Raw genomic sequence first — 144,179 nt, forward strand, 5'->3', positions numbered from 1 at the left:
GATGGCAATGCTGAACCAATGAAGTTTAACTGAGGTTCGGCTGTTACTGTTATCCTGGGTTAATGAGTTCGCTCTCTTAGGTTTTGCCCTAAGGGAGCACTTTGAGTCTCCGGGGAAAGTGTTCTCTGGCACGGCCCGCTGAGGGGTACTTGCCGGTGAATTATTTTCCTCGGAATATGAGCGGTTCTGCTCAGTGGTCGGGGAGCCCGTCACTGAGTGGAACCAACGCTGAGATTAGGACGGTCTTTCGCCCACTATGGAGTGGCCTAGAGATCGTCCGTATTTTTGAGATTTCACCTTTACTTACATAGTCGGTGATTAATAATACCCTTGGAGGGTAATGGATGGCAATGCTGTAGCCAATGAAGTTTAACTGAGGTCGGCTGTTGCTGTTATCCTGGGTAAAAGAGTTCGCTCTCTTAGGTTTTGCCCTAAGGGAGCAATTGAGTTACCGGGGAAAGTGTTCTCCGGCACGGCCCGCTGAGGGGCACTTGCCGGTGAATTATTTTCTTCGGAATGAGCGGTTCTACTCTGTGGTCGAGTTTCACTGAGTAGAACCAACGCGGAGATTTGGACGGTCTTTCGCCCACGAATGAGTGGCCTAGAGAACGTCCGATATTTTTGAGTATGTTTAAGTATCATCGTCCGATGATACTTAAACATACGGTGATTAATAATACCCTTGGAGGGTAATGGATGGCAATGCTGTAGCCAATGAAGTTCTAACTGAGGCTCGGCTATTGCTGCTACCCTCCTGCCATGATCAGAGCTTTAATAGCTCAAAACACCTTATCCCTACACTGTCCTCTACAGATAACGGGGAAGATGAAAAGCATTCTTGCTTCGCCCCTTTAAGCCAGTCCTTATAAGGACTTAAGAAATTCTCTGGAACTGAAAATGAATCAATTGACCGTGAGATGCGGTGAGTGATTCATTCCCTTGGCGGGTAACGGATAGCAATGCTGTACCAATGAAGTTTAACTGAGGTTCGGCTGTTGCTGTTACCCCCTTGGGTGATGAGGTGATGAGATATCCTTGGAGGGTAACGGATGGCAATGCTGAACCAATGAAGTTTAACGGAGGTTCGGCTGTTGCTGTTACCCCCTTGGATAATGAGTTTCGAGAGTTTGCTCTCTTGAGAGGTTTTTGCCTTAAGGGAGCAGTTTGAGTCTCCGGGGAAAGTGTTCTCCGGCACGGCCCGGTGAGGGGCTTTGTCGGTGAATTATTTTCTTCGGAATTTGAGCGGTTCTGCTCGGTGGTCGGGGAGCCCGTCACTGAGTGGAGACCAACGCGGAGATAGGGACGGTCTTTCGCCCACTATGGATCGTCCTAGAGATCGTCCGATTTTTTGAGATATCACCTTTACTTAAACAGTCGGTGAGTGATTCATTCAATCCAAATACCCTTGGAGGGTAATGGATGGCAATGCTGTAGCTAATGAAGTTCTAACTGAGGCGCGGCCATTGCTGTTACCCTCTTGCCATGATCAGAGATTTAATAGCTCAATAACACCTTATTACACTGTCCTCTACAGACAACGGGGAATATGAAAAGCATTCTTGCTTCGCCCCTTTAAGCCAGTCCTTATAAGGAGTGATTCTCTATGGAGAACCTCAAAAAAATCGGGAAAAAAAAACGGTATAGAGTTGACGGCATAGAACTCAGAAATAACCAAAGAAAGGCTGAAATGAGGCATAAATACCCGTAAGGATGATGATGATGGTGACAAACGAAGTTATAGCTTTTACAAATCTGAAGTTCACGATTCAGACATGATAAATTTTAGCTGATTCACGTATTGCTTTTTATTAGGCTTATATGACGTTAATTCCATTATCTCGCAAGATCATGATTAAAGAGAGAATAATTTTATATTTCATATGAAATTAGAAAATTTCATATGTAATATAAAATTTAACCTGCTGAGAAATGGCCATTCTCACAGGGTTAACTTCGGCCTGTAAACTGACGTATGTCAGACCTCTGTACCCTCGGATCACGTGGGGATATGACAATATAAAATTAATATTAATAAATGAAACAGAAAATAAAAACTTAGCCCACTCACGATTCTAATGTACTATAAAGCTTATAACCTTTCGGGAGTGGAAGTCACATAAAAAATAAAATAAAATAAAAGATAATTAGCAAAGAAAGTTTATTTTCCTTTCAACATCTTTGATTTACATGCAACATGTCTCTGAAATTATTTTTTCTTGGATGAGTTTCTGTCATTCTTTTCAGTAATATCATCCTTTTGAAATAAATAAAAGAAATCCTCATATTTTGAGGAACTTGTCTTTTTGACTATAATAGAGTACCATTTTTCTATCAATTTTAGAACTATTCGTCAATCTTTAGAACAGGCTTTCGATTTCGATAGATCTTTTCACAATATTTTAAAGCGGCTCATTTCAGTTCATCAATAAATATAAAGTATTTTTTATAGTAACCAAAGACAGAAACGTACGTGTTTATTCAATATTTCTATGTGCACGCCATTAGTTTCTCGTTTTGAAAACCAACATCTCCATGTGCTTTAATTAAAAGCATAAATAACATAAAGTAATAATTACGAAACAGACATCAGTTACGCCTACATGCAGAGTTAAACAAGTAATTAAATAATTACGTAGAAGTGGGTCATGTTTGATAATTCTGAGTAGTTCTATAATCCATTACGTTATTTCTCAGGAGAACAATTTGCTTGCCGTGCAAACAGAGAATAATTACACTCATGATGCATTTATTGAATATATCAACTGAATTTCGTATTTAGTGTTTTAAAAATAGCAAATTCCTATGGAGAGGCAAAAAAGGAACGTTCTCTCTCTCTCTCTCTCTTTCTTTTATTTTTATTTTATTTTATTTTAAAGCCAACTCTTACCGTTTTCCAATACAGACAACTGTCCCGTGGTGGTATTTTCATTTAAATTAAAAGTGTAAATGAAATGCTGTCCTATGTCTACGTTTGGGAGGTAAGAAAAGTTGACGTTTTTTTAAGCAACTTAAAGTTTTTATTATTTATTATTTTAAAAAGAAACTATTTTTGTAACGAAAACTAATTCACACTTTAAATTTTCAGTGCACTAATTCAAGTTCATAATGACTTACATTTTTAATAAAAAATTAATTTACATTTTAGTATATATTTATACTACTTGGAAAGAAGTTAACGGACACCCCCCCCCCCCTCGTGGGTAAGGTACATCGTAACATCTAACGAGTCGCGTGTTTGTAGCCGGTATAAACGACACATTGAATGCGGAGTTCCGGGCATCGACTGGAACAAGAATCTGCACAAAAACATTCAAAACCGAGGCTCACAACATGGGATTCCATGGTAGGACCGTTAAACGTATGTAAGCCCCACATTACCCGAACCAACATGCAGCGTCGTCTTCAATAGTGCCACACAGCGTGTACAGTGGAAGCTTGGAAAGCTGTGTTATGGAGCGACGAATCACGCTACACCAGTAGCGCACGCACTCAAGATTTAATCTTGTGTGTGTGTGGGGGGGGGGGGAAGTTGAGTAGATGATTTGAGAGTACACACTACGCATCGCATACGACCTATGACAGCATCTGCAATGATCGCTAATTCATAAGGTAGTACAGATATAGAAAACAAGACACAGCATAAATAAAAATAAAGAATTTTAATTAGGTAAAATATTTTTGAAAATTTTTCTAGTGTTTTTTTTTTCCCTTTTTGTTTGGCGGATCCCCCCCCCCCCCTCCCTGGGTGCGCCACTGCGCTACACCCTCTACTGATCAAATGAACGGGTGTGGGTATGGCGGATGCACGTTGCACGTCTCTTACCAGAGTGCGTAATCCCAACTATGAAATGCAGAGGTGCCGGTGTGATGGTATGGTCGTGTTTTGGCCTAGGACTTCTGTAGTGCCACGAACTTCGGTATCTTAGCATTCTGGACGATGCAATGCTTCCTACGTTGTGACGTTCCTAAGGAACTGACGATTATCTCTTTCAGCAAAACAATGCACCTTGTTATAATGTGCTGCTGCTCTAAGTGCGTGATTTTTAGACACGAACGTCACCACACTTGAACTGGCCTCCACAGAATCCTGATCTCAATCCTAATGAACATCTGTGGGATGAACTGGAGTGTCGGTGAGATCAAGTGATATCTGTCCCATAATAGTCCAAGGTCTTATCATGCCTACAGGAAGAATGGTCCAAAATTACCATTGATCGCTATCGTAGCCGTTGGATTGCTGCAGTCATCGAAGCGAAAGGAGGTCCTACATCTTATCTTATTAATGGCTGTTTGTTCCTCGCATTATGATGTCCGTTTACTTCTTTCCAAGCAGTATATGCAACGGAATTACTAGGCTATGTAACATAATTAAATCAATTTAATGACTAGAAGCTGAGAGATACCAAAATAGAAAAAATACTATTTATCATTTTTTAGCGCGCCACAGTTTCATCTTCTTAGATCTATTCGGGTGCATAACATGAAAAGAAAAATATATATTACCATAAATTAACTTGTAAACGTAGTTGTAATATTCGAAGGCGTGTTGGATGCCATGGTATTGTGGGCACGTTTGCGCAGGCCTGATCTCGCGTACGCCAAGCTTGATAGCTGAAGAGTGACTATCAGATAGGTTATAGCTAAGGTTGGTATTAAGATGGATCGGATTGAGGACAATTTCTGTTGATTTCGCAATTCTTCTCTCCAGCTCATCGTGGCATCTAAAATGTTTTTTGATTTATTCCAGATCCCTGGTGAATGACAGAATCTTCCTCTTTAGGGGAGTGCAGAATTAATAACGCGATTCGATAGTGCTCTGCCCATGTGTAATGTTTCTCACCTGTTCTTCCATACTTAACGCAATGGATTTCTCGGTCTGACCAAAATAGGGCACATTGCAGTGGATACTTTAGGCTGCCATGTTTTAGTTTAGGTGTACCAAGTAAGGAACGGAATTTGGAAGAGGAATAAAAGAAATGGAGATTTTAAACTTCTTGACAATTTAGCTAACTTTGGGGAAACGGAAATGATACACGGTAGAGATATAAAGATAGCCATTTTTCTGAAAGGTTGTAAGAAGAAACTATAATTCTTTGATGATCTCTTCTTCTTCACTAAGGAGGGAGCGAGCAAGTCTACCCAAAGTAGAAATGATGTAACTATATGTTGGTATGTATGGAGTTTTCTATAAATTGACATCTTCAGTTTGTTTCACATCGAGGAACGGCAGATAACCGTTAACTTCTAATTCCGAGGTAAATTGTATTCTTGGGTATTGATTTGAGATGGTTCAAAAACTCCTTCAAGAACGTGATCCATGACTCCAAATTAAGAAAATATCATGAATATATCTTTTCCATAACCAAAGCTTTAATGGGAAGGAAGTGAACAATTTTACTAAAAGCTTTCTAAATATAAAGTTGCTGATATGAGAAATAATGAGTTGCCCATGATAAAGCTGAGTTCTGTTTGTAAATAGTATTTTTAAAAAGAAAGTAACTAGAATTTATGCAATGGGTCAGGAGTGACATAACTTTTTTTTGATAACTTATCTTTTAAAAGAATTAAAACATCTTCTTGAGAAATGATGTGGTTAAAAAAAACTTTTTAAAACTTTGGTCAAATGTTTTGAAAGCTTGTGTGTGGAAGAATCAATGCCTACCACGTTGTGAGTGTTTCCCTTATGTATTTTAGACAAGCCATATAATCGGAGGATGATGTGAACGAAGGGATAATCTTAAGTCTCTAGGAAATTCTGTAGTGGGTTATCAGGAGATTATCGAAGAAGATCACGAGGTTGGATCCCTTTCAACAATTGAGTACGTGTCTGTAGTAGTTGTAACATTTTGTTATTGTAATCTTTAGCATCTACGATGACAGTCGAGTTACCTTTTTCTGCAGGGAGAATTATATCCTTATTTTTCTGTAGATTTTTCAAAGCTTGTTCTGCAATAGTATCGTTATCTATTGGGGGTTTTGCATTGTTAATTGTGAGAACGGATTCCATAGGAAGTAAATTAGCTTCTTCAGGTTGAAAGAATTTTCTTTTTCCATATTTGTGAATTATAGTTCTTTTGGAATAGATCTTGGTGACAAACAAAATTAAAAACTTTATTAAGAATATTCTTTTCAACATTAGAAAGATGATAACTGAATTTGTTAATAATCTTATCAGGATTCTAATAACAGTTCTAACTTTAAAGCTTCAAATTTTCTAATTAATATACCTTTGTTGATATTATAAACATTAAATGCTTTATAATGCTTTATAAACATTAAATGCTTGTGATTTTATCAGGGGCGAATACTGGTCTTGAAATTCACGTTTGCTCTTGTTATTATTCAGGGAGTGAAAGGTATGATTTAAGTCTGATTAGGGAATAATGAACTACAGACCATTTAAAACTATATATTTAGAAATGCATGTACATTTAATCATACAAATAGAATATCATTTGTAAAATAAATGTTGTATCTTTTTCAATTTAGCTACTTGAATACAAATTCTACCCTACGGTTCTTCTTTATGAACTGGTCAATAACATCGTCATAAAAAGTTGGTTATAACTGAACTCTGTATGAAGCTGGAAAATTAAGAAATGCCACAAGAGAAATGAAGAGGCTGGGCATCCGGATTTTGGGAATTTGCAAGACAAGATGGCCAGGATCTGGAAAGTGTCAACAAGATAATATGACAATGTATTACTCTGGGAATGATGAGAACAAACATCGACATGGTGTAGCTGTAATAGTAGATGAAGAAATCAATAAATCAGTAATAAATTGGTTTCCATTTTCTGAAAGGATAATGCTGTTACAACTTAAGGGAAACCCCGTTAACATAAATATCATCCAAGCTTATGCACCCACAGCTGACAAAAGTGAAGAAGATGTTGAAGAGTTTTATGAACACCTAAAAGAGATTAAAAACCTAACAAAGAAACATGATATAAACATAGTGATTGGTGACTTCAATGCAAAAGTGGGAAGAGGGGGTGATGGAGAAATTGTTGGCGAACATGGCTTAGGCACCAGAAATGACAGAGGAGATCGCCTAGTCCAATTCTGTCAGGAAGAAGATCTAACAATAGCAAATACCTGGTTTAAACTTCCACCAAGAAGACTGTACACTTGGAAATCGCCTCAAGATAACCAACATAATATTTTCAGAAATCAAATTGATTATATACTGATAAATAAAAGATTCCACAGTAGTATAAAGAGTGCAAAGACTTATCCTGGAGCAGATATCTCATCAGACCACAATCCCATAGTTGCAGAAGTACGTTTTAGATTAAAATCAGCTAAAAAATCACAAAAGAAGAAAAAGAAAATTGATGTAGAAAAACTGAAAGACCCGAACATAAATAAAAGTGCCAAGACACAGCTTAACCTGCGATTACAACAGATTAACATAGAAGAAAATAAAAGTGTGGAATCTCTTTGGAATAGCTTAAAGAATGCCATCGTAACAACAAGTATTGAAGAAGTAGGTTATGTGAATAATATAAAACAACAGGAATGGATGACAGATGAGATTCTTTCTCTTATTGATACAAGAAGAATGTATAAAAACAAAGACCTAGCCAGGTATACAGAAACACATAACATCATCAAGAAAAAAATAAAAGATGCCAAGGAAAATTGGATGAAAAATTTATGTACTGAAATTGAACTGCTTCAGAAACAACATGATAATTTCAATCTGTATAAGAAAATCAACGAAATTTCCGGAAAACTGAGGAAAAAGCAAATAGTGTCTCTAAGAGACGAAAATGGAAAAATAGTTCTAAAATAAGAGAATAAAGCACAGATTTGGATAAAATATGTAACAGAACTTTTCAATGATACTAGACAGAAGCCTATAAATATAAAAGATAACATTCAAGGACCAGCAATCATGAAATGCGAAATAGAGAATGCTATACAAACAAGCAAAACAGGAAAAGCCAGTGGACCAGATGGTGTGCAAACAGAATTTTTAAAATTAATCGAACCAGATAACATCAAACTTCTTGAAAAACTATTTAATAAAATATATGAAAGTGATGAATTTCCATCAGATTGGCTCAAATCTACATTTATCACTATCCCAAAGAAACCCAAAGCGAATTCCTGTGGTGACTTCAGACTTATTAGTCTAATGAGCCAAACATTAAAAATATTTTTGAAAGTAATTCAGAATCGCATTTATAGAAAAAGTGAAGAAACTCTAAGTGAAACACAATTCGGCTTTCGGAATGGTTTTGGTACTAGAGAGGCCCTTTTCTGTACCCAAATATTGATACAAAAATGCATAGAAAAACAGAAATCTGTCTTTATGTGTTTCATAGATTTTGAAAAAGCATTCGACAAAGTCAGACACACCAACTTAATAGAAATCCTTCAACAGATAAGGCTAGACGAACAAGACATAAGACTAATAACAAATCTGTATTGGAATCAGTCAGCTACCGTTCAATTAGACAACATTACCACCAGTGATATTAACATCAAAAGAGGAGTGAGACAAGGATGTGTGCTCTCACCACTACTGTTCAACATATACAGTATGCAGAGGTAATCTTTAAAAAAGCATTGGAAGAATGTCCAGAGGGAATCACAATAAATGGAAAGATTGTTAACAACCTACGATATGCAGATGACACCGTGCTAATTGCAGATAATATTATGGATCTCCAAAAACTCGTTGACAGAGTATACATAGAAAGCCAAAGAATGGGAATAAATATAAACATCAACAAGACAAAATACATGATCATCAGCAAACATCCAGCCTCATCAATGAAACTGACACTCAATGGGAAAAATATTGATTAAGTGTCAAGATATAAATATCTTGGTTGCTGGCTTAATGAACAGTGGGATCCAGAAATAGATATAAAGACAAGGATTGAAGTTGCACGGCAGTCCTTCATGAAAATGAGAACACTATTCTGCAATAAAGACCTAAACATGGAAGTCAGATGCCGAATGCTGAAATGTTACGTGTGGTCTATTCTGCTCTATGGAGTTGAAACATAGATATTGAAGGCGACAACCATCAAGAAAATCGAAGCCTTTGAGATGTGGCTATACAGAAGAATGCTAAAGATATCATGGACAGAAAAAATTACCAATGAAGATGTCTTAAAATCCATTGGCAAAGCTAAACATCTTGTACAAATAATCAAGAAACGAAAAACATCATATCTTGGACACATCATGAGAAACAGCAAATACCAACTTCTACAAACTATTTTGGTAGGAAGAATTGATGGCAAAGGAACTAGAGGAAGAAAAAGAATATCATGGTTTGACAACATCAAGACGTGGACAGGAAAGAGCAGTGCACAACTGTCAGATTAGCACAAGAGCGCAGTTTGTTCGCCAAGATGGTCGCTGACCTTCGATAGAAGATAGCACAATAATAATAAGAAGAATAACTTAATTTTCCAAACCAACACGCTCACTTGTAAAGACTGGCTGAAGCTCATTGGCTAGGGCTACGTTGACTGCGTATGGCCTGTGTTTAAGCAACAGAGTGAGACGACGTAAAATGGCTATGCGCGCATGAAATCACAGTGCTGCTGCGAGGACCTGGAAGCTCCTACAACCGAGCAAGCCAAGGTAGCTTTGACTAGACGAGCAAGCATCAGCCTTCGATACACAACGCTCAATTATTGCCGTGCAACGTCTTCTGTCTACAAAAATAGAAGGCTAAATGGAATGCTTATAAATGCATGCATTTATTAACAAATACATATTACTTTTTTTCTCAATTAATGCTTGCGCAACAAGCATGGAGAATTCACCCCTGGACTTTATCATCTCTATATTGGTAGGTACCAGTATCTAAAGTTTGTTCAATTGAAGAAGATAAAGATTTAAGGGAGTACAAGTGTGTGTGTGTGTGTGTGTGTGTATATATATATATATATATATATATATATATATATATATACATACACACACACATATATATATATATATACATACACACACACACATATATATATACATACACACACACACAAATGTATACCCATGTGTATACACACACACACACACACACACACACATATATATATATATATACAGGGTGTTCGGGATAAATTTGACAGTTTCGTAAGGAAAAAGAAAATCTTCTTTGTATCTATTAAATTTAATGAATTGACAAAAAAACATTACAGGCAGAGTTAATTACAATACTATCAACAAGATTTACTCAAAATAACCACCATTAGCATCGATCACAGCTTCAATTCTGCTTCGGAACCTCGAACAAGCTGATGCTACAGTCTCCCTGGGAAGGGCCGCAAAAACTGTTTTAATTTTATCCATTAACTGGGCTTTTGTATTACTGGAAGTGCGATTGGTGTCTTTTTCAACTGCGCCCCATACAAAATAATCCATGGGGTTAAGGTCTGGGGAGTTTGGAGGCCAAACATTTGGACTGGTGAAGTCGTAGAAATTTTCAGACAACCATTTTTGACTTTTCCCAGAGGTGTGGCAAGGGGCCGAATCCTGCTGCCATACATACGGCCTACCATTGGCTACCCTTGTTATCCAGGGGTTGACTACAGTTAGCAACTCCACGAACAAAGCCCGAATTCCAATGCCAGGGTTCTTCAACACCTGTTCCTGCAGATTTGCGAGGAATTCTGCTGTACGAACGCAATCAGATCGTCTGCTAGGGATCTTTCTTCTTGCTACATCCTCGTAGTCACCATTGCAAGTCTCTAGTTCATGCCTGATTGTTTTTACTGTATTCAGGGAGCATTGGGCAGCAGTCGTAATATCCTTATTTTGATGGCGGGCACGAATCATCATGATACAAGTTATTCTCTTCCATGATTCAGGTGGGTTCCAGCTATCCATCCTTTCTGACATCTTGTATATGAATGAAGAAGGGTCCAAACTTTTAAATGAAGAGAAGTGTGTGTTAATACATGTAACTTACGGAAAAATATAATTAATTATAAATATGTCAAATTTATCCCGAACACCCTGTATATATAGTGACTTCTCCAAGGAGAACAAAGACTCAACCTACTGTCTGCACTACTTAATCCTATATCTATACACTAAGTCACCTACACATACTGGCCACTGAATTAGAAACTTTTATGCAGATATGCGTAAACGTCACTTAAGCAGCGTATATCAGAATTCTTGACCACGTGCGTCACCACGTGTTCCAGCAACTATTTAAGAATGCTACCCATCTATAGTGTTGATCATAATGGGAAAAACAAACGATCACTCGGAGTTCGCTAAAGGGCTTACTGTGGGTGCCTGTCTGCCTGGAGCTACAATTTTGAAAACAGCAGAGCGGAGTGGTTTCTCAAATGATGAGGTGTCCCGGGTGTTTAATCAGTGGAAAAATAACGCGCGTTGCTTGTCTAAGAGGTGTAACTATGGTCCTAAGACAGTCTGAGGAACGAGATCGCCTTCGCCTGAGAAGGTTTGTACGAACAAAAGAACTTCCTGTGTGCAGCAACTGACCGAAGCATTAATGATAGATGTTCTTGGCTCATTCTCACTGAGTGCGGGAAATTGAAGAGAATCGGTATTTGGTGTTTATTTTCATCCTTGCTCTCACTAGCCTATGATTACTATGGTTGATAACTGGACTTGACCCTACTATAAAGACACAATAAATTAAGTTTTGTTTATTGTGTCTTTATAGTAAGTTTTGTTTATTGTGTCTTTATTGATTTTATTTATTAAAAAAATAAATAAAATCAAGAATAATAATACCAACAACTGGAATATGAAAGATAACAGACTGTAAAAGTTTCACGTAAAACAAATAATGCAGTGCGTTTATTTTTCATTTTATTACAGAAATAACACAGACAATGTATACGGTTTCAGGTTAGCTCATATCGAACAACTGACGACAAAAAGGTTGGGCACTTTGATACTGGCCAACAAGAGGACTTTTGTTTTGCTCATTAGCTTCAATAACAATAATTTTAGTCTTAAAACATCATATATAGCATGTACATATGATTTAATCAAGCATAATTTGTAATTATGCTGAAAATTGCTATATAACTTCGTCCGAACTTACCTGAGTTGGTGAACAATGCTGATTGGTTGTGCACACAGATACAAATAAAAAAAGTGCAACATTCATTAGATTTCTATTATGCTAATTTTTAAAAAACCAGATCGCGTATTTTTCTAATACTGGTATCAAGTTTGAGGTGATTCTTTTTTATTCGAATTAAATGCAAGTAGTATAGCGTCATTTTTTATTTATCACAGATTTACTTATCTAATAAGTATATCATCTCTCTCTTTCACTCATTCTGTCTCTTTGTCTTTTTTTTTTTTTCCCTTTTTTGGTCATGAATCGGATTGTCCTTTCTTCTTGTGGTCCCGCCAATGTGGTGTTAAGCATGCAACAAAGACAATTAAAAAGTGGGAGGAGAGGGGAATGAGAGAAAATGGAAGTTACAAAGATTCAAAAACAGCTTCCACTGAGAACATCGGAAAGCTAAAGCAGTTTAAGGCTTGATCATAGTGTGGCTCGTCTCGCCAATAAATTATACACAATATGGCCGGATGAAAAAAACAAAATAAAGAACTACACGTGCTCTTGCAACTCCTGGTCCGTGGCAGTGATGGTTGAAATACCACTTAAATCATCTCAGTTTGCTATATGCTTCACCACAGACACGAGAGCTACAGCCACACTAAGAATTTGGCATTGTACCCATGAAGGGGCTCTGTTACATAAGTCGGTGTCACATGTACATCTTCGCCACTTTCGTCCAACGTCCTCTTCTGTTTTACATATTCCAGTCATCTCAGTGCCACGATTGATGCAATTCCGCCTCCAGTGTTCAAGAATATCTGAAAAAAAAAAAAAAAAAAAACCGTAAAATTTTATTAAACAATTGCGTATATATCAATCTTAATGTGATACCTCATTTCAATTCAAAATATATTTTAACTTATTAATTTATTTTAATGCATTAGTTTTGTTTACTTTAATATATATACAGTTAACCCTTGAACAATGCGGGTTTGAACTGTGAGGGTCCACTTATACGCGGATTTTTTTCAATAAATATGTTGGAAACATTTTTTGAGATTTACGAAAATTTGAACTCGTAGATGAACTGCGTTGTCTAGAAATATCGAAAAAAAATAAGAAAGATTCATGAAATATATGTCGATACTAGTCGATTTTATCATTTACTATCATAAAATATACACAAATCTATAAAAAAAAATTTAAATTTATCAAAACTTACAAAATACTTAAAGACTGTGCATGGCGCCATTTGCAGTCGAGAGAAATGTAAACAAACGTAAAGATGCAGTATTAAATCATAACTGCATAAAATGAACTGTTATTAATTAGTTAAGTTTATTTAATTAATTAGCATAAAATAAAATAAAACTTATAACGATTCATTTATTAGCGTATAGGCTAGACGACCATGAAGCAAACATATCGATCACACTTCGCAACCCTAAAGCAATCCTATTGCTGCTTCTTTGTTATCAATGCATGAATCGTTATACCTGTAAATAAATATGTATATATATATATATATATATATATATATATATATATATATATATATTTATATATGCGCTGTATATATATATTTTTAATCCCTCAAAATAATTTTTTTTTTATTAATTTCGAGTCCTGCGCATGCGTTACTAGCATCAGTTTTATTCCCAATCACTTTCCATTTCATCGCTTACATGCAAGTGAGGTAAAAAAATGTTCATAAGTTTTCAAACAAGACAGAAAGGAAACACGCAGTACCCGCTTTCTATTTCAACTGATACATTCTGTGGAAACCTTCATGACTACCTAACAGTGGGATGCATTGAAGAGGAATGAATCAGAACGTTGTTCAGAGTTGTCAAATTTATTAAGTGTTAATGTTAAGAGAAGTAAGATAAATGTAGGGTATTACATGAGCCCGTCAATGATTGGTATGATAAACAAGAGACGAAGCTAAACAACGCGCTCGTTTAAAGTGGATCAGACGACTATCAGATACATAAAGTTCGTCTGCTGTTTTAATGAGGGCATTAAACAAAAAACGATTTGCCGATCCTTCTTTTAATAACGTTTGCACGAAGGGATAGTATTCTAAAGATAAAGAGAGTATTTATTAATAACCATAAAAATTCCAATAAACAGCATTTAAAAATATTTATATTGTAATACGTATTCAATAAATTTATGTAGTCCAAATTTTGTGTGTAGCAGATTATAAAACAAAAAAAAAAAAAAAAAAAACATTTAATGAATAATATGCCATTCCCCGTCTCTTCACTACACACTTTGCATTGCTATTAACATGGTAAATGAGCAGAATATCGATTCCAATGTTGTATATTGATCGCTACATTTCATTTTATTGCCAGGAAGCCAAAGCCATTAACCTTCATCATCCTCATTTCCAATAGAGATAAAGAAATCATCTTTAAGATCCCTTATTGGACCAAAGCCCAGATACTCGTGTGTGTTATTAGGTGTCCCTATCATAAGATATGCTCCACATTAGTTAATTTTAAAAAAATAATTTAATTGTAATATTTAGATTTGCATTAGAATTTGGTATTTCCATAATATACAAACGAAGAATATACAATATATATATATATCTGCAAATGAGGAGAATGAAATTAATGGCTTTCGCTTCCAGTAAATTCCAGAAAATAAAATGAAATGTAGCGATTAATAATTAATATACAAATATCATATTACTAACAGAAAGGTGTAGTAATTGTAAAATTATAATTTAATTTAGATTAAAAACTAATTGCTTAAGATTAATATTTGAGTTATTATTAAAATTTATGCACACACACACATATATATATATATATGTGCATAAATTTTAATAATAACTCAAATATTAATCTTAAGCAATTAATTTTTAATCTAAATTAAATTACAAATAATTTTACAAGTACTACACCTTTCTGTTAGTAATATGATATTTGTATATTAATCGCTACATTTCATTTTATAAAATGAAGGAGAAAAGTCCTTTTTAGGACTTCCAGGGTAACAAATGGCAATGCTGCAACCAATGAAGGTTTACTGAGGCTCGGCTATTGCCGTTACCCAGCCATGACTCGAGCTTTTTAGCTCAATAACACCCCATCCACACAGATTCTCTTCATTCAGATGACGGGATAAAGAGTCAAGGACTCAGTCCATCGCCCAGTTCTTTTAAGAACTTTATAAAATGAAATAAAAGCCATTAATTTCATTCTCATTTGTAGTTGGGATAAGGAAATAATCTTTAAGATCCCTTAATGATCAAAGACCACATACTCGTGTGTGTTAATTAAGTGTTCTTATCATAAAATCTGCACTACAATCGATTTAGTTAGGTTTAAAAAAAGAATTATAATACTTAGTTTGTGTATTAGAATTTGGAATTTCCATAATATGCTAAGGAGAATATATATATATATATATATATATATGCTAAGGAGAATACACACACACACACACACAATAACTGAAATATTAATCTTAAGCAATTACGGTAATTAATTTTTAATCTAAATTAAATTATAAATAATTTTACAATTACTACACCTTTCTGTTACCAATATGATATTTAAACATCCATTCAGGTGAAATGTAAAATGTGTGAAATCACAGAGAACTGAATCCAATACCCTTGGAGGGTAATGGATGGCAATGCTGTACCAATGAAGTTTTAACTGAGGTTCGGCTGTTGCTGTTACCCTCCTGCCATGATCAGAGCTTTAATAGCTCATTAACACCTTATCCCTACACTGTCCTCTACAGATAACGGGGAATATGAAAAGCATTCTTGCTTCGCCCCTTTAAGCCAGTCCTTATAAGGACTATAATTTTATTGTGTAGATCAGGATTCAAGATAGCGGAAGATGAATACCGGCATGATGGTCGTTGTTGCGAAGAATGTTTTCGATTTTAGTGGTTATTAATGAGTTTTAGATTTTGTGAATCTTCTTTGATAGCGGAATACAAGGTAAGATTTTGACTTTTGATGCAATTTTCCAGCCCTAGCCCGTTCTCTTCGCTATTATAAATATTTCTCAGAATTTGTGCTGGTAGGTCTCTAGACCTGCGCGATTTCTACTTGCGTTCATACGCAATTCCCAAATCACCACCTATTATATTTAACAATGAACAGAACAGATATGTATAACTTTAATGATCTTCTAGATCATCTAAACAAATATCAAGCACTAAAACTATATAAATCATTGCTTAAAAAATTCGATACGGAATGGCCAGATTTCTTAAACCTGTACACTCAACCAGATGAACCCGAAGATATCGAGGACGAAGTTGAAGAGATCAACAACACGTCCATCTCCCTACCTGAGAACCACAGTCAGACAGACTTCACAGAAGAACAAACGAATAAAAGACGCAGAACCGAGGATGATCATATGGAAAACGAAACACCATCACAAACAGTGCCGGAAAAAAAGGAAAAGGTCCCCCCGGTAATTCTCCGTGAAAAGGAAAAATGGACCACAGTTACAAGAACCCCGAGAGAACATAAAATTGGATACTCCTGGGGCAGAAACACCGACGAAGGACTAAAAATTCAACCAACAACAGTCACAGACTTACAGAGGGATAACAAAAATGATGGATAACAACAAACTACAGTACCACACCTTCTCACTAAGCAGCGAAAGAAATCTCGAGGTTGTACTGCGAGGTGTCACTGAAGGCAATACCTCCGAGGAGATCGCGGCAGACCTCACCCAGCAGGGCCTAACACCAATCAAAGTCAGCCGGATGCTTAGATCTGATAAACTATCGATGCCATTAGTATTAGTTGAGATCCAGAACATGAAATGACGAATTTACGACGTAACTGTGGTCTATGGACTTAAGATAACAACAGAACCACTTAGGAAAAGGGAATCAGCAGGGCAATGCCATCGTTGCCAAAAGTTTGGCCGTGCCCAAAGACTATGTAAAGACGAGTTCAGATGCCTGAAGTGTGGTGAGAAACATCAAACCATTACATGCTCAAAACCAAGATCCACACCAGCAAAATGTGCCAACTGTGGAGGTCCCCACCAAGCAAACTACAAAGGATGCAACTACTACCCCAGAAATCACGGAAATACAAGACCCGTCCAACGTCCCCCAATCTGGACCACTCAAAGCATCTCAGCTGCACAGTCATCAAACCAACAAAACCCTATCCACAAAAGTCAGGAAAGGGCACAACCTCCCACCAAGACCGATGCAGAAGCAGCCCGCCCAATGGACATAATGCAGAGCAATCAAATAGGCTCCAACATCACAGCAATACTGACTGCCTCGCTAGCCACTATGCCGCAGGAATTCAGCAGAACAAACCCAACTCCATCCTCCACAAAGAGATTCCTGCAAGGAATCCATTCCATACTAACAGCACTCAATAATGAATAAAACAAAAGTAAAATCCAACTCGCTTCTAATTGCAGCCTGGAATGCCAATGGCCTCACCAACAAGACATTAGAACTACAGGAATTCGTATAAAGACACAACCCGGACATAATGCTGATCAACGAGACTCACCTAAGACCTGTCAACAACCCAAAAGTGAGAGGATACACAATGTACCGAATGGATAGACTCAGCACCAGAGGGGGAGGCACTGCCATCTACATCAAACCGTACCTCCACCACAATGCCATATCGAACCCACAGACTACCAACCTGGAGACTACAGGAATACAAGTCCACACGAACAATGCAAACCTCAAGATATATGCCGCCTACAACTCACCAAGCAATCCTCTACTGACAGCAGACCTGGATACCATCTTTGGCACCACAGACCCCACCATCATAGCAGGAGACTTGAACGCCAAACACACAGCATGGTTCAGCTCCACCAACAACAGAAGTGGACGCATACTACTCAACACTTAACAGTTGTGGTAGCAGGACCCACTGAGCACACTCATTACAGCCCTCATGGCAGATCAGATGTACTTGACATAGCTTTCCTTAAAAACATCAGTTATCAATACCAACTAGAGACGATCAATGAACTATCATCTGACCACAACCCAATCCTGATCAAACTTGGCACGCAAGATCAACTGGCCCCACAGCACACCTTCATATCTTGGGATAGGCTAGCCAAAATCCTACCAGAATACATTGGCCCTGTACCCATCATCCACAAAATAGAAGAAATAGATGAAGCAGTAAGCAATCTAACAAACCAAATCAAAAAAGCACTAGAAGCAGTCACCAAAACCACAACCAATCACCCAACCAGACGGCTCCCAGAAAACATCATGGACCTCATCAGAACAAAAAACAAAGCCAGGAAAAGATACCATAACACAAGAGCCCCACAGGACAAGAAAACATTGAACAACTTGAACAACAAAGTCAGAAAAGCACAGGAATCAGGATTGGGACAATAAACTGTCATCACTCAACCCAGAAGATCACACAATATGGAAATTTCTGAAGATCCTGTGCACAAACACAACCCTCTACCCCCCCCCCCCCCCATGAAAATAGCACATGGAACGGCGCACACTGATAAAGAAAAAGCAGAAGCAATTGCAGAAAACCTAGAAAAACAATGCAGTCCATCACATGACAACATAATCATCACCCACATATATAAAGTCCACCAGCAGGTCAAGTGTACCTTAAGACAGACCTCAGACAAACCAGACAGCATCACCCCACTACTCCAATGGAAATAATCAACATCATAAAACATCTAAACAACAAAAAAAGCTCCAGGTCCAGATGGAATTACAAACAGAATCATCAAACTACTTCCTCGAAAGGCTATTGTGCACCTGGTTAGCATAACCAATGCAATACTGCTGAGGATACAACACTTCCTCACTGCATGGAAAACAGCCGACATCATACCGATAAAAATGCCAGGAAACAATCCACAACTCCTCCAAAGCTACCGTCCAATAAGCCTGCTTTCCAACCTAGGAAAGATTGCTGAAAAAATCATCCTCTCAAGACTACAAGAAAAATCAGACCAATTAGCAATAATTCCAAACGTACAATTTGGCTTCCGCCATGAACACAGCACAGTGCAACAAATACACCGACTAGTGGAGCATATCACTCAAGGATACAACTGGAACCTTCACACAGCTGCAGTCTTTCTGGATATTGACAAGGTATGGCATCAAGGATTACTCTGCAAACTCATACAGGCCACCATTCCAACAAACCTTACCCGTCTAATAAAATCATACCTTACTGACAGATCCATGCAGATAAAAATAAATGGCACCATCTCAACTAGGCGCCAAATCCTGGCAGGAGTACCACAGGGATCTCTGTTGGCTCCTTTAGTTTTCACAATCTACGTGGCTGATATTCCACAGAACCTGAGGACTACCATCACAGTTCTATATGCTGATGACACAGCTATAATGACAAGATCTCTCCGCCCACACCTGGCGATCAGTTGTCTCCAGGACACCATTACAAAGCTAGAGAAATGTTTTCGGACTGGAGGATACAAGTAAACCCCATCAAAAGCTCAGCTATACTATTCACCAGACGCAAAGCCTTCATCCAAGATGACATTCAACTCCTCGGAAAAAATAAACCATGGCAGACAGAAACCAAATACCTTGGAGTACAGCTAGGCAAAAAGCTAAATTTCAACAGCCATATCAAGCTCATAGGCACAAAGACATCCAGAACCATAGCCCAACTCTATCCCCTGATCAACCGCAACAGCAAATTGGATACACGCAACAAGCTGCTACTATATCAGATGGTAATACGAGTAATTACATATGCATCCTCAGCATGGAGTCACAACCAAATCTAACATCCCGAAACTACAGAGGATACAAAACAAATGCCTGCGGATGATCTTGGACGCCCCATGGTTCGTCAGAAACACGCAGATCCACAGAGAACCGGGAACCCCAGACATCCATTCTCTCCTTCATGACAATGCGGAAAAGTTCTTCAGCAAGGCAGACTTTCATCCCAACCCATTAATTAGACAAGCTTCCAGTTATAGTGAACATGACTATCACAAACATAAAAGACCCAAGGCAATCCTGCTCTCAGCAGAACAGAGCTAACTCCATAGTTCACAAAGTGCGAGCATAAGGCTCACAAACGTCCCCCCCCCCATCAAGTTTCTCGATACAGACAAAGGGGAAAACAAAAAGGATTTTATGCTTCACCCAGCAAGCCAGTAACGTTATTGTTGTTGTTTATTGTGTATATATCTTTAGTACAGCAAAAACCAAAAAGATGGCGACCGTCTCAAAGAGGAAAACAGCAGGATACCTATAATGAAAAAAAAAAAAAAACATGGCAGAGAAACATGATGTTAATAGCTCAAGATAATTTTGAACAAGAATTAGTACTATACATGCGAAAATGTACTTCTGAAAGGTAAAGCAATAGATATGGGAATTTTTTAAAGCCCATTCCATCTCCTTACTCAGACTTGTGCAAATTTCAATCTGAAGTGAAGCTACTCATTATCGTAGAGGAAAATTATTCTTTGATGCGACAGGAATTAGCACGAGCATCACAAAAATGAGTAAGACCTTTGCATGAAACGAGCGAAGACAATCCAAGTCCCACAGCTGAGTTCCGTGAATGGCTGCAATCAAGGAGGAGAACAGTTTGCGAATATAATTTTGTCGGATGAGATGTTCAAGAAAAATGGCGAATTTGGTCTATAAAGCGGGGTTTCCGCATTAATTTCAAAAAATTAATAAATAAAAATAAAAACCCTTAACCTGAACACGGTACTAATGCAGTATGGATTTACATTCTTCTGTAGACGGGAATGACACACACTACATTAAAAAAAAAAAATGAATTATAGTCATTAAATAATTTGATTAATGCATTTTTGCACAAAATAATCTCATCAAAAGAGATTACGAAATAAAGCACACACACACACACACACACACACACACACACACACACACACACACACACACACAAAAAGCGTTCCTCTTTTACTCCCTCAGACGTATCAGCGTAGATCACACGAATTTTGGATGTACAGGTAAATGGAACTAGCACCTACGAACATCGTGTTTGGCTCAGTACTTCCGCAGACTTGGCCTTTATCCAAAGGAATAATTATTGAATTATTGGCAAAGAGCCAGATTATTAACGCGGACTATTGCGTATTATGTAAGATCACTGGCCGGAGTGATAACGATAAGAATGTATTTGCTTGAAAAAAAAAAAAAAAATTAAACGTAAAATGCTGCATTATGTTATCACAAATAATTGCATAATACTGTTCAAATTATTTGTACTTCGCATAATTAACATATATCATAACTTTGAGTAAGTAGTAAACAGTTGAATGGAAACGAATATTTTCTTACCATTCTTGTCCCACTGGACAAATACTTCACATCCAAGTTCACATTCATGCGTTACCAAGCTTCTCGCATCAAAACTGTCGTCTGTACACCTATCTGTGCGATTATTAGCGTCATCTGGTGACCAACTGCAGACGTAACAGTTTACAGCTAAACCTAACAGAACATAGCAAGAAGAAAGTTTACTAAGGTAGTTAAATGTATATTTTTAAAATAAAGTAATAAGTACTTTATTAAGAATTCAGTAATTATTGAAGATTTAGTGATAATTTCAAGAAGTACAGGTTGGATTTGTTTATCCATTCACCTGAACATCTTAAAAAAAATTTTTTTTTTCCTATCTGTAAACCATAATGAAATTTCGTCCGTAAATTTATGTATCATTATATCATAAATGTAATCAAAATAATTTTTAAGCTCTATATAAAAATTACAAAATAAATATCTTACATTATTTAAAACAAAAAAAAGTAGAATATTTTTAAATATACAAGAATATTTTGTGAAATATTTAGAACACCATTAAATTATATATATGCCATTTTTTAAAATAATTGATGTTAAATTCGCCCAGTCGGATTGATTCATTCAATCCAATACCCTTGGAGGGTAATGGATGGCAATGTGAAGTTCTAACTGAGGCTTGGCTATTGCTGTTACCCTCCTGCCATAATCAGAGCTTTAATAGCTCAATAACACCTTATCCCTACACTGTCCTCTACAGATAACGGGGAAGATGAAAAGCATTCTTGCTTCGCCCCTTTAAGCCAGTCCTTATGACTATAAGCCAGTCGACGGAAAACGTCATAATCCTTTTTAGGACTTCCAGAGTAACGGATGGCAATGCTGTAGCTAATGAAGTTTTAACTGAGGATCGGCTATTGCCGTTACCCAGCCATGAGTAGAGCTTTTAGCTCAGTAACACCCCATCCACACAGATTTTCTTCATTCAGATGACGGGATAAAGAGTCAAGGACTCAGTCCATCTCCCAGATCTTTTAAGAACTTTAAGAATAAGCCAGTCCTTATAAGGACTATAAGGATTGTGTTGAATGAAAATCTCAAGATTGGTGATCAATACCCTTGGAGAGTAATAGATGGCAATGCTGTAGCCAATGAAGTTCTAAAAGGCTCGGCTATTGCTGTTACCCTCCTGCCATGATCAGAGCTTTAATAGCTCAATAACACCTTAATCCCTACACACTGTCCTCTACAGATAACGGGGAAGATGAAAAGCATTCTTGCTTCTCCCCTTTAAGCCAGTCCTTATAAGGATAAGAGTTGTAATGTTTTTTTAAAAATTATAATGTGTTTTAACTTGCCGCATGCTGCTAAATTAATATAAAATGCTGTTTAACTTGGAACTAAAATGTTATAATCTGAAATCTGTAGTTATAATTACTACAATTAATTAATTATATGAAAAAATATCAATATGATGTGAGGTTTATGGATTAAATGAAAATTCGAACAGTGAAGAAGATTCAAAGTGTGAATTCTATGGTTTGAATGCTCCGAAATTTTTCGTCAGATAAGAAGGCGCAGAATAAATTCTTTTCAACTAACACCGATTTTCGATACGGTCGACAATTCTTTTTTAAGAACAGAACCTATCGACCTTTCAAATCCATCAACTTAACTCTACCAGAGTTGAGGCCGCGATTGAAAGAAAGAAAAAAAAAAAAATCTATTCATCACTTTGGTGTCGTGATGTGTCCTACAGATTAAGTTTCTTCTGCTGATTCGACGTCACAATGCGACAGTCTCGACGCTTCGAAGTGACTTTTCTGAATTATAGAAAAACCAATAAAGACAGACTAAGCGTGAACTTGAGTATTGCCATATCGCGGACTGTAAGGAAAAGTTTCGAGAACCCTTACTTGGTTTGGGAGTCTGCAGCAACAGTATTATGTAAACACAATAGAGTGCACATTTGCGAGAATCTGAATTTTGTTTGACACTAAAAGAATTAAACTTTTGTGCATCAATACGACCTTGTTGCTTTACAATGGTGTATGCAGTCACAGAAATGTTGACAGATAAGAGATTCGCTTAGTTTATTTTTATTTTTATTTTAAATCATCTATAAAGCAATCTTCGGATAATGCCAAGCAGCTACATAGAACAAAAGACTAATTCTTACGTATATCAAACAACTTATCATTATTACTTTTATTAAATGACAACTCTAAGAAGTTCAAGAACTCATCGTGGGAGGGCGCACTACATAATTCATCATTTCCCCTTATATACAAAGTATTATATGAAAACATTAAATTGTGAATAACGTTTTTTGATTATTAAAATAAAACAGGTCCTCTTTCATTATAACGAAAATAATCAATAAAATTATTAATAAATAATTTATTAAATGTTTAAACCCTTGTATGACAACATACATCCTGTGAAGACTAAATATTTATATCAATATTATTGTTGATCTCTTTGGCAGCAAAAAGATGATGCCAACTTTATGTGCACCGTACTGACAGCATACACAAATTATGAACAGTGTATGTCACTACGCAGTTATCCTAAAACGGTACATTGATGCTAATACACAATAGCTAGAACTACTTATGGAACCTAATTATATCACATATAAATTCAACAATCATTGCGAAAAGCCACCAGGACGCCACCAAAAGTTGTAAGGTAAAACGATATGCGACTTCACGTTTCCCATGTTAATGATGCATTATTATCACATTTCTAGATGGGTGTGTGTGGCCGGATTTACGCACAAATTAAACAGTATGAGTATATCCGAACTTTACATCATTATAAGACCTCTGTAAAGGTATTAAACTTCAAATTTACTCAGTAGAGCCTCTTAATATCTCATTTTATATACAACATACTGCAATAAAGATGCATATAACCCATGTATGCAGTTATATAATGTAAACAGTAAGTATGAATGATAAAAATTTTATTAAAATATTACTACTACTATTATTATTATACAGAGAAGTATAAAATTTTGCCTAATCAGTGAGTTTTTAAGTATTTATATATTTCTGTTAGCAGGTCGAGCAAATGGTTGCTATGGCCACGAGCACTGAAATTTTCAATTAGCAACTGTCGGCGAATTTTCGCCTAAATTCTTTCTGGTAGTGCTTTAGAATTTATGAAGTTAGTCAAATGAGATGCATATGAGGCTTGCAGAAAAGCTTGTTTATTCAACAGTTCGTTATTATTACTCTAAAACCTCAACGTCTAATGTATTCCGTTTGTTAAGTACACTCTTCCTTCTTGTTAATTACAAAAGTGTGATTAAAATTTAGCAAATTATATTTTTCTTCGTTTGTAAATTGTTACAAAATATTTGATAAAGCAATTAAAGGTGAAATATTATAAAAGCAAGCAAATAAATAAATAAATAAATAAATAAAAAATAAAAACAGTATCACTCACAGGTAAAAGCCTGTGTTAATTATATTTTCTGGTACCGGTTGATGCAACAGTTGACGTCGTTAAAAATATATATCAGGATTTACCCGATATATTTTAAGTGAAAAGCTGTGCCATTCTCTTCATTGCGTCATCAGTGTGAAATATACGTTTTAACAAAGATTAGGATTTTGTGTAAAAAGTTTCTCTCCTAGTTGTATTACATAAAATCCCGGTTTAAAATTAAACTGGGAAACATAAAATTATGCATTAAAATGTTCTTGTTGGTTGAACATAATATTTTAAATAAAAATGTCATACAAATGCTTACGTAAAAATATAAAAAAAACCAGAAGCATACAATAGCAAACTACTTACCTTGTGGCAAAAAAGACAGTAGTAGGGCTGCTACCAGAGGGGTCACCGCTCCTTCCATTCCGTGGCGGGAGTTCGGTGAGGGGAGGGGGGAGGAAAGGGATCGCTGTAATTCCTGCAATCAAAAGGAAAACTAACTATAGTCCCTGGTTAATTACAGCAAAAGGGTAAGCATCCTCAAACACACTTCGACAGTCATAACAATAAGGGTACTTTAGCAGCTGGAGTGCATTGCACGTCTGCAGTGTCCCAGCGAATCCTGGGTGTGGTATATCGCAACGATCCGAACAGACGGGGGAGCGAATACTGAAAAGGCGCGCTGTTCGGTGATATGAACCACCCGCCTACCACACCCACCAGTCTCCAAAGCTGCGCGGCGACTTGGTGACTAGTTTCTAGTGGTTGCCCATAGCAACAGCTTAAGCAGGGTCGTACAAGTTGCGTAGACGAGGTTAAGTACAAGAAGTTAATTATTGTGCGTAACGGGCGAAATTGACAGGAAGGAAGTCGCCGAGGTGACGTCATCGAGTGGTCGCAAAACAGGTAAAGGTTTTTTGTTTTGTTTTTTCTTAATCCCACTCCCGTTTTTTTTTCTTTTTTTTTTATATAGGTCATTTAGTTCATCGCAACGGAAAAGGCGCAGGTTGATGGAGAATTGTAGTCGTTAAACCAGAGTGACTTACTCAAAAACGTACTAAAATGAAATAAATAAACCAATAAATAAACTGCTGAAGTGATTTGTTCTTGACAGGACACTGTAAATTATCATATTTTTTTAAAAAACATTTTCCTGACAATATCGTTCAAACTTTGGAAAAAATTTATTATTATTATTAATCTTCCAGCAGGATATTTATGCCCATCAAGGTTACGTTGTTATTTGGAATTACGACGGAAGCAACCAAGTCCGAACCTCCGTAAGCTCAGTCTGTACAGACCATGTTTCTTCAACTTTTGAGACCGCCAAACCAACCCTTCATAAATTAATTATAAAATAAAGGGCAAAGAGGCTTCTGGCTCTTTATTTTAGTAATTACTTTTACGCACCTACCAAGAGTTCGCTTACGAAAAATGCATTTTCTGATATTTCAAGTTCCTTAGTAGTGAACGAGAGTTTTTGCTCTCTTAAGATTTCTGCTTGGTCTCTGAAGAGAACCTAACATTTCGAAACGGCTGTCAGGACAGTGAAACCTTATCAAAATGGAATTATAAAAAGCGGATATACAGACAGACGCTGGGGCGGCGCCTATGTCTTTTAAGTAGCCCGCACTAAGGCAATTCGTGAATGTCGGAGGAGTGTATCCCCGTGAGCTCTTTGGTCAACTTACCTTACGAAACCTTCATAAATATTTATTTTGGGCAGAATCTCTATGAAAAATTTTTTATAAAAAAAACATCGAAAAGGCATTATGACAATGAACCGTTGCCCGCAAAATATTTTAATGGAAAAAGCACATGACGTATAATATTACAAATAATAAAACAACATAACTATTCTAAAAATAAGTTAATTTAATATAAAAAAAGCCCGTGTGCTCTGGAACAACCCGTATACAAGCTTTCTGGAATCTGATGTGCTTTAACAAAACACACCAGTATAGACGATCCCCTTTTGTTGGTAGACCTGGGTTCGAACCTGTCTAGGGCGCGAAGAACTTTTATTAGGACTTTTCAGTTGATGTATGTGCTAGCCGATCTCATACGAAAGGCGAAGGCGTTTTCTTCCTGGAAACTGAGGTCTTGCATCGCTAAAAACAAGTGGTTCGAGCAGAACACATGCAATTTACAGTCATAGCAAACACTGCAGTGTTTGCTATGACTGTAAATTGCATGTGTAGGATTGATCACCGATCATAAGCAGAGTACTAGATTTTTAAGAAGCCAAATTACTTCACCGTGATTGGTCACTGAGCTTAACACGAAAGGGAAGATGGTGTGGGCGACTAAAGCCAATGGATGTTGATGGCATGTAGTCCCTGGCTGGTTTGTCTGTTTTGAGAGGGGAATCTCTGTCTTCGTATGAGATCAGATAACTCACCTTCAGTTGGAAACCCCTTATAGGCTCTTTACTTCCTGATATGGAATTCGAACCAGGTCATTTTCAAAAAGTATACCGATTGAGTAGGAGGTTCCGTCTAGGGACGACAAAGGCATGAATGATGCAAAGTATTCAATTTCATATTTATAAATGCACAAAACATGTAACCACTAGCACGTTTGTTCAAAGGTTTATTCTTTTATCAATCTTAATTTGTGCTGATGAAAAAAAAAAAAATTACTTATTGTGATAGCTTACCGGAGGGTTTAAATCAACGACAGTCGAGGGCGCGTTTGAATTAGGGCACAACTTCCAGTTCTTAACTTTAAACAGAAGAATTAGTATACTATATGTATAAAATAGTTAAAGTTTGGCCCTTATTAACTTCAGCTATAATTCTAACCAAACTTATTTTAATAGCCTTTTTCCCATCTTTAGTTTGTCGTTAAATTCGACCTCAACATTAATGCTTAATATATTTCGTGTAATCTTCAGGGAATAAAGTTGACATTAACTCCGGAGAGGGCTTTGACGTACTTAACAGAGGCTCCTCACAGACGGTGGAGCAGTGAAAGCGACAGAACGGCGCTTTCCTGATACGAGAAAAATTCTCTGAAATCTGTGATACAAGAAAAAGATCAGCAGAAAATTTTCACTAAGTTTATATTGTTTAAAATCCAAAAGAAGTTCATGGAATAAAGGTCAGGGGTCATTAACGATCATTTTAAGAATTACGTAAATCCAGTTGGATTTGTACGGAGAGAAAGACAGATAGAGAGACTCTTATTCATACGACCATGTTGCTTCTATTTCCTAATCCTTTTCTTCAAGACAAAACGTATCTAAGACAGACTTATAGACTCCACTACTTTCGAGTCTGTAGTTATACCAGACTGTGTGGCAGCTCATGTGAGTTATTGATGCCAAGAATACTATGGCAGACTCTTCACTCCTGACGTTCGTGTCAAGCACCATTAAGTTGACAGTTAGGGCTGTTCGATAGAAGCTTTGGTGTCATTGATTCCCTGGTCAGTGACCAGTCTCGTGGTGAATGAATTTGGATCTGTTAAAGTGCCCTGCACCTAATAATCGATTTGCTCTCATATAGTTGCTCATCTGTTGATGAACGCTGGACTCGGTAGTATCAAAAATATGTTTTTAAACGTTATTTTTGGAAAACGCATCCGAAAGCAAAAAGATCCACATTTAATTTTGCCACGTAGAAAAATCGAACAACAGAGCCATAATTAGATTGACTAGAGCATGAGATTGCTCAATTATTGTCAATTTAGTTTTTTTTTTAAAGGAGGAACTTCATAATTTTTTACGAAACATTTTCAAGTAGTAACAAGCCTTTTACCATGAAGCAAAGGATGTTCACATCTGCCCCCCCCCTTTTTTTTTTGGCTCCCACCCATAAGAGGTTTATTTGTAAACTTATAATACATTCGTTCCGTGGGTAGGATAAGGATGTTTCTCTCTCATTTTTATTATATATATACAGGGTGTTCGGGATAAATTTGACAGTTTCGTAAGGAAAACGAAAATCTTCTTTGTATCTATTAAATTTAATGAATTGACAAAAAACATTACAGGCAGAGTTAATTACAATACTATCAACAAGATTTACTCAAAATAACCACCATTAGCATCGATCACAGCTTCAATTCTGCTTCGGAACCTCGAACAAGCTGATGCTACAGTCTCCCTGGGAAGGGCCGCAAAAACTGTTTTAATTTTATCCATTAACTGGGCTTTTGTATTACTGGAAGTGCGATTGGTGTCTTTTTCAACTGCGCCCCATACAAAATAATCCATGGGGTTAAGGTCTGGGGAGTTTGGAGGCCAAACATTTGGACTGGTGAAGTCGTAGAAATTTTCAGACAACCATTTTTGACTTTTCCCAGAGGTGTGGCAAGGGGCCGAATCCTGCTGCCATACATACGGCCTACCATTGGCTACCCTTGTTATCCAGGGCTTGACTACAGTTAGCAACTCCACGAACAAAGCCCGAATTCCAATGCCAGGGTTCTTCAACACCTGTTCCTGCAGATTTGCGAGGAATTCTGCTGTACGAACGCAATCAGATCGTCTGCTAGGGATCTTTCTTCTTGCTACATCCTCGTAGTCACCATTGCAAGTCTCTAGTTCATGCCTGATTGTTTTTACTGTATTCAGGGAGCATTGGGCAGCAGTCGTAATATCCTTATTTTGATGGCGGGCACGAATCATCATGATACAAGTTATTCTCTTCCATGATTCAGGTGGGTTCCAGCTATCCATCCTTTCTGACATCTTGTATATGAATGAAGAAGGGTCCAAACTTTTAAATGAAGAGAAGTGTGTGTTAATACATGTAACTTACGGAAAAATATAATTAATTATAAATATGTCAAATTTATCCCGAACACCCTGTATATATATATATATATATATATATATATATATATATATATATATATCCAAGAAGCAAGAAGACAGTAAATGCAGATTGTGCAAAGGAAAGGAAGAAACGGTAGACCACATTATAAATGGGTCCAGCAAAATCGCACAAATTGAGTATTGTAAGAGGAAGTATGTAATAAATAAAGTAAATAACGTAGCTAAGATAATTCACTGGCATTTATGTAAAAAATAAGTACGGGAAAGACTGTTGGAAGCATAAAGTTGACCAAAAAGTGACTGAGAATGAAAAAAGCTAAAATGCTCTGGGATTTCAAAATCCAAACTGACAAAAGCTTGGAATGTAATACACCCGATATAACAGTGACTGGGGAAAAAAAAAAAGTGAAAAAAAGGGTATTCAGTTTATCGAAATATCAGTACCAGGAGATCGTCGAATTGACGAAAAAGAAACTGAAAATATTACAAAGTATCGCGAGTTGCAAATCGAAGTTGAACGAATCTGGCAAAAGAAAACGAAAGCTGTTTCCATAATAATAGGTGCTTTAGGCGCCATCCCTAAAACATTATTGAAAAAAAAAACCATCTAGAAACACTCGAGTTACATGAATTAAAAACCGGGCAGCTGCAAAAGGTGTTCGGCACAGCATTCCTATTTAGAAAGTATTTCCACAACTCATAGGCCCCTTGGGTTGGGTTCGAATTAGTGGAACATAACCAGCTTTTTACTTAAGGCTGAGGTAGCAAATCAAGCTTGGATGAATATTATATACGGTATATAACATAACGGCATGCATATAAACTATTTGTATTAGAGGATTTTATTATTATTATTTATTTATTTTTTATTTTTTCGGAGCGGAATTTAGAGTTAGTCGTTCAAGTTTGTCTTTTCAGGTAAATAGTTTATCCCGGAAAAAATTCAGAATTTAAATCTGGTAGCAGATTAACTGACGGTACAACGCACCTGCATATACAGATAAAGCACCAGTTAGGATTATGAGCATCACTTTCCAGTACCCTAAGCACGGTAATCTATTATTTACCGAGATATCCAATGTTTCATACTTTTATTATAATTAAATTATATAAAATTTTACTAAGTGTAGATTGTTAGTTTCTATTTTTGTACGCATTATTAAAATAATGCCAAAATTTTTCACAGATTGTAATAACTTAAAAAATAAATTGATACTTAAAATAATAATATTCTTTATTTTTGTGTTTATTATTTAACAGTTGGTTCAGTATTCCTTAGTTAAATATATAAAAAATAATAATTAATACATGATCAACGAAACTTATTTGTAATTTTAATTTTGAAATAAAATAAATTTTCCAATACAATTTGGTTTCCACAATTCTAGCTGTTGAAGAAGCAGATGAATGGATCCATCTTTCTTTTTACCATACTCCCCCCCCCCTCACGATGATGCTAGTTGTTGCCGTGTTTTGATTGAACAACACATTAGCAAATTATTATTATTACCATTAGTATTAATAAAACCAGTATTGTTATTATTAAATTTAATATGTTAATTATATAATATCTATAATAGTTATTATTACATAAATATTTCCTACGATGTCTAAAAGTTGTAGCATGTTTTATGCTTAGTTTCAATGTATATCATAATTTTAAGAAATTATATATATATATATATATATACTCTTTTCTTTAAAGGGGCGAAGCAAGAATACTCTTCATCTTCCTCGTTATCTGTCTGTATAGAGGACAGTGTAGGGATAAGGTGTTATTGAGCTATAAAAGCTCTGATCATGGGAGGAAGGTAACAGCAATATAGCCGAGCCTCAGTTAGAACTTCATTGGCTACAGGATTGCCATCCATTACCCTCCAAGGGTTTTAATCACCGCATCTCACGGTCCAAAATCAACAATACAACTTGCGACTTCCTATAAAGGTATTCATATATATATAAAATAATGGTGTTTTTTAAAAATACATTTTCAAATTTTTAATTAAAATATTTTTTATATTTTAAAAATAATTTCTATATATTTTATAATTTAAAAAAAATTTATAAAAAATTTGAATATTTTATTTTGTCAATGTTTAAAAGTTTTAATTTTTTTATACTAAACGAAAATTTTGAAAATAAACTTGCATCTTGATTCAATAAAAATAAAATATTTCATTTATCAATTGTGATTTATTACAGTAACTACGGTAATCTTTTAGTAGTTCTTTTCTGTTAGCATATTAACAACTGTTTCTGATTACTCTCATAAGAGTTTACGTGTGCAGTGAAGATTACTGATAATTACGATCAACAAGCAAAAACATGCTATTTTTAGCCTGGATGAAAAACATTTGCCATGGTTTAGATTAAAGGCAAATTAAAGTGTATTACTAAATCAAGGTTTCACTTTTCTCAAACCACAGGTGTAATGTATACGTTAATTTTAAACTTTCGGTTAAATAACATTTAGAAAGAAACAGAATATATTAGTAATATTTAATCAAAGATTTTCCTTAGTATTATTGTTTGAAGACGAGGTTAATTGTACATAATATATCTGCCGTGACGTCACTTGATTTGAAATGCACACATAAGCTTTAATTATCAAGAGAGAGACAGAGTGGTGATCAAGCCAGTGTCTCAGTAAGGTTGTCATAAAAGAAAGAGTAAGCCAAGAGGTAAAACATTACAGAATGTATTCAGAATGAACGTCAAATCTATGTTAATATTCGAAAACATTTTAGTGTTTTGGATTTATTAAAAAGTTCGTTTTAACATGAAGTCGAATGGTGTTATAAAGAAATACCACCATTTAGAACTTCACATTATATATTATAATGAGGCTACCTTCAGGTAACCGAGAATATCATTTTACACACCAAAGGATGTTCCGTATCTCACTTTCCTATATTGTTAAAATTATAACTGAACATTGCCATTTGATTTGATTACTATTCTAATTTAATTTCATTAGGTTACTTGGCCGGAAATTGGAGTTTATGATCAGGCAAGCAGCAAGGAGAATACACGCAATTTCTACACAAAAATATATATTTAGAGTTTAGACATAATCCCAAATACTAACATAATTCAATAAAGTCCAGAGCCGAGTTGTTATTTATGCTTACGAACGGACAAACGAATCCAATACTGTAGTTGCTAAACGTATTTAAATATGTGAGGGAATCATATGATAGTGACTAGCCGTAATTTATTATATTATTATTATAAGTGTATTTTAAATATATGTGTATTTTAAAGCAAATATTTTTATGCTTGTACTTCAAAAATTTATTTATAATGATTACAAATAACTTTGATTTCCGTATAATACACTCTTTTAATTTATATGCTACTTTATATCCTCACTTTAATAAATTTTTTTCTAAAATAATTTTTAAAGTATAAAATATTTTATATTTTTTAATAAACTTTAATTTATTGAATGAATTTAGAAAGAAATTAAATTAACCGATATAAATTGCGAGTCGAAGTGTTGATACCAATAATTATTATGTTTAAAAGTATTACAAGAATTATTACAGAATTTTAAAATTGCGAGTCGAAGTGTTGATACCAATAATTATTATGTTTAAAAGTATTACAAGAATTATTACAGAATTTTGAATTTCGGGAGCGAATCAATCGACCGTGAGATGCGGTGATTGATTCATTCAATCCAATACTCTTGGAGGGTAATGGATGGCAATGCTGTAGCCAATGAAGTTCTTACTGAGGCTCGGCTATTGCTGTTACCCTCCTGCCATGATCAGAGCTTTAATAATAGCTCAATAACCTTATCCCTACACTGTCCGCTACAGATAACGGGGAATATGAAAAGCATTCTTGCTTCGCCCCTTTAAGCCAGTCCTTATAAGGACTATAATAAGGAATTTTCGGTGGATGAAGGTGGGAATCAATCGACCGTGAGATGCGGTGATTGATTCATTAATGCCTAGGGGGTGATGGATAGCAACGCAAAGCTGTACCAATGAAGTTTAACTGAGGTTCGGCTGTTGCTCTTACCCCCTTGGGCGATGAGTTTTTGGGTTCGCTCTCTTGGGGTTTTTGCCTTAAGGGAGCACTTTGAGTCTCCGGGGAAAGTGTTCTCCGGCACGGCCCGCTGAGGGGCTTTGTCGGTGAATTATTTTCCTCGGAATTTGAGCGGTTCTGCTCAGTGGTCGGGGAGCCCGTCACTGAGTAGAACCAACGCTGAGATTAGGACGGTCTTTCGCCCACTATGGAGTGGCCTAGAGATCGTCCGTATTTTTGAGATTTCACCTTTACTTACATAGTCGGTGATTGATTCATTCAATCCAATACCCTTGGAGAGTAATGGATGGCAATGCTGTAGCCAATGAGGTTCTTACTGAGGCACGGCTATTGCTGTTACCCTCCTGCCATGATCAGAGCTTTAATAGCTCAATAACACCTTACCATACACTGTCCTCTACAGATAGCGGGGAAGATGAAAAGCATTCTTGCTTCGCCCCTTTAAGCCAGTCCTTATAAGGATAAGGAATTTTCGGTGGTAATAATTTGGAGTGGGAATCAATCGACCGCGAGATGCGGTGATTGATTCATTCAATCCAATACCCTTTCAGGGTAATGGATGGTAATGCTGTAGCCAATGAAGTTCTAACTGAGGCTGGGCTATTGCTGTTACCCTCCTGCCATGATCAGAGCTTTAATAGCTCAATAACACCTTATCCTTACACTGTCCTCTACAGATTTACAGATATTTCCCTCCTGCCATGATCAGAGCTTTAATTGCTCAATAACACCTTATCCCTACACTGTCCTCTACAGATCTACAGATATTTCCCTCCTGCCATGATCAGAGCTTTAATTGCTCAATAACACCTTATCCCTACACTGTCCTCTACAGATATATATAACGGGGAATATGAAAAGCATTCTTGGATGGGAAAAATCCTGGGAGGGTAATGGATGGCAATCCTGTAGCCAATGAAGTTCTAACTGAGGCTCGGCTGTTGCTGTTACCCTCTTGCCATGATCAGAGCTTTAATAGCTCAATAACACCTTATCAATTTACCTTAATAATAATTAATAAACTTTAATAGCTCAATAACACCTTACCAATCTACACTGTCCTCTACAAATAAGGGGGAAGATGAAAAGCATTCTTGCTCCGCCCCTTTAAGCCAGTCCTTATAAGGACTATAAGGAATTTTCGGTTTATTTATTTGAATAAAGGAACTATTTATTATGCAGTCAGTGTTTTTTTTTTTTTTAAATGCCAACTCAACTAGAGAAAATTACCATATTTTTATTTTTTTTATAAGTGCAGAAGTAGAATAAATCATGAAGGTGATTGGTCGTTTATAGTACAGAGGTTCTATAAAATATTATTTCGGTGTTTTAAATGTAAATAAATATTTATTCAACAAATTGATGTCGTAGGTAATAATTAATCCGGATGCCAATTGCGAGGGTCTTCTTCCCATATTCGAATGTGTAGTTAAAAGTACCGGCCTTTTGTAAACACTGAGTATTAATAAGTGGATCAGCTGAGGGTTATACATAAATAGGAAGTCTGCCTCTTCCGAAAAAAAAAAAAAAAAAAAAAAAAAAAAGGCTATGGACGTAGCATGAAGTAAAAGCCTTTCCGTAGAGCTGACGCTTTTAGGTGGAATAATTTAATAATAATATTTTTTTTTATTTCATAGTTAGAAAATCCATAAATATTTACTGTATAACTTCAATAAGTATAAAGCATGCAAAAAAAAAAAAAAATGATAAGCTCATTACTATTCTGCGTATTTTTATTTCTAAAATAACCTCTTTTATACCACAGAGAGTTTTTTTGGTGGGGAGGGGGTTTATCGTGCATACGGAAAGAGCAGCACAATGGAAAGCATTACCGAGACCACATTCATAATATGCAATAAATTAGGAGCTATTGCAGAGAAAAATGGCTTATGTTTATAAAAACGTCACAGATGGTCTCAAAGGTACTGAATATGTAGAATGCGAAATAAATATTTGACTTGCGAAATCCATGAATATATGACGGAACGCACTATGCATTCGAAGCCAGATGATGAGGAAAGTGCATTACACTACATGAAACGTCAACCATTTATCGCCATTCTTAAAGAATATTTTGTAATTATAGTTTTCTCCGTTTATCACCACATTTGTTACAAATGCAAAAAAAAAAAAAAAAAGTTAATTATTAGGTGTATTACACTACATAATCAGTCCCGTAAACAAAAATAATTATAGTTTAATATTTAATAATACAAAACAACATGTGATTGTTGTTGCTGCATATTCTCTTGTTTTTATCCATTAATCATTGATGTAAGGCGTTCCTGAGAGTAGCAGATTTTTATGTGATCCTAGTTGCATTTTTAAAACCCTTAAAAATATGATCAATAATATAATATTTTATTTAAATTAATTTTATATTTGTTATTTATCAGTATGGTAAATAATGTAAATAATAATGTAAATAAATTAATGTAATAATGCATGACTTAAATATACGCCTTTTTTTTTTTCGATATTAAGACGCTCAACGATAAATTAAAAAGCATTTAGACTTTTTTTTTTTTTTTAAGGATATGGTGTAGGCAACCAACCATATGTCAGATTACACATATGATTGATGGCCTACACCATCTCCTTAGGAACCGTCTTCGCCCAAAATGCGGAGAAGCAGTTCATAATTCGATGGTAGATTCTCTCTTCCTCAGTGAAGAGATGTTTTTTTAAGCATTTTCCATATCTGATATTTTAGAACACTGATGAGAAAAATTAGTATTTTTTTAAAAATTTTTCTCACTGGGGATGAAAACCCGTAGTACCACCTTGGAGAGAGTGGGCAACGGAATCGTAAGCACTTCAGCCAGCCTTCGCCAAATGCCCTGCACTGATAGAAGAGATGCCCTACAATTTCAATTGGATGGCATACTTGGTGAAAGGGATCACAAGGTAGCGGGAGATATTGTGATTTCGCTAGTTTCACAGGCAATCTGGCCAAAGCGATTCTCCAAGCCAAATCCCGGCGAAAAGGTTGTCCCCAGCTGTTTTTGATATTCGTAAAGAACACCTCTTCATTCGTGCCCAGATCAGGCATCTCAAAACCGAAGAAATCTGGACTAAAAATAGTGGCATAATTTTATCTAAATCTTCAAATAAGTGTTGCACGTTATTTATAAAAACTCTTTGAATAGAAACTATCGGTGTTGTTAGAAAATAGTTACAATTATTCCTCTGATTCCTTTACACATCTTTTAATTTATGTATAATCAATTAAAATAAAATATAATCGAATTATGTCTATATTTCTCAAAATGAAATTAATTTTATATAGTGATGTACTACAGATGAAGACCATATATGTATTTTTTTATTATTTATTTTTTTAGATTAGTATATTAGCCATATTCGGCAACTGTAGTTCATTGATCAATGAGTCATGCAGTATAATGAACTGTCATCGATTATTACAGTAAGTAATAACCGACACTTTCACATTATAGAATGTGCAGAAATTCAAAAGCTTTATAAAGAAATATTGTATTCAATTTGAAAAAAAAAATATTTAATCTAAAATACTACTTATTATTTAATATTAAAAAAAATATGCTAAAAGTAAACACACGAAAATATTTTTTTAATCATCTACTCTATAATATAAAATGATAAGGCTTTTTTTATTTTACGTAACGTTTTTGCGTCATGTCTTTTGCCAAGTATTTTGTCAAGTATTTGAAACGTTTTGAAACTCTGGGCTACCCTGAGTGTCGAGTCATCAGAATTCAAGGAGAACCGGCCTACCAGTCCGGAACTCAGAGGGTTGGGTGCCGGGGGTAGGCGGATCCCCTTTCGATTCTTCAAAATTCAAGTCATCTGAATTCAAGGAGAACCGGCCTACCAGTCCGGAACTCGGAGGGGTTGGGCGCCGTAGGCGTAAGGGGGGGGGGGAGGCGGATCTCCCCAGTAGTACTATAAGTTTGATTAATAAAGCGAACACAATAATAGGGTGGTGCTCAGTGATGGATGAAACCCTGGAAGGGTAATGAATGGCAATGCTGTAGCCAATGAAGTTCTAACTGAGGCTCGGCTATTGCTGTTACCCTCCTGCCATGATCAGAGCTTTAATAGCTCAATAACACCTTACCCTTACACTGTCCTCTACAGATAACGGAGAAGATGAAAACATTCTTGCTTCGTCCCTTTAAGCTAGTCCTTATAAGAAACACAATAATATAATAAATAGTAATGAATTTAAATAATAATTTTGAAATAACATTTTTGAAATATTTTAAAGGGTTACCAAATCGAAAATAACCAAACAATATATCATTTGGAAAACATAATTAATACCAGAACAATACTATACAGAAATTTATAATTTGAAAATATGTTTATTTTATGCGTACATAAATGCATACTGTGATGAATTTGGCAACAGTTATTCAGATTTTCAGGGCTGTGTTCCATTGCACTTTAGTGCATAGCAGTAAATTGCCATTCATAATTACCCAAGGGAGGAGGGGAAAACACTAATACTTCAAAGTTTGAAAATCATTTTAGTGGACCAATAAGGAATCATTCTGGCGCCATCTAGCGGGAACATTAAGGCGAGACTTAGTAATTATTATAATAAATTCAAATAATATGTAAAATTAAAATTATCGCGTTTAAAAGTCGTAGGTTTATTATGTAAGTATGTACAGGACTCATACAGCTCTACTCACTGGGGAAAAATGGTATTTTTTATAGGTAACAATCGAAGATAGTTAATCATTACACTGTATGACTCATGGATCAATGAACTACGGTTGCCGAAATGTCCACGGACTGTTTCCTTTTTTAGATACATAATATATCCCCTTGGCCTCCTCAATCAGACAGCCTTGTTTATCATTTCTCTCAATCCTTTTGTTGGTATTGGGAATGCGTGACTTTTAGTCGACAGGTCATTCCGCACGTTTGCTAGCAAGGTGTGTGTATGTGATAGTCTCGGTCCATGACACCTTCCGAAGATATTAAAGCTTTCAGTCATGAAGGATTAGTAGAGCGTGCACACGGATCGCGAAAGAGTGACAGGTGACTGTCTCCATCATTATAGATTAAACCGTAAGAAATTAACTGCTCAAATACGAATGTAAATATAAAACAAAATTAAACAATGTTCCGTATTTTGTTTGTCTTTATAAGCTGCTATGAGTCATGAAAATGGGGTCTAGGTTTCCGAAATGTTCAAGGATACATGGATCGATGTTCTCGACATATGCGAGCAATAAGGTCATTTCAAGGTTAAAATGTTTTTTTTTTTTTTCCCGTTAGATAAATAGCTATTAAAGAACCCACTTAGAATGACGTCAGGAAACTGACAATAAAAGATCACGTGCAATGTTGCGTAAATTGTATCACTACTACAGATTCATTTGCGCGTTATACATTGACGTCACACTTTTCCAAAGCCTTTGTTAATTTCGTGATGTTCTGATTTTTAAATATCGCTAATAATTATTAAAAAAAACAGGAAAAAACGGTACAAAACTTGCATGATGCTGAGTATATTGTTTGCCTCTGACCATCGAATGTATCTGAAAAGAGAAATGGCCATTATCTCAATTTATTATTCACTTTTAATCCCAGATTATTTTCCTTACCGACAAGCAAACAACTGTGCTGAAAGAAGAAAAAAAATTCTCCACCTTTCGAACCATGTTGGAACGCACTGAGAACAATCAAGACGCTCTACTTTTTTTCTTTTTTTTTTCCTTTCTCTCTTAAGTTTTACGACGTCTTTTAGATGGCTTAAAAGCTTAGCAAGTCAGGAAACATTTGCGAAAATGCATGGCCTACATTTCGTCTCTTTGCTAGAATATCTTGGCAACGAACGATCCATCGCCGATGTACTGCTGTAAAATATTGATTTGTCTTGGGAACAACTTCTTCGATGTGGTTAGACACACACACACACACACACTCTCTCTCTCTCGTTAAAAATCATCGCTGTATCGTTTGATTAAAGGTGCACACAGTCCCAGACATTCTCGACAAATACAGAACGCGACATCAGTTTCCTTTTACGACAACCTTTATGGCTGATATACGAAGGAAATCTTTACTTGGAACGAGACTCTGCAAATAAATTTGTGTTACGCTATTTTCACATCCCGAGCTATTCTTTGATTTATTTTCTCCCTAAGAATATTTATCTCTTGTTATAAATCTTCATTACTTAGATACACAGAAACTGTTCAGACCGAGTTTCTTGGATTTGTGTCTTAATAATAAATTTTTCCTTTCAATATTAAAAGTATAAGTGTGTTGATACGAAGATACCAGTGATGCGTATTCAGATCGCATTTAATGCGTCCTGTTACGTTATTTTTACGGGAATTCAACAGACTACAGTGATGTCAAGTAACTTCTCAAAAGACATTAAGGTAAGTTTGGAACAGCAGGATAATTCACATATTTTATTTATTTTTTTATATATAAATAAATATATATTTTATTAAGCACAGTTTTGTGGTACTTTAATGTGATTATTTTAATTAGTTTTTTAATATAATCCAAAGTCTCAGCCTAACGATATCTCTGCCTGTATTGGGACTCGGAACTGTGGCCTGTTGGTTGGTAAGCGAGTGCGTTGGCCACTCTGCCAATGTATGAAAGTAAATATCTATTATTTAAAGTAAAGAGCCAATAGGCTTCATTTCGGTGATGTAAAACATTTTTTAAATTAAGGGGATATTAAATCCCACATTGTTTTAAAACCGAATAAGAAACTCAAAGATCGGAATCAAAGAGTTTTATGCCGAATATAGTAACTATAAATCCATCGGCGACTACTAGCGTAAGCTGAAGCACGTAGTTCAAGTACGTAGTACAAACTAGGGCAACTCGTTGCAAAGGTGGAGAAAGTTCTGATCGCTATTCTTAGTATTTTCCGTAATGTAAAACTCATCTCCTAGGAGATGTATGATGTTATACATAGTGGGAGGTCACTACCCAGACCGGTTTCGATCTTTATTGAGATCTCATCAGTGAGTAGCTAGACCAAAGTATAATACTAAGGGTATAGCGAAAAGAACTTATATACTTTGCTATACGAGTTGTCAAAAAGGTGCACCCATAAATTATTTACGAGTTGCCCTAGTTTTTACTACGTACTTGAACTACGTACTTTAGCTTACGCTAGTATTCGCCGATACTTTTATAGTTACTATATTCGTCATGAAACTCTTTGATTCCGATCTTTGAGTTTCTTATTCGGTTTTAAAACAATGTGGGATTTAATATCCCCTTAATTTAAATAACGAAAATATCTATATTTGCGAGTGACAAGGATGACCAGTTGTTTATTAACATTAGTTATAATTAATGATGACAAAGCATATTTTAATGAGTGCATAATTGTAATGAAATTATTTTAGGGGATTTTAGTAAAGGTAACATAAAACTGAAGGTAGTGAGATATTCTAGATGTCTCAAGTAATAACGTTGAAAGATTGTTAAATAAAATAAGTGGTGAGAGAACAGTGGTTGAAAATATTCAAAGAGGAATGTAATCAGGAGGAGGAGGAGGAGAAAATATGAATTTAGCTATCAAAAACTTGAAATGTGGAAAGGCAGCTGGAACAGATGCTATTCGACCAAAAATGCTTAAGTATGGAGCTATAAAAGCTTATTTAATGTTCCAGGTAAGATTTATGCAAGCAGATTTGAAAAATAAAATAAAAATAAAAATAAAAATTGTGGAAGGAAAACTGGGTTCCTACAAATCAGTTTTACAAATACATATTTGGAATATGCATTTGTAGATCTGAAAAATGCAATTGAAAAGGTTTTCCAAAGAGAAAAGATGGTTAAAACGCCACAGTCGGATCGTATAAATAAAAGATTATACACACAATATATAACATAAGTCATTTGGATTGAAAAGTGTACTTGTTCGTGTAAATGTAAGCATAATACAAAGGTGCGCGCTATTTCCAGTTATTCGTAATCTGTATGGATAACATTATGAAGGGAAGGTGGTATTAAAGCTGATATACTCAGCTCTGTACTTTATGCAGATGATGTTATACCTCGAAATAAATCCTGTACTGGTGAGCGGAATTGCCATCGAATAATTTGCTGTTTTAAATTGACTAAAACACATCAATGTATTCCGAAGAGAATACATTGATGTGGTATTTACTATAAGTTTGCACTAAGGGCAAACGTATAGTAAATGTTTTGCATGTTTTTAAATAAATGTTTTTCTATAAGTTTGCTCTTCGGGCAAACTTACAGTAAAACATTTTATCTATTTAAGCTCTTTGTAGTAATGATGGTATATTTATTTTAGAAGTAGATATGGAATAAGCAAATCTGGTGTGGTAGGGAGCCAACTGAATAAGTTTATTAGGTATAAGAAATAAATCAGCCAAGAACACTAAACTGGAAGTATACAAGACGGTATCCCAACCAGTTTTAACTTGGGGATCTGAAAGTTAGGTTAGGAGCCTCCCCCCCCACACACACACATAAAGAGATATTAGAAAGGAACTTGACACTATTAGTATTCAAGAATGTGTGAACAGACCTTTTTTTTTTTTTTTTTTTTAATATTGTGAAGTATTCTGTAAATATCCTATTTAATATCACATAAACAGAACGGGGGGGGTGGGAATGTTAGCAAAACGGGTGTTTGGTGCCAGGATAACTAGTAAAAGACACAGAGGAAAATCAAAGTGGATTTATTCAGTCAGACCCACATTAGAAGATAGAAATGTAAGACATGAGAATTTTGGATTTCCGAAAAATAACAGATTAATTTAGAAGGAAATTGTTATAGGCAGTTAATAACAATGTCAACTTAGCTGTGTCATCCTGTACACTCATTGGGGGGTACAATAGGTAATGATGATGGTGATGAGAATTCAATAATAATACCAAGCCTTTAAATAATTCTCACTCAAACTGATAGAGTTCTTACTTGTACCGAAACGTCTTTGATTCCCTTATTTTCTTTATTTATTTTTATGTCAGGTTTAAAAGTTAAAGGCTGTAAAACTATTTGAACTGCATTTGTCATGGGATTACTTCGTTCCATGATAAATGCAGTTCAAATAGTGGGAAATAGGGGCTCGACATAAAGAGTTCAGGGAAGAGGTCTATGTATGATTTTTGAAGTGTCTATGATTTGGAAAGAACCAAACGATTATGTAAAAGTTGTTACTTCTGTTTAAAAGTAGCAGGCAAACTTAGCAGGCGTCTAAGTAGATTTTTCAGAACCTGCTTCACAATCTCAAGAGAGATTGAGAGCCTTGTATTGACAGATGATGAACAGTCTGCTTCTGGTTCGAATAGGACTTATCAGTTTGAACAATCTTATTAGATTTCTGATTTATCTAAACAACAATTACTGACCTTTATACTTATGGGATAGCAGATCAACGACGGAACACTATGTCAAGAAAAGTTGACCTACAAAACTCACATTCTGATGGAAGACCATTGTTCTTTTAACTTCAGAGCATACGATGTATGCTTCGGACCACTTTAGGACGGAGGTCTCACACCGGGCGATGAAAATTCATCTCCTACCTAAAGATTTTCGCTAATATTATCCATCAGCAGTGGGTTCGAACCCACGAACCCATTAATTAGAGTTGAAATGTTATCCAAACGACCGGTAACTTATGAGAATGATTTAAATTTCTCTGTATTTTTAAATTTTAAAAAAGTTTCTTCCTGGAAGTCTAATAAATTTGTCAATACTTGAATTTTAGATTTTTATATTCGTTTTGCAAAAAAAAAAAAAAAAAAAAAAAAATCGAATTAACGTTTAAAAAATATCTTCGAACAGTACTTAGATAAACCAGTTTTGTAATTTGATTTGTATTATAAGGAAACAACACCTATCGAAGACTGTAAGAATAAGGACTTATATATATAAAAAAAAAGGAAAAAAAAGATGTTTTTGTATGCTGAGGCAAACGCTTTATCTGAAGTATGAGAACATATAATTTACACAGACTCCTACTACTTCCTTCTGTTCGATGTTCTACCATGACATCATTGTTTATGAGTGCTATCCACCCACGTCCAACAAATAGACATTGTGAAAATGAGTTAATAGTTATTTTGATCGTACTACACTTGCACGACACAGCTGTATAATAATTACGTTAAATTTTAAAATAACACTTTACGGTCATCAAAATGCAGTATTTTAATTTTCGATACCAGAGGGCGCTTGTGCGCTGACGATTTCTTTTATAAGAGCAGATGCCTACAATGTATGGCAAAGATTAGTGTATATTATTGTCCTTGACGTTGAGAATTCAAACCGCAAATTACTCTTAGGGTTTAATAAGAGGTCACATCGACAGCAGTAATGAACCCCCCCCCCCCACCCCACATTCCTCTAGTAGTAATGTGTAAATACTTTCATTCGGAATCGAGATCTAATTAACGACTCTATTAATTTGTTTTCGAATAACCTTGACCAACTTGTTTGTTGGCCAACGAAAGTGAGTTTTCTCATTTCACCTTTGACACAGTCGCACCCTTATAAAACATGACTCACACAGGTGTGGCTGTGTCCTTCGATTATATTTTAATCCTTCATTGCATCGATTAAAAAAAAATGAAAGTAAAAAAAAATGGACAGACGATCAATTTTAATGACAACTTAAAAAAAACTGGTTTTCAAAGTAGAGTCCACAATAAAATGTCTGTGAATATTTTAATAAAATGATGAAAAAAAAAACTCACTTTTAATTTGTCAACGTCAAAAAATAAAAAATCTAATTAATAAACCTAACCTACCATAAGTCAATTACAGACATAAAGATAGCCATTAACAGACGTAGAAATTTATGCAAAAAAACTCTGCATGGTTTGTATGCAAAATTCGAGCTTTCAGAAACCCCCCCTCCAACTCCGCTCGAGACCGACCTCATCATTCACTTGAAAAGCTCTTATAAAAATCCTTTGCATCCTACGTAGGAAGAGTATAATTTTAATGAAAAGTAAGGTTATATAATATTCTTACAATTAACATACATTTTAATTATGTATATAAACAAAATGTAATTATCTAAATAAAATGGAACTGTCCGCCTAGCTGGCAGAGTGCGATAGTTTCACCACTCTTCAATCAACAGGTTGTGTTTTCAAATCCTACTGCCATAAGTATTTGCGTTAGTCGACAGAAACATACGACAAACAAACTTCTTCCACCAAGCTGTTTGTTGGAATCCTGAAATAATTTAAAAAAAAGTGTTCTGTCTCTAAGGCAAGAGAACCAGATTATCTAACTTTTGGTCATCTGCGGTATTAAATATTGTTTTCAGTATTCTGCATTGATCGAGAACACATAACACTAATTATTCGTTATTTTTTTATTAAATGTAAAGTCATTTGGGGGGGGGGGGGCTAGATGGGCGAAGCAAGAATGCTTTTCATATTCCACGTGATCTGTAGAAGAAATTGTATGAATGGGGTAATATAGATCTTTAAGCTTTGATCATGGCAAGAGGATAACAACAACAATAGCCGAGCCTCAGTTAAAACTTCATTGGCTACAGATTTGCCATCTATTACCCTCCTTGGGTACCCATTTTAGTCGCCTCGTGAGACATGCATGGGGTACAGTGGGACTAGTGTGTAAGTAAAGCCCTCTCTAAAGATGAAGACGATTTCCAGGACCACTCCCTACGAGTGGCCGAAAGATCGTCCAACTCAGCGTTGGTTCCACTCAGTGATACCCCCTATCACCACTGAGCAGAACCGCTCATATCCCAGGGAAAAGCATCCACCGACAAGGCTCCTCACGGGCCCCGCCGGAAACCCCCCCCCCAGAGACTCAAAATGCTCTCTCGGGGCAAAACCGCCGAAATCTAAGCCCCCCCCCCACTCACCGGGAGCAAAATTCCAGAAGAAACCTAAGAGAGCGAAACTCTGCGTCCAATTTTAGTCGCCTCTTACGACATGGGCTACAGTGAGGCTATTCTTACCCCGGCCACCACACGGGGTAAAATGTAAAGTCCTTAAAAGGACCGAGTCCTTGACTCTTTATCCCGTCATCTGAATGAAGAAAATCTGTGTCGATGGGGTGTTATTGAGCTAAAAGTCTAGTCATGGCTGAGTAACGGCATTACCCGAGCCTCAGTTAAAACTTCATTGGCTACAGCATTGCCATCCGTTACCCCGGAAGTCATAAAAAGGAATTTATTACCTCTCACGTCATCACCCCCTTCTTCCTTAAAAGGACTGAGTCCTTGACTCTTTATCCCTTCATACGAAGGAAGAAAATCTGTGTGGATGGAGTGTTATTGAGCTAGAGGCTCTAGTCATGGCTGGGTAACGGCAATAGCCGATCCTCAGTTGAAACCTCATTGGCTACAGCATTGTTATATTAAGCCATCATCACCCCTTCAATCAGGCCTTTCCATTTTATACTTAATTTATACCTAAATTGAAATGGTAATTATAATACATTAACGTTAGAAAATTAAAAGTAAGTATATAAATATAAAAATAAATATAAGGCAATTATATAAATATATAACAGTTTTATATTTATATGATTTTATATATTAACATAAATAAATTTTATGTTAATATATAAAATATATATAAAAAATCGATATTATTTCCATTATATTTATTTTAAATAAAATGCAGCTATGATAAATTGAATATTACAAACAAATGTATAGTAGATGCTTGTTAGGGCGAATTATCACAATTTGATCATTTTCAATGTATTGCTGAGACTGGAAATAGTATTTTCTAAGTGGATCGCCAGAATTATGACCTTTATGGACTTTCATAAAAGAATTTCTCCCTCAGTGACCTATCCCCTCATCCAAAAATGCACACATTTTAGCTTTAACGAAGTGATTATATATATATTAAAAAAAAAAAAAAACTTGTCAATATTATTGTTATTGAGCTATGAGCTCTGATCATGGCGGGAGGATAATAGCAATAGCCAAGCCTCAGTTAGAACTCTATTGGCTACAGCATTGCCATCCACTACCCAACCTGGGTACCCATTTTAGTCGTTTAGATGAAACCCATCTAAACTACGAAAAACTTTTTTTTTTTTGTGTGTGTGGGGGGGGGTTCCAACTCAAGTTGAGTTAGGTCTTCTCTTTGTTTTCCTCATAGAATTAGTTAGTCATTTTATATCGCAATGATTGGGATCCGTTCAGTTTGTGATCTGATCTATGTAAACACAAGATCTGTGTGTTACGTGCCTGCATCAAAACACAGATCAATAGATTAGCGTTTTAAGTAAGAACCAATCTATATAGTTTACCTACCATTATCGCAGTACGTAATTTATGGCTAAATCAGTATCAAGGTGAAGTCCGAAGAATGGTGATGTATTAACCCGTGTTATAACGGCAAGAACAATTCGTATGGTAAAGTATAAGTTCTGTATCACTTCAACCTGAGTATTTTACATCTGGGTCTGGCTCCCACTGACAAGACCTCAACAAAGGTCGAAACCGGTCTGGGTAGTGACCCCCCCACAATGTATAACATCATATATCTCCGCTAGGAGATGTGTTTTACATTATGGGAAATACTAAGGATAGTGATCAGCGCTTACTCCACCTTTACTACGAGTTGCCCCTGTCATGAAAGGTTTGCTTACTTGGATCCGCCGAAACTTTTATAGTTTCTATATTCGGCACGAAACACTTGTAGTTTCTGTATTCGGCTTTGAAATAATGTTGGATTCAATATTCACTTAATTTGAATAATTTTGCATCGCCGAAGTGAAGCCTTTTGGCTCTTTATTTCAATAACTCGACCTTTTTCCCAAGTATGCATCCTTGTATACACCTAGAAAGCTTTCCGTGAACATGATGATCAGTGACATACTTGAGTTATCCAATCTTACAGTTACTGTTCTGATCTTAGAATAAGACCAAACCATTTCAGTTTCATTTGCTATTCTTCGTTCTCCTGTCAAAGAGATGGGAACAGCAGAAGAAACCCGATCTTTTTCTCCTCGGGCAAAACAAGCCGCCTGCTTTCAGAGCACTGCACTTTAATACTGTTACGAACCAAAGGTGTGGTCGAATATTAAACAATGCTGTCCTTGAGACGTGACTCTACTTTGAAAGTGACATCTTCTTAGAAAGCCGACTTGATAATAATCTTCGGTATCCTTCAACTTTGCGCAATGTAACGTGTGTGTTACAATGTTAACCACTGCTTTCGCCCACATTCACAAGTTGAATCATGGGTGGAGTTATGTGTAGCGAGTGAAACTTTTTCATTATTTCTACCAACGATTAATGTGCCCTTTATATCTTAACAACCGAACTCTTTCATTATATAATACCGGCAGTTACGAGCTCGCTCTGCTTGTATTTTGGCTTCCATTTATCCTCGTTCTTCTTTTCTTTCTTTTCTCCTTCTTGGATTCTCTTTGTTCACTTAGTTTTCTTGAAATAAATTACAATTACTTATTGTCTTGAAATAGATCATAAACTTTTAAATTCAGAAATAAATCTACCTCTCTTTTAGATCCGAAAACTCGGTAAAATCGACGTAATTCTGGGGAAGGGGAGGGATGTCCATTAAGTCATTAAATGATTTGTCTTTTCTTGCCACTCGGGACACAGTTGATTTCTTCATCCTTCACGGACTCTTTTTCATGCAGTTTGCTTTGCTAATGTTTATTATTTTTACATATTCTTTTCAAATTCTTTTTTTTTTTATTTATTTATTAGAAGTCATGTTAATCTAAAATATCTTTAAATTATATTTCAAAAGATATTTAGATCTCAAACCTTCTTCACAGAAACAAAATCTCTGTAATTTTGTTTCTATCATAGATAACTTTATTACATTACTATTAATATTTTACGGAACTTATAAGATATTAATCTTTAGATTAGGTTGAGATTTGTTGGAATTATGTCTAAAGAAACAAAGGTTGTGAAGGATCGTATATTTACACTCTCCGTCCAAAAAGAAACTTTTGAACTTTTCGAAAATAGAAGAAACTAGTGGCGCCACCTGTTGTATCTTTTTGCTGTCGAAAGCGGCAACCTTCATCAGTGTTGTGTCAACTGTTTATGACATTTGTTTCATTAGAAGCCGAGTTATAGTTCCAAGAGTGACAGTGTGTTTTGACGAACGGTCGGAAAATGAGTTTCAAACAGAGAGCTGCGATTGACTTTTGTGTTAAACTTGGTAAAAGTTTTACCGAAACGCATCAAATGCTTCCAAAAGCATACGGTGATGAATGCTTATCCCGTACTCAAGTTTAGGAGTGGTTTAAGCGACTTCAAAGTGGTCGTGAGACGCTTGAGGACGACGAAAAGCCGGGCCGTTCAAAAACTGGACTGAGCGAAGTTAACATCCAAAAAGTGCGTGATTTCATCAAAGAAAATCCGAAATCGTCGGTGAGATTGATTGAAGATGAATTGGGGATTCCAAAATCAATTGTGCACAACATTTTAACCGAGAGTTTGGGCCTTCGTAAATTGAATTCGCGATTTGTTCCCCACAAGTTGACCGACGACTAAAAAAGCGTATCGAATTGAACACTACAAGGACCTCATTAAAACTGCTGGTAAGGACTCGGATTTCATTGAAACGATCGTTACTGGTGACGAAACGTGGTGTTTTGAGTATGAGTCGGAAACAAAGCGCCTGAGTGCTGAGTGGAGACCACCAGAAGAGCAGCATCCGAAGAAAAGCCGCTTGGAGAAGTCAAAAGTAAAGACAATGCTGATTTGTTTCTACGATTCTAAAGACATTAATCCACAAAGAATTCATTCCGTCTGGCCAACCGGTCAATGATGAGTTTTATCTCGAAGTTTTGAAGTGATTAATAGCGAGAATTCGTCGCTTACAACATGAATATCGTGACGACCGACCGTTCGTCAAAACACACTGTCACTCTTGGCACTATAACTCGGTTTCTAATGAAACAAATGTCATAAACAGTTGACACAACACTAATGAAGGTTACCACTTTCGACAACAACAACAAAAAAAGGTGGCGCCACTAGTTTCTTCTATTTTCGAAAAGTTCGGTTTCTTTTTGGACAGAGGGTGTATGTCTGTTAATAGCTTTTTTTCCCTGTTTTGTGGGATGAATAACCCAACCATATGAAACAGTAAAATAGTCTACCATGAAAAATAATCCCTTGGACCTCAGAGAAGCTATCATTTAGTCAACCAGGCCAGTATTTATATTTCTAATTCTTCATCCCACCCCTGGATTAGGGAACGAATTTTTTTGGGTTACTTAGTAGTACTTTTAATGTGACACTTATCACGATACAGTGAACCTGGTGTCCTGCAGAGTCTAACACTGAATTGAGCACCATTTCCCATTTACTGTATGTTTTCATATAGAGATACATTTAAGAATAATTTTATTCTAGTTGAAGTTTCTTAATATCCCATAAACCAAACTAAGGTATTAAGATATCATCCCTGTGCCTGTGAGGTCACCTTCTCATCTTCTATCTTGATAATTTCTTGGGCTGTGTAGTCTGCTGAATTTATTTTGCAAACTCTTTTATTTTCTGTTGTAGAGCCTCCTTAGCTCAGTCGATATAAACGAAGACCTTTGGTCGGAAAGACCTGGGTTCGATTCCCGTCCATGACGTGCTTTAATTGGTCTCTTTCGACTAAAGTTGAGTTAGTCTGTATCATACGGAGGTAGAGAGTTTTTTTTACCTGAAAACTCATTTTTTCGTCTCTCAGAACAGACTACAGTCTAGTAGTCATTTTTTAAAATTTCTATCGTATGTTGTTCCTCCATTTATACCCACAACTTCAAGTTATTTAAGATCTCTAAATCATTTCTATGACTGATCTGGAATGGAATTATACTGTTCTCAAACTTCGTAGTAATAGCAAATAGAATTTTTCCTTTTTTTTCTTTATCCTTTACTATGTACAAACATCCATTACTCAACAAAAAGATTTTCCCATTTCTGCTAAAATCAATTTTGGGATTAATCCCAGTATAACGAATCATATTATTTTCCCAACCACTCAATCAATATTGTCCAATCCACCCTCTCTTCCGCCTCCCGATGTCCATACTCCAGAGTATATCATGACATAAGCCCCCAAATCTTTTGAGCCTTTCGTTTCTTTTTTTAATCTCAATAATGGCACATCTATTCTTATAATGTGCTTTGGTTAATTTACTCATTTTATGAGTCATTTCTCCAATTTTCCAAGCACAGCTATATGCAGTATCTTCAATTCAGCGATATCATAATTGCTCTATTTAATTTTTTTTGTTCCTTTCACAAACTCAACTTAATAATACTTGACGTTCTCTGCATTATTAAACAAAAGAAAAGAAAAAAAAAACGATGCTCACAATGAAGAAAGTTTCAGACTCAGAGAGTGCACTGCCGAAACATAAAGCACACAAAGCTAAGGGTACACATTCTTCTTTTCAACTTCTTACATTTCCTAATTCCGAACTAGAATTCTAACAGTAAAGATTTAATTTTTTTTCTTTTCTTGGAGACTTTATCTGATGAAAGAACTGCAAGTTTCCTGCTGTGGCGAGACAGCATTAGCAACCTTGATTTCCTATTAAGGCTTTTATTTTCATTAATTTATTTCTGGAATAGAAATCAACCAGCAGAAATTCATTTCGTCCTGCTTATTTTCAATTTCACTAATCAACTGTATTTATTTTTATTGAACATGAAAAATTATTCTTCATATCCTGCACTACTAGGGAAAGATTTTGCGATGCAAATCTTATTACTCTTTCTTTCTTTTCTTTTCTTTTTTTTAACGGTAATCCAAAACTCAAAGATTGTTCAACCTATAGTCGATGAATATACTGTGGATGGACAGAAAGGTGAGAAAGAAGAAGAAACTTGTTAATAAGTTGAAGACAGCTTGTAGCGTGTACCCTTCAGGAAATACATAACAAAAATAGCTCCAAAACACAGCAGAAGGAGGAGTGAAAGACAAAGAACAGATTTAGAATTATTGATGCCAATTCTGAAGAACAGTGTTTGTAGTAATTGTTCTCTGAGTCAGGTATTTTTAGAGATCTGTTAGCAGCGCCATCCCAAATGTGGGGACAGTATTCCACGGTTTGCCACATTTGTGATTTGTATAGAGTTAACTCTATAGTCGTTCAGAGGTGAAGTAACGCCTTGAGCAAAAGGGAGAATATTTTTTTGTATGCTAAGGTGCCGATATTTGTAATTTTATATACTAAGAATGATTTGAGGTTAGAATTATAACAAAAGAAAAATTTCTTTGGGTCCTGATATTTGAGTGCTGTCAAAAGTAAGAATCGAAGAAAAGGGTTCTTTTATTTATTTTTTAGAGAAATAGAACAGGATCGAGTTTTACTAAAACTGCAGTTATCAAGGCTATCAAAATCTACGCTGAAGATTGGTTCAGAGATCAGAATTTAAGAGTGTAAAAGTTGACATTCTGGAAGTTGTGATTTGTATAATGCAGAGCTTGTAAAATAAGAAAGAGAAGCGCAGTGTGTTTTCATCTGCAAAACTTTGTATTGGATTTACAGTCAGATAGAGAAGTTATTGATATATAGAAGGATGAGAGCAATTGGATAAAAAAAAAGGAAAAAGCTTTGTGGAACAATGGCGTTAGTTGCATAGCTTAACGGACCCACCATCACATGATGTGACAGACAGAAAACTGGAGATCCAGTTGCAGAACTCAGATTTGTACTAAACCTGGTCGAATGCCTTAGAGATATCAAGGATAACTACTTAAAATTCCCTAAATTTTTCTATCCTATTTGTCCAATGGGTATAACATAAGTAAGATGATCCAGGGTCGATCGATAGTGGCTTCAAGATAGCACAGAAGTAGAGTGTTCATAGTTTTTTTCTATTACTTTAGAAACAACAGAAGATCAGGTTGAATTTGAACTCAATTTGGCAGAGGAACAAATATCACTGAAACAGGAGAAAATTAAAAAATCGCACAGAACAGTAGTCAACTCTGAAGCACAAGCCCTCTTCATTAGAATTAGAGAAATGCTAGGACTAAAAGATTTTTGGCGAAAAATCCAAAGAGAAAATTGAATCTTGTGTGTTATCAATGTCAGGAGGGTCCTTACGAAAATCGTCTATGTAAGAATTAGCAGAAAAATAAGAAGCCAGAAGACCGGCTCTATTAAAACCATCCAAGTGTAAATGAGGTGGCAGCACTGTTGAACAAAAGTTGCGGGGGGGGGGGGAGAGAAGAACACATGCAAGTATAAAACGATTGAACACACAGAAGTGGTAATTATATTTGAAATAATAATGACAGTTATTGAAAAACAGTTTTAGTGAAGGCTCTGATCATTTTATATAATCATATGAAATTATTTTTACACTTTTAATGCTTCAATTATGAGAACAAAAAGAAATGTAATCTGTAGGAAGGCTCGGCAGAATTGTAACTATTCGCTGGTTAGGTTTATCACGTTAATCCATGATTAACTGGTTAATTTCTTTGTAATTTTCTGACATATGCAAAACTAATTTTATAATTAATTAATATTTTTTTTTAAAGTTTATACTTTATTAATATTTATATATGTTTCGATAATTAACTGCAAATTATTTTCTAATTTCGAAAAATGTACTATGCATTTTTAAATATTTTATATGAAGATACTAGAATTTTACTATGGTAAAAGTACATTTTGTTTAACCCGTGTGGTGGCCGGGATAAGAATAGCCACACTGTAGCCCATGCATGTCATACGAGGCGACTAAAATGGGTACCCAGGTAGGGTAATGGATGGCAATGCTGTAGCCAATGAAGTTTTAACTGAGGCTCGGCTATTGCTGTTACCCTCCTGCCATGATCAGAGCTTTTTAGTTCAATAACACCTTATCCTTACACTGTCCTCTACAGATAACGGGGAAGATGAAAAGCATTCTTGCTTCGCCCTTTTTAGCCAGTCCTTATAAGGACTTATATATAAGGGTCATCAAACCAACTCCTGCCCCAAGCCCAGATCCACACCTGCCTGCTGTGCCAACTGTAGAGGACCACAACCTGCTAATTACAAGGAATGCCTTTTCTATCCAAAAAAACTGTGGATCAACAAGAAAGAACCACTCTCCTCCAGGCAATGACACAAACAACCAAGCAGGTCGTTCTCCAGATCATAATACCTCACATTCGGCAGCACAGGAAGGCACTCGACCTTCATCCATGTCCAAATCACATGCGGAAGCGGTAAGAACTCAGACTCCTTCATCGCAAGAGCAAACAAGCTCCAAACTCACATCAGCTCTAACCTCTTCACTTGCAACAATGCTGCACGAATTCAGCAAAGCAAGCACCTCACCATCTTCCAGAAAGAGATTTTATCTAGAAACCCAATCCATATTAACAGCTCTCTATAATGTTTAAAAAATTTAAACCGAATACCCTCATGATAACAGCATGGAATACCAATGGCTTAACAAATAAAATTCTTGCGCTGCAAGAATTCGCAAAGAGATACAACCCAGACATAATCTTGATCAGTGAATCCCACCTCAGACCATCACACAACCAACCAAAGACAAAGAGGTTATATTCTATATAGGACAGACAGACTTAACTCTATTGGAGGCGGCACAGGTATTTTTATTAAAAATTATTTGAGCCACAATGCATTGACTAGCCACCAAACTCTAAACCTTGAAGTGATAGGTGTAGAAGTGCACTCTATTAACGCAGGCAAACTCAAAATCTACGCAGCGTACAATCCTCCCAGCATTCCACTATTGACAGCAGACTTAGACTCCATCCTCGGCTCCACGGATTCCATAATTATAGCAGGAGACCTAAACTGCAAACATACGGCCTGGTTCAGTTCGTCAATCAACTCCAAAGGCCGTACCTTATTCAACTACACGTCACTCAACTCATCAATAGTAGCTGGACCCACTGAGCCCACCCACTACAGCCCATCAGGAAGTTCTGATGTATTACACATAGTTATCCTCAGAAACATCAAATATCAATACCAGCTGGAAACATTAGAAGAGCTTAATTCAGATCATAATCCCATCCTACTCAAGCTAGGACTTCAAGATCAGCTCTCTCCCCATCATTCTTTCTTACCATGAGACAAGCTCTCCAAGGTTCTCCCAGTCCACAGCAGTCCACCCTCTGTCATTCGTAAAAAAGAAGACATAGACCAAGCTGTAAGCAATTTAACTAGGCAAATCAACACAGCAATAGCATCAGTCACTCAAACCACTGTCTTCCACGCTTCCAACTGGATGCCAGAAGAGATAATGAACCTGATTAGGGCCAAATACAAAGCCAGAAAGCGATATCACAACACTAGAGCCCCACAGGACAAAACAACCTTAAAAAACCTGAACAGACAAGTTCGAGAAGCTCTCCACATACACAGGAATTCCAAATGGGAATCCAAACTCATGGAAATCAACCCAGAAGATAACTCCATGTGGAAATTTGTAAAGTCTCTTCTTACCAAAAATCAACCCCTTCCCCTATGAAGACCAATCTTGGAATTGCACACTCAGATGAAGAAAAAGTAGAAGCCCTAATTGACAATCTGGAAAATCAATGCAGCCCATCTTATGTAAACTTAAATATCAATCTCATTTACAAAGTTCATCGTAAAGTTAGAAAAGCATTAAGGCAGCCTAAGGATGATTCAGAAACCATCATCCCCACATCTCCAACAGAAATAATCAATATTATTTGCCATCTGAAGAACAAAAAGGCTCCCGGTCCTGACGGCATTACTACTAGAATAATAAAGCTACTCTTATGGAGAGCCATAATTCATCTAGTTAATATTACCAATTCCATTTTAAGATTCCAGTACTTTCCCATAGATTGGATAATCGCTGATATTATACCTCTGAAAAAGCCTGGTAATAACCGACAACTTCCCCAATGCTACAGGCCCATCAGTCTTCTTTCCTGCCTCCACAAAGTAACAGAAAAAGTCATCCTATCAAGACTACCATCAGCAGTGGACAAACAGAAAATAATTCCAAATGAGCAATTTGGGTTTCGTAAAGCTCACAACACAGTACAACAAATTCACCGACTAACAGAACATATCACCCATGGTTTTAACTGGCAACTTTACACTGCTGTTGTATTTTTAGATGTTGCCAAGGCCTTTGATAAGGTCTGGCATCAAGGCCTTATCTTCAAACTAATTGAAAACAATATCCCAATTAAACTAGTGAAACTCATATAGTCGTACATTAGTGAAAGATACATGCAAGTAAAACTCAACGGAATTGTGTCATCAAGGCGCAAAATTCTGGCGGGAGTACCTCAAGGTTCTCTTCTGGCCCCAATACTTTTCACAACTTACGTGGCAGACATTCCTCTCAATTCAAGAGCAACTACTATGGCCCTTTATGCCGACGACACCGCTATTCTACCAAGGTCGCTCTGCCCTTGCCTAGCAATCACCAGACTCCAAGAAAGTATCAGTGAGCTAGCAAACTGGTTGACCAACTGGAGGATTCAAATGAACTCCCTCAAAAGCTCAGCCATGCTGTTTTCTAGGAGAAAGGTCTGCATTAAAGAAGACATCCTGCTCTCTGGTCATAAGATCCCGTGGCAATCAGAGACCAAATATCTTGGGGTATTAATGGATAAGAAACTCCTTTTTAACAAGCACATCAATCTCATTGGCTCCAAATCTTCGAAAGTAATAGCACAGCTCTACCCATTGATCAACCGCAAGAGCAAATTGAACCTACATAATAAATTGCTTCTTTACCGGATGGTAATACCTCCAGTAATACCTACGCCTCACCAGCATGGAGTCACACTTCAAGATCAAACATTTCGAAATTGCAGAGAATCCAAAACAAATGCTTTAGGATGATCCTGGATGCGCTATGGTTCATCAGAAATTCACAGATTCACCAAGAAAAAATTTTTCGTTTCTTTTAGTCAACTTCATATCAATTGAAATGACCATTACTAACACAAGGCTCGTATCTCTTTTGAAATATTTTTTTCTATCGTTTGAATTGTCAGTTACATTGATGAACTTTCTTTTTAATTTAATTTTCATTAAAATAGTTGAAATATTTAATGCTAAATAATACCCACAAAAAGTAATAAAACAATTAGCTTTCGGTCCAATTTTGATTAGTGTGCATGCACCCTAAAATATGAATCTATGAACATTGATCTATTACGTATTTGATTTTTTTTTATTGCTAGTCAACACGGTAATTAGACTCCAAATTTAAATTATGCTGTAGGTAGTAGTAGTAGTACATATGCTTGGATTTAAAATCCAAACAGAAACAGAAAAATTCGACATTCCTAAAAATTCGACATGCCAACCGTCCTTTGTCTATTTGGAAGGTCGAGTAGGCCCCCATTAAACGATAACACAAATAAACAATCCTTACCCCCCCTCCCCACCCCGAACTCTCCACATTTCCATTTAACATTAATTTTCATCATTGTTCAGTTCATGACATTTAGACTGTAATATCCCGTACGGATATCACGGAACAAACTACACGCTACTCTCACCTACTGTGGGGTTTCCTCAATTCCCCTCGAAAACACACCACCCACTTCTCACGAACGAGGGGACCGCTAATGGACATGTATTGTTAGATGACGTCTTTCACCCCCATGCTGAGGATGCTGATTGATGGCTACTGTGTGTAACTGTCAAATAAGCCTAATTTGCCATCGATCTAATTCCGTCCGACTGGAAGGGCGATGTTATTTATGATGCCTGTCCATAGAATGCACTTCCTCAGTCAATTCAAATAACCATTTTCTTCTCAGCAGTCTCCAGAACTTTTTTTATTGCAGATGTATAATAGGATGGTTGCTATTTATTTTGAATATCGAACTATTTCGTCTTTCTCAATGGACCGCAGAAAATGTTCTTTCCATTTCATCTCTATCGACAACCCATCTCTTCTTTGTCGCCGTGACAGATAATCTCAGGTTTGGACCTATTATAAGATCCGGGTGTAGCAGAACCTATTTCATTCAACCACCTCTTTCTTTGGGGAAGAGTCTTCATGGCACGTGATGAATGGGGGAGGGTCAAAGTCGGCTGATTGCTTCCTGGTGTTGTATTGTCGAGGACTTCTGACTTTCTTTCGTAAGATGAACTACACGGTGATTAAAGAGGGCGCCACAAGTACAGATGCTTTCACGGAAGGAATACGTATTGCTTTTCTTCCCAAGATCTATTAGCGAGAGCATCTGTATTGACCCAAACTAAGCAATTAACGATGACATTCTTAATAATTATTCAAATTTATTTCGAATGATGCAGTTATCGCCAAAAAAAAAAAAAAAAAATCACAAATGTTCATTTTACGATACTGTAAAATTGTAATTGACTTCATCTTTGGGATGTATTTTAGCGCCCTCTAGGAGATAAAAGTTTGAGTAAAACGTGTATGGAGTGACAGTTTCGATAAGTCTCTGATGAATGAAGATGACGGGGAAGGAATAGATAGCGAACACCGTTTTTCTCGGTCAAACTGGTGGTGATTTTGCGTCTCGGGACTGCCCCCCCCCCCCTCTTTCATGTAACTATAGCCGTATCTGAAAACCTTCAGTCAATTATCGGGAGAAAATGTAGTTTTTCTTTCGATTTATCAATGGAGTGCAAACAGTATAAGAAAGACTGAAAGTGATGATAAGAGAGAGAGAATGATATGGAACACTGGGGATCGCTGGATATTTTTGGTGAGGAGGAAGAACAGAAAGATGCTGTCACGTGCGTGTAGAGGCGACGTGTATAAATGCAGGGAAAGTGATGAGGCAGTTTTATAAACTCGGTAAGCTTTCCTTTGAGTGTTACCTCTGAATATAAAATGTGAAGCATACACTACTTGCGAGCAATGTTTTCTACAGGCTTTTAGTAATGGAGCGTTGATAAGGCATTCTGTGACGTCTTATCAACAGTTAGGAGCTTTTTTTTTTTCTGACACTACAAATTTCTCTCCGTCCATTCTACAAGGTCACTTTCTTAGAAATTCTGAAGGCCACTTTTGTTACGACCCCTCCATCAACGTCCAACCGAGTTGCCTTGACCTCTTTCAGCGATGAAAATGAGGGGGTGGGTTGGGGATGCAGGACCTCAAGAGCAGCAAAACCGCAGTCAGAACAGACCGTGTTTATTTATTATTTAAAGAGTTTCAACCGCAGACTAAAGGCATGTGGAGATTTCTTTCCTCTTGTTCATGAGATTACAGTAAGGATTAATCGGGGCGGTTGATTTTCTTAATAATAATAAACGCTTTAATAGGACATTACGTGCTTCTACTAAGTACAGATCCACTGTTAGGAAGTTGAGCAGAACTCTGTGTAGCAAATTATTCTCTTCATGCTACACAGATTTCTGCTCAACTTACACGTTATATAATAAGTTTTACAAATTGGGATTAATATAAAAATTATTACAAAAAATATAAATAAAATATATAAAGAAGCCGGTTACAAAAAATACTTATGAAAATTTTTATGCAGTTCTTACTGGCTGTATGAGAGGACTTTTGATACGTGCATCACTTGCAACATCTTGAGAATTACATTTCTCTTTCTTAGTTAACTAGCTACTTCTTGACTCGTCGAAATGAGAATCAAACAACCCCAAGGCAGGTTTCACTTCTTATTTTGAAAATGTTCACAAGCCACATTATTAATATTGAAATTTTGCAAGTGTTTCGTGTTTTACCATTTCAGCCTTCCGATGTACTTGAATGTAAATTTTGCCCATCGGCAGTTAATGCAGATTTTTCAAACGAGGATGACGGTATGTTCTTAAGTCAAAACGTAGTGTTCTGACTGTCTGAAAATATGATTTTTCTTGAGTTTACGGGACAAAAAAACCGAGTTTCGGAGAGAAAACACCGCTTGCCCGTGCCAGAGATCGACTAATTCGGGAACCAGTCGATAAAAAGGCTTAGAAAAGATTCTCTAGTCGGTGACTAGAATAGAACTTACGACACTTTCTTCGGGCGGTCTAGCTCCGGGGACAGCACATACCACTTCCAGTGAGCTACACAGGCGCGATTTCAGAGTCAAGAAATAAATACCTTATAAAATTTACAGGATTTTTTAAATTTCAATTTTATTTTATTAATTACTTTGTAATAAATTAGTTATATTGTTCATTTATCAAATTCAATTAATCTATCCCCAGTTTTTTTTTTTTTAGTGCAGTTGGAAATGGTGGAAGAGTGTATATCATACACCCACTACGAATTTTATATTAACTATCGCCTTCTACATTCTATAATTATTACTCCAATACAACGAAACAAACATTTATCTCAAACTACCACGTAATGTTAAAAAGTAAGTCATGTTTCTTTTATTGCCATAACCATAGATTAAAAATAAAGAATAAATAAATCTGCAAAGTAAATAAACAAAAAGAAAAGAAAAGCCAGAATAAGATAAGGTAGATCAAGAGTCTCAATGCATCTAACCGCAGATCACTTATTTTCCATTTTTGAGGTGATTAATAAAATAGTAAAACAGTAAATCTCAACCCCACATTTTCCATCCCCCCCCCCCTTCCGTTCAGTCATACTTCCTTCAACGCCGGGATGAAGCTGAAAAAGAAGACAGCCAGCAACATCCTACAAAGGTATGTCCGAATTTTTCTTCCTATATGTTCTTCACATATCTGCCTATAAAAAACATCAGTTATGCCCTAAAATTTGAGTAACAGGCCAATGACATTATAAATAAAGGGGTACTCTTAAACAAAAATAGGCTAAATACCCATAAAAATAATATTTACTTAGAGGAGTAACATGAGAATATTCCAAGAAATAATACTTAGAGTAAATAGAACTTTCATACCCTATGTTGTCGTATTACAAATTGGAAATATGTTTATATTTTCAATTTGTAATCCCTGATGATTTATTATCTAATTAGTGAAAATTAGATAATAAATCAAACAAACACAATGAAAATATTTTAATAACATGTTTATTTCTTCCCTTGCTTTATTGCAGCTCGTGCTCCACACGTTAATATCTTTGTTTCTGTTTGTCGTTTCAACAAACATCATTAACTGCGTAGAACGTACTTGTGGCCATCAGACAGTTGATCAGATAATACCAACCGGTGTCTTCATGAATTTCTCATTAAAACCCCCCACTTTACCCGAGAGTTATTGAACAATAACTCTCGGGTAAAGTGAGGGGTTTTATAGAGAATATTTTTTCATTCGTGAACCTAGTAATGTTTATTATTATTTCTGCTATTATTTATTACGACACGTAAACAGTACATCTTACCCCCGAAAAAAAAAAAAAAAAATGCCACCCTAAAAAAACTCCACTCCAAATGATGACCCCCCCCCACACACACACACACTCGTTTTTAGAAGGAAATGCATAAATCTGTATTTTTTTTTTAACTAGAGGGCGCAGTGATTCCATCCGGGCCATTCATTAATCCTGGCATGACCATTGATGCTCAAACTGCTTCCAACAGTCGGTGACGCCTTGATGAGGGACCACGTCAGTCGATTACGGTCATTTAACATGTCCCATTAGGCATAAAGTGTACGCTGGGGAGAACCCACCTCTCATGTGATAATTCCCTCACCGTACGAACTAATTACGGACGAACGAGAAGTGGAGGTTGGTGAGGGGTAAGGGCTAACAAGAAATGCTTGTGTTTACTGCAGCAGATCATTCACTTTTCTACGTTAATTATTCATCAAAAATTGCAAATCCTTTTTTCTTCTTTTCAGTAATGATCTATAAATGGATAGAGCGGATTCTAATTGAAAATCTGCTTAATCAACACAAACGGATCCGTTTAATTATTCGAACTGTTATCAGAAAAGATTTCAGTAGGAAGACTTACACATCTACTGATCTTCAATGTAATGTGAATGCCAGGTTCGTTGTCATGACGACGGGCTTGTTTGAGAGTGAAAAGTCAGTGTGTTTATTTACGAAGAATGCAAGACGAATTTAGCTATAAATTTTTTTCCCCTTTTTTGTTTCCCTTATTCCTCTTACTGGAGACTATCACGACCAATGACGCGAAGAGCAAAGATAGAGAGAATGTGTAGCACATACGATGTGGAAACTTAAAAAGTGGATCATTTGTGTTCCATTAGTGCTACTCCCAAGGCAGATTTTTTTTCATACAAAATGGCCACAATAAGCGATATGAAGCGTAAGTTTCCTTCAGAGATAAAGCTTTGCTGAGTCATCCGTTAAATTTCTTAGAGTCAGCACATAGAAAAATATCTTAGCACTTGAAACAACCTAAGTCTACAACAGCCAACCGATACAGAAGGTTCCTAACTGGCATTCATTATTTATGCTTTCGACTTTTATGAAGGGTCAGCGAAACATTCCAGAAAACGTTGTGTCTCTATCAAAACGTATTCCAGAAAAAAATAAATAAACCAATCATTTGCATTGTTTCGTATAAAATCGGATCGCACGTGATCTATTACGCTTATATTTTCATTGTTGAGATTAGTTGGTATGCCAACTGCAGAGCCCTCCGTGTATTAAATATTTAATTTTTATTACATTGCAATCCACTGTTGTTGTTGTTTTTTTTTCAAGTGAAATTCACTGCTCAGTGCATTCACGGTTAAGATGTCTGTGAAAATGTTAACGGATTATGTGTTGATGACGTCTTCACTTAAATTTCCAATTGCTTAATAACTCTTCATGATTTTTATAAATTCGATACACAGATACCTATTCTGCTATCTTCTGAACTGATTTTATTGTAAATGAACAGATGAAATATATGCAAATGAGCCATGACATAGAAGTGGGCTATTTTGAGTGGTTTTCCATTTCGTGTCTGGAGTGAGAACAAGACATTTCGTGGTAAAATTCTTGGGTATGGCTGCAAGACATCAACCGATGAATTTAGGTGGTGAACTGAGACTAGACTAGAAGCTGGTCCAAGTTAGGCAGAGGCAACCAGATGGTTGCATGTGAGTCGTTCTGTGGTCACAGACTGTGGAACTAACTCCAACAGTCACAAATAGCATCCAGGAGATACAGTGAAAGAAAGGGCCACCCTATAACCGCAGTAGGTGACCGATGTCTCCGATTATTTGCTCAACGAAACAGGAGTGCTGTCCCAAATCCTCTACGAATTGACTTCACATCACCTATAGGAAGAATGATATCTGCTTCCATTGTATTCAAAAGGCTTCACGAAGGTGGTCTGTATGTCGCTATCCTCCATGCCACAGGAGAGAATGTTTGAAATGGGCTAAGCTTCGCGTCAACAAGGCCTAAGTTTCAATGTGATCGGTATTGTTTACAAACGAGTCCCGATTTTCTCTATAAAGCGATGCCAGGTGTCCTCTGATCTGAAGAGAACCAGGGAAACGTTATCATCCCTCTAATATCCATGAAAGGGACACATGTTGGAGGTAGTGCGAGTTTGTGGAGGCATCTCGTTGGTTGGACGCATCGACTTGTATGTGCTGCAGCTTATAGAGACGAGGTCCTGGACCCTTATGTTCATCCGTATGTGGGTGCGATAGGGTATATATTTATCATACAAGACGATAAATGTTCTTCCTCATCGCGAGAAACTTTTGAACCAAAATTTTCAAGAAGAGACTGTAGCGTATGGACTGGCCAGCCAGGTCTCCACTACAACCTTAATGAACATGTCTGGAATACTTTCTAATCTAATGCTGTGGTCTCCTCTTTAAGAGGGTTGCAGCTGATGAACAGTCCGCTTCCATGCCTCTCTATCTCTTGCTTCTGTAAGATTCTTGCCCGTCCAATTTTTGATCTTGTCTTTCCATTGCAGTTGGGGTCTTCCTCTCCTTCGCTCCAACATCCCCTGCAATACTATTCTGGGAAGCTCTCCAGAAGAACCCCTCATCAAATGTCCTGCAAACGCTATTTCTCTTCTTTGGATACTAGCCATATAGTCTCTTTTCATTTTGAATCTTTTAAGACCCTCTTCATTGCTCACTCTTTCAGTCCAGCTGACACGACCAATTTTTCTTAAGCACCACATTTCAAATGCATTCAATCGGTCACTCATCTCCTTATTGATCGTCCAGAACTCGCATCCATACGTCACCACGCTCCAGATCACTGTCGTGAGGATTCTTACTTTTAACTGTTTGTTCAGATTTCTGTTTCCTATGCTTTAAAGTAGACAAAATTAAACTGCTTACAATTGGAAATATTTTCTAAATAATTAATATATTTATATAAATATCATTTTAAGACTTTAAATAATATATATCGATACATACATGGCGTTTACGTATTATTAACATCTGTATCCCAATGCATTTAATTATTATCTGTTTGTTTCGCAGTATTTACATATTAAAAAATAATAATAATTTAAAATGTTTCCAATATTTAGAAAAATATGTACTATTTCTAAGGACACCATTTTGTTATTTTAATAATTTGTATCTATATATTCTGCTACAGTAAGAAAAAAGAAGAAAATGGATGAGCTAGCTTCGAGAGTACAATCGACCGTGAGATGCGGTGATTAATACCCTTGGAGGGTAATGGATGGCAATGCTGTAGCCAGTGAAGTTCTATCTGAGGCTTGGCTATTGCTGTTACCCTCCTGCCATGATCAGAGCTTTAATAGCTCATTAACACCTTATCCCTACACTGTCCTCTACAGATAACGGGGAAGATGAAAAGCATTCTTGCTTTGCCCCTTTAAGCCAGTCCTTATAAGGACTATAAGGAATAACAAGAACAATCGAGGAAAAAAGAGGTTAGATATGAGATTAGTCCTTTTTAGGACTTCCAGGTTAACGCATGGCAATGCTTTAGCCAATGAAGTTTTAACTGAGGCTCGGCTATTGCCGTTACTCCGCCATGACCAGAGCTTATAGCTCAATAACACACCATATACATTTTCCTCTACAAATAACTGGGAATATGAAAAGCATTCTTGCTTCACCCATCTAGCAAGAAAACATTGGTTGTTTCATTTCTGTAATAATGTATGGAAACGTATCTGCACATAGGGAATGAAGCATTTTTAATTATTGAAATAAGAGTCTAAAAAGGCTAAATCCCAGCAAAAGAATGTTTATTATTAATTATTTCTTTTTTTTATAATATACATCGATTTTGATGTTACCAGATTAAAATTTTCCTAAGAGCTTATCCAGCCCAAGACCCATATAAAAGGCGAATATATGAGCTCTTGGTTGAGTTGATGTTTCTTAAGAAGTGTAAACCACTGTACCACCAATGCCAAAGCTTTGCATAAGCTCCCATTAAAATTTTAAGCTAACAATAAAATCAAAATGAGGTAATATCTTTTTATGAATAACATTTTAATTATCGAAATTCAACTGAACTAGTTGAATTTACTGTATTCGTCATAAATACTGCTGTTTAAAATAACTGGTGTCGCCATAACCACTACAGCATTTACTTAGTAAACGGTGCCATTGCAAGTACTGTAACCATGCGTGTATGCTTTTCTGTCACGGATCTTATGCATCCTACCGCATGTATAATTTCTGATAGCAGGAAATGAAGTTTCGACTTAATTATGCGATAATAAATATGTGCACGGTGCCACCTGTAGTTCAGAGAGAGAGAGTGGTGCAATGAAAAGGGAAGGATTTTGCAACAAAATAGCCACTTTATTCCGTCAACTCCGGAAACAGGATTTTGCTTTAGTAGTCCGTTGGGGTGTGTCTCTCTTAACAGCACCCATATACACAACTAGAACAGACGGCTGGCCGGACGGAGTTGGTGTTTATCCCGCACTCCATTAAGTTCGCATTCAAGGCCACCGAAATCACGGGGGTGTTTAAGCTCACGGCTGGGTTTACAATACGATACGCTTGGCGGCTACAGGAGCTAATTGTTGCGTCATCATCAATCATCGTGAGTGCCGAGGAACCGCTAAACATCGGCAGCAATTCAAAATGGCAGAGATTCGTCACGAGTTTCGGAAATTTATGGTATGAGTCATCTACAAGCACAGCATCCCTCCTCTCCAAAGGGGAGATTTAATCTTCAAAATGGTCCAGACAGGCCATAATGTGAATTACATATGCAACACGCGGTCACATTTCCTTCACTACTTGCTAGAGGAAATGTACAAGTCAACCGCACGAGGCAGATAGAGAGAAACTTAAAAAAACAAACAAACAGAAAAAAATCTGGGGACCATGTTTTGCTTCCTTAAATGAATATAAAGCGATTTTCTATTATCCATTATGTTTGTATCGCTCAATGGTACAATTTTCCTGTTTTGAGTCTCTCTGTCTCACCACAGATATTTATGGATAGATCAGTTTGTTCCTATTAAATCAATTATTGGTTAGATGGCTGTTTTTGTCCTACTTTTTTTTTGTTTTTGAAATTTTTTTTTTTTTTTCAGATAATGAAAAACGCAACACGCAACAATATATAGAAAATAAAATAAATCATAAAATACTTTAATATTTAGTAAAACAAAAATGAAATAATAGAATAGATAATAAAATACAAAGGAGATTTTGGAGGTTGGTGAATGAGTGGAAGGGATTGCTGAAGGTGATGTTGGAAATGTTTATTATACCGTTTATTATAACTGGTAAGAGCCTCTGGAAGCAGTGGCTGAAACAATTTTCCATTGAGCTACCAAACACTCACATTAAGAATATTTTGCGCATGCGCGCGCACACAAAAAAAAGCGGTATTTTGAACACTTAATAAATCTTATTTTGTTAGCCACTTCCGATGGTCTCCAGTCCGCTATCGCTTGCTGGTATTTAATTTTAAACAAACAGATAATAAGATTCGTGTTTTCAGTAGTCTGAAATATTACATAATGTACTATATTACAAACCTCATTTTATGTCACTAATACGAGTCGAACCAAGAGGGAAAAGCTTTATTATTAATGCATTTTTGGGAGTACCCATAGTACTAATTTATTGATTTTCAATAAATTAGTACTGTGAGTATTCCCAAGTAATATACAACAAACAAACTGTGTTTATGAGACCACATATGATTTTATGCCACTTCAGGCTTCCAGTAAACAAAGTGGTGGTGTTCCAGTGTGTGCATATTGTAATGCACATACTGTGTGTATTACAAATGTAATGCACACTGTATGTGTCGTTTCTATAATCATGAGTTTAGTGCATGTTCTGAGGTGTATTGCAAATTCAAATTCGCCGAATTTATGAATTATGCTTCATAGTTTAGAATATATTAATTTCATTTTTAGTTTCTTAAAGTAAAAAATAAATATTCTAAAGTTACCACTTTTTATTGAAAAATATTAGATTTCTTCTAAAAATTTTGCATATAATCGGAAATATTTTAAAACACCTTTTTATGAATTCAATAAAATATCTATATATATAATTATGAACAAGTCAATGACAGGAGAATCATCGCAGATAATCTACTTTCTTTCAGAAAGCGAGATCGAAATGAAATGATAACTTTTACTAGTGAAGGAATTTTGCAAATAAAACCGAAAACTTAAAAGTCTCGTGAACATGTTGTTATTTATATTCCAAATTTTTATTAAATAAACAGAGCTAGAGAGGAGTTACTGCACTCTTTTTGTCCCTTTCCTGAGATGGTCAGATCGAAAAAAAAAGAAAAAAAAAGTTTGGTAATTTTTTGTAAATATTCCAAATACCAAAATGCAATAGTCCAATTCGGCGAAGTCCTGATATAACTTGCATACGGAAACACAAATAAAACGCTTCTAAGTTACTTATCCATTTTGCAACTCACCTAGAAATAATTATATGGGAATGAGAACATTATCAGAAGAGATTGAATAGAATAATGAGGGAACGGTGTGTATTGCTTATCAGGGAAGATCTGAACTATGATATCAATGATATACTTGTATCCAATTAATATTAAGGGGTAAGAGTTCGAGACGGTGTGGGTATAATAAGCATTCAGTCTCTAGAGTTCAGAGATAGGAGTATGCCACCGAAATGGAAAAAGAAGTGATTATAGGATTGTTACTTAACGAGATAAGAAAAAGTAAAGAATTATTAATTAGGAATGTTGATTGGGGAGGTGCTGACTGACAAATGAAAGAGCTGATAATACAACGATAGCATTTTCGGGGCAGCTTTATGATGGTTATGTAAGATGTATATGAACCTGCTGGAGGGGACAGGATCATAGATTTCATAATAACACCACGATCACGTGATCCTGTCAGTGGAATTAAAACTGCTTGGGGAAGATAAGCGACCGGAATTTCAAGAAAGCCGACTTCAAGGGTAAAATGAAGAAATCTTGATAAGGGAAGAAGCCTGCCAAAACTTTTTTCTTTTACATTTTATATAGAAAAGGGACTCCTAAGAACTTTGCTATATTCATGATTTTTGAAAATGACGAACAAGCCAAAACAGAAGGAAGGAAATAGTTTTCCGAAACATCCTTTACCAGATTAGATTTTTTTGTGTGTGGAGATAAATCTATTAAAAACAAGGATGAGAGTGTATGCAAAAAGATTTCTAACTGCCTTCTATTTTTTTATGTCGCCGTCATATTTCTTTTGAGTGGAGAGCTATCATAATGGTGGCATCATTCGGAACGCCCCCTGTCGTATAAATCTGTAATTAGGAGATTAGATGAAATTAAGTCACATAGTAGAAGGAAGGAAACAAGCATAATAATAATAATTGGGAACTTTAAATTAAAAAAAAAAAAAAAACCTCACAGTGTTCCCAAACATCCAACAACATTGTCGAGGAAATAATTCAAATAGCAACAAAATCCTTTTTTTTTTTTATCCTAGAATATCAGTACTACGGTTTAGCATTGTGTTCAATGCTATAAAGTCTCATAGATCCCATAAAATCTAATTTCTTTAATACAACAATATATTTAAAAGTAAACTCACGCCAACAGGAGCCCCTTACAAACCATTGCGTCCATTTAAATAGGTGAAAAAATAAAACTAATTATATATTTTTCACTTTTACAAATTGTATGCAATTTATAAAGTGCGATACTTTGTGGGCTTTCCCCAAAAAATTTGCAATAGTAATTTTTTTTTTTTTTTTTTTGCTATAATTCGTTTCCTGCATTATTAAACAACTGTAATCAAGCTGATCAAATTATTCTGGTATGAAGAGATCTCAGAAATAAAATGATTATAAGAATAATCACATTCTTATATGTTAAAACGAGTTACTTTTATATAAAATATTTTTAATAATTTATAAAAATAAAATTTTTATTTAGTTAGAAAAAAAGTTTATTTTTTGGAAGAAAATACAAAATTTATTAGAACACTTATTTAAAATTTTTATCACTAAAATTTATATTAATTCCGATAGTAAATAAATTTATGCAAAAGTCTTTTTAGGACTTCCAGGGTAACAAATGGCAATGCTGTAACCAATGAAGTTTTAACTGAGGCTCGGCTATTGCCGTTACCCAGCCATGACTAGAGCTTTTTAGCTCAATAACACTCAATCCACACAGATTTACTTCATTCAGATGACGGGATAAAGAGTCAAGGACTCAGTCCATCGCCCAGTTCTTATAAGAACTATAAGAACTAAATTTATGCAAGGATTTATCTATGGAAGGATTTGCAAATCATCCCAATAAATTATCTCATCGAATAAAGCTGCTTTAAATTAAATTTGGAATATTCACTAAATGAAATAAATGGAAAGAATAAAAGAAATGGTTGCATCTAGAGAAACGAGATATCCTGCTCATTTATGTCAATCCAAAAAAGAATGGATTGGCACAAAACCCATTCGCACACACAAGAAACTATGTCAAAGAAACAAGCTTAAACGTTGAAGTAATCTTCAACGTTTAAGCTTGCTAACGACAGGATAAATGTCCAGATCAGCCTAAGAACGCTCATTACTGACGACGTTATTAATGAAGATGCCTTAATCAGAGAGAAATTAAACTCAGCGATCATCTTGACTATAGAAATGTTTCCGTATGATGGGTACCAAAAAAAAATCGAGGATCTTCACAAATTTTCTTTGAACAGATGTTTCTTCTCCTTGAATGGGTGTTCATGATCTCTTTGGACCACTGATGGAGCTGCTACGTGGCTAATCAATATGTAACAGATGGCAAGCTATTTGATGCCGATTTATTGAACATATATTTAAAATTGGACAACAACAAAAAAATAAATACGTAAATCTTTCATATTTATGAATATCTAGTCGTTTGTAATATATGAGATATTAATGCAATGGACTACATTAGAAGCTTACTAACTTAAGAATGGATGGACCCATTATTAAGGCAAAAATGTTTTTGTATTAACTGCCCATCGAGATGGCATTATTCTCCGACCAATCAAGTAAGGATATGTATTCCGGTAATATCTATATTAAAAAAAAATAAAAAAAAATGTAATTATTTTATTCTTAATTTTTGACTTAGAAATTAATGATTTTTTATTTATTTATTTTTTTGTACGATTGTTTGCTACTTGAAATAAAAGGTGCAATCTTTGTCATTATTATTATTATTTTGTTGTTGATTTTTACTTTAAGTAAAAAGATCATTTAGGGATTTGCTTTTTTATGGGCAGTGTAATTTGGTAAAATTTTTAATTTGTTCCGGAAGAATACTCAGTTAGCACAGAATCGCGAGAGTTAAAAAATAGACGATTAATACAGAAAACGAATTCAGAGATGAATTCAAATTTCGAGCTGATAAATTCAGGTATCTCACTGATGACAGAAGTCGTATGAATGACCATCAGTATCCTAAACAATAAAAGTTCTTGTAAAGTGAATGACCATTATTCTAAAATCTGGTTGTGTTTCCTATATAACAACTGGTCGTATCATTAGGGATAATAATAAACAAAGACGTTTTTTCCAATATATAAACTCGAATATAGTTGTGGTAGTGGTGGAGGTGAGCAATAGATGGCGTTGATGGAGATGATTCGTAGTAGAGGTTCGGTGTAATAGTTGAGACAGTTGTAGGTGTCCTCCCGCGATGAGTCTTCGGACTCCTTGGAGCTGTCACGAATAATAATAACCCAATCTTGGAATTTTTTTTTTTAGAGAATATATACCAAATCACTAGATTGTTCTTAACTAGCGAACGATACAATAAATAACTGAAGACTCCATGCATTTAAGATGTCATCTCAGTATACCGAAGACTGGCTATTATTGATTACCATGTTTATTAGATGAGGTCGTAAGCATCATTTCTCTTAGGCAATGTCTTCGCTCTGACGAGTTTAATAATAATTGATGACGATCTAGTCATTAAGAAGGCCGCGCCTACACACACACACACACATTACATACAAACGCAAAGTTCCGTTATCTCCGAACAACCGTGATCGAATTGATGAAATATTTAACGAGACTCTATACACATCACTTAATATTCACCTGCGACTACAAATCTAAAGTTCCGTAGTAAATCGAAGGAGAGAATTAGGTCAGAGTTGATATAATTGAAAATAAACAATACTATACAAGCTACAGTATTTATCATAAAAAAAAAAAACACACTTTTTGTTACCCTAGAACCAGAAGAATAACAGAATAAGATGACGTCATAATATACATAATTATCCAATGAAAAATGATTTCGTAGTTGTATATTATTTTCCAAGTCTATTGCATGAAGCAGATGATATTTAGCTACACACAGGTTGCCATGGTATCATGTTGTTGTTGTTGACGCGTGCCCAGATATTACGGTTTGGTCATATTAACTGATCTAATTGCGAGAGGGAAGATACAATCGATAACCTGCACGCACCTTAATCTATTAATACCCGTCTCAGACATATTTACTTGGTCGTGATGGAAAAAAAAAACAACAAAAAATGATGGGGTTGTGAACAGACACTGATACACTTTATTTTATTTTAATACCAAATCCCACATTAATATTTTGTTTATAATTAATTAGTCTTTCTTGTTGATTTTCACATATAAAAAAAAAACATTGTGCCTGGTTTGAGATTACGCACTGTTACTTTGCAAGAAAACATTTTGTCATATCATAATTGTATAATGTATAGCAAAGAATCAAAGAAAGAAAAAAAAAAGCCAAATGAACTAAGTCGGAATGTACACTCAGGTTGCTATGGCAATTATTCTACATCTAATCCTTGAATTATAGAACTGAATAATAGGAATGTCACTTTTCTCGTCTGCTATTTTTAAAACACTGTATAAATAATTATAAGTTTTTCATATAAAAACGCGGCTAGTGTTTGTTAACTTATTTCAAAAAATCTATCCTTAAGGAAAGGTTTTTTATTATTATTATTTTTTATTTATTTTTAACCACATAATGACTAGTTATTGTACACTTAAGTGTATGAATTCACCCAACTGTGAGCAATTCACCCAAATCGACCAAGGGGAGGAAAAAAAAAAAAAAACTCGACTGTTGGGGCAGTGTTTACCGATTTTGCAGCCGTCCCAGAAATCAATTGAGCTGTCTGTTGTCAACTTATTTACGCTGTACGTCGGAACAATGCACATTTCAAAGTGATCGAATGCAGGTGGCGCCGACCACAGTGACTCCCCCCCCCCCCCCGGACAATGCAAAGAATAAAGAAATGGGGATTTGACCTCGTGTATTGAGGACATGATTTTCGCATGAGTACCTCGATATCGATTTATTTATTTATTTATTTTTTTTGCGTGGGTTCTCTCAGCTTAGAATTCGACACATAAAAAGACTAAAATGACAAGGCACAAAAAATTCTGAACTAGAATTCTTGCCCATGGAAAATAATATGGTTATAGTAGTTGTTTATCATTACAAGACGTAAAAGATCAGAACGCCATCGATATATCTACTATAACGTGCGTTTTTAGGCCTTTGTTTTAATAAACAATTGAGTTTCTCTGGGAAATGGAAAAAAAAAAAATCCATTTCAGTAACTCACCTTCGCTTGAAAAGTCTATTAAATGTTCCTCGCGTTCCAGAAGCGAGTAACATTTATAAGAATCCGATCTTTACAGTAAATAAAAAAAGATAAGGTACATTAGAAGATTAATATGGAGGTAGGTTAAACCACTGTTGGATCTTGGCCGAAAATATGAAAACAGGATAAACTAAGTACAACTATTCATACTATCATAAATCTCGATACACTAAGAGTTAGCACTTTTTAGAATGTTCTGATATGTCATTTAGTTTGTGTATAAAAATATATAATTTTAAATTATTTTACTTATTATTATTAAATTAATATTATTAATTTTTACTGTATATATATATACAGTAAATTAATATATAAGTAAATTAATATATATATATATACAGTAAATTAATATATATATATATATATATATATATATATATATATATATATATATACAGTAAATTAATATATAAGTAAATTAATATATATATATATATATATATATATATATATATATATATACAGTAAATTAATATATAAGTAAATTAATATATATATATATATATATATATATATATATATATATATATATATATATATATATATATACAGTAAATTAATATATAAGTAAATTAATATATATATATATATATATATATATATATACAGGGTGTTCGGGATAAATTTGACAGTTTCGTAAGGAAAAAGAAAATCTTCTTTGTATCTATTAAATTTAATGAATTGACAAAAAAACATTACAGGCAGAATTAATTACAATACTATCAACAAGATTTACTCAAAATAACCACCATTAGCATCGATCACAGCTTCAATTCTGCTTCGGAACCTCGAACAAGCTGATGCTACAGTCTCCCTGGGAAGGGCCGCAAAAACTGTTTTAATTTTATCCATTAACTGGGCTTTTGTATTACTGGAAGTGCGATTGGTGTCTTTTTCAACTGCGCCCCATACAAAATAATCCATGGGGTTAAGGTCTGGGGAGTTTGGAGGCCAAACATTTGGACTGGTGAAGTCGTAGAAATTTTCAGACAACCATTTTTGACTTTTCCCAGAGGTGTGGCAAGGGGCCGAATCCTGCTGCCATACATACGGCCTACCATTGGCTACCCTTGTTATCCAGGGCTTGACTACAGTTAGCAACTCCACGAACAAAGCCCGAATTCCAATGCCAGGGTTCTTCAACACCTGTTCCTGCAGATTTGCGAGGAATTCTGCTGTACGAACGCAATCAGATCGTCTGCTAGGGATCTTTCTTCTTGCTACATCCTCGTAGTCACCATTGCAAGTCTCTAGTTCATGCCTGATTGTTTTTACTGTATTCAGGGAGCATTGGGCAGCAGTCGTAATATCCTTATTTTGATGGCGGGCACGAATCATCATGATACAAGTTATTCTCTTCCATGATTCAGGTGGGTTCCAGCTATCCATCCTTTCTGACATCTTGTATATGAATGAAGAAGGGTCCAAACTTTTAAATGAAGAGAAGTGTGTGTTAATACATGTAACTTACGGAAAAATATAATTAATTATAAATATGTCAAATTTATCCCGAACACCCTGTATATAACAAAAACGAACATATCTTTTCCTTTTATATTTTTATATGAAAAAAAAAAAAGAAAATGTATTATTTTAAGACTAGTCATGAATTTTAATGTCCAAATATAGAAAAGTTGTTCAACTCTAATATATCTTGTGATGTTTTATTATTATTATTATTATTATTATTATTTTGAAATTTGATCTTTCTGGTTTTTATTAGATGGTATGTAACACGAATATCAAACCTAGACGAATGTTTCGGTCTTAAGATAACATCAAAATGGTACACAATGCAGTATTCTTGTTACCTTGACTACACAGTTTGAGGTGTCAATTTCTGCAGTATCACCATGGTAACAGTACAAGAAAAGTTCGTTTAACAGGAATATGTTTTTTGTCCATCTTTTTAGTCCTTTTTCATATACCTGGTTTATTTCCAGAATATTTTTTCTTGCCAAGAGAATATTTCTCACATGCTGACTACAACATCGATTTCATAAATTATGAAAACCTTTCTTTAGGAAACGCAGACATGGCATCATAATTCAGGTGACAAGTGAATTACGTTGTGCACGCCATGCTCGAGATATATGACAACCACGAGACACATAAAAAGGCAGTGTAATAGTGTCATGTTTATTTTCACGCACAGGAGGAGCCTGGTGAAAAGGAAACAGACTGGACAAGTCAGGAAAATAAACATTATTATTCATCAGTTTTTCATAAAATGCTCTTAACATGTGCAGTTGAAATACAAACTTAAGATGCATGAAACAAATAGCCTAGATGAATAAGTGAGGTGGGGGGGGGGTGAAAGAAAGACTTCCAAGGGATTTTAGCTGATCTCACTTATTATTAAAAGCTCAACTCAAAAAACTGAATTATTAAAACTCAGTGTCCTGTTCTGTTCAAGACGTTACTCTTTTTATTTCTCAGTATTGCTGCTAACCCTATTCAAATCTGAAATCTTATTTAGGAAATCCAACCTAAGAACACTGTTCGCGCATTTCTGCTGGTGCATTCCAAATGTCTCTAAATGTCCTTGATGCTTTCAATGGAGCAGTTCTACTAATCGATGGTCTCCCTCTCTTACAGACTGTTTTCCTATATTTTTTCTTCACATACTTCCATAGGTGTGGTTCCATTGAACTGACATCAGTCATTCCTTCGCTTTCCTGTAGGCTTACAAAAACACGAGAATCAACTGTTCAATACCTATTTATAGACTGACAGTAAACCCAATGAACTTCTCTCTCTTTCCTTCTGTCTGTTCTGGCACGGCATTCTTCATGAGGTATTCGCAAAAGACTACCATCTCCAGCTATAGGTTCCCTTTATCTTTTCATCTGCTGTTCGCATTATGGCACTAGTGTGCTATAAGTCTTGTGGCTTCTGATGTAGAAATAATAATCCTGTAATGCCTTTTTTTATTTCCAAAGGAAAGTTAGTGGAATTCTTTTAGTCCTGAATAACTTTTGATAATTGGCATGAATCCGATCTCCTGGTCATCACTGATAGTTGAGTTCATTATTGTCAGTGATTTTGAAGACTTCGTAGCGAGTACCGCAAACAGCTGCTGCCATCTTATGATCCTAAATGGCAATATTATCTGGAAATAGTGCGAGTTCTAGATCTATTTTACCAAGTTTCAGGAAGAAAAACTACTTGCATCAGTGAAAGACCATACGATTTTTTTAAATTATTATTTTTTTTTTTATGAGAAAACAGGCATTGCTCTAGGAATAATTTTGGATTTTTTCCCTAATTCGGTGTTTAAAAACTAAGAACTCATTTTATTTTCTTTTGAAATTTGTGACTTTATGGGATATATAAACACCCATATTATCAGAACATGTATAATTTTCGTAAAGGATAGACTGCAGTTGGAGAAACTAGCGAATAGTGCGATGAGTGTTTTACCAGTGTAGTGTTGTCTTTTTTTCCCCCTTCTCCAAATGGATGACTTTCATCGGTATGTTTTGCCTAATTGTATGGGTTTTCAGATCAGTTTACAAAAGGAGAAAAAAGAGTTCTCCATTCGTTTCTACCACTTAGCTTTCTTTCTAAGTAAGTTGTTCCTTAAAAACGGTCAGTAAAAAGAGAAAAATATAAATAAAAAATGGGTAAACATAAAAGCTAAAAGCAAAGGAATATTTGTCTATTTTACAATTAAGAAAATTTTGTAACGAAACAAACAAAAAACAAATAAAAGCGATGAAATTTCTCCTTTCAACCGTTGAGTTAATTACACTTTACTTTCTTTATAAATGTGTGTATCTTATATTCATGTTTTAATGCGAAGAACAAGAATGCGACAAGCAGGCTTAATGTTTCTATTCTGAATAACATAATGCGCAAAATTTCACGCTTCGTTTTATTGCCAGAAAGAGTCATGAAGTGACTACTCCAGACGCAGTAATTATGATTAGCGAATTGAAAAATAAAATTGCGGAAGCCAAAACATCTCAGCGTTAACTCTCTCCCCGAGAAGGAATGTGTGCCATAAACGCTACTGACCTGAATTGAAATTTGCGACGAAAGATTACTATCAATTTCACAAAAATTAGCAGCGAAATAAAGCCACCAACTTATCTCTTGTGTGATGACTATGTTGGAGAGAATGGGCTATTAAGTGCCATTTAAAAAAAATACTAAAATAAAAGCTGAAAAAACAGCTCCTCTAATCGGCATTAAAACTGAACTTTTAAGGTCTTTCTTCAAGTAATGTCGTTGAAATTTCTAAGGTTAATTCTCAATACGAAAATCTAAAAGTATAAGGCTCTACAACGCTTACACGCTTACTACACAATCTATTAGCAAATGATCTGTTTCCTTTACAATTTTTTAAATACAGATGAAAATATATACAAAATATTATACATTCTGTTTATAATCACTTGGACCAAGTGGGATGAAATATCACGTGCAACAATAAAAATGGTTTGGTACATTTCTAAGACCAAGTTTTGTTCATTAGTTGTTTGAGAACGCCCACTATATTAATTTTTATTTCTCTTGAAAATAATAGTAAACATATTATATGTTTGCTAAAACTTCTAAAATATATTTTAAATATTACGATGTACTTTGTAAAAAGTGTAAAAATAGCATACACCTTAAAATGTTTTCTATCAAATTTATATAATTGAATTTTTAAAAGAAATTTTGTGAGATGCGGTGATTGATTCATTCAATCCAATACCCTTGGAGGGTAATGGATGGCAATGCTGTAGCCAATGAAGATCTAACTGAGGCTCGGCTATTGTTGTTACCCTCCTGCCATGATCCGAGCTTTAATTGCTCAATAACACCTTATCTCTACACTGTCCTCTACAGATAACGGGGAATATGAAAAGCATTCTTGCTTCGCCCCTTTAAGCCAGTCCTTATAAGGACTAAGAAATTTTGTACTGTGAATTCGCAAATGGGTTTTGTTTCGAGACAAGCCAGAAGTCCTTTTTAGGACTTCCAGGGTAACAAATGGCAATGCTGTAAATGAAGTTTTAATTGAGGCTGGGCTATTGCCGTTACCCAGCCATGACTAGAGCTTTTTAGCTCAATAATACTCCATCCACACAGATTTTCTTCACTCAGATGATGGGATAAAGAGTCAAGGACTCAGTCCATCGCCCAGTTCTTTTAAGAACTTTTGTACTGTAATATTTTATTCGCATTAAATGAAATTTTTATGTCTGTTTTGTTGTATTTTTCAGAAACAGGGAAATAAAATCCCCTTTCAAAGTGGCAATACCATATTAAAACTTCTTAAGAAAAATATATTTATGCTTATTGTACATTTATTTCTTTAAACCCCATCCCTTCATTGCTTTGCTAAAATAGACACTCATCTGACCTACATTAATTCGATTCTTCTTTTCAAAAAAAGATTTTGCTGTCCAAGACTAGGCTTTTGCACAACATTCATATCTTAATTGAATTTTTATAAAAATAGAATATTTTAACAACATTGATTATATAATATAAAATTAAGTATATTGCATTATTTTGTTTAACACATAGCTTTTACGAATGGTTACATTACGTCATGTGATTTTAAGCGACACTGATACTGAGGCAGAATCGGTGTCGTCATGGCAACACGAAAGTATGAACGTAACTACCATTTCCGTCAAGGAAGTAAAAGAAAACTGTTGTTATAGAGATAAGAAACTGATTAGTAATTATTATCCTGTAATAATAAAAATATTAATAAATAAAATAAATTCTTAAATATCACAAAAACGGGAGAGATCATTTTTGAAAAACTAAAGGAAAAATTTTGTTACGCAACATCTGCTTCTCTATTGTCCCACATCATCACAAACAACTGCTTCCTTTTCTCCTTATTATATATTGCTTAATATTATTGTTGAGTTAAAATTATACATATAAAGTTTTCCTTATTTGCAGATCTCACTAGGCTAGCACGTTTTGCGTGCAGCGACCTCATTGTTAAAGCAATGCATTAGTGAAATGTGAGCGTGGCAATTTAGTGGAAGTGGGCGAAATCTCACTTTTCCTAATAACCTGTCACCATTCATCGAAACGTGAAACACAAAGTTAGGGGTGGGTTGGTTCTTTTGCACACTCCATTAACTTATCAGGGACGGGTTTTGATAAAAGCAAATAAAGGGAACTTTCTCCCCCTTTTGTTAAGTGATTTCGTCGAAACGAATTGTTTGCATTAGGACGTGGCTTGGTAAGACTTGTAGAGTGACGTCATCGCTGTGAAAGCGACATCTAAAATATGTTTTTATTATATAAAAATGATATTCAATAATAAATACTTTTCATAGTTATTTAAACGGTTTGAAGTGTAAAATTGGGATTTTTTTTTTTAATATCACATATAAATAAATGAATTTCAGAAAAAGATGTTCCCATAGTCTGAGTTCATTTAAATTGCTTTGCGCAAGATATTAAATTCGAGATCGTCTTATTTTTAGAGACCGTTTCACTTTTACATTCAAATAGAAGTTTGCACCATATCGATGATACATAGCAATACCCTAAATAGTTATTATAAATATATTTAACTTTAAAAATTATTAGGTGTATTGAATAAGTTAATAAAATTATTATAAATATTTCATTATGACCTAATTTTTCATAGAATCATCCACTAGAATTATTCTTACGCTATAATTTTATATGTAAAAATGAATAAAATGAAAAAATAAAGGAGATAAAAAAATAAGCTGCAAGTAAATACATTCATTGAGTAGTGAATCGCGTGTATACACATTGTTTCTCAGACTGGTGATGACACACCAATACACAACACAGTTATTCGGTCTGGAAGTGTGGCTGTAGACTATTTTCCTTCCGTATACTCCGGTACATCACATATTTAATCTTACGTAAGTTCATGGTAGGATTTTACGCCATCGTCATCTCAGATAGATTTATGTTTCCTTCTTTAATCACAGATGGAAGGTCGATAATAACTTGAATTAAAATTAATTATTTATTATTCATAGAAGACCGTGAGCTTTTTCTTTTATATTTTCATAAAAAAATGTCAATTTCACAACTTGCAAACGAATATTTTAAAACCGAATTCTAATGCAAAATTTTTGGTCGATTTCCTACAATTCCTCTGAAAATGCAAAATTACTTTCCAGTTTAGACGAAATCAATTAATAGAAGAATACAGGACTGTACATTCTATTCTTGATATCGGAATTCAAAAATAGGATGAAAGGGGGGGGGGGGAATATTAGCTGCGGATGTTTTAACAATGAAGTTTCTTGTTTCGTCTCAGAAATGTGGAGCCTAAAAAAATTAATATAAAGGAAGAATTTATTGACAATATGCTAGGGAAAGACAGTCTGTCTGGTGAATAAGAGAAATATACTGTTGCAAAGGAAGATGTCAAATTACGTATACCTTTAATCAAAATAATGGCGTACACAACAGTATAGGAAAACCAAGATTAAGAAATACTTTTTTTTTTTTTTTGTTATGATTCTTTAGGGTCACTTTCATATATTTTATAGGATTCAGTTGTTTACATTATTCACTTAATTGTGATTCACTTCCCATTACATTTTTTTCCCAAAAAATACTTCGTTAAGATGTACATTTTCTATATTAGCATTATTTCTAAAAGAAACGAAATGTACATTTCTGCACGTGCAGAGAATTACATAAAATAAATAAAATATATTGTAATGTAATGATAAGACTTGTAGAGTGACGTCATTTGTACTTGAAAAGGGGTCACAAAAATCGTACGGAATTTTTACTCAATATTAAGCATCTATTATGAAAAAAATAATAATATCGGTGTCATTCTGTGGAGTTAATACATTTTCAAGAAAGGGCTTTCAATACAAACTGTTTAATAGAATAGAATAGAGAGAAAATGATAAATAAATCACTGGTTGTCGGGATTTAAAAATTCTATGCTGATCCACGTTTATGATTACACTGTGAATGTAAAGAGATGAAGGAAACCATACAAAATCAGCAAAAAGAAATGTACGTCACCTAGTTAACACCTGTCAGTTATCTGCGAACGTATGACACTTTGCAGTGACGTACAACATGCCGTTAACGTGACAGTTATAGAAGCAACAAGCGCTCGCTATGTTTCGCCTTAACTGACAAACAACATCTTACCTCTTTCCTTCAGGTATCTGTGAAAGAATGAGAAGGTCAGTTATCTGTCGACTGGCATAAAATCTGTCAGGGTTGACTATTTTTTTACGTTAAAGTTAATATCCTGGAGAAGTCCGAAGTTTAACGGAAGCCAAAGCAACTCAGCACATAACGTAAGGCTTTTTTGTTTGTTGTTCCGCTAAGACGGCTTAAACCGTACACAAGACGACCGTCAGGCGGGTGGATAGAGTCACGTGACGCCGGTTGGACGGTCTCATTATGGGAGAGGGGAGGGATGACGACGAAACGCGGGCGGGTGTGCTTTCGGGAATTGATTGCGACCAGTCGCGTTTCGAACATTTGCTCACGTGATCTTACGGCGCGAGCTCCGAGAAAGACAGAAGGTGCCGACGGACTTGGGTTAGTACACAAAGCACGTGCCCATAGGCGGGAAGGAACACGACAGCTGTGGAAATGTCCGAGTGAAGTTCGAAAGCGTCGAGAAAAGGTCAACAGATGGGCGGTTAAGATATGGGAACTAATTTTGGCGACACACTTACCGTAGAACATCTGGGGGAATTGGAATTTCCAGAAAACTGACGAGAGGTATTTGGCAAAATGCCAATTGTACGCTACGCTACTGTTCTTGTGCAGTAACCGCTAATTTTGCACTTATTGATCCAATATATTCGTCATTTGAAATACAGCAACTCACGAATTAGTATGTGATTCGAATTCATATTTTCATTAAAATATTCATATTTCATCCATGGAATAATTTGAGATAATGCGACAGCAAAAGTTGAACGCATGCGCAGAGACATTCGCAACATTCATTTATGTTCCAGAATTGCACGCTTTAGATTCCGTACAAATATCACTGATCTGCATCGAATGAAATGTGGAATTCGAGGACCCTGACCTTGAGAATGAACGAAAATCACTTCCGGAACACATGTCTGCAGCTTTTAGAGCACTGCCGTTAGTAGTACTAAAAAAAGGATGCGGATTTTATTGTTTTTTTTTTGTTCTTTTTAGGTGTTATGTTTCCCCTAGAAGCTGAGGAAATTTATTCAGCTTATTTGGAGCCTTTTAAAGTCCATCAATAATATTAAAAAGGAATGCGCACCGTAAATGCCACCTTACAGCAATATAAGCAGTTCTGATTTTCAGCGAGCTAGTCCTGGATAACCAGTTGACGAAATTATCCATTACACTATTAAATTTTTAAATAGATTTTAAAATTTTAAATTAAAAAAATTAATTTTAAATTCTAATATTAAAGAGTGGTAAAATTATTTAAAAATTTTCTAGAAAAAAATTAAATAATCTAATAAAGAAAGACACCTTCGATTTTTTTTTTTTTTAACAGAACTTATCTAGATATTGGGTAACAATAAAATTTGTGTAATCTCTCCTCGTGTGGTGGCTGGGCTTATAATAGTGCCACTGCAGCCCATGCATGTCGCAAGAGGCGACTAAAATGAGACGCTGAGTTTCGCTCTCTTAGGTTTCTTTTCAAGGTTTTGCTCCCGGTGGGGGGGGGCTTAGATTTCGGGGGATTTGTCTGAGAGAGAATTTTGAGTCTCTGGTGGGGGTGTTCTCCGGCGTGGTCCGTGAGGGGCCTTGTCGGTGGATGCTTTTCCCTGGAATATGAGCGGTTTTGCTGAATGGTGGCGGGGGTGGGGGCTGTCACTGAGTGAAACCAACGCTGAGATGGACGATCTTTCGGCCACTATGGAGTGGTCTAAGGATCGTCTTAATTTTTAGAGAGGGCTTTACTTACAGCAATATAAGCAGTTCTTACACGTGGTGGCCGGGATAAGAATAGCGCCACTACAGCCCATGCATGTCGTAATAGGCGACTAAAATGGGACGGAGAGCTTCGCTTTTCTTAGGTTTCTTCCGGAATTTTGCTCCCGGTGAGGGGGGGGGGGATCAGATTTCGGGGTTTTGTCCTGAGAGAGCATTTTGAGTCTCTGCGGAGGGTGCTCTCTGGCGTGGCCCTTGAGGAGTTCTGTGTCGGTGGATGGTTTTCCCTGGAATATGAACGGTTCTGCTCAGTGGTGGGGGAACGAGGAACTTGTCACTGTTGGATCCTACTTCGTCTTAATCTGTACCTTGGATCCGACATGTTATTTACTACGATGTTCTTAACCTAAAATGGTTGCTAGTTGGTTTCGAATTTAAATATAGAAAAAATTTACACTTAAAGACTGCGCCACTCTATATCTGAATTAGTTCAAGAATTGAAGAAAAATCAACCCTCAACTATTTCTCCTTAATATATATACTGGCCGAGTATATTTGACTTACTTAATTTACCCGCTTTGGTTCGAATATTTTATGAATGGTGCAGTAAAAGAGATTCAGGCAAATACAATAGTTAGATTAACAAATGAAACATTTAATATAGGTCATATAACACATACATAAATTTTACTTCTAATTTCTATATACTAGAAACAAGTCAAGCATTAAGTTTAGATGATCTCAATAGCACAATCTTCCAAGTCTTCACATGGACTTTCTCAGCTTCTGGGTTACAAAGTTTCTACACTTAAATTAATATAATGGAACATCCAATCTAGTCAGTTTTCACACAATTCTCAGTCATGCTATAAGTTCAAAATATTACAAGCACTAATAGCTGAAAATATCTTTCAAACAATTCTTATCTCCAACTCTCAATCACGAAGGGTTTCCACAGTTAAAGTAGCGTTAAGCATAGCGTAATTAACACACAATTCTTCAAGCATAGAAATAATACACTATGATAAACCTTACCGGAAATAGTTCCTAATACATCAATTATGTTGTGAGCAAACCTTTGGAACTTATTTATCTTACTTAATAAAAACACATCTACAAGACTTATCCACGGTTATACTTAAAGCACTATCAAACGCACTTCAGAATTCTAGACTTCAATTACAGGGTACTTCAACTATCGTCGTTACCACTCATAAACTAATTAAACACCGTGAGGTTCTTTTTAGGGCAAATCGGAAATAAGCCACAATTCTAGAACAGCCGGGTTCATTCAGAATTCTTCCTTAAACATACAGCTTTTTATTTTATCCGATTGTAGTATTAATTTCCTTTTCATTATTACTGCTGATTATACTTTCAGCTAACTATAAAGCTCGTTTCGTCCTTGCTCACTTATAAAAGAAAAAATATCCACTCAACTCCTACCCTTAAGAACCTTTTATTTACTTCTACTTCTCTAGTTTATCTCTTTGCTACCTTTTAGTTCCAAAATTCCGTCCCGACTCCTTCTTGTTACCTCTTATATTTTTTTATTATTCTTTTTTCCACTCCTCGCTCTGTTCCACTCGCGCTCGTTTATTTCACGCCTTTCCATGACAACAAATAAACGTAAACATTTTCGCTAACGTTACATAAGGTTATACCACTACATTCAGTTATTACATGACGTTAAACTTTCACAAACAAGAATAAATAGAATATTTGCATTTCAATAAATGCGTAGTTAAATTACAAATACACGTTCTTATAATATTGACATAACAATAAATAAAATAGCTTAATAATATTTAATACAGAATCTTATTACTATTAACACATATCTTTGATTAAACAATTAAATATTTGACAAAATTAAGGTAGTTATATGAATATTAGGTTTTAAATAAGTTATATACATTAAATAATATTTACAAGTCTAGCCTTTGTGATGGAAGATCATGTTGGATTCTGAAGCAAATAATAATTACTCTAATCTCTACATAATCAGAATCCAACATCACTGAATGGAACCAATGCTGAGTTGGACGATCTATTGGCCATTATGGAGTGGTCTAGAGATAGTTCTAATTTTTAGACAAGGCTTTATTTACATATCAGCCCATGCATGTCGTACGAGCCCATTAAAATGGGTATCCAGGGAGGGTAATGGATGGCAATGCTGTTATTATTCTGCCATGATCAGAGCTTATAACTCCATAACATCCTATCCATACATTTTGTTCTACAGATAACGGGAATATAAAAGCATGCTTGCTTCACCCATCTAACAAAAAAAAAAAAAAAAAAAAAAAAGCGTAAAAATTTGAATATAACGTTATGTAATTTATAAGAGATAATTATGACATAATAAGTAAAATTAATTTACGTTTAAATAGAATATAAAAGCATGCTTGCTTCACCCATCTAACAAAAAAAAAGCGTAAAAATTTGAATATAACGTTATGTAATTTATAAGAGATAATTATGACATAATAAGCAAAATTAATTTACGTTTATTTTCAGAAATAATTCCACTCAATTAATTTATGCAGTAATCTAAGTCTAATGCTTAACAACTGATATAATTAATATAGCACCTGCTGAAGAATGAAATGCACATGATCAAATATATCGTCTTTTGCCATCTTGAATGTAGATCTGCAGCGCTGAAAACTGAAGCTAAAGAAGTAGCTGGTGTTAGATATAAATATCTTCTCGAACATTGTCCCGAGTGTTGTCACCTATTGCTCCCATATGAGAATTTATATTTTATCACTTTAAAACTAAAGTCAAATTTTACAAAATACAATCGAATTTACATCCTAAGGAAATTTCTAAAGCTTTGAAATAATGTATGATTATAATTTAAAATAGTTAAAATAAGGTTTAATTGTTTCCATAAAATGTATTTTTTTTTTTTTTGAACATAAGGAATTTAAATGTCATAGTTAAGCAACTTCCTAAAAATAAAAATTCTAGATAGTATAAATGATATTCTGCTCTATACTTCTGTAACTTGCGGTTTCCGGCTTATGTTGCTTTCAATTTGTAATCTTAAATATATTACAGCATTCACGATTTTGATCTTCACGCAGTGGCAAATTTAAGTTACCTTTTACAGTTCCAAACGTGTAGACAATCTCAAAACATCCATAACCACGTCATGATTCGATCCTGTAGCTTGTTAGTTGGGGAGCGGAAACGCAGCTGCCAACGAGGCCCACAAATTTACAGTGGAGATCGATGCAGTGCCATTTACAAAGGTTTTTATTTTACACGATAGCTATAGATTCCACAAATCATTGGTGAAGGATATAAACAAAACAAACAACAACAACGTTACTGGCTTGCTGGGTGAAGCATAAAATGCTTTTTATTTTCCCCTTTATCTGTGTCGAGAAGCTTGATGGGGGGAGGTTGTGAGTCTTATGCTCGCACTTTGTGAACTATGGAGTTAGCTCTGTTCTACTGAAAGCAGGATTGCCTTAGGTCTTTCATGTTTGTGATAGTCATGTTCACTATAACTGGAAGCTTGTCTGATTAGTGGGTTGGGATGAGAATGTGCCTTGCTAAAGAACTTTTCCGCATGGTCATGAAGGAGAGAACGGATGTCAGGGGTTCCAGTTTCTCTGTGGATCTGCGTGTTTCTGACGAACCATGGGGCGTCCAAGATCATCCGCAGGCATTTGTTTTGTATCCTCTGTAGTTTCCGGATGTTAGATTTGGATGTGTGACTCCATGTCGGGGATGCATATGTGATTACTGGTCGTATTACCATCTGATATAATAATGTTGCGTTTATCCAATTTGCTGTTGCGATTGATCAGGGCATAGAGTTGGGCTATGGTTCTGGATGTCTTTGTGCCTATGAGCTTGATATGGCTGTTGAAATTTAGCTTTTTGTCTAGCTGTACTCCCAGATATTTGGTTTCTGTCTACCATGGTATCTTTTTACCGAGGAGTTGAATATCATCTTGGATGAAGGCTTTGCGTCTGGTGAATAGTATAGCTGAGCTTTTGATGGGGTTTACTTGTATCCTCCAGTCGGAGAACCATTTCTCTAGCTTTGTAATGGTATCCTGGAGACGACTGATCGCCAGGTGTGGACGGAGAGATCTTGTCATTGTGGCTGTGTCGTCAGCATATAGGGCTGTGATGGTAGTCCTCAGGTTCTGAGGAATGTCAGCCACGTAGATTGTCAAAAGTAAAGGAACCAATAGAGATCCCTGTGGTACTCCTCCCAGTATTTGGCGCCTAGTTGAGATGGTGCCATTTATTTTTATCTGCATGGATCTGTCAGTGAGGTATGATTTTATAGACGGGTAAGGTTTGTTGGAATGTTAGCCTGAATGAGTTTGTAGAGTAATCCTTGATGCCATACCTTATCAAAGGCCTTGGCAATATCCAGAAAAACTGCAGCTGTGTGAAGGTTCCAGTTGTATCCTTGAGTGATATGCTCCACTAGTCGGTGTATTTGTTGCACTGTGCTGTGCATACAGCGGGAGCCAAATTGTTCGTTTGGAATTATTCCTAATTGGTCTGATTTTTTTTTGTAGTCTTGAAGGGATGATTTTTTCAGCAATCTTTCCTAGGTTGGAAAGCAGGCTTATTGGACGGTAGCTTTGCGGGAGTTGTGGTTTGTTTCCTGGCTTTATTATTGGTATGATGTCGGCTGTTTTCCATGCAGTGGGGAAGTGTTATATCCTCAGTATTGCATTGGTTATGTTAACCAGGTGTATAATAGCCTTTCTAGGAAGTAATTCTAGGAAGTAAATAATGATTCTGTTAGTAATTCCATCTGGATCTGGAGCTTTTTTGTTGTTTAGATGTTTTATGGTGTTGGTTATTTCAACTGGAGTAGTGGGGGTGATGCTGGCTGGTTTGTCTTCTGACTGTCTTAAGGTACGCTTGACCTGCTGGTGGACTTTATATATGTGGGTGATGTTTATATTGTCATACGATGGGCTGCATTGTTTTTCTAGGTTTTCTGCAATTGCTTCTGCTTTTTCTTTATCAGTGTGCGCCGTTCCATGTGTTGTTTGCATGGGGGGGGGGGTAGAGGGTTGTGTGTTTGTTGCTCAGAATCTTCAGAAATTTCCGTATTGAGTGATCTTCTGAGTTGAATGATGATAGTTTATTGTCCCAATCCAGATTCCTGTGGATTTGAAGGTCACAATCCTGATTCCTGTGGATTTGAAGTGCTTTTCTGACTTGGTTGTTCAACTTGTTCAGTATTTTCTTGTCCTGTGGGGCTCTTGTGTTGTGGTATCTTTTCCTGGCTTTGTTTTTTGTTCTGATGAGGTCCATGATGTTTACTGGGAGCAGACTGGTTGGGTGGTTGGTTGTGGTTTTGGTGACTGCTTCTAAGTGCTTTTTTAATTTGGCTTGTTAGATTGCTTACTGCTTCATCTATTTCTTCTTTTTTGTGGATGATGAGTACAGGACCAATGTATTCTGGTAGGATTTTAGCTAGCCTATCCCATGATATGAAGGTGTGCTAGTGGGCCAGTTGGTCTTGCGTGCCAAGTTTGATCAGGATTGGGTCGTGGTCAGATGAGAGTTCACTGATCGTCTCTAGTTTGTATTGATAACTGATGTTTCTAAGGATAGCTATGTCAAGTACATCTGATCTGCCATGAGGGCTGTAATGAGTGTGCTCAGTGGGTCCTGCTACCACAACTGAGTTAAGTGTTGAATAGTTGTGTAGTATGCGTCCACTTCTGTTGTTGGTGGTGCTGAACCATGCTGTGTGCTTGGCGTTCAAGTCTTCTGATATGATGGTGGGGTCTGTGGCGCCAAGGATGGTCTGTTGTCAGTAGAGGGTTGCTTGGTGAGTTGTAGGCAGCAAATATCGTGAGGCTTTCAGCATTATTTGTGTGGACTTGTATTCCTGTGGTCTCCAGGTTTGTAGTCTGTGGGTTGGATATGGCATTGTGGTGGAGGTACGGTTTGATGTAGATGGCAGTGCTTTCCCCTCTGGTGCTGAGTCTATCCGTTCGGTATATTGTGTATCCTCTCACTTTTGGGTTGTTGGCAGGTCTTATGTGGGTCTCGTTGATCAGCATTATGTCCGGGTTGTGTCTTTGTGCGAATTCCTTTAGTTCTAGTGTCTTGTTGGTGAGGCCATTGGCATTCCTGGCTGCAATTAGAAGAGAGTTGGGTTTTACCTTTGTTTTATTCATAATTCAGTGCTGTGAGTATGGAATTGGTTCCTTGCAGGAATCTCTTTGTGGAGGATGGAGTTGGGTTTGTTCTGCTGAATTCCTGCAGCATAGTGGCTAGCGAAGCAGTCAGTATTGCTGTGATGTTGGAGCCTATTTGATTGCTTTGTATTGTGTCCTTTGGGCGGGCTGCTTCTGCATAGGTCTTGGTGGAAGGTTGAGCCCTTTCCTGACTTTTATGGATAGGGTTTTGTCGGTTTGATGACTGTGCAGCATAGATGCTTTTAGTGGTCCAGATTGGGAGAGGTTGGACGGGTCTTGTAGTTCCGTGATTTCTAGGGGGTGGTTGCATTCTTTATAGTTTGCTTGGTGGGGACCTCGACAGTTGGCACATTTTGCTGGTTTGGTTCTTGGTTTTGTGCATGTAATGGTTTGATGTTTGTCGCCACACTTCAGGCATCTGAACTCGGCTTTACATAGCCTTTGGGCATGGCCAAACTTTTGGCAACGATGGCATTGCCCTGCTGATGTCCTTTTCCTGAGTTGTTTTGTTGTTATCTTAAGTCCACATACCACAGTTATGTCATAAATTCGTCTTTGTGTGTTCTGGATCTCGACCAATACTAATGGCATCGGTTAACAAAACAAACTTGTACCTAATGATTATAAATATAATATTTTAGATAATAAAATAATGGTGTTTTCAAATAATTTAAAATATTTAATGAAATCTTAAAACTTTTACAAAATTTAAACAAATATATAAATTCTAGAAAACATTAATTATATTTTTATATTAATTTTTTAGAATTATTAAGTATATAATTAAAAAAGAGTAAACGTAAACTCATAGGCCAGGTAATGTGTTATTGTCGTGAAGAATATGAAGCTAAAATAATTAAACAAATAAGCTTAAAATATAAATAAATGAAAAATGAGCGAATATATTTGAAAGCCATAACAACTAAAATGTACTTAAACGTTTAAACTATTTTAAACGTTATTTCTTATTGGATTAATATTCAGTTTATGTGAATTGACTTCTGTATGCTACAATGATCATATCATGATACCTCCACAGATCGATAAAAAACAGATTTTTTCCCACAAATTTTCGACCAGAGTCTCCGTAGCTTAGTCAGTATAGGGGAAACCCTTTGGTGGGAATAACCTAGGTTCGATTTCCATCCATGACGTGAAGAACCTTCATCTATTCTCTTTTGACTAAAGGTGAGTTAGTCGGTCTCATACGGTGCATTGAATTTTATTTTTTTTAAGTCCCGGATTTAGAATGGATGGGTCACAATGTTATTTACCTTCCTTGGGGGGGGGGGGTATGCAGCAGTCTCCTGTAACTCTAATAACAAACAAAAACAAAAACTTCAGTTGGCCTTTGTACACAGATTTCGTTTTGCATTAATATGAGCTTTAAAAACACGATAATAAATATCTATAATATCATTTATAGAAGAATCTCATTCTGTAAATGACTTTAAATTTGTATTTATTTGTAGGAAATCCCGAACAAGAATTGCAGAGAAAATTAGGAGAAATGGATGACTTGTCTGAGTACGCTCCTGGCTAGGTCATACCCTTTTGATAAACAAGCAACAGATGGCTTACTAGAGTGCGGGAGATGGTCTTTGGGGGTTAGAGATGCTCTTCTCCACTCTGGACCAGTGCGACATCTAACGTTCATTTGGTAATCTTTCCCTACCCACAGGAAATTCATTTTCTTAACGAAGGTCATAGAATAGAATGGAGCAGTATATATTAGATACAGTAATGAGATTCATGAGAGAATCACTGATAAAATGTATTTTTTTTTTTTTTGAACATAAGAAATTTAAATGTCATAGTTAAGCAACTTCCTAAAAATAAAAATTCTAGATAGTATAAATGATATTCTGCTCTATACTTATGTAACTTGCGGTTTCCGGCTTATGTTTCTTTCAATTTGTAATCTTAAATATATTACAGCATTCACGATTTTGATCTTCACGCAGTGGCAAATTTAAGTTACCTTTTACAGTTCCAAACGTGTAGACAATCTCAAAACATCCATAACCACGTCATGATTCGATCCTGTAGCTTGTTAGTTGGGGAGCGGAAACGCAGCTGCCAACGAGGCCCACAAATTTACAGTGGAGATCGATGCAGTGCCATTTACAAAGGTTTTTATTTTACACGATAGCTATAGATTCCACAAATCATTGGTGAAGGATATAAACAAAACAAACAACAACAACGTTACTGGCTTGCTGGGTGAAGCATAAAATGCTTTTTATTTTCCCCTTTATCTGTGTCGAGAAGCTTGATGGGGGGAGGTTGTGAGTCTTATGCTCGCACTTTGTGAACTATGGAGTTAGCTCTGTTCTGCTGAAAGCAGGATCGCCTTAGGTCTTTCATGTTTGTGCTAGTCATGTTCATTATAACTGGAAGCTTGTCTGATTAGTGGGTTGGGATGAGAAAGTGCCTTGCTAAAGAACTTTTCAGCATGGTCATGAAGGAGAGAACGGATGTCAGGGGTTCCAGTTTGTCTGTGGATCTGCGTGTTTCTGACGAACCATGGGGCGTCCAAAATCATCCGCAGGCATTTGTTTTGTATCCTCTGTAGTTTCGGGATGTTAGATTTGGATGTGTGACTCCATGTCGGGGATGCATATGTGATTACTGGTCGTATTACAATCTGATATAATAACAGTTTGTTGCGTTTATCCAATTTGCTGTTGCGATTGATCAGGGGATAGAGTTGGGCTATGGTTCTGGATGTTTTTGTACCTATGAGCTTCATGCGACTTTTGAAATTTAGCTTTTTGTCTAGCTGTACTCCCAGATATTTGGTTTCTGTCTGCCATGGTATCTTTTTACCGAGGAGTTGAATATCATCTTGGATGAAGGCTTTGCGTCTGGTGAATAGTATAGCTGAGCTTTTGATGGGGTTTACTTGTATCCTCCAGTCGGAGAACCATTTCTCTAGCTTTGTGATAGTATCTTGGAGACGACTGATCGCCAGGTGTGGACGGAGAGATCTTGTCATTGTGGCTGTGTCGTCAGCATATAGGGCTGTGATGGTTGTCCTCAGGTTCCGAGGAATGTCAGCCACGTAGATTGTCAAAAGTAAAGGAGCCAATAGAGATCCCTGTGGTACTCCTCCCAGGATTTGGCGCCTAGTTGAGATGGTGCCATTTATTTTTATCTGCATGGATCTGTCAGTGAGGTATGATTTTATTAGACGGGTAAGGTTTGTTGGAATGTTGGCCTAAATGAGTTTGTAGAGTAATCCTTGATGCCATACCTTATCAAAGGCCTTGGCAATATCCAGAAAAACTGCAGCTGTGTGAAGGTTCCAGTTGTATCCTTGAGTGATATGCTCCACTAGTCGGTGTATTTGTTGCACTGTGCTGTGCATACAGCGGAAGCCAAATTGTTCGTTTGGAATTATTCCTAATTTGTCTGATTTTTTTTTGTAGTCTTGAAAGGATAATTTATTTAGCAATCTTTCCTAGGTTGGAAAGCAGGCTTATTGGACGGTAGCTTTGCGGGAGTTGTGGTTTGTTTCCTGGCTTTTTTAATGGTATGATGTCGGCTGTTTTCCATGCAGTGGGGAAGTGTTATATCCTCAGTATTGCATTGGTTATGTTAACCAGGTGTATAATAGCCTTTCTAGGAAGTAATTTGATGATTCTCTTAGTAATTCCATCTGGACCTGGAGCTTTTTTGTTGTTTAGATGTTTTATGGTGTTGGTTATTTCAACTGGAGTAGTGGGGGTGATGCTGGCTGGTTTGTCTTCGGACTGTCTTATGGTACGCTTGACCTGCTGGTGGACTTTATATATGTGGGTGATCTTTATATTGTCATATGATGGGCTGCATTGTTTTTCTAGGTTTTCTGCAATTGCTTCTGCTTTTTCTTTATCAGTGTGCGCCGTGCCATGTGTTGTTTGCGTGGGGGGGGATAGAGGGTTGTGTGTTTGGTGCGCAGAATCTTCAGAAATTTCCGTATTGAGTGATCTTCTGAGTTGAGTGATGATAGTTTATTGTCCCAATCCTAATTCCTGTGGATTTGAAGGTCCCAATCCCGATTCCTGTGGATGATTTGAAGGTGCTTTTCTGATTTGGTTGTTCAACTTGTTCAGTATTTTCTTGTCCTGTGGGGCTCTTGTGTTGTGGTATCTTTTCCTGGCTTTGTTTTTTGTTCTGATGAGGTCCATGATGTTTACTGGGAGCCGACTGGTTGGGTAGTTGGTTGTGGTTTTGGTGACTGCTTCTAGTGCTTTTTTAATTTGGCTTGTTAGATTGCTTACTGCTTCATCTATTTCTTCTTTTTTGTGGATGATGGGTACAGGACCAATGTATTCTGGTAGGATTTTAGCTAGCCTATCCCAGGATATGAAGGTGTGCTAGTGGGCTAATTGGTCTTGCGTGCCAAGTTTGATCAGGATTAGGTTGTGGTCAGATGAGAGTTTACTGATCGTCTCTAGTTTGTATTGATAACTGATGTTTCTAAGGATAGGTATGTCAAGTACATCTGATCTGATATGAGGGCTGTAATGAGTGTGTTCAGTGGGTCCTGCTACCACAACTGAGTTAAGTGTTGAATAGTTGTGTAGTATGCATCCACTTCTGTTGTTGGTGGTGCTGAACCATGCTGTGTGTTTGGCGTTCAAGTCTCCTGATATGATGGTGGGGTCTGTGGTGCCAAGGATGGTCTGTTGTCAGTAGAGGGTTGCTTGGTGAGTTGTAGGCAGCAAATATCGTGAGGCTTCCAGCATTATTTGTGTGGACTTGTATTCCTGTGGTCTCCAGGTTTGTAGTCTGTGGGTTAGATATGGCATTGTGGATATTGCTGTTATATTGCTCGGATATTGCTGTTACCCTCCTGCCATGATCAGAGCTTTAATAGCTAAATAACACCTTATCCCTACACTGTCCTCTACAGATAACGGGGAAGATGAAAAGCATTCTTGCTTCGCCCCTTTAAACCAGTCCTTATATAAGGATCGACCGTGAGATGCGGTGATTAATACCCTTGGAGGGTAATGGATGGTAATGCTGTACTAATGAAGTTTAACTGAGGCTCGGCTGTTGCTGTTACCCCCTGGGGCGCAGAGATTCGAGAGTTTGCGTTCGCTCTCTTAAGGTTTTTGCCTTAAGGGAGCAATTTGAGTCTCCTGGGAAAGGGTTCTCCAGGCACGGCCCACTGAGTGGCTTTGTCGGTGAATGATTTTCTTCGGAATATGAGCGGTTGTGCTCGGTGATGGCGTGTGGGTGGAACGCCGTCACTGAGTGGAGCCGACGCTGAGATGGACGGTCCTTCGCCCATGATTGAGTGGCCTAGGGATCGTCCGAATTTTTAGAGAAGGCTAGTAGTATGGGGGTCACTTCTGACCAAATGCTTCCGGTGGGCGTGGCTTTTCCCTGAGGGTATATGTGTCAATGGCTTCAGCTTGGAGGTTCTGACCAAATGCTTCCGGTGGGCGTGGCTTCCTGACGTCATGAGTTTGGAATGTTTGGAATTTCCATGTGGGCAAGTGTGTGAATGGCTTCAGTTCTTGTGTTTTGGTTCGCGTATGGGATTATGGGTGATTTTTTTTGTTCGTGAATGGAATTGTGGGTGATTTTTTTTGTTCGCGTATGGCATTATGGGTGATGGTAGAGATAAGGATTCGTGTTGTGATTGGTGGGACAGTTTAAACCAAATGCTTCCGGTGTGCGTGGCTTCATGAGTTTGGAATGTTTGGAATTTCCATGTGAGCAAGTGTGTGAATGGCTTCAGTTCTTGTGTTTTGGTTCGCGTATGGAATTATGGGTGATGGCAGAGATAAGGATTCGTGTTGTGGGTGTGTGTTGTTTTCAGATGTAGATACGTGACGTCATTTGTTATTTGTAAATAAATGTCGTCATTTGTTATTTGTAAATAAGTGACGTTGTTGTTTTGAATGGAAAGGATGATATTAGTGGTTAAGTAATCGTCTCGTGATTGGTGGGACACTTCTGACAAGATCAAGATCAAGATAACATTAGGATTCGTGACGTGAATGTTTGTTGTTATTGAGTTTGGAATGGTAATTTAATTTAACTATATTCTATGTCACACAAACATACAGTTTTTTTTCTTCTATAGATGGTTGTACTAATTTTCCAATACATTTTGGGTATTTCTTTCCTGTTAAAGTGTGGGAATTCTTAGAGAAAGTCGTGATGGCTCTCGTGTTTCGAGCTTTTCTGAATAATTAATTATATACTTAAAGTACCTATCCTTAAACACACACACAACATAAGACATAAAAATCGCTAATGTGTCCATGTTGATACTCTAATATATACCCTATGATTATTCTTATGGAAAAAAAATACTATTCAGTATTAGAATTACGCTTACCAAACAACATGCGATCAGATATGTTTAAGTTAAAAAAAAGTACTTACAGCTTTCCAGATGACTCTTCTAAATACGAATATTCCAAAATAGTTCAATTTTATATCCACAACACAACACAAACACAAAAATCACAAAGAATGAAATTTCTGTAAATACTGTAACCTGAACTAGTTACTTCGTCCTTTTGATTACACACCGTAGATGCAGAGGTTTCGTCATTTGCAATATCCTCCAGCGAACGGTTTTCTTCAAAGGGGATGACATGAGTCACATCCGTATTGTTCAAAAGGTAGCATTTCCTCAAGTTTGGATATTTCTCAAATAATTACATATGACTAAGGACTTAGTATCAAGATGTTTGAATAACACTTATCCTAAAATTATTCATTCTTCGTTACCGTCGGAATTCATTGGTGTTGTAAATTAATGCTTACATTTAATTTTAATTTAGAGTAGTATCCGATTGGTTGTCTGCATTAATTCTTTCCCACTTGGGAAAGTCTATGCGCCGTTTTGTTTAGGGTAAGTGTTATTTCCGGTTTCGAATTCCGATTGCTGTTAGAGTATGGAATTCAGACAAGTGAAATTTTTATTATTTTTTTTTTCAATTGATTCGTTATTTTCTGTATTTTACTTTTACAGGTCATATTCTAACAGAATAACTGAGCAGAATTAATAAATATATAAAATATATGAGACTTAGTTGAATATTTAATTTAGATTACTATCCGATTGGTTCGTTCTCTGTTTAATTCCTTCCCACAGTTGCTCATGCTATGTTTCCTAAGCTTGGTGGGAAAGTCTATGCGCCTTTTTGTTTAGGGTAAGTGTAATTTCCTGTTTCGAATTCCGAGTGCTGTTAAGGTATGGAATTCTGACAAGTGAAATTATTTATTTTTTTTTTTCAAATTGAATGGCTATTTTCTGTATTTTACTTTTAAAAATCAGTTTAATTACATATTCTAACAGAATAACTGAGCAAAATTAACGAATAAATAAAATGTGAATTTATTTTCCAACACTGTAGATTTCTCACTAAGTCGTATCTTAAAGATATATCTCTTATCCGGTCGCCAACTTGTTGTACCTAGGTGAAAAATAGTGTGTGTGTGTGTAGTAACGTGTTGGTTTAAAATATCTAATGGCTCTGTAAAATAACCAAATTCTAGCAGTATTGTAATTTCAGGTGAAATCTTCTGCACTAAAATTCTGGTTATTAAAATAATACTCGATTTTTTTTTTTTTTTTTGCTTCCAAGAGTTGACAGTTTCTTGATATATTTGAGGGGTTGCATGAACAAATAAGACTTTTAACTCACTGAGTCAAAAAAAATAAATAAATAAAATAAAATAACAAAAATCTAGTTAGTTTGTGGCATTAAATTTTACAAGGAGAAAAAAAAAATGTTGTGGTCTTACTTAAATTTGTATTTTGACTGTTGTCCTCTCAGTCCGACTGTTTTTTTTTTTTTTTCACACTAGGGATATTTATATATTTTAACACAATTATTATATTAGATATTCTTTCCAACACAAATAAATAATTATGTATTCTTATTTCAAATAAATCTTAGCTCAGAAAGAAAGAAAGAAAACTGTAAAGAAAAAAAAAAAAGTTTACCTTCAAATAACTATTTTGGAATCACAGCAAACAAGAAATTCATCACCTTTTCAAAGTTTTAAATTCCTACCCATATTGTTTTCATCATTTGGTATCATTTAAATGAAGAACAGTTCTGGCTATAAGGTTTGTTAATGTTATTGATTTTTCTCTTCCATTGGCTGTAATTTTTTTTTTTTTTTTGATACATTCATGCTGATTCCTTATTATCTGCACATTACGATACCTTTTTATTTTCTACAACAAACGTTTTTTGAGTTTAAGTAACGTGATTGGCTAAAATATCAGCTGTTTGTCTCTGTAAAATAATCAAATTCTAACAGTCGTATTGTTAGAATTTGGTACGACTGTTTTTTCTGGTCTGGTGAAGGTATCTACTTCAGATGTAGTAACAAATTGTCACTTATCACTTCATTTTTACTTTATTCACAAAACTACAAATCCGTTATTTGGTATGGTCTCTGTTTTTAATTCCCCCATTACTAGAATGTACGGGTGGTAAAGTTTTGAAATAAATTTCGACTCGCAAGAAAAATAAAATGTTTATATTCAAATAACTATTTATGATCACAGCAAGCAAGAAATTCATCAGCTTTTCAAAGTTTGGAAATTCATACCCATTTTGTTTTCAGCATTTGGTATCATTTAAATGAAGAACGGGTATGGGTATTAAGTTTGTTAATGATTTTGATTTTTCTCTTCCAAAGGCGATTATTATTTGATATATACATGTTGATTCATTTGTTATCTGCATGCTACGATTCATTTTTATTTTCTACAATAAACTTTTTTAGAGTTTAAGTAACGTGATAGACTAAAATATCAGTTGTCTCTCTGTAAATAACCAAATTCTAACAGTCGTATTGTTTGAATTTGGTACGGTTGTTTTTCTAGTCTGGTGACGGTATCTACAGATGTAGTAACAAAATTGTCACTTTTTTGTTCATTTGTACTTTATTCACCAAACTACAAATATGTGTTGTCAAGTTTTGAAAAAAAAAAAGAAAAAGGAAAAAAAAAGTTTCGACTGGCAGTGATATGTTTTTAAACTTTTATCATGTACAAATATCTTAAAAGAAAAGAAAAATGTACCTTCTTTTCTTTTTTACATCAAGCTTTTTTAAGAGTTTGGTAACGTGATGAGTTAAAATATCTGCACTCTGTAAAATAACCAAATTTTTATCTTACTTTGTGTTGGGAAAGGTAAAATTTGTATTTGTGTTATCTGGAGAGTATAAACCTTTTTTCTATACTAAAGTTTAAGAGTTTAAGTTATGTTTTGGGTAAAATTATCTGCTTTCTCTCTGTAAAATCACCAAATTCTAACAGGTAGGATTTTCGAGTATGCGAACGAAATGTTTACAGATAACTCAAAAAAAAAAAAATGTCAATAGGTAGCATTAGACAAATTTCTAAATACTTAATTACAGGATATCAGGTTTCCCATGGTCCTTGCATTAATTTCACATTAGTGATTTTTTACAATAATTAAACAGAATTGCATTAAGGTATAAAGTTATGGATTTTATTATCAAATTCTAAACTGAATAACTGAGTAAAAATTTCACTGTGGAAAACACAACAGCAACACACATCCTTTGTTCATTTAAGTTTTACAAATGCTTATTTTATTTTGCTGAAATATTACTAACAACGAAAAAAAAATCGAAACTTGTAATTACCTACAAATATTTCACAATATTTAGTTTACACTATTTTCCTGAAGAAAGAAAATTTCAAAGACTTTTGTGGTTCACTCATTATTTTACTTTACTGGACCTAAACACCACAACACAACACAATACGATAGCTGCACTGGATGAACGAATTGCAGTAACTGAAAAGACACTCGACTCGATTGTTTTTCTTTATAGTACTGTTTACCTGACCCTTTAACCTGACCGTTCCTTCCAAATGAAACTTTCGCGCAGGTGACTCACAGACATGTTTTCGCATGCTGGTGGATTGATGTTGATGTGCGTTTATCTTACTTTGTGACATTATGGTACAAACTTTATCTCTGTGGTTCGAATTCATCCAAAGGAAGATGAGCGAGCTACCCATTTGTAGATATCTTTTAGTGATGTCACCTCAAACTGATAACCAATGAGATGAACGATCTCGCCATTGCGGATGTCCGAAATTGTTTGGATGGAAAAAAAAATAGCATTATGTGTTGGGTGTGAAAGGGTAGTCAAGAGGTTGACAGTGGTCTTCCCTGCAAGGCTCCCCCAACCTCCCTATCCTCCAGAAGATGTCTGCTCATCTAAGGGAGATGAGCTAGTTTGCCGTTGTCGGATTTCTTTTAGTCATGTCACTTCCAACTGATGCTAAATGCTTCCCCATCCCATACTCTAACCCATCATCCCTCTCTCCTCCAGCAGATGTCTGCTCAGGCTAGCGGAGATTAGCGAGATTATTATTCGCGGATATCTTTTAGTGATGTTACCTCCAACTGATACTGATAACTTTGGAGGAAAAAAAATAGCATCAGGTTGTGGAAGTGAAAAGATAGTCAAGAGGGTGACTGAGGTCTTCCCTGCAATACTCCCTTAACCCCTCTCCTCCAGAAAATGTTTGCTCAGCCTCGTGGAGATGAGCGAGCTCATCATTTGTGGATATCTTTCAGTGATGCTGATTAATACTGATAACTGATATCCAATTGATACTGATAACTTTTTTGGGAAAAAAAAATTTAAAAAACTGGTTTTTTATGATAACTTTTTAGGAAAAAAACGCATTTTTTATGAAAACTTTTTTGGAAAAAAAATAAAAAAACGCGTTTTTTTATTTTTTTTCCAAAAAAGTTTTATTACATTACACTTACCCATTATGGGGGTCAGAAGTGACTCCCATACTACTAAGGCTTTACCTTTAAATATGGTAATGCTGTACCAATGAAGTTTAACTGAGGTTTGGCTGTTACTGTAACCCCATGGGGTGCAGAGATTCGAGAGTTTGAGCTCGCTCTCTAATGCTAATTTTTGTAAAGTGATTTTAATCTCAACAAAATTAATGATTATTATCTTTAATAAGGATATTAATCGCACAAAAAGATGTAACTAATATTTCGCGTTTTATCAAATATTGTTGAACTTTATTTATAAAAAAATAATTCATTGATTTTCTTAATGCCATTAATCATGATATATGCTAATTTTACATTTTCCAATACATCAACGTTTAAAAACAATTTAAAGAAGGCAAAGATCTTTGGATTAATGTGTTCACATTGATTTTCATGTATTGAATATATTTATTAAATTAAGGGGATATTACATCCTACATTGTTTTAGAGCCAAATAAGGAACTCAAAGATAGAAATCTAAGAGTATACTCTAAAAATACATTTATGTTATTATGTCTATTGTTTTGTTTTTTTTAGCATATAATTAACGTGTACTATATATTATGGATATTTCATAATATAAATATCTATATTTATATATATTTATATTTATATATATATAAAATAAATCGCTCCTTTAAGCCAGTCCTCATAAGGACTATTGTACAGTAAACAGAAGACGAAGAGAGAAACATCTGAGAGGATGCCAAATTTAATTCTTGAGATCTCCTAGGCTTCTGAAAATGAACATAAATTACAGTAATATGATTGCAATTATCTTTGATATTAAAATTATATTCATCGATAGATAGAAATTGCGTAAAGAGTATTTCGTTTGGAATACATTATAATGGTAACAAATATAATTTTTATTTATTTAAAAAGTTCTCTACCCATGAAAAGCAGGCAGTACCAAAGATAAAGAAAGAAAAGATTGATTTAAAATCTTCGCATTCATGTAGCGCCACAATAATGTTCTTTTTTTTTTCTTGTTATACTCCTTCGAGGTCAAAAATATCTTTCAAGCAATGTTTTCTACATCAAAAAATTAAAAGAGTAAACACCACCCCTCACCAAGATCTTCGAAAATGAGAATATACGAAGGGTTCCTTGGGAAAAGATGCAACAACAAGGCTAATAACGTAGATACGCTTTTATAGTGAAGCTCCTTAATTTCCTGAGTAAAAATACTAATCTTATCAAAGTCCTTCTCACATACCAAACTTGGTGATTGTAGCCAATAAAAATGTTGGTTTGTCTTGGATTCATGTTGCAACTACTAAAAAATAAGCGGTAAAGATTATACGCACGCGGATGATATTTATATCCGTAACATGATCCAACATGTACATGCAAATACGTTATTCTTTTTTTATATAAGAAGATTGAATACTAATATATTAAGAACTTTGAAGTATTTATTTACATCTAAATAATTTGTTAGTTACTGATCCATCATATCAGTAAATCCATAATATCCACGTGTGAAAAGGGTGAAAAGAGGTGAAAATTTGCATCAGGGAATGACGCTTTTCTTGCAGTGTCAAGTGGCGTTTCTGTTGTTTGAAATACAAAGTAGTATTTTACACTATCTGATCCACAACATCCTGACAATCCTTTTTGGCACTGGAAAGTACTTATACTAGATGACCACTGCTCTTACAAGTGTAAAATGAAGCACACGGTCTTCATTTCAGCCTTCACAGACAAACTTGAACAGTACAAATGAGTGATAGTGAAGACTCAGTAACATTCGACGTGGCAGTATCACAGAATATCATCTTTATTTTAAATATAATATTAGTTTACCGAAAATGTTTTGTGAAGAGAAGTCGATTGGCAGGAAATATGACTTCAAAGTTCAATAACACAATTGTAAATTTAGTTCTAAATTTATTCATAAAATCTAATTTAGAACCTAGAAAAAAAAAAACGCTTTGCTTTCTAGCATTATGTCTATTGGACTAAAGACGCTTTACCAAACTTTATTGGGGGGGGGGATATTGTTTATTTTCAAAATTATACCTAAAAAACGTATAACAGTTTTGCAAGTTGTTTGTATCGACTTGTTTGAAGGTACTGGATTTCCGTCTAGCACAAGTTAAAACCGGTCAGACGTTCACTAACTTGAAGACCCAATACTCTGTCCTAATAGCCTTATTTTCAAACAATCAGTGAATCTATTGCTATCATGTAACAACAGAATGATAAAAGAGCAATCTGTACATTGTAAGATAAATTGAGGTTTAACTAAAAGGTTACGTTTCTGGATTATTTAAATAATAGATTTTTATCGAACATCATTAGACTGTTATTATAAATAAATAACAGGATGGAATACTGAAAAGGAGAATTGGGGGGAAAATAAATCAACTTTTTAGGGGTGTGAGATATTTCGCAAGAGAGCTAATTTGGCAAGTGAGGTGAAATCTAATCTTAAATAATTTTAAGGGGTTTGTGAGGTTAGTGCACTATCCCCTAGTTCCAGAGCCAATACATTCGAAAGCTTGAATACACAAGAAATTGATAACATAAAAATTTTGAAATTCATATTATAAATAAAATTATCCCAGAAAGTAAAAGGTGTTTTAAGAAAAATTCAATTGAAATTTAATTAAATTTTTTAATTTCTTAAAAATACTAATTTATTTAATTATCAATAGTAAATTATTTTTTTTTATTTTAAGTGAATTCCTTAAATTAATATATTATTTTATAAGGAAAATGTATTTTAATTAATGAGTTCTTATTACTCATATATTGATAACATTTTGTTTTCATTTAATTGAATACATTTATACTATTATGCCCATTTTTTATTTATCATATAATTCATATATATACTATATTATTGGCATTTTATAATATAAATATATTAAGAATTTTCTAAAATACAGATTAAAAATAAATTAAGAATAATATGTTTTCTTTTTATAAACATTCTTAAAAAGAGTACTGAATTGCACAAATGCACTGCTATTTTTTAGTATTAATTTAACTTTCATTTATTTCATTATTTTTTTTAATTATGGCAATCCATAAAGTTTATTATTATTATTATTATTATTATTATTATTATTATTATCGAACTTATCGAAATTATCGGGAGGGCGCTGTGTAGGCATACGAACTGTTGCATGGTTGTATCGCTGGTCCCGTTTTTTATAGTTTTAATGTGGTTCTAACTCCTGTTTTTAATTTAAAAGTGTCATAAAGTAACTCTACTTGTCACGCTGAAGACAGTAGACAAAGAAATCGGCCAACTGGAATCCAAAATCTGAGTGCGCTAAAAATTGAAGCGTACACCGCGGTTGCTAACGAGTACAGAACAAAGGACGTCGCCATCTTTGCAGCTGTCCAAAGGAAGAAAGGAGAGTCATGAAGTCCAACAAGTGTCAGAAGGAATTGCCGTCCGACGGATGTTACATAACCTGCAGGAAATGCCATAGGAATCTTCACTTTACATGTTCCGGACTTTCTGAAACAACCTGGCAACGCAAATCCAATGCCAAACGAGAAGAATGGAAGTGCCTAAACTGTAGAGAGAACAAAGAAACGCCACCACGCACGGCGCAACTGATTACGCCGGAGGCAGAATCGGACGATGAACCGAACAGACAACAAAACTCCGGTGAGTCTTATAATTTGAGTTCCGTTAATTTAATACTAGAAAATGGTTTAGAAAATATAAAAACCAGCTTGGTAGATCTTGTCCAAGAACTATTTGATAAACAGAATAAAGAAATAACAAAAAAAATTAGCGAATATGAAGAGTTTGTTAAATTTAATAATTCAAAAGTCGAAGAAGTCTTACAAACGGTAAAAGACATTAAAACCAGCATTACACATTAACTGAGAGGCAGCACAAATTGATAAAAGACACATCGGAACTCAGTCAAGAATTTAATTCCCTGAAACAACAATACGAAGTTCTAAACCAACAACAACATAAAGAAGACCTTGTCATAAACGGTCTTCCAGAAACCGAATCCACAGAAAATCTCAGTGACGTAGTTCTAAAGTTAGGCCATGCAATTGACATCCCCCTACAGCATAATGATATTCAGACCATAAATCGGTTTCCCAGGAAGAAAAGAAAACAAGGTTCGCCACGACCGGCACCAGTCATAGTTCGTCTGACAAGCAAGGCTACAAGAGACAATCTCATAAAAGCCAGCAGACTGAAAAAACCAATATTCAAGGATTTAAATGCATCGCAAGACAATACGCCAATCTTTCTATCTGAGTATTTAACACCTTTCAATCAGAATCTTTTGTACCAAGCAAGAAAGGAAAAAAACAGAAAAAAGTATCAATTTTTATGGATCAAAGACGGCAAAATATTCTTGAGAAAGTCACAAACTTCAAAGTCTATACAAATAAAAAGCTCGGAAGATATAGACAGGTTGCCAGAGTGAAACAAAAGACTCCAACTTAGTTCAATAAGAAGATCTCAACACAACAAAAATGAATGTGAACCATCAGATAGATGTAATTACACCAGAATACATCAGTAATTGTACTTTCGAATCTCTTGATGCATGGAAACAAAACACAGTACAAGCGAGAGGTCTCTCAATCTTGCATATTAACATCAGAAGCATCTGAAAACATTGGTTATTATTACAGGCTTATTTGAGGAATTACACTGGTATTATTGATATATTGATTCTTACAGAAGTATCCATAACTAATGTAGAAGCGACTGCTTTCCAAATTCCAGGCTTTCAACAACATAGATCATGCCGCCAAACAAGAAGAGGGAGTGGAATATTAATATTTATGAAACAAAACTTAATAGCAAAAGAAACGACCTATCAGTTTGAGCATGCTGAAACCCTCTGCCTCGAAATCATTAATACCACGAATACACAGCATCCCATAATACTAAATGCTATTTACAGGCCACCAAACCTGAACATGATAAAATTCCTACACGAACTCAATTGCTGGCTTTCAAGCCAAGAAATATGCTCAACCGAACGCCTAATGATAATTGGCGACATAAACATAAATATTGCAAATGAAAACCAGAACAACACTGTACAATACCTAGACACACTATCCATATACAATCTAATACCTACAATAACATCATGTACTAGAGAAGAAATATTCGGAAATACTATCACTGCCTCCTGTCTAGACCATATAAACGTCCGAGCACCACCAAATAGTTACACTGCATCAGTCATAAAGTGCAAAGTAGCAGACCATTAGTTCACCGCTCTAAACCTGCACACCAAGACAATACCCATGCAATGTCCCACAGAAGAAAAACGACAGAAAACAATAATAGACGAAGAAATAGTCAACGACGAAATAAGAAAAACAGACTGGGAACACCTGGCATCAGATTTAGCAGATATCTTATACAACAACATTAAACTCACACTGGAGGAAATATATAAGAAAGCTACAAAGAAAGTCCGAATTCGATCAAAAACAACACAAAATCCTTGGATAACACAAAACTTAATCCTAGAAATACACAGAAAGGACGCATTATGGAAAGAATTAAAGCGATATCCAAATAACACAACTTTAAAAACTGAATATAAGATAACAAGGAATCGCCTTACAACACAAATCAGAAATGCAAAAAGAAGCTACTACAGAGACAAACTAACCTCCGCACAAAACAACATGAAACAAACCTGGCATCTGATACAAACCTGGCATCTGATTAATGAGATGCTAGATTCTGTTCCCAACGCCATGCCCTCGAAACCATAAAACACAGCTTCATGAAAGACGCAAAACCTAATCAACAACTCAACTAGCAAATGACTTTAACCAATACTTTGAAGACTCCATCCAAGAACTTCACAGAAATATTCCCCCAATCACAAAACGAGACCCTCCACTTGGACCGCGATCAAAACAGACATTATGGTTCCCAACCATAAAAGAAGCAGAACTTCTCTCAGCAATACATCAAATCAAACCAAACAAAGGCCCAGGAATAGATGGTATCAGACCTAAAGATATAAAGCAACATGCAACTAGTTTAAGTCCTATCCTACTAAAACTAATAAATAAAATATTTAAAACAGGACAGATACCAAGTATGCTAAAGACCGCCATAATCACACCCGTATACAAATAAGGAAAAAGAAATTTAATCAGCAATTACAGATCCATAGCAACATTACCAATTATCAATCAAATTATGGAGCGGATCATACTGAAGAAACTCACAGCATACACTGAGATCTTTCATATTATCTCATAGCAATACATAGCAATACTATAGCAATACAAAACATACGGATTTATTTTAACCATATGGAAAAAAGAGAATGGAGAAAAACTCTCATCAGTTTGTTATATAAAAATAATGAGAAAATGGTCTGCGAAAATTATAGAGATATTACTCTGTTTGGTACCACAATCAAAATATTTATCTCTGTTTTGAAGAGCAGATTAAATCCATTGGAGAAGATAATTAGTGTCTTCCAAAGAGGTTTCAGTAACTACAAATCTACAGTTCATCAGATACATAAGGTGAAACAATTATACCAGAAATTTGGGCAATTTGATATAAATATTCATCAGAGTTTTGTTGATTACCAACAAGCATATGAGAGCATTAATAGAGAAACAATTATATGAGATTAATCCGATACATTTCAGAATATAAGATAGTAAGACTTAGAAGATTAACAATAGAAAATTCAGGACAGCTTAAAATACATAAATGGTTTAGCAGGTCCCTTTCCAGTTATTCGAGGATTTAAAGGTAATCTAGCTCCAATATTCCATACTTTTAACTTAATTCTGGAATACATTATCCAATCGTTGAAAGTAGGTACTAAAGGCACTTTAATAAATAAATCAGTGCATATTATAGATGATATTCACATCATGTCAAGAACCAAACAAAAAGAAGAATCGTGTTATCCAAAATTAGATAAATTAGCGCACGTGATAGGGCTAAAAATTAATCAGCAGAAAACAAAAATAGTGATTAATACAAAACAGAATCGGTTGACTGAGACAAATGTGAAAGTTTGGAAACTTGAAACAGTGAAAGTCGAACGATTGAAATATTTAGGAGTAATGGCTACAAGCCAACCAAATGAGATGGTAGAAATTCTCTCTCTCTCTCTCTCTCTCTTTCTCTCATGTGTATTCAGATCAAAAGATATCCATTGGATGCCTTTTGGATTCAAAAAACATGTCCTGACATGTTTTTTGAATGGAAAATTGCGGTATTTTTAAGAAGACCATAAATAATATTTTGTGGGGACGATAGTAAAAGACCAAAAGGAAAATCAATAACAAGATGGATGGACAATATTAGAGAAGATAGCAATATCATATTGTAATGCCCAAACCTGGAGAAGTAAGATTTTGGACAGAGGGGTTGTGAAGGCGACAATTCCAGGAGACCAGTGGTCTATTGGCGCAAGCCTATAGAAAGATAAAGAGATGATGAAAAAGTACTTCAATAATTCAAATAATCCTTTCTTGGTACATTGTAATTGAACCTATGGTACCATAGGGTTCAGTAAAGTACTTAGGATACTTGTCTTGCATGCCTCAATTCTCTTAACCCTCAGAAGGTAGAAACATTTCACGTCTTGTCAGCAGCTACCTTATCTGGGACACGATGGACGGTAATGAGTTTATATGACTCCAACGATTATCGGCACTATAACTTCATCTTTAAATTTGGAATCTTACGACATTGCAAGCTGTGTAATTTTTGGGTGCCGCCTTGTACATTTGGAAAGTGAATTCTCCAAACTGCATCAGATTATCCTTCAATTTTTGAATCTATATCCTATCCACCAAAAGAGCAGAAAGCAATGTTACAGTTGGTACTATTGAATAACCCTCTTCTGGTGGGTTGCCTCCAGTTTAAATAGCCCTCAAGTTTTCTCAAAATTCCAAATTTTCGCAAGCAACTTCAGGTCTCCAATAGCAGATTGGTGATGTCTCGCGTGGTGATAAAACTCGTTGTCATCTACAGACCTTCATGAACATCCACAGCTTGTTGGTCGAAGAGCACAAGCCTTCCGAACAAAAGCACATAAGACAGTTGCTAAATACCTTCTAAAAGATGGAGTACATGATTCTGTGGGAAAGTTACTGAAAAAATGTATGTCAGTTAATGATTCGCAGCAACCATAAGCATAGCGATATGCGAATTGTGTAAAACAGATCAATTCCACATAACTGTATATTAATTCAAAGTATAAAAAATAACATTTAGGATAATGTCAAGTATAATTCAGTTCTATAATGTATTTATTTGTTCCTTTATCATTTATTGAATTCATTTTTATTTAAGTATCCATGTTTTTTATGATTTTATTTACTATTTATCTTCATCTCCTTAATAATGAGAAGACATTTCTTTTCCCTTAATGAATCGCAGCAACCATAAGCATAACGATATGTTATGCTTATAGTTGGTTTTGGTTTTTCTCTTTTTAATTATAGTAGGCATGTCGAAAGGTGAAAGGAATTGAAATACAAAAGTATTTAAATAATTAAAATTTATATTAGAAACAATAAAACATATTTCAATTTATTTGTTATTTTTTATTTTTTTAGATATTAAGAATTATGTTAAATATTCATTCAAATATTGGGACACCATTATAAATTTAAATAACTGTAAATATATAGAGAGATAGATTTTGTTTATAAACGTAGGACGGGGAATTAATCGACCGTGAGATGCGGTGATTGATTCATTCAATCCAATTCCCATGGAGGGTAATGGATGGCAATGCTGTAGCCAATGGCTGTAGCCAATGAAGTTCTAACCGAGGATTGGCTATTGCTGTTACCCTCCTACCATGATCAGAGCTTTAATAGCCCAATAACACTTTTTCTCTACGCTCTCCTCTACAAATTCAGATAACGGGGTAGATAAAAAGCATTATTGCTTCGCCCCTTTAAGCCAGTCCTTATAAGGATAAGGACATAAAGTCACACTTCAAGATCAAACATTTCGAAATTACAGAGAATCCAAAACAAATCCCTTAGGATGATCCTGGATGCACCGTGGTTCATCAGAAATTCACAGATTCGAAAACTTGCAGAAAAATTCTTCGTGAAGTCAAGTTCACATTCAAGCCCACTAATCGTACAAGCTGTCAATTACAATGAGACTGATTACTACAAACACAAATGGCCAAAGGCTATTCTTCTCGCAACTGATCATAGCTAACACAACTGCACTCAGAGGGCGAGCTTAACTGCTCACAAACCTCCCATTCCCAAACAACTCTCATTACAGATAAAGGGGAATATGAAAAGCACTAGTGCTTCACACATCCTGTCAGTAATGTTAATGGTAATTGTACATTGTCGTTATCTGTTGGCACAGACATCGACATAAACAGAAACAAAACAATATCTCATAAATTATAAATTAAATCGATATCACGTCTCTTTGCTAGATTTTTTTTTTTTGAAGACCTATCTTCCCAGAGAAAGATATCCTTTAATAATGAATGGGATACAAATCCTTTAATAATGAATGGGATACAAATCCATTGATATCCTTTAATAATGAAGGGGATACAAATCCTTTGATGTTTATCTGCCAGTAAGCGAAACTCTAAGAACTAGGACTAAGATCTATGAGTTTCACACCGAAAAACTGTCGGCAAATCCAAGTGTAAGTAACCACTTGGTAGTACAACACGTAAGCAACCTGTATCAAAGGTGGAGCAAGCTCCCTCACTATCCTTGATATTTTCTCATAATGTAAAAACACAGCCCCTAGGTGATGAAATACTGTAATTACATTATGAGGAGAGGTTACTACCCAGATTGGTTTCAACCTTTTTTGTGGTCTCATTAGTGAGTAGATAACCTGGAAGATAAGATAATAAGGTCCTTATATTCTTTATAAGGACTGGCTTAAAGGGGCGAAGCAAGAATACTTTTCATCTTCCCCGTTATCTGTAGAGGACAGTGTAGAGATAAGGTGTTATTGAGCTATTAAAGCTCTGTTCACGGCAGGAGGGTAACAGCAATATCCGAGCCTCAGTTAGAACTTCATTGGCTACAGAATTGCCACCCATTACACTCCAAGGTATTGGTGAATCAATTTTTTTTTTTTGTGAAAAGAAGTTACATACCTTCACTATACGAATGCCATAATGGTGTGCCTGTATATTATAACATAGAATAAAAGCCAAAAGGCTATTTTTCTGGCAACCGTAATAATAATGAAGGGGATACAAATCCTTTGATGGTTATCTGCCAGTAAGCGAAACTCTAAGAACTACGACTAAGATCTACGAGTTTCATACCGAAAAACTATCGGCAAATCCAAGTGTAAGTAACCATTTGGTAGTACAACACCAAGGCAACTCGTATCAAAGGTGGAGCAAGCGCCCTCGTGTTCCATGATATTTTCTCATAATGTAAAAACACAGCCCCTAGGGGATGTAATACTGTAATTACATTATGAGGAGAGGTCACTACCCAGACCGGTTTCAACCTTCTTTGAGGTCTCATCAGTGAGTAGGTAGACCTGGAAGATAACAAGGTCTAAGTGAAAAGAACTTTCATACCTTCACTATACGAATGCCATAATGGTGTGCCTGTATATTATAACATAGAATAGAAGCCAAAAGGTAACCACTTGGTGTTCTACTACCAAGTGGTTACTTACACTTGGATTTGTCGATAGTTTTTCGGTATGAAACTCATAGATCTTAGTCCTAGTTCTTAGAGTTTCGCTTACTGGCAGATAAACATCAAAGGATTTGTATTCCCTTCATTATTATTAAGGTTGCCAGAAAAATAGCCTTTTGGCTTTTATTCTATGTTATGATATACAATATTTGGAACTGAGTTCTCGAGACTGTATTTTAGAATTAACTGCAAAAAGTTCAAAAAGGTTCAAAATACGGAGGTGGACCGTCCCCTCCGCCCCACCCTTGCTACGCCTCTGCATCTATGTATATAAGAAATAAGAAACACATGTGAAGTGAAGATGATATATTTTTATATTCGTTAATTTTTCTATTATTCTTATATAAATCTAGATTTAATATCACATACTAGTATAACATGGTCATGTTTTACGATCTTTAGGATATTAGATATATTTCTCTTAGAAATACATGGTAATCAAAATTAAAGTTTCCATGTTTAAGACTTTGCGGAGCGTCATCTTGTGATCCAAATGTTGCGAAACTTTGCAGAATATATCCGAGAAAAATGTTCCAAAAGTCATCACCAGAAACGCTGTATAATGTACAGAATATAGATGCAGTAATTTTTCTCTGTGTGTGTGTGTGTGTGTAAGAATGAGTAAAGTGACAGAAGCATAAATATCACATTTTTATTCACTTCTATTATGCATTTACGGGCAGTACTATTCAATGTGCTGTCCTTCAAAATATGCTATAAACTGCATCCTTTGCACAGTGTGTTCAACGGAAGAATTATTATTATTATTATTATTATGTGACACCTCCAGGGAGTCCAAGGACTCATCGATGGAGAATGTGCCAACCCCTTCCAACTACTAACCGCGCTCAAACTTGCTTAACTTTTTTTGCAAGCCATTAGTAGCAGAGGCTCTGCCAATCGACAGCCTTTGCTGGCTAAGGGGGGGTGGTATTTTTCTCGTCAGTGAAGCCATTATTACATGCCTTAGACTTTTTTTTTTTTTTACAATACTCTTCAATACATGCATGTACAGAAAACTTTAATAGACCAACAAATATCTTATACCTGGTCGAGACTGATTTGCGCACATTCTGCGTTATGCTGTCTTTCAGCGGTGGCAAGTTATCAGGATGATCCAGATAAACCCTGTTTTTGAGAAATCCCAGAGTCAGAAGTCACAGGGGGGGAGGGTCAAATCAGGCCATGCGGTGGGGAAACACAGGCCAGATCACGCTGACTCCAGTGAAATGTTCTCGAAGAACGTTCTCTCCTGTATAGATTGACCGATATGTGGAGGACCCCACTCTGCATGAAGATGAGTGAAGCCATACACAGGCGCTCACAGTAGCAGTGGCACAAAATGAATTGTTTATCATATCGCGATACCTCTCGGCAGGAACCGAGCATATCACAGAACCCGACTGGCGAATGTCCTCAAAGAAAAATGGTCCAACGATAAATGAAGCTGTAAATCAGCACAAGACATTAACTTTGGGTGAATGCAAAGGAAGTTGTTGGTTTGCATGCGGGTTTTGAGTAGCCTATACCTGGCAATTGTGGATATTTTCAGCGAAAGTGAGCCTCATCTCCCCACAAAATCATCCAGGGTCACGTAGCATCCAAGTTCACTCGCGCAAGGAATGTAAAAGAGAATGTCAGTCGACTTTCAGTGGTGCGGGTGCAACTCCTGTGTTAGGGTTATCTTGAATGGGTAGAAATGCAGAATCTTGCGTAGAATTTTCCAGACAGTTATGTAAGGGACATCCATGTGTCTTGATACAGCATGTGCACTGCAGGAACCAACGCTGTTATTCATGGCCTGCTCCACAATGGCAGTAGCAACTTCATTCAGTTGTGAACTGATTGGTTTGCGATCTCCGCCAGGTCTAACCCCCCAGCGATTCCATTTCCTCAAAACGACAATCATTCTGTGAAGAGCACATGGAAATAGTCGACCACGTCGACATTTCTTTAAGCGATGACATTCGTGGAGTGTAGCATTAGCATTGCAGTTGTTTAGGTAGTACAGCTTCACGAGCAAAGCACGTTGGGGCAAGGTTAGTACCATCACTGTGGACGCTATTAACAACCAGATTGAACGGAAAAATTCGTGTCGATCCTTTTAAACACTCCGCGTAATAGGCTTTTGTTGTTTGTTTGGATATACCGACGAAGCAGCTAAAACTATGAGGCCCTGCTAATCTTATCAACGTTAAATTACTTAGTACTTTGTGAAAGATTTCAGATGGTTACTATAACAACACGCATAGTCAAAATGACGCATAGTCCAAAAGTAACATTCATATTTTTATCATGTAAGTTCACCTAATGTTAAATGTTTCAACTTCTTCTATTAATAAAATATAATTCGTTTAAAGTATGGGTGTTCAACCTTTTGGCTTGACTGGGCCACATTGAGCGAAGAGGAATTGTCTTGGGCTGCATATGAAATGTATGATATAGTTAATACCATACATTTATATAGTTACATTTATTTATATTATATAAGTAACAAAACTGCATTTTTTATTATAACATTAAAAAAAGAGGGCAGCATGAACCCAAAACTAGTGAGATATCTGGCCTTGTTTAAGTGAAACCAATGCATCAATGTCGTCTGGTTCGATGGAAGTGATTGCAATTCCTAGTGAGCACTCAAGGTTCTCGTCAGAATTTTTTTGGTCTAACTTTATCTTTACATGCTTCATTCTTGAAAATAGTTGTTCACAAATGTACGTACTACCAAAACGTAATGATACGAATAAAGCGTAATTGTAAAGAAAGGATATCTTTGAATAAAAGCCAAAAGGCTATTTTTCTGGCAACCTTAATAATAATGAAGGGGGATACAAATCCTTTGATGTTTATCTGCCAGTAAGCGAAACTCTAAGAACTAGGACTAAGATCTATGAGTTTCATACCGAAAACTATCGGCAAATCCAAGTGTAAGTAACCACTTGGTAGTACAACACCAAGGCAACACGTATCAAAGGTGGAGCAAGCGCCCTCATGTTCCTAGATATTTTCTCATAATGTAAAAACACAGCCCCTAGGGGATGAAATACTGTAATTACATTATGAGGAGAGGTCACTACCCAGACCGGTTTCAACCTTTTTTGAGGTCTCATCAGTGAGTAGGTAGACCTGGAAGATAACAAGGTTTAAGTGAAAAGAACTTACATACCTTCACTATACGAATGCCATAAAGGTGTGCCTGCATATTATAACATAGAATAGAAGCCAAAAGGTAACCACTTGGTGTTGTACTACCAAGTAGTTACTTACACTTGGATTTGCCGATAGTTTTTTGGTATGAAACTCATAGATCTTAGTCCTAGTTCTTAGACTTTCACTTACTGGCAGATAAACATCAAAGGATTTATATCTCCTTCATTATTATTAAGGTTGCCAGAAAAATAGCCTTTTGGCTTTTATTCTATGTTATAATATACAGGCACACCTTTATGGCATTCGTATAGTGAAGGTATGTAAGTTCTTTTCACTTAAACCTTGTTATCTTGACTTGGAAGGAATCAATCGACCGTGAGATGCGGTGATTGATTCATTCAATCCAATAACCTTGGAGGGTAATGGATGGCAATGCTGTAGCCAATGAAGTTCTAACTGAGGCTCGGCTATTGCTGTTACCTTCCTGTCATGATCAGAGCTTTAATTGCTCAATGACACCTTATCCCTACACTGTCCTCTACAGATAACGGGGAAGATGAAAAGCTTTCTTGCTTCGCCCCTTTAAGCCAGTCCTTATAAGGACCTTGTTATCTTGGAGGAGTTTAATGGAGTGGAAATCAATCGATCGTGAGATGCGGTGATTGATTTTCAATCCAATACCCTTGTAGGGTAATGGATGGCAATGCTGTAGCCAATGAAGTTCTAAATGAGGCATCATTATAAATTAAATTTATAATGATGTTCCAATATTTAAATGAATATTTAACATAATTCTTAATATCTAAAAAAATTAGAAATAAAAAATAACTTGAAATATATTTTATTGTTTCTAACATAAATTTTAATTATTTAAAATATTTAAATACTTTTGTATTTCAATTCCATTCACCTTTCGACATGCCTACTATAATTAAAAAGAGAAAAACTAAAACCAACTATAAGCATAATATATCGTAATGCTTATGGTTGCTGCGATTCATTAAGGAAAAAGAAATGTCTTCTCATTATTAAGGAGATGAAGCTAAATAGTAAATAAAATCATAAAAAACATGGATACTTAAATAAAAATGAATTTAATAAATGATAAAGGAACAAATAAATATATTATAGAACTGAATTATACTTGACATTATCCTAAATGTTATTTTTCACACTTTGAATTAATATACAGTTATGTGGAATTGATCTGTTTTACACAATTCGCATATCGCTATGCTTATGGTTGCTGCGAATCATTAACTGACATACATTTTTTTCAGTAACTTTCCCACAGAATCATGTACTCGATCTTTTAGAAGGCATTTCGCTACTGTCTTATGTCCTTTTGTTCGGAAGGCTTGTGCTCTTCAACCAACAAGCTGTGGATGTTCATGAAGGTCTGTAGATGACAACGAGTTTTATCTCCACGCATGAGATCAATAATCTTCTATTGGAGACCTGAAGTTTTGCTTGCGAAAATTTGGAATTTTTAGAAAACTTGTGGGCCTGAGAATTATTTAAATCGGAGGAAACCTTCCAGAAGAGGGTTATTCAATAGTACCAACTGTAACATTGCTTTCTGCTCTTTTGGTGGATCGGATATAGATTCAAAAATTAAAGGATGATCTGATGCGGTTTGGAGAATTCATTTTCCAAATGTACATGGCGGCACCCAAAAATTACACAGCTTGCAATGTCGTAAGATTCCAAATTTAAAGATGAAGTTATAGTGCCGATAATCGTTGGAGTCTTATATAAACTCATTACCGTCCAAAGTGTCCCAGATAAGGTAGCTGCTGACAAGACATGAAATGTTTCTTTCTACCTTCTGAGGGTTAAGAGAATTGAGGCATGCAAGACAAGTATCCTAAGTACTTTACTGAACCCTATGGTACCATAGGTTCAATTACAATGTACCAAGAAAGGATTGCTTGAATTGTTGAAGTACTTTTCATCATCTCTTTATCTTTCTATAAGCTTGCGCCAATAGACCACTGGCCTCCTGGAATTATTGCCTTCACAACTCCTGTCTGTCCAAAATATTACTTCTCCAGGTTTAGCCATTACAATATGATATTGCTATCTTCTCTAATGTTGCCCATCCATCTTGTTATTGATTTTCCTTTTGGTCTTTTACTATCGTCCGCACAAAATATTATTTAATTATATATGGTCTTCTTAAAAATGTCGCAATTTTCCATTCAAAAAACATGTCAGGACATGTTTTTTGAATCCAAAAGGCATCCAATGGATATCTTTTGATCTGAATACACATGAGAGAGAGAGAGAGAGAGAATTTCTACCATCTCATTTGGTTGGCTTGTAACCATTACTCCTAAATATTTCAGTCGTTCGACTTTCACATGTGTCTCAGTCAACCGACTCTGCCTGGTATTAATCACTAGTTTTGTTTTCTGCTGATTAATTTTTAGCTCTATCACGTGCGCTAATTTATCTAATTTTGGATAATATGGTTCTTCTTTTTGTTTGGTTCTTGACATGATGTGAATATCATCTATAATATGCACTGATTTATATATTAAAGTGCCTTTAATACCTACTTTCAACGACTGGATAATGTATTCCAGAATTAAGTTAAAAGCATGGAATATTGGAGCAAGATTACCTTTAAATCCTCGAATAACTGGAAAGGGACCTGCTAAACCATTTATGTATTTTAAGCTGTCCTGAATTTTCTATTGTTAATCTTCTAAGTCTTACTATCTTATATTCTGAAATGTATCGGATTAATCTCATATAATTGTTTCTCTATTAATGCTGTCATATGCTTGTTGGTAATCAACAAAACTCTGATGAATATTTATATCAAATTGCCCAAATTTCTGGTATAATTGTTTCACCTTATGTATCTGATGAACTGTAGATTTGTAGTTACTGAAACCTCTTTGGAAGACACTAATTATCTTCTCCAATGGATTTAATCTGCTCTTCAAAACAGAGATAAATATTTTGATTGTTGTACAAAACAGAAATATCTCTATAATTTTCGCAGATTATTTTGTCATTATTTTTATATAACAAACTGATGAGACTTTTTCTCCATTCTCTTTTTTCCATATGGTTGAAATAAATTCGTAGGTGTTGTATTGTGTTTTCTTTGCTCCTTCTCTGAACAACTCAGAAGGAATTTTGTCTATTCCTGAGGGATTTGTTATTTCTGAATGAATGTACTACATCGCTAAGTATTTCCCTTGATGATAGCTCGACGAATTCTTCTAGAGCTGTAGTTGGTATGCAAATTTTCAGTTGCAGAAGTGATTTCTTCAGTCAATACAGGAAGTATTTTTTTTGTTTGTTTGATTTTTTTTTTTTTTGTACATCTCTGCATATATCTAAGACTTAGTTTTTCATTTCTTGTTCTATTTGAGTTTAATTATTTCGTTAAGGGCTAATCTTTTCATCTTCATTATCAATACCTGCTTGCAACAGCAACAACCGTAATGCATACGAACAACGTTAATGTGTAAAAAAATCCGCAAACTTTATTGTGATATTTCTTCACCAGAAATGTTCGCACAGGAGGGATTTGTTGGATAGTACACAACCATAAAAGTTCGTTAGCGGAGGATACATCATCAGCTATTGTTTCATTTATATAATGATAATATTTAAATTGCGCCTTTGGTAGGCTTAACAAAATCGACAAAATAATAAAAATTATTATTATTCAAATTAGTGGATAATGAATCCAACATTATTTGTGATGATGATGATGATAATTATAACAACAACGATTATTCTTTTAAGCCTTTACTGAAACTGGAAAGAATTAAAAAAATTAATGAGAATAATACTCTGGCCTTCCTATCATTAGTTATTTTAACTGTAACTTCAAAAATGCCATAACTTTGAATCGTGATGATTGCAGGATATCACAAACAAAAGAGCAGGCTAGCTAGCAGATATTTTTCACAAATATTTCAAAAACGCTCACCAGATGGCTGTAGTTCTCATTCTCTATGTGACAAACTAAACTATTCCCAACCGTAAGCGAAGTTCATAGAATTTTCTAATTCTGAAGATAAGGATGAAGATCGAAACAGATATTTGAGTCCTGCAGTATTTCCTTCATACATAATTGTTTTACACCAAAAGACTGAAATTGTTTTCAATCAGTGTGTGTGAAAGATCTCATAATTATTTTCAATAATATATAATTTTTTACCTAAAATGGATATAATTTTTGAAAAAAATTTTAAAGAAAATTTTTGCTTTGCAAAAATCTATGTGTTTATCGCCCACAAATATTCGCAAACCTGTAGTAGATTTTTGTACCGGGGGTGGACTATGGATTTTTTAATTATCATTTTTATATAATGTTCCTCCCCCCCCCCCAAAAAAAAACTCTGAAACGCTTCTCTATAGAGCAAATATGGAACTTTTTCAAGCCACTTCAGGCTTTCAATAACCAGGGCAGTATGATATGCAGTTCTCGTAGAATGATTGGATTAGGCTGGATTTGCGAGCAGCTATTAGCTCATTATTAGTCAATGAAAATTCGTACATTTTCATGTGACGATATAAATAATGCTATATTATATTGGTGGGATTATGCTAGAAGATAATGATTAGGCTGTAGAAATTGGATTTTTAGTAGATAGGATGTTCAAATTCGAAGGCCATATAGAAATATTGCAAGGAAATGGAAGTCTTGTCTCATTACAGGCCTTGATACGACTTCGCTTGGACTAATGTGCGTCGATCGAGCCTCTCGTCTCAGTCGTAATACTTCTGTATTGGAGACAGGGAAAAGGAGAGTGATAAATATTATATTGGGACTATGGAATGCGGATTAGGAGATGAGAGATTGAGAATTTGTGGACAGCAGACTCTGTCAGCAGGAGCAACAGCGGTGATATAATAAGGACCTACCGACTTCTGAAAGGGTCATCTACTTTTGTCTTACAGGATAAGATATCAGTTATCTTATAGTATACGATACCAGCAGATGAAGATTTCCATTTTATGGAGGGTAAGAACGGGATTAATTTGAGAATTAGTTTATTCAAGAAAGTGATTACAACAGAGGTCTGGTGAGTGCATGACCTTGAATGAGTTAAAGATGATATGTGGCCTCCCTCGATGTATCCTCTACGTTTCTGTCTTTTTTTTTTTTATTGTTCTTTCAAATATTTACATATGTACAATGAACATCTATTCAGTATATTATTTTACAAGGTTCAGCACTTTGTGCTACATATAATGAGATTTAAATAGTAATGCTGATAACAGTTTTTTTTTAAAGTAACAATCATAATAATAATTTACAATTATATTGTTCGAGTTACATAACTTGTATAATATTACATGTTGTGGTTTACTATTTTTTTTCCAAGTTTGAAAAGGTATGATTATACAACAGTATTTACACATATGCAATCTAAATATTATATTTTCTTATTCTCACAAACATATGGTGTAAACTGATGATTTACATTTAAAATATTTTTTTTTATTACATTACATACATTTGTTACAGTTATTATATACATTACATACAGTTGATTATATATGATACATTACTTAAATTTGTTTACATGTGATATTTACATTACGTACATTGGTTTACATATAATACATAAATTGGTTTTCATGTGATACGTACATTACATGCATTTGGTTACATATGATACTTCTCGGATGAGAACTAATTTTTTTGCTTTCATCCTCGAAGCTTATATGTAAGCTTATCTGAGGATGACACCAGTTAGTTATTATGTATTGTTTTTTTTTTTTTTTGCAGTGTTGGGAAGCTACGAAATCTATGGTTGAGAAATTCGCGCGCGCACGCACACACACACAATAACTTGGAATGTATTGATGCATCGCTGAACTGGAAGGCTGAAAGAATATATTGTGTTTCATTAAGTTTGTATGGTATTTTGGGTGCGTGTTTCTTGTTCGTAGTATGTCCTTAGAGCGCTTTTCAGGCTATTGTAGTTTGTAAGGTTTCTGTATTCAAAAGGTAATTTGTTTATCACGTCTGGGATGTAGAAGTTTCGTGTGGCCTTTCCGTAGAGATTATTGTATTTATATGTGATATAATTAGTAGTCTGAGGTCTTGTTATGCTATGTGTTTCTGACAGTCCCGTAGTTGGCATCGAAATAATGTTTTAGCAAGGCAGCATAGTGACATAAATGTTTTGCTGTCAGTATTTTGTGTTCTGCCATTGCAATGTTTATAAGGTCGTTATTTTCTCTTTGTTCCCAAAAGATCAGTTTTATCATTTTGTTCTGTAGCGACATTAATCTATTTAATTTGTTGGGTGCACAGAAAGCATACGTTGTTATAGCGTATCTTAGTATATTTTGGCATAGTGCTTTGTATATTAGTGTTTTTAGGTGTATGGGAACTATGTCTTTTAACCTGTAGAGTTTGCCACTTATTGTTCGGAGTGTGTTGTGTACATGATTTATGTGGCTATTCCAGTTCATATCTGCATCGAAGTAAATTCCAAGATATCGTATTGTTTCAACCTGAGTGATTGTAGTGGTTTTGCTGTTCTGTGTATTTTTTATGTTTGAAAGTGGATGTTGGATGATTATATACTTGTTATCAACTGGTCGAGTCAGTGGATTTCTGAATATCATTAATTTTGTCTTTTCTGAGTTTTGGTGTATGAGTTTTTCGTGAGCCAGTCTATGATTAGATTTATATCATGTTGCATATTTGTTTAGGCTATGCTTGCGTTATTATGGATGGATATTATTGCTGTATCGTCTGCGTATTGGAAAATCTTACCTTTGAGTGGTAGCTGATTAATATCGTGCGTGTAAATGTTGAATAGAGTTGGGGAGAGTACAGCTTCCTGTGGTACTCAACAGGTGACCGGTAGCTCTCTGCTTCGGTTTGACCCGATACGTGTGATATGCTTTCTATTTTGAAGGTAGTTTGTAAACCACCTGTGAAGAGGCCCGTCTATTCCAACATGCCTCAGCTTTTCTAACAAGGTTTGATGTGTAAGTGTATCGAATGCTTTAGTTAGATCAATAAAGACTACCATGGCAATTTTGTTCTTGTCCAAGGCGGTATTAATTACGTCTGTAAAGTCTTCCAAGAGAGATATTGTTCCCTTATTTTTCTGAAAACCATATGGTGTTTTGGGGATAATATGAAAGGTCTCAGTGTAGGCTGTGAGTTTCTTCAGTATGATCCGCTCCATAATTTGATTGATAATTGGTAATGTTGCTATGGGTCTGTAATTACTGATTAAATTTCTTTATCCATGTTTGTATATGGGTGTGATTATGGCGGTCTTTAGCATACTTGGTATCTGTCTTGTTTTAAATATTTTATTTATTAGTTTTAGTAGGATAGGACTTAAACTAGTTGCATGTTGCTTTATATCTTTAGGTCTGATACCATCTATTCCTCGGCCTTTGTTTGGTTTGATTTGGTGTATTGCAGAAAGAAGTTCTGCTTCTTTTATGGTTGGTAACCATAATGACTGTTTTGATTATGGTCCAAGTGGAGGGTCTCGTTTTGTGACTGGGGGAATATTTCTGTGAAGTTCTTGGATGGAGTCTGCAAAGTATTGGTTAAAGTCATTTGCTAGTTGTTGGATAGGTTTTGCGTCTTTCATGAAGCTGTGTTTTATGGTTTCGGAGGCGGTGGTGTTGGGAACAGAATCTAGCATCTCATTAATCAGATGCCAGGTTTGTTTCATGTTGTTTTGTGCGGAGGTTAGTTTGTCTCTGTAGTAGCTTCTTTTTGCATTTCTGATTTGTGTTGTAAGGCGATTCCTTGTTATCTTATATTCAGTTTTTAAAGCTGTGTTATTTGGATATCGCTTTAATTCTTTCCATAAAGCGTCCTTTCTGTGTATTTCTAGGATTAAGTTTTGTGTTATCCAAGGATTTTGGTTGTTTTTGAACGAATTCGGACTTTCTTTGTTGCTTTCTTATATATTTCCTCCAGCGTGAGTTTAATGTTGTTGTATAAGATATCTGATGCCAGGTGTTCCCAGTCTGTTTTTCTTATTTCGTGGTTGACTATTGTTTTCTTAATAATAATAATAATAATAATAATAATAATAAACTTTATGTATTACCATAATTAAAAAAAATGAAATAAATGAAAGTTAAAATAATACTCAAAAATAGGAGTATTATTTTAAATATATTTATAAAAAGAAAACATTATTCTTAATTATTTTTAATTTGTATTTTAGAAAATTCTTAATATATTTATATTATAAAATATCAATAATATAGTATATATATGTGAATTATATGATAAATAAAAACTGGGCATAATAGTATAAATGTATTCAATTAAATGAAAATAAATGATCAATACATGAGTAATAGAGAACTCATTAATTAAAATACATTTTCCTTATAAAATAATATATTGATTTAAGAAATTTACTTAAAATAAAAAAATACTACTGAATATTAAATAAATTAATATTTTTATGAAATTAAAAATTTAATTAAATTTCAAATTAAGTTTTCTTAAAACACCTTTTATTTTCTGGAATAATTTTATTTATAATGTGAATATCAAAATTTTCATGTTATCGAACATGGTTGCATATGTCGTGGGCTACATCTCGCAGCCACGATGATTCTATGCTGAGATGAATGCTGGCGTAATGGCGGTTGCCAAGTGTTTATTATTTATATATTTATATATGTGATCAGTGATTTAAATAGTCGTTATGATTTTCTGAAGGAAAATTTATTTTGTAAAATATTTGCTACTGATGCTGGTAGATCGATTTGATCTACGGGATATTTATATATAGAGGTAAGTGTTCTTCATTCTGTGAAACATTTACTACCTTTGCTGGTAGATCGATTTGATCTACGGGATATTTACATTGGGCTCTAGGTCCCACTTCTCAAACTTTATTCTAATAGAGTTGTTGCCTTCTATTGATCATGACAAAACCTCTCAATGAAGGCATATTTGAAGAAGTTTACAAAGAATTCCTAAGATTAGGAAAACTTTTGAGCGACAACTGGCCAGGGAAAGTAAAGCTGTTAGATACATCCCCCCCTACAGCAGTCACAGAAGATAGGATGGATGATTCTAATGAAGGAAGTATGTTGACTGAACCAGAATCAAGTCACTCCACGAATACAGAGAATGCTGCATCTCAGGATAATACTCCGCAGTTTTTGGAAATCAACACAGAATTTCAAACAGTCAAAAAGAAAAGGAAAATCTCCTCTACTGCAGATACACCCAAAACAGTGGAGATAGAACCAGATAATGTAATTAAAGAAAGGGTACCCCCAGTCGTCCTAAGGGCCAAGGAGCACTGGACGTCCGTTGCATCCACACTGAAATCTTCAGATATCACCTTCATTAAAGCCACAAACACAGAAGAAGGGCATACAACCTAAAACATCATCAGATTACAGAAAAATGACCAAACTTCTAGACAACAACAATTTGCCACATCACACTTTTGCACTCAACAGTGAAAAAAATTTAAAAGTAGTGTTAAGGGGAGTAACTGAAACATTACAAATAGAAGACCTCACTGCAGACCTCCAGCTTAAGGGATTTAGCCCAATTAAAGTCAGCCGAATGCGGAGAGCTGATAAAACACCCTATCCCCTAATTATAGTGGAAATAAGCAAAGATCAAAAAGATATATACAATCTCCAAAGCATCTGTGATCTAGTCATAAAAGTTGAGGCATTGAAACATAAATCAACTACAACCCAGTGCCATAGATGCCAGAAGATTGGGCATGCCCAACGATGCTGCAAGGCTGAATTTCGTTGCGTTAAATGTGGTGGCAAACATGCATCAAATGAATGCCATAAACCTCGTACACTTCCAGCAAAGTGTGCAAACTGCGGAGGACAACACCCTGCAAACTATAGGGGCTGTATAGCATTTCCTCAAAACCAAAAATTACAACTCAAAACCAGTAAACCTCTTCAAGAACAAGCGTCTTCCCATCAAACCATAGTCTCCACAACGGATGGAAGATCGTATGCTGAAGTTACAAGATCAACCTTCCAAAAAGACCCAAAACCAAAGCAGTCACAGCAAACCAACAAACCTATCCTACTGAACATAACAAGTCACTTAGGTGAAATGCTTGCTGAACTCCAACAAACCAACCCAACTCAAGAAGCCAAAGATATCATCTTAAGGCATACACAATCACTCTTTATGGAAATTCTTAATGGATAAATCTAAAAGAAAACCGAAATCATTACAAATTGTTTCATTGAATGCAAATGGTTTATCTATCAAATTACAGGAGCTGCAGGAGTTTGCAGCAGAAACTCAAGCAGACATCCTCATAAATGAAACACATCTTCGTCCAAGTGACAAAATCAGAATCAATAGTTATAGCACTTACCGTACAGACAGATGCTTTGCTAGAGGTGGAGGCACTGCCATCTTTGTGAAAAGTAACATAAAACATAATTCAATAGAAGAACCCCAAACAGAACACATGGAAACTACAGGAATAGAAATACATATGGAAAACACAAGCAGCATTACGATATATGCAGCCTACAACCCCCCAAATAAAAAACTCCTTGAATCTGACTTAGAGGTGATACTAAATACAGGCAGAGCAGTGATTATAGCCGGAGATCTTAATGCCAAACACTCAGTCTGGAACAGCAGAAACTCAAATATTAATGGAAGAATACTCAACTCTTACACCACTTCAAGAAATATAACAGTAATAGGACCCACTGAACCCACACATTATGGAGCTACCGGTCGTCCTGATGTACTAGATATAGCTATATTAAAAAACATAGCGCACAGCTATCAGATACAAGCAATCAACGACTTAAGTTCTGATCATAACCCCATCATATTACAACTAGGCACCATACAAGATATAACAGAAAACACCACCACATTTATAAATTGGAAACAACTTCCCTCAGCCTTCCAGGAAAACCTTGGTCCAATACCGCATATAACATCTGCTGAAGATGTAGAAAAAGCAGTGAAGACTCTTGAAAAACAACTGCTGACATCTATAACGCAGGTAACAAATATAACCAAATGTACACCATCAAATAAACTTCCACGTCTTATCCAAGAGAAAAACAGATTAAGAAGACAATATCAGAGAACAATGGACCCAGCGGATAAACAAGCAGTCAATAGAGCAACAAACCAGGTTCGATATGCCCTAAAGGACCACCGTAACCAACTCTGGAATAACAAAATTCTCCAATTAAACACAGAGGATCAATCAATATGGAAAATGATGAAATCACTCCGTTCAAAGCGTTTTACATTTCCTCCAATCCAAGGTGAATCTAATGTTGTCTACAACGACGAGGAAAAAGCTGAAGCATTTGCTGACAATTTAGAAAAACAATGCAGCCCCAATTATATCAATACAGATATAAATTTCATAAGTAAAATTCACACCCAAGTGCGTAAAATAACTCAAAATGCCTCATTCCAATCCAATAACAAATCCGTGTCACCAACAGAAGTATATGAGATTTTAAGAAAACTAAATAACAAAAAGGCTCCAGGTCCAGATGGAATAACAAATAAGGTACTCAAGTTACTTCCTCGCAAAGGGGTTATGCATCTAGTAGCCATCACTAATGCCATCCTCCGGCTAAATTATTTCCCACAACGATGGAAAATTGCCGACGTTTTCCTAATTCCCAAATCTGGGAAAAATACAGTTTCCTGAAAATTACAGACCAATCAGCCTTCTTTCATGCATAGGTAAGATAGCCGAACGTGCTATTCTCACACGGCTTCAAGAGGCAACAGATATCAACCATATAATTCAAGACGAACAATTCGGCTTTAGGAAATATCACTCCACAACGCTACAAATTTACAGAGTTATCGAACATATAACCCAAGGGTATGAATGGCACCAACACACTGGCGCAGTTTTTCTAGACATCACTCAGGCATTTGATAGAGTATGGCATCATGGACTAATTTTTAAACTACACGAAGTTGGTATTCCATTGCCACTAGTGCTACTTATCAAATCATATCCACACAACAGAAAATTTAAAATAAAACTCAACGGTATCAGATCCAGAGAGAGGAGAATCACGGCCGGAGTACCTCAAGGTTCTCTACTATCTCCCCTACTCTTCTCCATATACATGGCAGATCTCCTCAAACTGTCTCCAGCTATCACCGCTCTGTATGCCGACGATACAATCATTATAGCCAGATCCCTCCGTCCACACCTGGCCACAATCAAGCTGCAGAGAGCAGTCAATGAATTGGAGGATTGGTACACCAAGTGGCGTATCGTAATTAATCCAAACAAAAGCTCTGCAGTATTCTTTACCAGACGTAAAGCAGAACCGAATACAAGCATACAAATGTTTGGTAAAATCATCCCTTGGCGCAATTCTACTAAATATCTGGGAATTCATCTTGATAGACGTCTGAACTTCAAGTCACATATGGATAGTGTTGCCACTAAGGCAAGTCAGACTATAGCACAGCTATATCCACTTTTCAACAGGAACAGCTTCCTAAGCATAAGCAACAAAATCTTACTTTTCAAATCGGTAATCAGACCGCAACTAACTTATGCCTCTCCAACCTGGGGTCACACGACTAAAAGCAACATCAACAGACTTCAGATAATACAGAATAAATGCCTAAGAATGGCATTTAATATCCCATGGTTCATCAGAAACATCCAGTTACATCAAGAAGCCAATCTTCCAGATATTAAGACCTACATGACAAGCATTGCAGAGAAATTCTTCACAATCACGGATAATTACCCGAATCAGTTAGTTCGACAGGCAGCGGACTACAAGCCCTCAGATCGTTTCAAACATAAAAAACCGAAATCCTCCATCGCAAGAGAAAGCTGATACAGCCTCAATGCTCACAATGAGCGGGTAAATTACCCACAATAATCTCATCACCCACAATCTAAAATCCAGATGAAGGGATAAAGAGTCAAGCACTCAGTCCATCAACCAATTAAGTTCAAGTTCAAGTTTCATGTTATCAAGTTCAGTATTTGTATATCAAGCTTTTCAAGTTCAGTATTTGTACAGTATTTGTATGTCACGCTTTCAGGTGTATTAGCAATCTTTCTGGAACTAGGGGATGGTGAACCTGACCTCACTAACCCATTAGAATTATTTAAGATTAGATTTCACCTCTCTTGCGAAATATCTCACACCCCTAAAAAGTTGATTTATTTTCCCCAGTTCTCCTTTTCAGTATTCCATCCTGTTATTTATTTATAATACTAGTCTCATGATGTTCAATAAAAATCTGTTATTTAAATAATTCAGAAACTTAACGTTTTAGTTAAACCTAAATTTATCTTACAATGTACAGATTGCTCTTTTCATTCTGTTGTTACATGATAGCAATAGATTCACTGATTGTTTGGAAATAAGGCTATTAGGACAGACTACTGGGTCTTCAAGTTAGTGAACTTCTGACCGGTGTTTTGGATGAAAAACCCAACACAAGAGTTCCATCTAGCACAAGAGTTACCTTATAAAGGTAACTTGTACTAGACGGAAATCCAGTACCTTCAAACAAAAAGGTATCATTGATACAAACAACTTGCAAAACTGTTATACGTTTTTTAGGTATAATTTTGAAAATAAACAATATCCCCCCCCCCCCAATAAAGTTTGGTAAAGCGTCGTCCAATAGACAATGCTAGGAAGCAAAGCGCTTTTTTTTTCTAAGTTCTAAATTAGATTTTATGAATAAATTTAAAACTAAATGTACAACTGTGTTATTTATTGAACTTTGAAGTCATGTTTCCCTGCCAATCGACTTCTCTTCATAAAACAGTTTCTGTAAACTAATATTATATTTAAAATAAAGATAATATTCTGTGATACTGCCACGTCGAATGTTACTCAGTCTTCACTATCACCCATTTTTACTGTTCAAGTTTGTCTGTGAAGGCTGAAATGAAGACTGTGTGCTTCATTTTACACTTGTAAGAGAAGTGGTCATCTAGTATAAGTACTTGCCAGTGCCAAAAAGGGTTGTCAGGATGTTTTGGATCAGATAGTGGAAAATACCACTATGTATTTCAATAGAATGCATCAGGGAATGACGCAAGAAAAGCGTCATTCCCTGATGCAAATTTTCACACGATGGATATTATAGATTTACGATATGATATGATCCATCATATCATATTATGATATGATGGATCAGTAACTAACAAATTATTTAGATGTAAATAAAATACTTCAAAGTGCTTAATATATTAGTATTCAATCTTCTTATATAAAAAAAGAATAACGTATTTGCATGTACATGTTGGATCATGTTACGGATATAAATATCATCCGCGTGCGTATAACCTTTACCGCTTATTTTTTATAGTTGCGACATGAATCCAAGACAACCATCGTGTTTATTGGCTACAGTCACCAAGTTTGGTATGTGAGAAGGACTTTGATAAGATTAGTATTTTTGCTCAGGAAATTAAGGAGCCTCACTATAAAAGCGTATCTACGTTATTAGCCTTGTTGTTGCATCTTTTCCTAAGGAACCCTTCGTATATTCTCATTTTCGAAGATCTTGGTGAGGGGTGGTGTTTACTCTTTTAATTTTTTGATGTAGAAAACATTGCTTGAAAGATATTTTTGACCTCGAAGGAGTATAACAAGAAAAAAAAATATTATTGTGGCACTACATCAATGCGAAGATTTTAAATCAATCTTTTCTTTCTTTATCTTTGGTACTGCCTGCTTTTCATGGGTGGAGAACTTTTTAAGTAAATAAATAACTAAAAATTATATCTGGTCGGTTAGTAATAGCAGTGGGCAGTAAGTGTTTTAGTCCTGTTTTTATTTTTCGAAAACTGGTACGAATTTCTCATTTGATTTTTCAGATTTTCTGGGTTAAAAACTTGAATCTTCCAGAGAAAAATCCAATACATCTCCTTTCCTAATTAAAGAAAAAAGGTTTATGACAGAATCTACCCCGTGAAGAAATTGTCATTTGTGGCACAGGATAGCGAGTTGAGAAAAAGTCCCTTTCAGCAACTACAATCGAAGTTAAGTCTTCCTTCGGGCGATGTAGCGCAGAGGATGCAAACGTCACTTCCACTGAACTACACAATCAATGTCGCATTGGTGCTAAAATATTTCGGTCTACTCTAAAACTGACCTTCCGACTTCAATATGTGTGTATAATGACACTGAGCTACACGATGTCGTATTGGTGCTAAAATTTTTCAGTCTATTCCAGAACTGACATTTTGATTTCAATGTGTTTCTAATGACATATTTGTTACCATAATAATGTGCTCTGAACGAAATGCTCTTTTCCCCAATTTCTATCTATGAATATAATTTTAATAACAAACATAAATGCAATCATGTTTACTGTAATTTATGTTCATTTTCAGAAGCCTAGGAGATCTCAAGAATTAAATTTGGCATTCTCTCAGCTGTTTCTCTCTTCCTCCTCTGTTTACTGTACAATAGTCCTTATAAGGACTGGCTTAAAGGGGCAAAGCAAGAATGCTTTTCATCTTCCCCGTTATCTGTAGAGGATAGTGTAGGGATATGGTGTTATTGAGCAATTAAAACTCTGATCATGGCAGGAGGGTAACAGCAATAGCCAGCCTCAGTTAGAACTTCATTGGCTACAGCATCGCCATCCATTACCCCCCAAGGGTATTGGATTGAATGAATAAATCATCGCATCTCACGGTCGATTGATTCCCCTTCGTTCTACTGTACAATTGACTGACAATTGACATTTATGTCTTTAGGGGTGAAGCAAGATGCTTTTCATATTCCCCGCTATCTGTTGTGGTTGCAGTGAAGGTAAAATTTATGAGCAGAATGCTTGCCCTGATTGGGCATGGAGATTATGCATCACTAAAGGAGGCCAATATAGCTTTTGGTCTTCTATAATTGAATATGTCCGTTGGATCGTATGCTGTAGCTTGTTGAACCAAATCGTTGGGATGTGTGGACGTCTTTAGGAAAAACTTGGTGGCTAAGGATCGTAGAAAAGAGAAAATATAGGGAATATTTGTGTCTCTGTGGAGTTGAATGTTTCTAACATACCACGGGGCGTTCAAAATCATTCTCAGGCACTTGTTCTGCACTCGCTGTATTTTGATGATGTTAGCATTAGAGGTGTGGCTCCAGGCCGGAGAGGCATAGGTGATTATAGGACGAATTGTCATCTGGTATAGTTGTAATTTGATTCTGTTGCTGAGCTTGCTATTTCTATTAATTAGCGGATAGATCTGTGCTATGGCTTTAGATGCCTTTGTGCATGCAGACTTGGTGTGCTGATTGAAAGATAGCTTTTTGTCGAGAATTACACCCAGGTAATTTGTTTCTGACTGCCAGGGAATTTTAGTATTGAATAGTAACAAATCTCCTACAGGAGACATTGGCCTTTTTGAGAAAAGAACGGCTGAGCTTTTCTGGGGGTTGACTTCCAATCTCCACTTAGAGAACCAACCCTCCAGCTTTAGAATGTTTTCTTGAAGCTTTCTGTTAATGAAAAGGGGTCTGAGAGATCTGGTTAGTATTGCCGTATCTTCCGCATATAGGGCCAAAATGGAAGTCATCGGATTGTGCGGGATGTCTGACATGTATATAGAGAACAGTAATGGAGCCAGTAGAGATCCCTGCGGCACTCCAGCAAAGATGTGGCGCTGGGAGGATGTAGAACCGTTGATTTTTACTTGCATTGATCTATTTTGAAGATATGAGTGGATTAAATGAACCATTTTAGGTGAGATGCCGGCTGAGATAAGCTTGTGCAGGAGTCCAAAATGCCAGATTTTGTCAAATGCTTTGGATAAGTCTAGGAAAACAGCGCCAGTTGTAGCTGGTTGTGATGTATTCAACAATTCTGTGGATTAGCTGGGTAGTACTATGGTGTTGCCTAAAACCAAACTGTTCTTTTGGAAGGATGTTTAGGTCATTTATTGAGGTCTGAAGTCGTGAGAGGATGACCTTCTCTGCAACCTTACCCAGATTTGAGATGAGACTGATTGGACGATAATTTTGGGGTAGGTGTGAGTCTTTGCCTGGCTTGTGTATGGGAATTACGTCAGCTAGTTTCCAGGAGGAAGGAAAATAGTGAAATCTTAAAATTGCATTTATTATACTGGTCAGGTACACTACTGCCCTCCGGGGCAGAAGTTTAATCACACGATTAGTAATGCCGTCTGGTCCAGGAGCTTTTTTGTTCTTTAAATTTTTAATAATGTCATATATCTCAGCAGGTGATGTTGATGCAATATGGTCAGTGCTGGTGATAGGAAGTTTGAGTGAGTGTCTGACCTTACTGTGAATCTTATGTGGTCAAAGTCAAGGTTTCCATACGAAGGCCTGCATTGCTCTTCCAAGCTGTCCGCTATAACCTCTGCTTTGTCCACATCTGTGTGAGCAAGGCCCTGATCAGTTAATATTGGGGGAAGGGATCTGCCTTTGTTTTTGGTATTTTTCAGTAGTCCCCAGATGGAGTGATCACTAGGTGAAATGGAGGACAAGGTCCTGATCAGTTAATATTGGGGGAAGGGATCTGCCTTTGTTTTTGGTATTTTTCAGTAGTCCCCAGATGGAGTGATCACTAGGTGAAATGGAGGATAACTTTTCATCCCATACATAGTCTCTGTGAGCTTTCAGTGCATCTCTTACTGCCCCATTTAGTCTGTTTAGATTTGTTTTGTCTTGTAGTGCACACGTGTTACGGAATCTTTTTCGAGCTCTGTTTTTATCTCTAATTAAGTTCATGATGTCTTCAGGCAAACGATCTGGTTTGCGGGCAGATTTGTAGGAGTACTGTACGATCTCTCACGGTTGATTGATCCCTCCATCATTGTACAATTACCATGATATCTATATAAAATAACTGAAATTAATAACGGTGTTTAAAACATTTAATATATTTAAAACTCTTTAAGCATTATTATTAAATTTCAAAATGATTTTGAAGCTAATATATTATTTACGATATATAGTTTTATTTTTAAAATTATTAAAAATATTAAAATTTTTATTTCTTTTCTTTTTTTATAAAGAAAAATTCAATACAAATGCGAGAGCGCTTTCGAAATACTCGTGAAATTAACAAGTAGATTGAAGACATTTTGAAAATAATAATTAAAAATATGAAACTAACATTAAATGTAAAAATAACTATAAAATCTTATAAAATGAATTAAATACAAAATTAACAAACAAGCTAGAAAAGTATATTTAATAAAAATATTTAACAATTAAGAAAAAAAATTTTTTTTACTTGAATTTAGACACAGTATGTTTCAATTTTAATCTGTTGTGCACTGTCATGACATGACAACTATGGTTACGTTAATGTATTGGAAAATGTAAAATTAGCATATATCATGATTAATTGCATTAAGAAAGTCAAAGAATTATTTTTTTATAAATAAATTTCAACAATTTTTGATAAAACGAAATATTAGTTACATCTTTTTGTGCGATTAATATCCTTATTAATGAGAATAATCATTAATTTTGTTGAGATTAAAATCACTTTACAAAAAAAAAAAAAAGCAGAGATTCCGGTGAAGGTTCCTCATGTCATGGACGGAATCAAACCCAAGTCTTTCCGACCTGATTTGATTTCGTAAGAGCCTTTACGTAATTTAAGAATAAATTTATTGAAGAAAGTGATGATGACAACAGAAGTGTGGCGACTGGATGAAACTTGAATGAATTCAAGATCAGGGGCGAATTCCCCATGCTTGCTGCGCAAGCTCATTAATTGAGAAAGAAGTAATATTTATTTGTTAATAAATGCATGCAAATTTGTTATTTGCATGCATTTATTATTAACAAATAAATAAATGTTATTTATTTGTTAATAAATGCATAAAAGCATTCTATTTTTGTAGACAGAAGCCGTCTTAAGCCTGGGCGGCAATAATTGAGCTTTGCGTTGTGTAGCGAAGGCCGATGCTTGCTCGTCTAGTCAAAGCTACCTTGGTTTGCTCTGTTGTAGGAGCTTCCAGGTCTTCGCAGCAGCACTGTGATTTCATGCGCGCGCATAGCCATTTCACGTCGTCTCACTGTTGCTTAAACACAGGCCATACGCAGGCAACGTACCTCTAGCAGTGAGCTTCAGCCACAGAATATCATTTGTAAAACAAATGTTGTATTTGTGTGATTAAATGTACATTAATTTCTAAATATATAGTTTTAAATGGTCAGTAATTCATTATTCCGCTAATCAGAATTCATTCACAACTGTCACTCCCTGAATGATAACAAGAGCAAGCGTGAATTTTAAGACCAGCATTCGCCCCTGTTCAAGATGATATGTGACGTCCCTCCATGATATTCTCTACGTTTTTAATAATAATAATAATAATAACTTTATAGATTAATATAATTAAAAAAAAACGAAATAAAGGAAGGAAAAATAATCCTTAAAAATAAGAGTGCGCTTGTGAAATTCGGAACTATTTTTAAGAATATTTATATAAAGAACAGAATATTCTTAATTAATTTTTAGCCTGTATTTTAGGGAATTTTTAATATATCTATATTATGAATATTCCATAATATATTTAAATTATGGAATATCCATAATATACAGTACACGTTAATTATATGCTAAAAGAACAAAACAATAGACATAATAACATAAATGTATTCTTAGAATGTACTCTTAGATTTCTGTCTTTGAGTTCCTTATTCTGCTCTAAAACAATGTAGGATGAAACATCCCCTTAATTTAAATAAATGTATTCAATACATGAAAATAAATATGAACACATTAATCCAAAGAACTTTACCTTCTTTAAATTGTTTTAACTTTTCTTTAAAAATAAAAAATAATTTATTATAAAATATTAAATACTAATTAATATTTTCAAAATATTTTAAAATTTAATTAAATATCGTAAGTTTTCTTAAAACACCTTTTATTTTTTGGAATTATTCATGTTTATTATAAAGTTTGAACGGTAAGTAAGTAACAGATCTCTGGACAGTTGATCCGATCTTGAAAAAATTGGGTGATTTTGATCTTGAGTGAGTATAGACGTGTTTATCAGCGCTCCTTGTAGTGTTACAGCAGTGAGTTAAGTTTTGTTTTTAATGCTTAATTCAGAGTTACTTTCAACATTAAAATTAAATAGTGATTATTTGATGCGTCAACAGCGTGCTCGATCATCAGAGCAGGTAAGACTTTATTTTCACCTTCAAAAACATTTTCCAGGTTCTCTCCTGTTCCCCGCCCGGTACAACACTCGGTGGTTGAAGGGACAAGGCAGGTCCTTCCCCCACTTCAAGTCTAGATTATGGATTCACCATATGAAGATCTCTCCTTCAAAGAACTTCTAGCTATCTTTCGGCAAATTGGTAACATCTTACACACAAAATGGCCAGGAAAGGTAGAAGTTCAGATTATGAAGGTCGAGAAAGAAGACCCTCAACCTCCGAACTTTCTCCTCGCCCTACACATGACAGCGTCATTTCCTCCTCTACAACTGACATAGACTAATGATTACCAGGAAGTCAGCAGAAAGAAGAGAAAGAGTCTCTTGCTGCAGAACATGAATTTGCACCTCAAATGGACACAACAGTACAATCTAGTGCAAGCACTGAGACAAATATACTGATACAGCCCAAAGAGAGGATCCCACTAGTAGTCCTGCGATCTAAGGAAAAATGGTCGTTGCTTGCAGAGACGATGAAGAAAAGTAACATCAAGTTCTCGTCAGCCAAAAACACAGATGACGGAGTACGCATACAGCCTGAAGGAACAACGGACTACCGCCAGCTCACCAGACTTATGGACGATCATAAATTTCCATACCATACTTACCAACTTAAAAGTGAAAAGAACCTCAAGGTAGTGATCAGAGGATTGGTAGAAAACATAACAGAAGAAATAGCTACTGACCTCAGATTACAAGGCTTGGAGCCGATCAAGATTTCACGAATGTATCGAGCAGACAAGCGCCCCATGCCTCTGGTCTTAGTAGAGATCAGTAAAGACCAGAGAGAAATTTATGATCTTAAAATAGTCTGGAACTTGGTCATCAAGACCGAGCCACTACGAAGAAAAGCATCGGCTGGTCAATGCCATCGCTGCCAAAAATTTGGGCATGCGCAAATGCTATGCAGAGCAGACCTACAAGTGTGTGAAGTGCGGTGGCAACCATCCCTCGCACACTTGCGTCAAGCCAAAGACCACACCTGCTAAATGTGCGAACTGCAGTGGCCCACACCCTGCAAACTACAAGGGTTGCTCTCTCCACCCATCCAACCTTCAAAAGCCTAGACAGGAATTAACCCAGCCCACTCAGAAAAATATTGTGAGATCTGTGCCTGAAATCAAAGCGCGAAAAGTTACACCAGATAAATCCTATGCTTCCGTGGTTTCCTCGAGTAACACCGAGGTACTGCCTGCAACTAGCAGTCAAAATTCTTCAGCAATACTCGCTGCCTCACTTGGGGAGATGCTAATGGCTTTCAGCAAAACAAATCCAAGCCAGGCCGACACCAACAAATTCCTTAGGAATACTCAAGTCATCTTCTCCATGATTAATGACTAATCCGGCTTTAACATCAAATTCTGTGCAGATAATATTCTGGAACGCAAACGGTCTCAACAGCAAAATTTTGGAATTACAGGAGCTTACAGATCATTTACAAATTGATATTCTCCTCATTAACGAAACACACCTACATTCCTGCGATAATCCCAAACTCAGAAACTACTCGTTACTTAGAAATGACAGACTTAATGCCAGAGGTGGAGGCACTGCCATCTTTGTCAGAAGAAACATTCGCTTTAATGAGAATAAGAAGATTAATACATCTAACCTCGAGGAGACAGGCATAGAAATTCTTACCAACAATGCAGACAGCTTAAAGATTTATTCTGTATACAACCCCCTTGGCAAACCTCTACTCCCCTCTGATCTCTCTCAGCTATTAGATACAAATGAAGCAGTAATTGTAGCAGGAGACCTCAATTCCAAGCATCCTTTATGGAACAGCAAAAGCTTTAACAACAACGGAATGATCCTCTACAACTTTGCCTTGAAGAGAAATATCGTTATTGCAGGCCCGATTGAGCCAACACATTACGGAGCGATCGGCAGACCTGATGTTTTGGATATTGATATTTTTAACAATATTTCTCATCAATTCCGACTTCAAGTGGTTGACGAGCTTGGCTCAGATCACAATCCAGTACTCTTAAGTTTAGGGGAGGAGCCTGAGCTCATTCCCAGCCAATCCCACACAAACTTTGCAAAATTCAAGACTAAAGTGAACACTATCATAGACTCAGTACCGACTATTTCCACCCGTGAAGAAATTGACGCAGCAGTCAACAATCTTGAATGTAAAATACAGACTGGCTTATCCGCAGCTTGCTCTACTTCTACCCCAGGTCAAGTTAACTTACTTCCTGCAGAAATCCTTGCTCTGATAAGGAACAAAAATAGGCTCAGACGCCGCTATCACAACATGCTATCTCCGCAAGACCGTCGAGAACTAAACAGAGCGTCCAACCTAGTCCGTTACGCTTTAAAAGATCACAAAAACCAGCAATGGGAAAGAAAACTCTGTTCTCTCAAAACTGAAGATAATTCTCTGTGGAAGTTGACTAAAGCTCTCCGTACAGATCGCTCTAACATCCAGCCCATTCACGGAGAAAGAGGTCTTGTTTACAGAGATAACGAAAAAGCGGAAGCTCTCGTTCAGGCCCTCCAACTTCAGTGCCGTCCTAATTATGCACAAGCGGATCTAGTCTTCATAGAAAAAATACATCGTAGGGTATGCTCTGTGCTTCGGCGACCTTGTAGCTGTGAAAATATCTGCCCCACCTCACCTAAAGAGGTCTATTCAATCATTAAGAAGCTTAAAAACAAAATAGCCCCTGGTCCAGACAAAATTACCAACAAAACAATTAAAGCCCTCCCACACAAAGCTATCATACATTTAGTAGCCATTATTAAAGCAATTCTGAGAATTAATTATTTCCCCTCAAGATGGAAACAAGCCGATATTTTCCTTATTCTCAAGCCTGGTAAAGCACCTCAGATGCCACAGAGCTATAGATCCATCAGTCTTCTATCATGCCTAGGAAAAATAGCAGAAAGAGTCATTCTCAACCGACTCAATGAGGAGGTGAATAAAAATAACATAATTCCGAAAGAACAATTTGGTTTCCGTACTGGACATAGCACTACACAGCAAATTCACAGACTGACTGAGTTCATCACTACAGGCTTTAACTGGAAACAGCACACAGGAGCTATCTTTTTAGATGTTGCAAAAGCTTTCGATACGGTCTGGCACAAAGGTCTCATCTACAAATTAATTGCAGCCAACATCCCTCTTTATCTTACCAAAATTATTAACTCCTTTCTACAGGACCGTAAAATTCAGGTTAAGTTGCGTGGAATTAGATCCTCACTGAAAAAAATCACTGCTGGTGTCCCTCAAGGCTCGCTGCTCTCACCGCTGCATTTTAGCATCTTTGTTTCTGATGTTCCTAGCACATCACTAACCACTATAGCTAGTTATGCAGATGATATGGCTATTCTTAGCAGATCTCTCAGGCCTAATATAGCTACTCAGCGATTACAAACTGCAGCAACAAATTTAGAGGACTGGTTCAAAAAATGGAGAATATCTGTAAATGCCGATAAAAGCACTGCCATTCTATTCACAAGAAGACAAGCATCTCACTTTGGAGAAGTTAAACTTTTTAACACAGCCATCCCATGGAGATCTAGCACCAAATATCTAGGCATTCAACTTGATAACCGTTTAAACTTTAACTCCCACATAGTTTATGCATGCAAAAAAAAGCAAACTCTGCAATTGTACAACTCTATTCTCTCCTCAATAGAAGAAGTCAAGTCAGCACTGATAACAAACTACGGATCTACAAAACAATCATCAGACCCTCTTTAACTTACGGATCGCCAGCCTGGGGTCACACTTCCCCCACTAACATCAAAAAGCTACAAGTTATACAAAACAAGTGCCTCCGTATGATCTTCAACGCTCCGTGGTTTATCAGAAATACTCTCTTACATCGAGATGCCGATATTCCAGATATTCCCACGTTCCTCCATGACAGTGCTGCTGCTTATTTTGCCAAAGCAGCTGTTCATCCAAATCAACTCATTCAAGAGTCATCTAATTATGACGAACACGATAGGTGGAAACATAAGCGCCCGAAAGCTGCTTTGCTTATCGATTCTGGTACCTCCGTACAACCCTAAATAGGGTGAGCCAGGTGCTCGCTAACATTTAATACACGACTATTTCATACCGATTAAGGGATCGAAGTCCACGGGACTGTAATCCATCAAGCCATATCAGGTTATCAGGTAAGTAACAATACTTATAAATTACACTTACATATATTGTCTGGAACTAGGAGAGAGTGAACCTGAACTCACTACTCCCCTTAAAATGATTTAAGATTAGATTTTTTAAAGTACCAATGTGCATAATGGTAGGACTCAAAGCATTTTGTTTTCAAACTTTTAAATTTTATTTCATAAATAAATTTAGAACTAAATTTACAATTGTGTTATTTAACTTGGAAGTCATGTTTACCTACCAATCTACTTCTTTTTCACAAAGCAGTTTCATTAAATTGATATTTTATTTTAAATAAAGATGGCATTCTATGATACTTCCACGTCGAATATCAGGGAGCCCTTCACTGTGACCCATTTTACTGTTAACGTTTGTCTGTGAAGACTGAAATGAACACAGTTGTGTGTTCGTTTTGCACGTGTAAGAGCAGTGGTCGTGTAGTATATAGCCCTTTCCACTACCAAGACAGGTTGTCAGAATGTTTTTGATCAGACAGTGTGTAAAATGCCACTTTGTATTTCAATCAATCTAAACAATTCTTGACATTGTGAGATAAGCGACGATCTCTCATGCACATTTCTACCACCGTTAGGTAGTCATTAATGGCGAACATCGAGGCAACTCTAACGTTTCTGTATTCAGTGGATAGGGAGGCGGAGAAGCCAAATTCAGTTGTGCAACTTGCATATCACAAGAAATATCATAATATTGTTGGGTTATTTTGACTTCAGGAAATCAAGCTTTAGACGTTGGTACTCTAATAGGCCAAAAGCATTATCTGAATTCGGAAAAAGGTAGACACGGCAATAAATGAATGCAACATGAATTAATAGGACCGAAATAGTTCAATTTACGGTATTAGACCGAAGAACTAAAGGTCCCTGCTTCAGTCCCTCGTTTCTACAGTAATCATGACATTTCTATTGACAGCCTGGTTGCAGTAGTGATTAGCATATCCGGTCTTCAACCAACCGGCTGCGGTTCAAATCGAGTCGTTGTGGAAATGGTTGCGATTGTGGTTATCTTCATTATCCGGTGTGAGACAACCACCCCGCTAAATCGGAGGCCTGAATTCGATTGAAAAATTCGAGGTTTGGTGTCATCAGCAGCGGAAATTTCGGTCCATGTGAAAATAACCAGAAAAAATTAAATAAATAAATAAATATCCCCGTTTTGTTCGTTTAGATCTTTAATTCTCTTTTACTTTACCTTAACTTTTACTTTTAACATTAAACTTTGTATCTCTTACTATCAGACTTCGGTTGCCGACAAATTTGTATAGATTTAAGACTGCGCCAGTCGGCAACTAAAATCTGATACACTATCTGAAATACTTAAAGAAAATAGTAGGGATCAAGATATATGCAGTCGTGGTCCCTCTTCTCATATCAATATTGGTTTCCCCCTTTAAATGCAAGGCGAAATTTTCCAAACGGTAATTCAAATCCGCAGAAGATATGACCAACTCAATTGATTACATAAAAAGAAACACATTTATTAATGCACAAAGATAAGTATACATGTTATTTAAATTCTGAATCTTAAGAGAGTCTGAGTTCCCTTTGCTTAATTCAACATATTTAAAACTTCTGCACTATGATCTCTTACTGGGCATAAATTCCTCACTTCTGTACATATATCTATCCTCAGACTCTCACAATTAAGTTACCTGATAATATCATACATGAAACATTACATATAAACATTAGACAATTCAATAAATCTGACATGTAATTCTCTAGGACAATAGAACTTATTTCTACTTAATTCTCTCCCCCAAAATATCTGTTAACACTTAACTACTTTCTGGTCATATGACATTACTTTTCTTAAATCACTTAAACAGTCCGGAGCTCGGCTTCCTGTTTGGCTGGAGCCTATAATATGCTTTCTTCTTGACAGTAGGCAAAAGTGTCCGAATTGCAAACTGTTCCTATGGTACAACACGTAAATAGCGTGTGTTCTTAACTTCTGTTTCTTTACTCCACGGATACTTTAATCCTACATTAATATAAGAAAATCTTCGCTTACCGTTCTTGCTTTGACTAGGTATTCTGATCTGTTCACTGTACCTCCTCTGATGGCTGGCTTTGTTCTACACGAACCGAAAGCACTCATATACACAGATTTATACGCTGACGTAGATTTCATCAGCGGCTCTTTCTCCTTATGTGTGGGAACACATTGTAGTTGCAGCTTTGTAACATGCATAGCAAGGGGGAGATACTTGCTACACGTGGCGGCAAGCTCTACATACCTCTCCTACGGGAAGCTTGGTGCCGACGAAACTCGAAGACGAGAGACAAGCGATGAGAGGTAAGAGACCAGAGATAAGAGAGCGATTCGAACTCCCGCCGAAACTTTTATACTCCGGAACAGCTCCCTCACTCGGCGGCGTCGTCACGCATACGGCGGCAGCCGATTGGACGCCGTGGCTACGAACTGTCCTTACATGCTTTAATACTCGTATTTAGCTTATACATATTTAATTGATAATACTACATGACTTTCTACTATAATTCATTCATAATTATTATCTTAATAAACTTTGGACTATCTTGACACTGTTTAAAATTTACACATTTGGTTATTTACATTTTCTTGGGACATTACTCGGTGCATTTCCCATCAGGAGGCCTAAGCATGTCCTTATCCCTTCCTTCTGAGGTAACGTAACGTTGGGTGGGAAAAAGAGATGACTCATCACTTTTTTCGACACAACAATATATATATATATATAATGAAGTATAATAGGAAAAAATCCTTAACTTATTCGCGTTAAAAATATAGTGTAGGAATTGAAATAAAGTTCTCGTAGGTGGGAGCCAAATAAGTAAAAAAAAAAAAAGGGGGTGGGATTTTGAGCGGAAGCAAATGGAATAGGAGGTGGTGAATTCATGGGATGATAATTCTGATGAATGCTCAAGTTCCACCCTTCTGTGGTAGAAGGAATTGCACTTCATTACTTTATCCTTTTCACTCCACCTGGGAACATAGGTCCCACCATCCTTTTCCTTCACACTCTGTTTTTTGCTTCTTCTTTTATTTGGCTCCAGTTCTTATTAATAGTTGTTATTTCTTTCAGTATTGTTCTCTTCCATGTTTCTCTTAGCCTACCCCAACTTCCTTTACCCTGTGGGCTCCGATGTATAGCCTGTTTTACTATTATTTTAACTTCTTTCCTCGACACATGCCACAACCACCTCCATTTCCTTTCACGTCTCTGTTTCTACATGAGTTTTTGTTTTGCCAGTATATTTCCAGTATCATTCTTAAACACTTGTTTAGGAAGACCTGGACATTGTTAACTCTCTTTTTGTTTAACATCCACGTAAATATTTTCATTTTCGTTTTTATAGACAAGTACTTGTTTTTCCAAATATTTCTGAGTTGGTTGAAAGTTGAATAAGTCAGCTCATTCCTTCTATTTATATCTTCAGTAGTTCCTTCTTTTATTATACTATTGAACCAAGGTATATAAACTGTTCTATTTCTTTAAGCGGTATTTCTTCTATTGTTATTTGTTAATTTTGTTTTGCATTTATTTTCATCAACATTGTTTTATTTTTATTTATCCTAAGACCAACTTTTTTTTTTGGCTGTTTCTACAAGTGTTGTTGTTCTTTGTTTTCTATGTTGGTGTTTCTGTGAAAGTAAGCAGATATCATCTGCAAAATCTAGATCGTGGAATTGGTTTTTAAGTAACCATTGTAATCATGTATTTTTATATCAGGCGATCCCAACCCTATGCCCGCGGGCACCATGGCACCCTTCGACCAATTTGAGTGTGCTGCCGCTGTTCAACCGTGTGAGGTATAGTTTGAAATAATCACGTGCACATCACGCAACAATTCATGGGAAGCTATATGACGCATGCGTTAATGACACATGACGAGTATTAAACGCATACAATGTAAAGTAGACGCGCATTCGAAGTTGTTCATTATCTGTTGCTTGAAATATTCAAATAAATTTGCTTGAAAAAATAGATGGTGCCGTCGCCCTATCGGTATTTTAGAATGTGCTCTAGGAAACAAAAAGGTTAAGAACCCCTGTTCTATATGATACATTTCTCATCACCCAGTCTATGACAATTAAAAACATAGTAGGGGAGAGTATACAACCCTGCCTTACTCCTGGCTTTTTTTAAATGTCTCTGAGAGGGTATTTCCAAGTATTATTTTAGTTTCAAAATCTTCATACATTTTTTAAATTATTGTTTTCTGGAAGTCTAAGTAGTTTCCATAAGGAAGATCTGTTTACACTGTCGAAAGCCTATTGAACGATAAAATTAAAATATAAGCTTACCTGCCATTCCAATGATTATTCTATGATAAATTGTAAAGTAGCAATGTGGTCGGTGCATGATATATTGGCTCTAAATCCTGCCTGTTCTGCTCGTAGTTGTTTTTCTATTTCTGTTTGATTCTTTCTAGTATTAACCTTGCTAGTATTTTATTTGTAACACTCAGCAATGTTATTCCTCTCCAATTTTTGCATTCAGATAGGTTCCCTTTTTTGGGTAATTTAAAGAGGAATCCAGTATTCCATTCTTCATACCACTCTTCTTTCTGCCGTATCTCATTTAGTAAGGGATATAATATCTGTGGTATAAGTTTTGGATTTGATTTTAGTATATCGCCTGGTATGTCATCTACTCCAGGTGCTTTACTTGTTTTGATTTGAGTTATTGCATTTGTAATTTCCATTATTGTTATTTCGTTCAAATTTATATCCAACGATGCATTTTGTTCATTTAATTCAAGGCTCTGGTCACCATCGGTCGTTTCTTGTTTCTTCTCCGAGAAGAATTCCTTCCATCTATTTATCTGTTTTTTTCATTTTAATAATATTTTTTCTTCTTTATTGTATATGGGAACTATCCATTTATTTATTTTCCAGCTTAATTTTCTTTTTATATCATATAGCTTTCTAGTGTCGTTTATACATGCAGCATCCTCTGCCTCTTCTGTTAGATTCTTTATGTATTTTCTTTTATCGTTTTTCACAGTTATTTTTATTTCTTTGTAAATAGCTCTATATGTTTCTGTTTGTTCTTGTTCAACATGTTCGCCAGTCTGTAATAGTCTGCATCTTTTATTCTATCTCTCTCCTCTATTTTTAATTTAGGGTTTTGTGATATCTATTCTTTGTCTGTATTAGTTCATCATCATCATCATCAAATTCCTGCCATGTACCCTCAAGGGGTATACAGGATATGCTAGTACTACATGAAAAAAATTACATCATTATTAATTTCCTATCTACAATTTTCCTCCAAATCAGTCTGTTACTTGTCAAGACTCCAATATCATCAGATCTTATATTTCTGTCGTCTAAGGCACTTTGTACCGTATCAATCCACCTATATCTTGGTCTTCCTCTGGGTCGTTTTGCTGCCAACCTGGCAGAGAACGCTTGTTTTGCTAATCTTTCCTCGCCCATTCTGTTTAGGTGACCATACCACCTGAGATTAGCTCTGCTAACGCATTCCTGGATGCTGACAATGTCAAGTTCTTTCCTAATATCCTCGTTTTTAATATGATATTGACACTGATGCCATCTGTTCACGCTTATAATCTTTCTCAGGACTCTCATATCTGTGGTCTCTAGTCTTTGGTCAAGTGTTTTACTTCTGACCCAGCTCTCAGATCCATAAGTTAAAACTGGTTTGAACACTGACTTGTATACAGCTAATTTAGTGTTCTGACTAATTTCTCTCTTATTCCATATGAATTTATTCAATTGACTTCCCACCATACCAGCTTTGCTGATTCTGTTGTCTATTTCTATATTTAATTTACCATCTTCACTAAAAATTGTGCCTAAATAGCTGAAATGTTTTACTTGTTCCACAGGTTCTCCATTCACAACACAGTTGACATTTTCAATGATTCTGCCTATTTTCATTGTCTTTGTCTTTTTATTGCTGAACTTCATACCATATCTATTACAACAGTTATTCAATTTAGTCAGGGAATCTTAAGACTTTTAGCAGATTTATTTAGAATTATAACATCATCCGCATAAAGCAAAGAGCTGACATTAACATCTCCAATTTCGATATCATGTTTAACACCACTTTCCTTCATAATGTAATCCATATAGATAATGAATAACAGAGGGGATAATGTACATCCTTGTCTCACACCAGATTTAACATTAAACCATCTTCCTGTACTTCCTTCAATTCTAACTGCTGACTTACAACTCAAATAAAGACTAAGTATTGCTTGATATAATGCCCCATCGACACCATATAACTGCAGCGTATTGAATATCTTCTCTCTTGGCATCTTGTCATATGCCTTTTCCAAATCGACAAAGCTTAAATACAGATCTTTGTTATATTCCCATGATTTCTCGACCATTTGTCGTAAAGTGAAGATCTGATCCTGACAGCCTCTGTTTGACCTGAATCCAGCTTGTTCTTCACCAAGCTTTTCTTCCACAATTCTTCTCAACCGTTTCTCAAGTATACTTGGATAGATCTTGCCAGGAACACTCAGTAGGGAAATACCTCTGTAATTCTCACATTCAGTTTTATTTCCATTTTTATATATGGGTACTATGAGAGCTCTACTCCAATCATCGGGAATTCGTCCCTCTGTCCAGGCTTTATGAACTATGCAGTGCAGCCAATGTAAGGCTCTTATACCACCATACTTCAGCATTTCTGGTCGAATTTCATCTACTCCTGCTGCCTT

General features: G+C 35.7%; 1 protein-coding gene across 3 annotated transcripts; it reads right to left on the bottom strand.

Moving 5' to 3' along the window:
- Window positions 1-11,756: 11,756 nt before the first annotated feature.
- Window positions 11,757-85,542, bottom strand: LOC150105871 (uncharacterized). Of its 3 annotated transcripts, none has more exons than XM_090393638.1 (4): window positions 85,441-85,542; window positions 25,130-25,241; window positions 21,362-21,514; window positions 11,757-12,846 (listed from the first exon to the last, which is right to left on the bottom strand). In XM_090393638.1, the coding sequence occupies exons 2-4, from the start codon at window positions 25,185-25,187 to the stop codon at window positions 12,641-12,643; spliced, it is 417 nt and encodes a 138-aa protein (XP_090249764.1). In that variant the 5' UTR covers window positions 25,188-25,241; window positions 85,441-85,542; the 3' UTR covers window positions 11,757-12,640. The 3 variants fall into 3 exon arrangements, with proteins under 3 accessions (XP_090249764.1, XP_090249763.1, XP_090249762.1); XM_090393637.1 differs by lacking the exon at window positions 85,441-85,542 and adding an exon at window positions 80,598-80,754; XM_090393636.1 differs by lacking the exon at window positions 85,441-85,542 and having other exon boundaries at window positions 25,130-25,446.
- Between the last annotated feature and the right edge of the window lie 58,637 nt (window positions 85,543-144,179).

The sequence above is a fragment of the Typopeltis vanoorti genome, chromosome 6, assembly GCF_054136105.1.
Source record: "Typopeltis vanoorti isolate ZY-2024b chromosome 6, IOZ_Tvanoo_1.0, whole genome shotgun sequence".
Classification (NCBI taxonomy): domain Eukaryota; kingdom Metazoa; phylum Arthropoda; class Arachnida; order Uropygi; family Thelyphonidae; genus Typopeltis; species Typopeltis vanoorti.

Bases quoted from the DNA above. Each gene is read 5' to 3' on its own strand.
- LOC150105871 (XM_090393638.1), bottom strand. From the start codon at position 25,187: ATGGAAGGAGCGGTGACCCCTCTGGTAGCAGCCCTACTACTGTCTTTT. The intron at 21,515-25,129 runs GTAAGTAGTTTG...ATGTTCTGTTAG, and splicing joins ACTGTCTTTTTTGCCACAAG to GTTTAGCTGTAAACTGTTAC. The intron at 12,847-21,361 runs GTAAGAAAATAT...TTTTTTTTTCAG, and splicing joins TGTCCAGTGGGACAAGAATG to ATATTCTTGAACACTGGAGG.